Source organism: Myotis nattereri (assembly GCF_964212035.1).
Source record: "Myotis nattereri genome assembly, chromosome: X".
NCBI classification, from domain to species: domain Eukaryota; kingdom Metazoa; phylum Chordata; class Mammalia; order Chiroptera; family Vespertilionidae; genus Myotis; species Myotis nattereri.
In genome coordinates this window covers 124,370,992-124,499,917 of record NC_138078.1, presented here as the reverse complement: position 1 = coordinate 124,499,917, position 128,926 = coordinate 124,370,992, and the positions used below count along the sequence as shown (strand labels likewise).

The following is a 128,926-nucleotide window of genomic DNA, read 5'->3' as shown; positions in this document are numbered from 1 at the left end:
TTGGTGTCCTTTCCCGTGTGGATTCTGAGGATGACCACATTTCTTCCACCTATGTCGTGAACACTGTAAGGCCTTTTAAAGGCTCTCTCTAATCCCTGACAACCACAAAGTGCGGTAAGGGACACTAGAACGGGATCTGAAGACCTGAATCTTAGCCAAGGCGCCTGTGTGTGTGCATAAGTTATGGCCACGTGATTGTGTATGTTATGGCCCTTCTGAGCCTTTTAATCTGGCAAGAGAGGGGGGCTGCAGTACAATATCTGTAGACCCTTTCATTCTCATACTGAACAGTCACTAACTCATTTTGGCAACAGCTGGAGGTTTAGGACTAATAAAACAGTAGCAAGTGTCAAGAAGCAAAAGCCTGGAGGCATACGGTCACATTTTATCAGGTCAATTGCCTATGTCACTTTCAGTGCCCCCCACCCCTAGGTGTGGTTTGTTGAAGCAGGCCCCAGAAAGGCTATTTTGTCCTTGGTCTCCCCACCAATCCAATTCCAGTGTTTAATAATTTCCTCAACTATCTATAATAATAAAAGCATAATATGCTAATTAGACCAGAGTCCTTCTGGACGAAGCCGGGGCTACGAGGGAAGCCCAGGTCCCGGGTGCCAGAGGGAAGCCAGTGCCAGCAGCCAGGGGAAGGAAGGCCTGCTCTTACCCGAATTTCATGCATGGGGCCTCTAGTGTCGTAATAACTAAAGTTTGCACGTCCTATATGCCAGGTACTTTATAGGCATCACTTCGAACCCTTACAACAGTCCTATAAGGTGTGGTTATTCATTTTTACCTGGGATGACACAGGTTTGTGGATATTGGTACATTCAACCAGAAAGGCAGAGCTGATCAATCCTAAGTCTGTCTGATTATAAAGCCAACACCCATACTGCTTGGGGAGTGAACAGTGTCCTATGGCTTGCATGGTAGTTAATAAACTATCTCTGGTGATGAAGATAAAATAAATGCTTAAAGTTTATTGAGTGCTTATACTGGTTATCCGTCACCCTGCTGAGCACTTGCATTATGAAATCTGCATGTATTTCTGCAAGGTAGGAATTCTAAGTCTCATTTTACAGGTGAGGAAAAAAGCTCAGATAGGTTAAGTAACTGGCCAAAGGGCTCATAACTTTAAAACAGCAGGGTAGCTGAAACCGGTTTGGCTCAGTGGATAGAGCGTCGGCCTGCGGACTGAAAGGTCCCAGGTTCGATTCCGGTCAAGGGCATGTACCTGGGTTGCGGGCATATCCCCAGTAGGAGATGTGCAGGAGGCAGCTGATCGATGTTTCTCTCTCATCGATGTTTCTAACTCTCTATCTCCCTTCCTCTCTGTAAAAAATCAATAAAATATATATTTAAAAAATAAATAAAAAAATAAAACAGCAGGGTGGCCAGGATTTGAACCCCAGAAGTTGGGCTCTACAACCCACTCTGTTAACAAGTAGATATGTTCATTTTTTTGTACATTTATTTTTTTTTTACTTCAACATTTAAAATGTTCACAGATGGAGTAATATATTTATTGATATCTCCATGGAAGATATACCAAACAAAGCATACAGGTATTCCACAGTTACAGAATTACATACTTGTGGCTGGAAATATTTACCCGTAGAATTTATCTGGAAAAACACCACTAAAAAAATACTAAAAAGTTTTGAGTGTTTTACTGAATTAATTTCCATAAAAAGTGAATAGCAAAGAGTATCAGGAGAGATACCTAAATACTAGCTAGCACTTCTATTTTTTTTAATTTTTTAAAATAATAGTTTATTTTTTTAGAGAGAGAGGAAGGGAGAGGGGAAAAGTGATAGAAACATCAATGTGAGAGTACAACATTGATTGGCTGCCTCTTGCACACCCCCTACTGGGAATTTAGCCCACAACATGGGCATCTGCCCTGACCAGGAATCAAACCAGCAACGTCCTGGCACACAGGATAACGCCCAGCCAACTTAGCCACACCAGCCAAGGCTAGCTAGAACTTTTTGAATATTTCAAACTTTTATAGTATTCTTCTAACATGCCCATGTCAGGAACACTTAATTCTCAATTCTTTTTCTTTTCTCCTCAATAGCCAAGGCCCAAGATGTACATACATTTTGTTTTCAAGTCTTTTTTTTCCCAAAAAACATTATTTGGAATAGGTTGATCATCACAGGATCTTGACTAGCTAATGAGGTAGGAACTGTCTTCAAAAGACATTCTTAAGCATTGATGAAGCAAAACAAAAGAGAATAATCAAATTATATATAGTTTTTTTAGTGGTTCTTTTAATAAAATGCCAAGAGCATTGGACATAGGTCAAAAGCTGCTTGTACTTTAAAAGACAAAGAGTAAAGCCCAATTAGAAAAGCCCTGCTGCTGAGTACATTCAAGGGCTGGTATTAATTAAATTCACTTTGGCATTACACTGGAAGAAGTGGCTGCACCCAAATGCCAAGCTTTCTTCCTGAAGAAATCTTAAGATAAAGTTTAAACAGAAAACAAAAGTGCCCTTTCAGTACAAGTTAATTTGGCTCTTAACCCAGTTTTCATCTTTTCCTACACACACACACACACACACACAAATAATTTCTATATACTGCATATCTAGTAACATTATTTTTTTAATATATTTTATTGATTTTTTTTACAGAGAGGAAGGGAGAGGGATAGAGAGTTAAAACATCGATGAGAGAAACATCGATCAGCTGCCTCCTGCACGCCCCCTACTGGGGATGTTCCCGCAACCAAGGTACATGCCCTTGACCGGAATCGAACCTGGGGCCCTTCAGTCCGCAGGCCGATGCTCTATCCACTGAGCCAAACCGGTTAGGGCTCTAGTAACATTATTTAAATGAATTTAGCAGTCAACAAATTTGCCTTCCAATATGAAGGTTTAACTTATGACATAAGCTAAATAGCTAGAAAATGCCTAGGTAATAATAGATTTCAGCACCATCTCTCTATTAGCAGATGTTTCAAAATACATACACTCCTTAAATTAATATAAACCTAGGAAAGGCAACCATTATCCCCTCTCCATCTATACCAAAATCAAAATTCTGTGTTCTAACTACCCTTTCTGTATATATAAGGAATACTTTAAAAATCTCCCCAATTAAGTTAACAGGACAAAAATGTTTACAAAAAAGGGAAAGTTAACAAGTATGATTTGTCTAAAACATTATTTGAACACTCTGGTATCTATTAGTTGATGAAGGCTAAAATACCAGAAGAGGATTTCTTTATTTCCCCAATTACGCACTGATTAGGGTTACTGCTAAAAGCACTAAAATCTAAAATGTAAAAAAATAAGGTAGAATAGCTGTCAGATAAATTGATAACTATATATGGCCTAGAAGATGGTTTTGAAATCAAGTCTTTGCAATTCCATAAAATGTTTTAGATACAGTTAGCAATCCAACTTAGTATAATAGTGCAACTCTGATATGGTAGTAGCCATTTTTATTTTTATTTTAGCTATCAAAAATAATTTGTCGCCGAAACCAGTTTGGCTCAGTGTATAGAGCGTCGGCCTGCAGACTGAAGGGTCCCAGGTTTGATTCCGATCAAGGGCATGTACCGGGGTTGCAGGCACTTCCCCAGTGGGGGTTGTGCAGGAGGCAGCTGATCGATGTTTCTCTCTCATCGATGTTTCTGGCTCTCTATCTCTCTCCCTTCCTCTCTGTGAAAAATCAATAAAATATATTTTTAAAAAAATTTGTCAACAAGGATTATTTACGTATTTTTAATCCTTTCTTTTTACTATTCTATCTAGAATTGTGTCCTATCCATGTGATCAAAATATAATTTAGTTTGAAGAGAATCCCTGCCTTCTTTAACTGCTAATAGTTCCTTTACATTTTTTTCCCCTAAGGCACACCATGCCCTGTCTATTGCTGCCAAGTCCCTGAAACTTGTGCCTCAATCTGTGTCTTTGTCATCATGGCTCAATGAAAATCATATCAGAATGCCTGCTAAAAACTTAGTAACATTTAAGTCCAGTAGATTAACTGTAAAAGACCCAAGCTTAGGCCGAAAAACCCAAGTATATGCTCTTTCCCCTAAACCAGTGGTTCTCAACCTGTGGGTCACGACCCTTTTGGTGGTCAAATGACCCTTTCACAGGGGCCGCCTAAGACCACCCTGCATATCAGATATTTACATTACGATCCATAACAGTAGCAACATTACAGTTATGAAGTAGCAACGAAAATAATTTTATGGTTGGGTCACAACATGAGGAACTGTATTTAAAGGGCCAGAAGGTTGAGAACCACTGCCCTAAAAACTGACCACATTACCTACTATAAAAGTAAATAAAGCATAGTGATATCTCTGGCTATATATAATCCATACTTAATGTTATAAAATAAAATGGCCAGTAAGCTTTCACAATTTTTCTTAAATCCTAGTCTAATTTAACAATATCTGATTTTATAGACGCCCTATGGCTGATGTTTAATAAGTGAAATCAGACATCTAAATCATTATTTTGTACAGACTAAGCAATCCTATCTAATAAAGATGTGAAATGCAAATTGACCATGACTCCAACACAAAATGGCCACCCCCATGTGGACACAAGATGGCTGCCACAAGATGGCCAGCAGGGGAGGGCAGTTGGGAGGGACCAGGCCTGCAAGGGAGGGCAGTTAGGGGTGACCAGAATCAAACCTGAGACCATTCAGCCCATAGGCCGATGCTTTATCCTTGAGCCAAACCTGCTAGGGCATCCTCAGAACATTTTAAATAATCCACATTTTCTTTTAAGAAAGTGTTCTTACAAATTGTTTTACAATCCAAATATACAATATCTTGGAAAACAATGACAAATTAAAGCAACAGTACAAGTTTTTGGCTCTGATTTTACAGTTTTCTTACTGCATTGTCAATGTCACAAATCTGTTCCTTCAGCTGGCTGCTTGCTCGGGATTTAAAGAAAGACCCTTTCTTCTTGGTTTCATTTCACCTTCTGAACCGATCCAATATTTTCTAATATAAATTAGGACTTTTCCTTGAAAGTCCCAAACACTGACGCACCTCATCTTCCCAATCTGAAACATGTTGTCATCTCTGCTGCTGCTGTTCTGCTTGAAAAAATGGCAGGGCTCTTGAAATTTCACCAGTCTTTTGCTTCTTTACAGGGTTTTCTGAAATAACTTGCTTTTTCTCCTTTCATATTTTGTTAACTTCACTGTCAGAATTGCTGCCAGAAGAGGTGGAAGAAACAAGTCCCTTTAATTTAGGCATTGCTCCACTCCTGCTCCGGAACCTCCCTCTGCTCGCTTGCTGGCTCACTAGCTTGAGGCTCAAATAGATGTGTTATTGATATCCTGCTCCCCTTAATTATGAGGGAGAAAAGGTTTTTCTTCTGGAAATTTGGTAACTAAAATTTCCCCTCCTTCCTCCTGAGTCTTATGCTTGTCACTGAGCATGGCAGTTTCCTCATTGTCATGTGTCAAACACTGTCCCTGCCCTAAGGGTCTCACCATTTTGATGGCAATGCAGTGTCATAATGGATAGGCTACAGGTGTGTCCAGGGTGATGATTTCTGACTTACTAGCTGTGTGACTTTAGGCAAACCAGATAACCTCTCTGAACTTCAGTTTTCTTATCTGGAAGATAGGGGCAAGAGTGCCAGTTTTGCCCTGACTGGTTTGGCTCAGGGGATAGAGCATCAGGCCATGGACTGAAAGGTCCCGGGTTCGATTCCAGTCAAGGGCATGTACCTTGGTTGCAGGCTCGATCCCCAGTAGGGGGCGTGCAGGAGGCGGCTGATCGATGTTTCTCATCGATGTTTCTAACTCTCTATCCCTCTCCCTTCCTCTCTGTAAAAAGTCAATAAAAGTATATTTTTAAAAAAAGAGTGCCAGTGTTGGGTGTGAGGGTCTGATGTAATGTGTATAAGGCACTTACACTGGAACCTTGGTTCTCGAACTTAATTCATTTGGGAAAGCTTTTCCTGAAGTGAATTGTTCAAAGACCAAATCATTTTTTCCCATTATAAATAATGTAAATTTTGTTGTTAATCTTCACCCAAAGATACTTTTTTCATTGATTTTTTTAGAGACTGGAAGGGAGAATGAGAGGGAGGGAAGAGAGAAACATTTGTGTGAGAGAGACACATCAATTGCCTGCCTCCCGCACATGCCCCAAATGAGGCTGGGGAATGAATGAACCTGCAACCCAGGTACATGTCCTTGACTAGAATCCAACCTGCGACTCCTTGGTTAGCAGGCCGAAGCTCTAACCACTTAGCAACACTGGCCAGGGCAGAAATTATGTAAATTGAATTAATCCATTCCAGACTCCCAAATGATTGTTTTAACCTTTCTTATACACAGTACATGTTTAATGTACTGTTCAATCTATAAATAAACACTTTAAAGACAAAAAGGACATGAAATGTAAATGAAAATTTAACAAAAAGGAAATGAAATGTATAGCAAAAAATGAAAATTCATGTACACAGTAAGACCTTTAATATAATAAACATGAAAATATTTGCAACACAATTTCCTGAGATGTTGAAAACACAAGGTTTAGCAGTAAACTTACTCATATGCATGTATTCTCTCCTTTGTCCCCTGAGAGATGCGTGACTGATCATACAAGTATCATCATGAAAGGGTTGTCAGGTCAAGAACTGAAGTTTTTTTCGACAGCCGAGACATTTTTCATGAACAACTTGGTTGAGAAATGAATTGTTCGAGATAGGAGCTGTTCAAGAACCCAGGTTTGAGTGTACTTCTAAAGATGCTCAAGTGTTAAGAGCAAGCATCATGTGGCAAGCAATAGCCAGAGGCTGACTCCCATGAGTCTGTCTCCTAGGAGAGGAAGGTGGTGGAGAAGTCTGTTAGGAAGTGGAGGAAGTGGTGGAGAGGCGATACAGGGCTGAGGGCCTGGCAGAAGTTCACGTAGCTGGTGGCTGCAGTCTGTAATTGTGTGGCTTTTCTCATCAGAGCTCTTTAGTCCTGGTACGGGCTGGAGTTTTGTAGGCCAAGTGAAAAAGGAAGCAAAAGGGTAACAGGATTGAGGGGATGGAGATGAAGAATGGTTGAAGTGACAGCATAAAATCCAAGGCAGATACAGAGGAAGGGCCGGGAGGGGCTGAGACAATAACCTGGAGCAGTCAGTGAACTGAAAGGCAAAGAATGAACTCAGTGAGAATATGTAGGACCAAGAAGGCATCATTAGAGGACAGGTGAGTCTAGATCAGGGGTGGGCAAACTTTTTGACTGGAGGGCCACGATGGGTTCTTAAACTGGACTGGAGGGCCGGAACAAAAGCATGGATGGAGTGTTTGTGTGAACTAATATAAATTCAAAGTAAACATCCTATCTAATAAAAGAGAAACATGGTAATTAGCGTACGACCGCTACCCTTCCCAATGGCTAATCAGGGCGATAATGCAGATTAACTGCCAGCCAAGATGGCGGCCAGCAGCCAGGCAGCTGGAAGTTAACATGAGGCTTGCTTGCTTCAGTGACGGAGAACTCCAACGTTCCCCGCCTGCCACTGCAGGCTTCTGAGCTGCAACTCTAAGCAACTATGTAACAAATATAGAAGCTAAACAAAACCCCAGAAACCTCCTTTAGTCCGCCAGGCTTCAGCCAGCAGGATCGTAACATTGTATGCAAAGGCCAGAAACCTACTTTCAGCAGCAGAGGCCTAAGAGCTGGAGCCAAGCCTCAAAGCTAAAGCTGGCCCAGAATAAAAAAAAAAAGAAAAAAAGGAGCGGTTGGGAGCTTCAGTCACCGCCAGTCTGAAAACAGCCCTCAGCCCCTCACCCAGACTGGCCAGGCACCCCAGTGGGGACCCCCACCCTGAAGGGTGTGTGACCAGCTGCAAAGAGCCATCATCCCCTCACCCAGGCTGGCCAGGCACCCCAGTGGGGATCCGCACCCTGAAGGATGTGTGACCAGCTGCAAACAGCCATCATCCCCTCACCCAGGCTGGCCAGGCACCCCAGAGGGGACCCCCAACCTGATCCAGGACACCCTTCAGGGCAAACCAGCCGGCACCCACCCGTGCACCAGGCCTCTACCCTATATAGTAAAAGGGTAATATGCCTCCCAGCATGAGGATCAGCGGAGCCGCAAGGCCTCCGGCACCAGGATCAGTGTGACAGGGGGCAGCGCCCAAACCCCCTGATTGCCCTGCGGCTCTGTGTGTGACAGGGGCCGGGGCCACAACCTCCCTATCCACCCTGCTCTGTTCGTGACAGGGGAAGGCGCCCCAACCCCCTGATCAGCCCTGCTCTGTGCCTGATGGGGGGAGCTCCCCAACCCCCTGATCGCCCTGCGGCTCTCTGTGTGACAGGGTGCGGCGCCCCAACCCCCCCCCCCCCCACGGGCCCTGCTCTGTGTGTGATGGGGTAGAGCCATAACCTCCCCATTGGCCCTGCCCTGAGTGTGAGAGTGGCAGTGCCCCAACCCCCCCCCCCCCCCACGGGCCCTGCTCTGTGTGTGACGGGGTAGAGCCATAACCTCCCCATCGGCCTGCCCTGAGTGTGACAGGGTGCAGCACCCCAACCCCCTGATCCGCCCTGCTCTGTGTGTGACAGGGGGCGGTGCCCCAACTCCCCTATCGGCCCTACTCTGTGAGTGACAGGGGGGAGCTCCCCAACCCCCTGATTGACCCTGCTCTGTGTGTGACAGGGGGAGCTCCCCAACCCCCTGATGGGCCCTGCTCTGTGTGTGACAGGGGGGAGCTCCCCAACCCACTGATCGACCCTGCTCTGTGCGTGACAGGGTACGGACCCCCAACCCCCCTGATGGGCCCTGCTCTGTGAGTGACAGGGGGCAGTGCCCCAACCCCCTGATCGGCCCTGCTCTGTGCGTGACAGGGGGTGGTGCTGCAACCTCCCCATCCACCCTGCCTTGAGTGTGACAGGGGGCGGTGCACCAACCCCCCAATCGGCCCTACCCTGAGCGTGACTGAGGGTGGCATCGCAACCTCCCGATCCACCCTGCTCTGTGCATGACAGGGGCGGCGCCCCAACTCCCCATTCGGCCCTGCTCTGAGCCCGACCAGGGGCTGCACCTAGGGATTGGGCCTGCCCTCTGCCACCCGGGAGCAGGCCTAAGCCAGCAGGTCGTTATCTCCCGAGGGGTCCCAGACTGCGAGAGGGCACAGGCCGGGTTGAGGGACCCCCCCTTCCCCCTGAGTGCACAAATTTTTGTGCACCGTGCCTCTAGTCATTACATAAAAGGGTACGGTCTTTTTTTTTTTTTTTTAGTTTTATTCATTTCAAACGGGCCAGATCCGGCCCGCAGGCCATAGTTTGCCCACAGCTGGTCTAGATGCTGCAAAGGTCCAGGGTTTGCTGAAGTGGAGCAAGCAGAGGAGGAGGGTATTGGAGATGTATCATGGTCTCTTCCTATGGAGAAAAGCATATAAGCCAGTGCTCAAGTCTTGAGTGAATTGGGAGGCTTGTCCCCTCAGGGCTCTATCCTTTCCCAAGGTTTCAGGAAGCAGAAGGGTGCCATCTGAATTCCCCCACACAACCCACTTCCTTGGGACGCCAGATGACCAGGTGGACTCTTCATTGTTTTAAGGGTTGCTCATTTTCCCAGGGAAACACAAGGGGATGTTCTCCATTTATTAAAGTGCTCATAGTTTCTTGCTGATAAGTTCTGATTCCCTCTAATATCCTATCTAATAAAGAGGGAATATGCTAATTGACTGCCCCACACTCAAAGATGGAGGCGCCCACAGGCAATAAGGAGGGAATATGCTAACTGACTGCCCCTTCCTCAAAGATGGCAGCGCCCACAGCCAATAAAGAGGAAATATGCTAATTGAATGCCACGGCCTCAAAGATCACAACACCCACAGCCAATAAGGAGGAAATAATGCTATTTGACTGCCCCACCTTCAAAGATGGTGGCGCCCACAGGAAATAAGAAGGGAATATTCCTATTGACTGCCCCACCCTCAAAGATGGAGCCCCCCACAGCCAATAAGGAGGGAATATGCTAATTGACAGCCCCTTCCTCAAAGATGGTGGCACCCACAGCCAATAAGGTGGAAATATAATAATTGAATGCCATGCCCTGAAAGATGGCAACACTCACAGACAATAAGGAGGAAATAATGCTAATTGACTGCCCCTCCCTCAAAGATGGTGGCACCCACAGCCAATAAGGTGGAAATATAATAATTGAATGCCATGCCCTGAAAGATGGCAACACCCACAGACAATAAGGAGGAAATAATGCTAATTGACTGCCCCTCCCTCAAAGATGGTGGCACCCACAGCCAATAAGGAGGAAATATAATAATTGAATGCCATGCCCTGAAAGATGGCAACACCCACAGACAATAAGGAGGAAATAATGCTAATTGACTGCCCCTCCCTCAAAGATGGTGGCGCCCACAGCCAATAAGGGAATATGCTAGTTGACTGCCCCACCATCAAAGATGGAGGCGCCCACAGCCAATAAGGAATATGCTAATTGAATGCCACGCCCTCAAAGATGGTGGCACCCACAGCCAATAAGGAATATCCTCATTGCTGCCACACCCTCAAAGATGGCAGCACCCACAGCCAAGGAGGGAATATGCTGACTGACTGCCCTTCCCTCAAAGATGGAAGCACCCACAGCCAATAAGGAGGAAATATGCTAATTGAATGCCATGCCCTCAAAGATGGCAATGCCCACAGCCACAAGATGTCAGCGCCCAGTCCCCTTCGCCCCGCTAGTGCTCCGCACCTTTGCCTCCAGAGTCTTCCAGTCCTCTCAGCTCCCCAGCCGCCCAGGGCTGGCCCGAGAAGTAGGCAAGCCTTGGATGTTGGCTGCCCAGCCGCCCAGGGTCACCCGAGGCGCAGGTAACCAGGGCCGGCCGAGGCTTGTGCTGACGGCAATGGCAGCAGCAGAGGTGTGATGGGGACATCACCTTCCTCTGATCACCGGGTCACCTCCCGCCCCTGAGGGCTCCCGGACTGTGAGAGGGGGCAGGCCAGGCTGAGGGACCCCCCCTTCCAGTGCATGAATTTTCATGCACCGGGCCTCTAGTAGTAAATATAACTCAGGGGTTCTGCCCTTTGCTTTTATTGCCTGGGCCTAAGGCTCATCAAAGACTACTGCCCTCTCCTCCCAACTCTGCCTTTAGCTGAAATGTGGTTTGACTAAGTGCTCTTATGTTCTGGTGACCCATCATGTAGGAGCATGCAGAAGGAACCTGTCTCACTGGATCTCCAGTGCTGTCATGCAACAACCATGTGTGGGTGGGTAGGTTGAATAGCTTGAGAACATGAGCCCCAGAGATGTGTAGCAATGATCTAGAAGCTGCAACCTGTGCCCACCCCATCCCCCTCACTGAAGTCCATGGGCCCAAATGTGCAGCCTTCCAAATAAGCACTGTCCCCAAGGAGGGAAGCCCAATGGTGGATATCAGCCACTGAGGACATAGCAGTGTTCAACAGGGGCCAGGGCTCTACGAGGCACAACATAAAGGTAGTCAACAAAATAGAGATTGTGATGATTTCTCCATTGATACCCTTCAGCCACAGTGCTCTTTCTACCCCCATCCCCCTGGTCAAAGATGATCAATTTGACCCTTTTAAGGGATGGCAACATCTGGGAAGTGCTATTTTGGGTCAGAATGGGTTTTTGTTGTTTTTAATTGGATCCAAGCACTGTTATAGGTCTGTTTTGTCTTGTTTGTAATTTGTGTCCCATGCAATTGCATGGAACTGAGTATGTCCTTGAAGAAAGAAAAAATTCAGGTTTTAGGATCAGTAGTAACACCTTATAGCAATTACACTGGGTAGAATAAAATGACAGGAGGCAAGTTATTTATATGCTACTTTTATTTCTGTAAGGATACACTGAAACGTTAGATGATATTAGCTAATGACAAAATGTAGAAATGAGGCATCGGCTTCTCTAACCATAGCTACAAGAATGTTAATATGTATTGTCATTACATGTTCACTTTGATATCATCTCATTTTATTATGTAATATAACAATTAGATAGAATACAGTAAGTAGGTGATCCGGCATCTCAGGTAAGCACTACATGGAAATCTGCCTGTGAGGACAGTGACCTCCCCACTCCCCCAGAAATCGAGCTAAGCTCTTGAGGAACAGTCCTAAGAATCACAAGAGACATTGGTGAGCCTCTTTAACAGATAAACAAAAGAACAACAACTATTATGTTACAAGGGATTCAACTTGCCACTGTTTGGAAATGTCACATCCATGTCAATGACCGTCCTGATGGCTGCTCAGCTACCCCTCTAGAGATTTATGGTTACTTCTACAGGATGACTTCAAACTGCAGGAACATTCGAGGGGGCTAAAATGTTTTCATGCAAGTCTCCAAACCCATAATCTATGCTGTTATTAATTAAAACAAAATATTATTAATTAAACACACCCAACATCTGGGTTAGTTTTGTTAAGCTTCCAGAAGTATTCACTGTGACGATGTTCCTCTGAAACAGGCTCGTTCTCTCAGATCTGCCTACACTTTCCACATCACCCGCATGTTCCATGCTTGAAAGTAGGAACGTTCAGAAAACACGGCACACGGGGAACTCAAATGTTAGTACGGGGGGGAAAGGTCAGTTTAGCATCACAGCTAAGTTCAAATGTTAATTTTCTAGAAATTCATATTAGTCAATCAAAAGCACAAAAGAACAGAAGGAAGGTTTTGATGAAGTTAAACCATGCATTTCGGTAAATTCTCTTTCTGCTCACAGAACACAGGGTGAGCAATGAGTTGAAGCAGCCGCTACAACTCTTGTGTGTCATGTGATGACACGGTGGGTCCCAGCTGAGTCACGAAGGGCAACTCAGTGGGGGCTTTATTTCTTAGGCTTGTTGCTTATATCACTAAGCAGCTAAATGGTTAGCACTTTTCTGCTCTATGATAAACATGCAGAAGAGTCAATCTAAGTGTTCATTTTTTAATGCAGCCATTGCAAAATTAACTTTGCTGCAGAGTTGGTTTTGCTAAATTCTAGAATGATCACTGTGCCCTTATTTGAGTAATACTGTAAAATGGGAGAAAAGACAGGAACAACTTTGAAGAGGTGAAAGGCCGCTCTTTCCCTATGGATGGTATAGGGCAGAGGGTGAGGACACAAATAACAATACTCAATTCCATTTTACAGGACAGGAGCCCCTGTCACTTTACAGCTTTTTGGCACAGTCGGGACAATACACATGCTCCTGATGGAAAACAAAGCGCTTGTTGGCCAGATTCACGGAGCATTTTTTGCAGTGGAAGCAGTAGTCGTGCCAGGATTGTCCTTCATAGGCCACCACACTGGAGCCTTTACCAAACCCTGTGGAAAACACAAAAGAGAACAAAAGAGAAAATTGAGTGAATACAGGTGAGAGATACACGGCTGCCTTGCCCATTTACAGAGCTAATAAGCACAGGGCAGGATCTGCCCAGCTCCCAGGCCACCCCTCTCCACCGTGATCTGTCCCCTACGCCATGCCGCCGTGACCCTGCTACAGCTCTCAAGGACCTCAGAAGATTCCAGAGCTCAGCCAAAGGTTTCTGTGATTTAAAGAACCCACAATCCCATGCCACTTCAATCGCCCTGTAACACTTGCACCGACCTCCCAGCATAACCAGTTTCTTTGATTTAGGTCAGGGCCATGGCATCAAAGTGGCCACCAGGAGGCAAACTTGGGCTGTTCGTGGGGTATGCACTTACCGGGCCTCGAGGAGCTGCTAAGCTTCGATTTTTTCTATAAAGAACCACCACCCACGAGGGACAAGTCCTCTCTCCACCCGGATGCCTGCCCCGGAGGTTGGCGCTGGGAAACAGGGTGAGAGGCAAGCGTTTCCCGTGGCACACTGGGGGCTTCCTAGCTTTAGAGACTGGGTGGCTCACTCTTGACACAGTCCTTTTCCCTGAGGATGGCAAAAGTCTTCTCAAATGTACATTTCAAGGCTCCCCGGGGAGATGGGAACAGTGGAGGTGGGGAAAGGGCCCAGGGCACGTGGATCGCGGCCGCGAGATGAGGAATGAAATGATTAGCTTGGGTGGCAACAAAGCTGCCCACAGGCACCTCTGAGCTAGCCTTCAGCTATGGGGTGTTATGATCCCAGCCTATCACTCTTCAGCCTCCCTCCCCTTCCTTCCCTTAGCCTCTACCCCACCCTCACCACCCCCTTCCCCCCTCCCCTCCCCGCCCCCACCCCCACCCCCAATATCCCACGCGTGCGCAGTGCCTGCCCATGGCCTGCCCATGGCGTGGGTCTCAGGCTCGTGAACTCCGCAGCACAGCATCGTTAGTCAGCAGCAGTCAGGAAGTGTTCTGTATTGCAAAGGCTAACCTGGCCTGGGGGAGAATTCAAAACTATTTGGGGGTCTTCAGGACCACAATGGCAAGGGGAGGGGGCATTCTTTGGGGCCTTTATGGATGAAACCGAAATAGGAAAATGAGAGTTGATTACCATGCGCAAAACCTAGCCTGGCCGACTTAGCAAGGACTCTTTAGCCTACCAGTGATGGGGTTCTTGCATCCAGCACACTTCTTGGCCACAAAGTTCTTGTAGCAATCCACGCAGTAATACTGGTCCTCCACAGCGGTGAAACGCTGCCCAGCCAGCTTCTTAGAGCAGGTAACACACACAAAGCACTCGGCATGCCAGGGCTGATCCTGGTAAGTGATTCCTCCAGATGTGATGGCCTAGACCAGGGAGTGTAGCACCGAATTCAGACTCAACAACTCTTTTGTTGAATGCCTACTATGTACCAGGCACTGTGCTGGGCGCTTTGGTCTACAATATCTCATTTAATCACCATAACGGCCATGGGAGGCAGGTGCTATTATTATCCCCAGGTTACAGGTGAAGATACTGAGGCTCAGAGAAGGTGAACTAGGTGGTGGAGACAGGCCTCTAGAGCCCCGGCTGCCTGTGCCTCCAGGGTGAGTGCCTTTCAGACAGCCTGAGCTGGCCCCGTACAGTTTTCTACTCCCAGTCTCCTCATCTGTAAAATGAGCATAATAATTCCCACATCACAGGGCCGTCGTGGGGATGGAATGGGATAGTGTGTGTGCAAGTGCTCTGCCAACTGTCAAAAACGCTTCTAGAAACAATAGTCCATACAGAACTCCCTTGACAACATACCTTGTTGCACTTCACGCAATGCTTGGCAAATTTGGACTCATGGCAAGTCACGCAGTAGAAGTCCTCCCCTTTCGGGAAGAAGCTTCCAGAGCCGATGACTTGCTTGCAGTTGCTGCAGGTGAAGCAGTCTTTGTGCCAGACGGTCCCCTTGTACTCCACATTCTGATCTCCTGCAGGGGGAGGAAGCAATTGGATAGCCCCACTGATAGTGCTCTGCAGGGGGCTGCATCCACTCAACTCCAACCATGGGCCCTCCAGAGGTGAGGGAATGCAGGCCCTGCAGTGACTGGCCTCACGCTTCTGATGAACCTACCCGTGGGAGGTTCCTCAACAATGGCCTACTTGTGGATGTGCCAACCCAGATCTGTCAGGGAGGGGACCCCAGCTGTAGTGTTTGAGGAATAGACACCCAAGACCCCACTCCCACACCCTTTGTGGACTTGGAGGTTCTATAAGGGATGGTCTGACCCAGAGTTACATTCTAAGGAAAAAGCATGCTTCCATCACTTACTCTACCCAAATGAGAAAGTGCTACATACTTTTCACTTCCTTCTCTTGCCACAGACAGTTCTCTCCAGTGGTCTTTAGTTTCCGAATGTGTGCGTGTGTGCGAGCATATATGTGTACGCATGTATACATATATATATATGCGTGCATATATATGCTAAAAGCTAAAAGCAGCTCCCAGTAGCATTAGCCCCATCGTCCCAAGCAACCCCACATCATCTCTGCCCGTAGGCCTCCTCCCTGGCCATCCCAGGAGTGAGTATGGGCAGTACCTGCCACAATTGGCTTGAAGCAGCCCTTGCACTTGGGGGAGTCCTCCCGAGTGGTGCACTTGTTGCACAGGATCTTGTTGTCCTTGGACATAAAAGTCTCGTTGGCCAAGGGGTGCAGGCACTTGGCACAGCGGAAGCAGGTGTCATGCCAGTAGCGGTTCTTATAGTGCACCTCCTGGAAACCAAGCAGAAGGGATGGGCTGCTGTGACACAGAGGTGCTAGGAGGGGGGCAGGGGCCTACTACTACCCCTCACACCTGGGGATGCCCTGACGTGAATGTTCTAATAGAGAAACATGAAGGACACTGAGGTGAGGATGGAAGATTCACAGTTCCTGAAACAAGAGAAAGTACAACCAACAGAGCTGGCATGGGCCTTGGCACCAGCCGCTCCAAGTCCTACACAGAGAGCTCAGGACACTGTCAAGAGAACAAGCACTAGAAGCAAGGGTGGCTGGCTCTTGGGCCGGGGCCTCTTGTTTCCTTGTCTCCGTGCCACTGCCTGTCCTGACTTCCACATGGGTAGCTGCAATGATGAGGAGGACTCGGGAGAGGGCGGGCTTTTGTTGTCTCAGTCACAGGACAACCAACCCGTCCTGTCCCAATGTTACCTTGGAGTCCGCACCGATGGGCTTGCGGCATTCCACACAGGTGTTGGCGCAGAACTTGTCAAAGCACTTCAGGCAGCAGTGGTGGCCATCCTTTTCCACGTACTTCTTCCCCTGCAGGGGGTCCCTGCAGTAGTGGCAGTCAAACTTCTCAGCCATGGTGCCCACCTTGTACCTGGAGGGACCTATGGGGGCAAACAGTAAAAACAAATGACGAATGGAAAGACCAGCATACTATGCCACAGAGGCTTGGTGGGGGGGGGGGGGGGGGGCGGGGAGCTGTGCAAGGCCGCATGGGGCCTGCAGGCACCAAGGCCAGAGACACTTCACTGAGACTCCTAGGAAGAAAGAGCCCTTGAGGGTAGCTCCCCAGGGGCCAGAAGGCCAAAGGTCAGGGAAGTCCCTGGGGACTTGGGAGAAACCCCTGCTGGGATATCCCGCTGTGCTGCTTCACAGGACACTGAGGGGGGCAAGTGGGTCAGAGCTTGTGTTGGCCCGACAGGGGCTCTGGGCAGTGCAGTGGCTCTGAGCAATGATGTGAAGGAGTGCGGGGGTGTGACGGAGCAGCCAAGAGAGAAGGAATTGTTTTACATAAAGGGACACACAGCTTTAGGCACAGTCTGCATGCAGCAGCTGTGGGGTGAGTGATACTATTCAGGACACTGGCTGTTTGAAAAATTGCAATTTTAAAGTAAAATCTGGGGGGAAGGGAATAACTTATAAAAAGTGTTAAGCTGATTATTCCAGGCTGGCTGGCTGGCTGGCTCAGCTGGCTTGTGGAGGAGGGAGGTGCCCAGACCCTCTGCTTCATGGGCTACGCTCTAGAGCAGCTGTGGCCAACCGGTGGTCTGAGGACCACGGGTCCGTGAGGTCCGAAAGGTTGGCGACTGCTATTCAAGACAGTAAGCCAGAAACCTCCCTGCCAGCTTCCAGCTCCTCCTCCATAACTTCTTAGTGGGGTGGGGGGTGAGGGGTGGGGTGGGGGGGTGGAATAGCATCCTCCTGAAGCCTCACTTTCCTCCTGACTAAAATTCAGTTCATCTGAACAAAGACTTACTGCTGTCTCTAGACAATGCTAGGCACCCAAGCAATCCTCATTAATTTGCTTAAAATGTCTGCATTAACTTTAAATCTGGCAGAACACTTTTATATCCTACAGAGTTTTGTCTAAGGTAAACTGACTGACTTCTGAGACCTGGGCAATCAAGCAAGAGAAAATTAAAGTGGCACTCTCAACTGGTACTGGCAAATTTTGCAACTGTAAATTACTTGTCATAGTGATGTGCAGTTTTGGGACATGCCAAAATTAAATCCCCCTTTGTTCAAGCAAGTGAGAGGATAGATATAGTCAATGAAGTGATACTATTCAGGACATTGGCTGTTTGAAAAATTGCAATTTTAAAGTAAAATCTGGGGGGAAGGGAATAACTTATAAAAAGTGTTAAGCTGATTATTCCAATAACTTCTTCCACTGCCTTCATATGAACAAGTCCCTTCATCCCATCCTGATTGACCCCCACCCACCCCTGACTCTAGATCACCCACTTGCAATTACGAACACTGCTAAGGCACCCTGTTAATCCTGTCATCAAAAAGGTACCAAATGTGAGTATCTACAAGTTCTCAGCTTCTTAAACATATATTAACTTGTTTGTCTCTCCCTGAACAAGAAACTTACACAGACAAATAAATAGCAAGTATTTAATTTGCTCAGGAAACAGAGAATGGAGACTATTTGTCCAACTACCCACAAACATGGTTATTGTGCTAGCAGATATCCCCAGCATAATTTAGAAAGAATGAGGGAAAAGCAATGAGCAGTTGCCCGATACTCACCGCAGCTCTTCCACTAACTGAACAGCCCCAAACTCCCTCTTTGGGTCCCATTCCCAGCCTTTTTTTTTTATACAAACACATGTCCAAGTTGTTTGGATCTTGTTGCCATAGGCAACCAAATAGCAGAGTGTGAGCTAAGGAAACCGCACCCTGTGTCTCAGACCCTGCCTCGGTGAAGGCTGGTGAACTGTCACTCAGAATTGGGTCAGTTTCTGAAGCCAGCAAAAGAGGGAATCAGACCACTGAACAAGCATCATGTTCTGAGCCAGCCCAGATCCAGTTTGTGCTGGCACACAGACAGACCCCTCATCTCCATAGAGTGATGATTGAAACATTCTTGGGCAAAGATAATTGCTCGAGACAGCTGTATCACAGCAGATATTTATCAAGACCAGAGAATAGTTCTTACTAGTACTTTCCCCAAAAAGGAAAGCAGGATGTTCCCTTACACAATTGAGTTAGAAATGGAAAGTAGAGACATGGTGAAACCAGGGTCCATCTCCTTGAACTATGCAGTTTACATAAGGCAGCTTTAAAACTGCCTTTAGCCTCAACATATAGAAAAATGTGCCTGTCACAGTGATAGCATGTTGAAAATCACTTTCCTATTTCATTCTTGCTGGTCCTTCACATGTCACATAAAATCTTTATCTTACTAGCTTTTTCCATATTGAAATTGTGCACTCAACAAAAATTTACTTGCTTGAAATCTCCAGTAACAGTAAATGCCAGGAAATTAAATTATCAGTGGCTCCTAAATGCCATTTGGCAGGAAATCAGAATCTATAAGATTAGACTACACTGTCTAGTTATCTCAGCTGGTTTAGCCTTTCAGACTATCGTCTTGGACCATATTTGAAAATCCCTCCTCCCTTACCAAAGTCCCTATTTACAGAATAAAACTTCGAACATTACTCATTTTAATCTCACGCTCTTCTGGGCTTCAAGATGATGAAATAATCCATCGTTTTCCAATGAACATGGAAGTACCAGAGTGTGTTGTACACGGAGTCACATTCAATGAAGTTGCTCACCACTCTTATCATTCTTATAGTACAAGGTCTTAACCCAAGCAAAGGGCAAATTAAATGAATCCATCCCAAGTTAATGATGTTTTGGGATACTAGCTTTAGGCATTATTTTCTTTTCTTTCTGCAGTGTGAAAAATCCAGGGTCACCCTTTTAGAACTGATTTCCACAGTGGACTCAAGCTTTTTTCTTTAAAAAAAAATCCTCACCTGAGGATATGTTTTTCATTGATTCTAAAAAGAGAAGAAGGGAGAGGGGAGTGAGAGAAAGAGAAAACACTGATGTGTAAGAGAAACATCGATCAGTTCCCTCTCGTACATGCCCTGACTGGGATCAAACCCACAACCTGGGTATGTGCCCTGACTAGAAATCAAACCCATGACCCTTTGGTGAACAGGAAGATGTCCAAACAACTGAGCCACAGCAGCCAGGGCAAACCTTTCTCATATGTGTGGAAACACTTATTTGTTAAGATAAAATAGGCACTTCTAGGAATGTTGGCTTTATTGCCTAATAAGTGACAGGCTGGAAATACTTAACGCAAGTTAACAATGTCGATGGCAAATTCGTAAACTTTAGTACTCTTTTGCAATAAATCCAATTAATTGGAACTCGGCAACCCGAATTAGCTTACCTCGTGTTTTTCTAACCTTATGATTATTTGGTCTCAAACTATTTCAAACTGTCACACAGTGTGCTTAGGAGGAAGCTGGAATAATACATTCCTGCTGATGAGATAGTTACCATGTCAAAACTTTGAATAAAATATGAACGATGTGTACAAGAGCAAAATATTTTGTTACCACTTATCTTCAAAGAGGTTAACAACTCTAAGAGCTTATAAATGACAACACTGAGAGCTTCCGAAAAGACAGAAAATACCCAGATTTGTGGGCTCCATCGAAATGAGATCTAGTTAGGCGCTGACTTCATGATGAGAGAAAAGCTTTGTACTTTCCTTTCTTTTCCTTTGTTGTAAATAAGAGAATAGAGAAAAATGATGGAATTGATCTTTTTTCTTTGGGGCTCTCTTTAATCTTAATTAATGACATATACTGAGGTGTTTATCTCCGAGGGAACAATTTTTATCCCTTTAGCAATTTCTAAGTACATGAAATCTGAAGACTTTTAACCTCCCCGAACTTCCAGATGTTTGCCTTGACCTAGTGCTGTTATCTGGGAAAGGGCATGTCATCAATCATTAAATGAAACTTGGATACATATAACTACAGCTCTGCTTCCCTTCCTGCCTGTCTCTGTCCAGGCCATGTTTGCCCTAGGGTAGCTCTCTAATTTTAACCTCACAGTGTGGCCTTCATCTGGACATGGTGATGAGGTTTCTCTATCACAGAAAAGTTTGCCAATATACTAGGAGCCCCAGGAACCTAATTCAGGGCCTTGTATACACAAGTAACACAGTACATGCCTATTGACTGACAGACGGAGATAAGTCACCACCATTAAAAGCTTTTAAAACTTCTTTTATTAAAAGCATTTTATAACAAATATTTCTGTTTTGGAAAATCAGGGGCAGCTCCTGTGACCCTAAGGTGCTGACATCTAACCGACCGTCCTTTATAGACTTAGTAGGTTAGAGTGCAGTTGGAAATGTAACTGGACGATCAAGTTTTAGATATTTATTCCAAGGTGGTAGCCTGACTTTCATGCTGTGCCTGCTTCAAAAGCCACATCATTCTTCACTTAATAAACAAGCTTCCTCTTTCAGAAAATTCCTGAACAACATCCAACATGCTACGAAGTGCCTACATAAACCTCAGTATATCAATAAAAACTTTTGGGTTTTTATTTAATCATGCACATATATAAATAATATAACATTGCAACTTTTTTTACTATAAATCTCTCATTAGAGAAAATTATATTTGTATTTAATAATCTTGCTTGTATTTTTATGTGTATTTTCTCACATATTTCATACTAATGTTCATTTTCCCCTCCTGCCTAAGTGGCTCAAAATAAGAATATTTAGGGAAAAAGTGAATATTATAACTAGGTAGCATTTTTCTAACTAAGCACTTTCTCTGAGTGGTATAATGTACAGTGTAAACAGTGAACAGCAACCCAAATGGAAAAAAAAAAGTTCAGTCTATTTCTGGTCTGTTAATTGCTAAGTCCAACATACCAGTATGTTAGTCACTCTGTGTATAAATATTGGCTTCTAAAGAAAGGGTATACTGCTTTCCTGAGAACATTCAACAAATGGAACGGAGCCATTTGCAGATGAATAAGACCCTTGTTTAATAGACATGCTCACGCACCTGGGGGTGTCGTCAGACATTTGGGAATAAATGCCTAAGTAGCTGGAATGAGGCGAAGTTCATGAGTCATGGTTGAAAAGTAGTCTTTCATAGAATTTCATAGAAAATCAGAAAGTGTTTTTTCCCTTAAAAACAGAATGTGTGCAGAATGATTCAATGTTATTAACAACTTCACTTGTACACTGCATTTAGGAAAAAAACACATAAATCTCTTTTGGATCACTGATAGGTAACACAATTTAGATTTTATCTGGTACCAGGAGGGTTAGAGATTATTAAACAAAAAATCATGTCACTGAACTTCCACTAGGTCAGATTCTATTCTAGTGCTATTTTGTTCATAGTTGAAGCTTTCCTTAACATTTTTTAAATTGATGAGGGGGGAGGGGATGAGGGGAACCTTGATCGGTTGCTTCCCACACATGCCCCAACCCAGGATCAAATATGCAATTTGGGTATGTGCCCTAACCAGGAATTGAACCCACCAGCTTTTGGTGCACGGGGCAACGCTCCAACCAACTGAGCCACCTGCCCAGGGCGAAACTTTCCTTAATGTTGTATACATTATGTGCAGCATGTTCTGTCTTCCCTATAGGAAAAAAGCACTTCCAACCTGACGGCAATAAAACATGTGTTTTTAGTTTCTCTAGCTGTGGTGAAGCAGTAGGCAGTCATTTAGTGGTAATTATAAGTACAAAACATTCAGCTTCACCCTCAACCATATCTTCTGACTACTATTTTTTCAGTTATTTCAAGCCAATCCAGTTTGATTATTCCCTCTCACCTCACCTTTTCATTTTCCATCCCTGCCCTGAGAATAGACTGCTGGGGCTGTGTAACCCACTGGGCAGTGGCTGGTGAAGTGAATCAATGGCTGCATAGTATGGCAAACGATATTACTTCCCTCTCACCCATACCCCACCCGCTCCTCAACTTGAAAGGCCAAAGGGTATAGGATTTCAATCTACATAATTTTGTAGACTGTAAGTGTTCAATAACAAAAGTATAAATTCTTGTCCTTGAAATCTCTCAGTATGGGGATGGTCACTAAAAATGGATTCTGATTCCAGTTTTGTCCACACAAAGCCCATTTCAGGGCAATGTGGATTTTCCTTCTGTGAGGACTTCTCTCTCCTTTACTTTCATAGACCTAAGGACCCAAGGCAATACAAAACAATAGTTCCTGATTTAAAAACCCATCTAAAAGGTGTCAATTTGTTTATCTAATTTAGTCACAGCTATAGCCTCCAGATTTAAGCAACAATCAAGTTGGGGTTGGGTGCAATTTAAAAACAATGCTTGAGTGTGCTATAATTATGTCACCTTTTAAATACAATATATCCCTATTTTATCATGTAATTAGTAAATAAAATGTGGAGTTACTCTACCAGTTAACATGCATTCAAGATCCATTGGAACAACTGGTACAGCTGAATAGTGTGCCTACACCCAGAGAATGTGTATGCTGGCCGATTACCATAATCTCAGGCATGCGGTGCCATGTTTGTAAAATGGCTCCTGGGAGGAGTGGGGAAAAACAAATAGCTCTTGAACTCTTGAACAAAGAAGACACTGCATATTAATTCATTAAAGTAGGAAGTTCTATTGCAGCACATTTGTTTTAAAACACCAAAGGAGACATTTCTAAACTATTCCCATTGTTTAAATTTTGAGAGGTAATCACAAGTTTGCAAAAACAATTTTTCTAAAAGACTGCCACTGATAATTACTTTGTCCCTTAATCTGAAAACTGGGAGACAGGACAAAGAGCCTGGTTTCTAAGAAAGGGAACCGTTACTTAGGGAGAGGGCAACAAAGCAACAACAACATTCCAGGCTTTGGAGGAGAGACAGGCAGCAGGCTGACTGACGAGAGAGAACCGGCCATTCTGAGGAGATTGCCTGTCCTTTAGTCCTTTGACCCCTATTCCGCGGTGTCTTGTCCATGGCCAAAAAGCTTCCTTAACATCACATTACAAAACAAGAGGAAGACTCTTAGAGTAATGACAGTCTGGAGGTTCTGAAATTTTGCCCCTTTCCAATTAATAACCTAAGTGTTATAGCAAAAGGATCATAGCTGTTTCTTCAGGAAGACTAAAAACACTGTTCAGAAAAGGTGAAGATAGGTGGTAAGTTATTATGGAATTTCTTAGTTATAAATATTCCTCCTTCCAGCATCATATTCGATTGACCTTTTCCCAAACACCTTACATTTGATTTAAAGCACTGTCAAGATAAGGATTTGTATCTTATATATCACCAAAAATTTCTAACCAAAAAACCTTCTGTCTTCACACAATTTCTTACAGTTTCATAAAATGTCCTGAAAAATGTACAATATAGTATAACATTTAGTTTTTTATAAAATAAACCACTCAAACTGCCAATTTTACTAGAATAAGAATAATATTTTGTCTTTAAAACAGCATCAGAAGGCAAGGACAGAACAGAGACAAGCAATGTCTTATTTACTATTTAGACAACACTAAATTCATTTAACCAAAAAGTATTTTTTAGGCAAATGATGGATTTACTGCCCTAGCAAACTTGTGCTCAATAGAAGATAAAGAATATGAAGCTTTTACCTGAGTGTCTATGGGAAGCCATGGCTCAGAGACCAAGTTCAGGAGCAGTACCTAGACAGTCCTCCCTGGACCCCAGCTGATAAGGCTCTGGCTCACTTGTGAACATACATTTAAGGGGAAGCAGCTAACACAAAAATAACCGAGAGCAGATGTCCCACCCCTCCCCAGAGATCACAACCTTAATCCCACTAGAAAATTCTTAACCATTTTAGGTGATCCAAGGGAGAAGAATAGAACCCAGTAAAAATACCAAACACTACATATAAATACCTGTGGGGCTACTCAGCATCCAAATTAGCTCCAGAGCTAGAGAGGCCACATAGAAAGTCATCCCTGTACCGGAATAAAATTTGGACTCCACTCTGGCATAGCTTAACACTGAGCCACCCTTGTTAACCCACTTTATATGCCTAAAGAGCTTGTATTTGGCCCTACGAAGAATTCATTTTTGTGCCATTAATGATAAAAGTAACTATAAGAGATAGACTTATGTTACCAGTATAATTGAAAGGAATTAGTATGAATATAGACACCACAGGCATATCTATGTCCTCCTTGGAATGTACCAGGTTAGCAGAATTACTGAAAAGAACAATTCTAGCCACGCATCTCCTTAGTGTCAGACAGAGCAAGGAAGAATAGAGACAAACACCCCTACACCCCCTATGTACACAAGGAAGAGACTTTGTCCCACAAATGAAATATCTTGCTTTTCACTGCAGGGACACTAAAAGTAAAAATATGGATGGACCTCAGAGGGAAGGTAGGGGAGGGTGGGGTAAGGGGGAGAGATCAACCAAAGGACTTGTATGCATGCATATAAGCCTAACCAATGGACACAGACAACAGGGGGTGAGGGCATGAGTGGGGAGTTGGGGGGCAATGGGGGGACAAGGACACATATGTAATACCTTAATCAACAAAGAAATTTTAAAAAATATGGATGGAAATGATAATGGCAACCTATCATGCTGTAACAGCTCAACAGACCATCTGATGGCTGGAGGCTGGTCACTAGGAACATACTCTAGGAAAAGCCACAGGATGGCTGTAAGTCCCTCGATGACCCCCTGGCCCTGTTCCTTTTCTGGCCCTATCCCTGCCCTGCCCCCACGCTGTCACTCCCTTCAACTACAGCCTCATTGGCCTCCAAGCTATCCCTTGCACCCTCCAGACACGCCCCACCTCAGGGTCCCAACACTGATTCCCTCAGCACCGAGCCTCTCCGGGTTGCTCCTCTGCTTCCTCAAGGCTTTACTCCAAGTCACCGTTTTAGTGATGTCTTATTTGACCATCTTATTTAAAACTGTAACCATGTTACCTGTCCTGGTGTTTGTACCCCCTTCCTCAATTTGTTCCCCACAATAATTACTTGTTGAAAAATAATTAAAAGAAGCAAAAAGTGTTAATCAAGCCTCATATAAAATCAAAACATAGTCCCACCTGGAACCCTAAAAATGGCTTTGGCCACTGAAGTTCAAGGAAGGCAGCTAACCCTTCACTCTCCAATAGGCCCTGGGCTTAGTATCTTATAGACAGTCTCGTCTAGTGCATGTCACTGATTTTGCCCTATTCATACATCTCCCCTACCAGGGTGAGAGGTGGGAATATGCTTTACTTGTCTCCCTATTCCCAGCACATAGCAGGTAAGCAATACAAGCTTCATGGATAAATGAATGTGTGTTTCACAATTCTTGTGCTCTTCAAACGTTTAGTGAAAAATTAATCTAAAAGACAGCTGAAATTGTCAGGATCTCCTAGTTAGCTGAAAAAAATGGCATAACAAAGCCAATATATGTAAAAGGCAAATTGCATGATAATGTCAAAAAATAAGCCTGGGAAAAGAAAGGAAATGACACTGTGCTCTCCCCACAAGACTCTCTAGCCTCTTTCTTATCCAGGCTGATTGCATTATAGCTGGGAGCTTGGCCAGTCTAAACAATACCACGCCCCTAAAATAAACTTCAACTTTCCACCCTGAGGAAATTCTCTATTTTATTAGATGATTAACCTTTATGACCCCCAAATTTTAGATTTCATTGAGGTATATTTTTAGGTAGAGCCAAGGTATTTTTATGCCCCTCTTGTAGTGCTGTGAACAATAAAAGTAGAGTGCCAAATGCTTTCCTCTAAGAAGTCAATTCTAGTTTCAAGCCATGCATCAAGAGGTGTATTCTTTTAGCAAGTGTGGTGGTTCCAGCCATCTGATCATTTTGAAAAGCAACTGAATATGGACAGTGACTGCCTTATGAGGTTAGCAAATCAACATAAATCTATTTTGCCTGAAACACAAGAGAAAACACAAAAACAAGAGCATTATTTCCTGACCATTAATTAAGTCAAATACAAGTCAGTGTGAACTGGGAGTTTGGCCCTACAACAATAGCACTTATTCTATATGCAATTTACTTCAACCAGGTTAAGTCTGCCTTCCTAAAAAATTCCTGAAGCATGACCACAGCCTGCTCTTACATTTATCCCCATGCCCATGTCCTCAAATCACAAAACCACAACTTTCACAAAACCAAAACACAAAAGGCCCTTTGTGAGGTGAAACACAATTTTTCAATAAGAATAGCTGGTAAGTTTGCCCTGTCTTGGATCAGTAGTTCAGAAACCTTGCTGGTTATTTAGCACACGCCCAAACAATCACTGGTTTCATTAGCTTCTGAGCCAACTTCATTACACATTAACAGTATGATGTTAATAATATCCTTAATAATCACTGTACTGTTTACAAAGCACCTTTGTATACTGTTGGTGGAGCTGGCTGGTGTTTGATTAACAAATCTCTTCAGCGTCTGAAGGCCACATTTCAGACCTTTTAGTCTTTCACACTCCAGTGTACATCAGGATGATTTTTCAGTGAGTGTTAGGCATCAAAAATCCTAAGCTCCCTCTTGCATATGATCCTCTGAGAACCATTTACTTCAGAGGTTATATACACATTCTTGTCTTCCAGCAACTCAGTAGTTACATTTTAACCTACCCTTGGGCCCTACCTGTAGATGATACCACCCCATCCATCTATGTATTTTATAAGATGAATACTTATGGAACAGTTGTCCTACTATGTGGTGCAGGGTATTTTGCTATTCACAGGGAGTAAGACACAGTCCTTCCTTCCAAGTGTACCAAGATCAATATACAAATAACTGTCAGGCGAGGCAGAGCATGAGATAAAAAGTGGTATTGAGATTTATCACAGGCAGAAATCACATCAGGTTTGGGGGGTTCAGACAAGACTTGGTGAATGTGATAATATTTGATCTGGTCCTTGAAGAATGGGTAAGACTTTAGCACAAGGAGAAGAGGAGAGAGAATTCCAAGAAAAAGTACACTATGAGCAAAGGTATGAGAAGAACAAAGGGGCTGCTCCAGAAGCAGGACACAGACCAGCATAGGAGTACACCAAGCTACAAAGGAAGGGAAAGCCAGAGCGTGAAGGGCCTTTTTGCAATTGGTAGAAGGGAAGGATGAGATTAGAATAATGCAACCAGTAATAAGAAGGGTGAATCCTGGAGAAGAAAGTCTGGTAGCAGGGAGAGTCAAGAAGGTATTGTGGTTGTCCAGATGAGATGTAAGGGGGGACTGAATGAATGAGAGCAACAATGGCAATAGGCATGGAAAGGAAAGAAGGGTTTTAAGGGCCACTGTGGGTCAGGACTGACAGGAAAGATTTGATGTATTGAAGGGGAAGGAGCTGGTGATCCCTTATTTGGTGATTCTGGGTGATCTGGGAAATAATGGGGAATTTGAGAGGTGGCACTGGTGGGGGGAAGAGTGGTGCTTTATAATGAGGTTCTTCTGAAATGTCAATAACTAAATCCCTTTAATGGGATCCAAGTTGTCAAGTCAAGAGAGAAATAGGGCTGCTGGTGAGGTTATGGTGGAATCACATTTGTGGAGATTCTCCCACTGCAATCTAATCCCAGCCTCTCTACCTCAGAAACACCACAGGGAGGATCAAACTTGCAAAGTTCAAATTGGTGTAATCTAAGAGTGAAATGCAGCAAATTCAGTGGCCTAGTTGGCCCACACCTCAAAGTTCTTAGTTCACAGGTTGGCTTGTGGTCACCCTTCTTCCTTTATTATATTTTTCATTTACCAAAGAAATTTCCAAATGATTTAAAACTTCTTCAGACAATTACTGGTCATTGGTCATGGCAAAGGCAAGAGGCTTATGACAATCTGGAATGGAGTCTTTGTGGGTTTATCAGTGGTTTGATTTCCAGTTTTTTACATTATTCTTCTCCTCATGCCTACTATTAATAAGTTAATACACTGCAGGTTTTTTCTCAATATAACTTTGTCAGACTACTAGTCCCTTCGCCAACAATTTTACTGAGTGACTCCAACTACGAGATTAGGCATCTAGTCATGTACTATGATATGATGGGATTCGATGCTGAGCTCTCCCAAGTATTTCTTGTCCTATGTACTCTTGCCATCTCATGTTCCTGTCAATCTTTAGGGTGGGAAGAGTACTTTTTCTTACTGACTAATCAAATTTTGCAAAGTCACTGCTTAAATGTCACAATTCAGGGCATATCTGTCAGAGTAAAACAAGGGAGCCTCGCCAGAACCACCCAAGGGGCAATCTCATGCAAGATCCAAATGAAAGCAAAGCTGGAATTATTCCTCCCCAAATGGTCTCTGAGTTTCAGAGCAAAGAAAAGGGCAGCTATGAAAGGGTAAGAGCTGTTACAAATGAGCTTAGACACATGAAACAGAGAACTCTGCAAATTGCAAAGCACCTTGAAAATGCTAATTTATTCCAGGAAAGACATGTTCATTTCGCAATTAACCAGGGTTTAGAAGGTTTCTTTGTAATATTCACACAGAGATTAAGAATTTAAACGTGTACTATGGCTTTTGCCACTTGATTTTTGGAAATTTCATCCCAAGATGATTTGTAACAGTTTCAAATGTCTCCAGTCCTCAAAGTCAGACCCTTCCTATATTGCTATGAGACTCACCAAGATGTATGAACTATCCCAACCATATCCTACAGATATGTTTATGGGCCTCTAACCAGAAATCACCATCAGAACAATACTGAACAAATGACTTTCAAAGCAAGCCACTATATCATCTCAGGTTTATTACAAAAATAAAGTGGCACTTAAGAAAGAAGATACAGAGAAAAATGATAGAAGAAAAGAAACAGAAAACAGAGTTTTAGGAGGAAATAAATAATACATATACAGAATCTCAAGGGAAAATGAATGTATCAGGAACCTGAGAAGCTGGCAGGGATAAATCTGTCATGTTTTAGGTGTTAAAATTCTCTTCCAGTCTATTTCTACCACCCACTTGTGATATATCTGTTTTATTTCCATGTTGCCATGTGCCATGACTCAAAACACCCTTTCAATTATGCTAAGTCCTGGCATTCACCAAGCCCACCTGTTGTGGACATTTCAAGCCTCTGATAGATGCTTGAGGGCTAAGCTAAATGTGCATTACACTAGTCTATGATTTACCAAGTAGATTAATATTCAGTAACAGGAAATAAAACAGCAAATCAAATAAGCTTTAATCTTTTTATTATTTTTTTAAACCTTTATTGTTGAGGGTATTATAGATGTCCTCCCTTTTTCCTCCATTGCCCTCTCCAACTGGTTCCCACCCTCCCCCAAGCCTTTACAACCCTATTGACTGTGTCCATAGGTAATGCATATATGCATATAAATTCTTTGGTTAATCTCTCCTACCTCCCTCCTCCATTCTCTCTGAGGTCCCTCAGTCTGTTCCATGTTTCCATGCCTCTGTTTCTATTTAATTCATCAATTTATTTTGTTCATTTATTTTGATTTTTAGATTCAATTGTTGATAAATATGCACTTATTGCCATTTTATTGTTCATATTTTTATCATTTATTTCGTCTTCTTCTTCTATTTTCTTCAAAAATACCCTTTAACATTCCATGTAACACTGGTTCGGTGGTGGTGAACTCCTTTAGCTTTTCCTTGTCTGGGAAGCTCTTTATCGGACCTTTAATTCTAAATGATAGTTTTGCTGGGTAGACTAAACTTGGTTGTAGGTTCTTGCTTTTCATCACATTGAATATTTCTTGCCACTCCCTTCTGGCCTGCAAAGTTTCTGTTGAGAAACTAGCTGACAGTCATATATGCATTCCCTTGTAGGAATGCATTTTCTTTTGCTGCTTTTCAAATTCTCTTTGTTTTTAACCTCTGGCATTTTAATTATTATGTGTCTTGGTGTGGGCCTCTTTGGGTTCCTCTTGTTTGGGATTCTCTGCACTTCCTGGACTTATATGTCTATTTCTTTCCCAAAGTAAGGTAAGGGAAGTTTCCTGTTATTTTTTTCAAATAGGTTTTCAATTTATTGCTCCCTCTCTTCTCCTTTTGGCACCCCCATAATGCGAATGTTAGTACACTTGAAGTTGTCCCAGAGGCTCCTTACACTATCTTCTTATTTTTGGATTATTTTTTCTTTTTTTGTTCTGATTGGTGTTTTTTGTTTCCTTATACTCCAAATTATTGATTTGATTCTCAGTGTCCTCTACTGTTGATCCCATGTAAATTATTCTTTATTTCAGTTAGTGTATGGTTCATTTCTGACTGGTCCTTTTTCATGTTGCTGACAGTCTCACTAATTTCCTTAAAATTCTCACTAGTCCTTTGAGCATCCTTATAACCATTGTTTTGAACTCTGTATCTGGTAGTTTTCTTGCTTCCAATTCATTTAGTTCTTTTTCTGGATATTTCTCCTGTTAATTTATGACATGTTGTCTCTGCATTTTGACTGCTTCCCTGTGTTTGTTTCTATGTATTAGGTAGATCTACTATGTCTCCCAGACTTGGTAGATTGGCCTTGTGCGGTAGGTGTCCTGTAGGGCCCAGTGGCTCAGCCTCCCCAGTCACCTGAGCTGGGCACCCTAGGTGCACCCCGTGTGGACTGTGTGCACTGTCCTATTGTAGTTGAGCCTTGATTTATGTTGGCATCACTGGGAGGGATTGAGCCCCAGGTCAATCAGTTTCAAAGATCAGCTGCAACTACAGCTGAAGAGCTGCTGTACAGGAGTCAACCTTATGGAGCAGTGGGGCTTGCTCACCAAGTCCACCCCTTGGGTGTGTTACTTGTGGAGGTAATAAGGTTGTAATCCTGTGTGGTTGAAGTTGACCACCTGGTGCACTGGCTCTGGGGCCTCCCAGGAGGTGTAAAGTCAACCTCTTCCTGTGCCCTGCCCAGCCACCCAGAATGAGCTACAAAGCAATCAGCAGATGGCTGCTACTTGTGTTGAGCTTGGAGGTGCCCAGGAGAGGCAACCTGTAAACCAGGGTGGGCTGCTGCTAGTGCTGGGCTTGGGGCCACTTATTGAGAGGTATGGGGCTTGCTGATGCCAGCTGCTGCTTGTTTGAAAGATTTTAGGAAAGTCCAAAGCATGAGGCAAGAGAGGCCAGTTGTGTAGAAAAGCCACTGGAAATGGCTTGAATGAGCCTGTAAGTAGGGACAGGTGGGGTCTCAGGGAATCACCAGGGTAGAGTGAAAAGTGTGAGTCAGGTTAACGGTGATTCAGATATGGCACAGCCTGTCAGCTCTATGGCAGGGAGGACTCAGCAAAGGATCACTGGCCTCTGCCAGTACTTCTGTCTTGGAGAAAGCAGCCCTCTAGCTCTTGCCCTGATTCAAGACAAGTTAGTTCCTTCCCTAATATCTCAGGTTCCTTTCAAGCTGCTGCCCCAGCACTGGAGCTCAGAGGGTCCATGTATGGTCCCTGTAAGTGGAACCGCCTGGGACTTCTGCAGCCTCCTTGTCACTCAGCCACAATCCACACTAGTTTTTACAGATAGAAGTTGTGGGGACTTCTCTTCCTGGCACTGGAACCCTAGGATGGAGTCCTGGTGTGGGGCAGGGACCCCTTGATCCTCAGAGAACCTCCACAGCTAAGATAACCCTCCCAATTTTAAACTGCCACACATGGGTGTGGGACCAGTTGGTTCTGCAATTCCACCCCAGTCTCCATCCCTCTTATCAGTCTCCATGTGCTTCTTCTTTAATTCCCTAGTGTTAGGACTTTAGTTCAGCTAGATTTCAGATGGTTCTGAATGATGGTTGTTCTGTATTTTAGTTGTAAATTTTGATGTGGTTGTGGGAGGCAGCAAGTACCACATTTACTTACACCACCATCTTCAATCTCTTTATTCTTTTTAAAAAATCTAAATTCTTTATTGTTTAAAGTATTACATATATCTCCTTCCCCCCCCCATTGACCTCTCCCTGGCCACTCCCACCCCCAGCACATGCCTTCACTTCCCTACTGTCTGTATCCATTGCAATCTCTTTATTCTTAAAGCTCTAATGGAGGTAGACTGCCTTGACCAGAGATATTATCACAGTACCTCATGAGCCCTGCACTTCTTGGTGTGAGATCTCAGCTAGTAACATAAAATCTGTCTTCATTTACCAAGGGGCTGTAATTAATGTTACCATATTATGCACTACTAGTTTTTAATTCCCAAAGAGTGGATAGCCCCAGAATTCTGAGTAAAGGTTGGTAAAGGTACACAGAAGCAGGACTGGGAGCACAGGAAAAGGAAAGAGATAAAAGCAGTGATTTGGGTATCACTTAAAAGTCTACATTTTGTTAGGCAATAGGGTTGATTAATAGCAGGGGCAATCAGATTTCTAGAGGATTGAAAGTACCTAAGGTGAAAGCTTCACTTGTTCCCCATATGCCATTTTCCCCCCAAAGGCCATTATTTGTTTGCCTGGGCAGTGTCTCAATCTAGATTTGAAGCAAATACTCAAGGAGGACCCAGAAGGTGGTCCGCAGCAATTCATGGCTGAGAAAGCAAACATGAATAACTTTCTGTGGAAAGAGCTATTCTGTTTGCGAGGACAGGCACTATTATGTGAAAACAGCAGTAGATTAAAGGCCAGTGCGATATTGTGTGTAGCCTGCCATGACGTGAGGTCACTGTCTGAAAAGGTAGCTTGTTTTTTCTGTCAGTTTGTGCATAGTCAGGACATTGTATAAGGGGTGGGGTCTGTGGGTGTTTCCATCTTCATAATGACTGCATAATGACAGAGATGGAAGTGATCTTAAGATACCATCCAGTCCAAACACCACATTTTATAGATGCAGAAACTAAGACACAGAGATGGGAGAGAACTTGCTTCACTATGTTAGGAGAAGCTCCAGGTCTAGAACACGGGTGACTGGACTTCCAAGGCACTATTTCTGCACCATATCAAGCTGCTTCCAGCAAGGCCTCTTTACTCATGACAATGTAACACCTAGGAATGCGGTTTATGGTAAATGGGGTTCATGGTCCCTTGACTTTGATAATCAGCCACAGCAGCTAGATCACAGACCTCATAGGGACAGTTGTATGATTTGTCAATGAACACTTTGCAGATTTTCCCATACTACAGCAAAAGTCAAGTCAAAAAGACCATAAACTTCAGCTGAGATAACTGGGAAATGGCAGTTGATATAGAGCAAAGACAGATAAGGACCAGGTTGATAGAGGAGCAGAGGTTTTGCCTAAACAGTTGGCACTTAAGGAGCATGAATGAGTGATTTCAAAGCTCTTAAAGTCAAGCAATACATTCACCACACCAGGCTGCAAGTACATGAACAGAACAATAGGAACACAAAATCCATCAAATAGAACATGAAAAGGAGTCTGCAGCAAGAGAGGCAGAAGCTACCAAAGATCATGCACTTGAAAAGATTACATCACATATACCTCAAATTCCAATGCTGCTTCTTCATTTTCAAGCAGTGTGATACTCAAAGAGAACAAATATGTGAATATGTACCTAGTGTAAACAAGAACAGATTTCCTAAGGTATGGAAAACTAAACAAAGAGTGACAGTTGTTATTGCATCCAATGGAGTTCAGATAAAATAATTTTGACTCAATCATAGCTATTTTTGATTATTTACATGAAATAAAGTCTTAATATTTTTAAAAAATATATTTTATTGATTTTTTACAGAGAGAGGAAAAGAGAGGGATAGAGAGTTAGAAACATCGATCAGCTGCCTCCTGCACACCCCCTACTGGGGATGTGCCCGCAACCAAAGTACATGCCCTTGACTGGAATCAAACCTGGGACCTTTCAGTCCGCAGGCTGACGCTCTAGCCACTGAGCCAAACTGGTTAGGGCAAAGTCTTAATATTGTATAAGATTATTTGAACAACATTTTTCTAAGACAAATAATATGGAATTTGCTCTGAGAGTTTAATGTGGCTATATCTAATTTTTTTAAAGTTACAAGGGAATATAGTATGGAGGCTAAGGTCATGGACTCTGGAGCCAGAAGGTCTAGAGCAGTCGTGGGCAAACTACGGCCCGCAGGCCGTTTGGAATGAATAAAACTAAAAAAAAAAAAAAAAGACCGTACCCTTTTATGTAATGATGTTTACTTTGAATTTATATGAGTTCACACAAACACTCCATCCATGCTTTTGTTCCGGCCCTCCAGTCCAGTTTAAGAACCCATTGTGGCCCTCGAGTCAAAAAGTTTGCCCACCCCTGGTCTAGAGACTCTAATCCTGCCTCCAACCACTTACTGGTTGTGTGTAAGCAAGTGTTACTTAACTTCTCTGTGACTCAATTTGCTGATCTGTAGAATGGAGACAATAATAATATCTATATTAATTGTTTTTTGGGAGAAATAAAGTAGTAAATATCTATAACCTTTAGCACAGTAACTGGCACAGAGTAAGCACAAAATGTTTTTATTCAATTACACTCTAAAATATGGATGTCCCAAGCAGCAGATCTCTGCAAAAGAGGAATTTATCTTCAAGTTTACCAATTCACAAAGGATATGTGGAGAAGAGATAAGAGCTCACTCAGGATCTTGGCCAAGAGTCCAGCTGTAAGGGTTATGGGCCTGGGAATGCTTAGGGCACTAGAGAGCAATTATAAAAGTCCTAGTAACTCAGAGGAATCAGCCTCTGGCAGCAGGTCAGCCTAAAGAAGAGAGAGCTGTATATGCCAAACAGGTAAAGAGGGTTCAGGAGCAGATGACAGAGATCAAGGGAGAACAAAACCCTGCTCTCTTGATCTTCTAGTGCAAATAAAAAGCCCGCTAGATCTAGGTCACCTTCTCAGTCTTGGGGTAACGAAGGCTCTTCCCCTTCATCCCTCCTTTCTAATACAATGAACAAGATCTCAAGTTGGCCTGAAGATCAATAGCAAAAAGAGGCTTACCTATACCATCAGAACAGTAGCTCCAGCCAGAATGTAGGTCAGTTTTGTACTATGTGAGTTAATTCTGAATGAATGCCAAAGATGTGGATCTGAAAGACCCTGTCTTATTAGGCCACTTACAAGAAGGACTCAGCAGCACAGGTGAGGTAAGATTGCCTGTGGGGAGACTTAACCTCAGTGGTCACAGTAATGACTAAGGTCTCAAGGGTGGCAAACTAAAATATGCATTGTGTAACCCACTCCTAACCAAAGATACACTGTGGTCGAGATGAATGCAAGTTAAAGCACCAGGAGTTGGAAAGACCAACAGAAGACTGGTATCTGACCAACCTGTAGACAGGCTGTATGCTATAAAGGCATTTGTTCTGTTGGATAACAATCTACAATGACCCAGAACCTATCAGCAGTTAGTGACTAGGGGAAGAGAAGCTGTATTATTAGGTCCACTGATCTCACCCAAGAGCCCCAAAACTAACCCATTATCAGGAAGGGCTCCTTAAACCCTGTGACTCATCTCAACCCAGAAGAACACAGAGAAGGGAACAGGGGCTGGTCATCAGCTCAGGGAGGCAGGATAGAGGCAGGGATCCACTGTGGGGAGAGAAAGGACAGACTGGTCCAAAAGATTCTCTGAGGCTTCTTCAAAACCCCCATAGCCTTCTCTCCTAGTGGCAGGGTTTGGGGAAGACCTGCAGCTACAACATCTCAAACCCATATAATTCAAGCTCCTTTATTTTGCCTAAAATTCTATCAATCAGGACTTCATTTGGGTTAACAATAAAATGAAAAGATCACTGGTGTTAGTGAAAGCAGCTAAAGGATATGAAGTCCTCTGGAGTTATCAGTGATACTATTTTACAATTGAAGTATTTCTTAGGTAGAAATTTAAGTTGTTTGTTGTTTATGTTCACAGTGAGACTTAGTAGACATGTTCATGACTTCACTTAGTTATTTTATAGTATATTCATAAAGTTGTGCAACTATCACTCCTAATTCCAGAACATTTTCATCACCAAAAAAGAAACCCTGGACCTCTCAAGTAATCACTCCCTATCTCCCCGCCCCCCCCCCCGCCGGCCAGCCTCTGGCAACCACTAATCTACTTTCAATCTCTATGGATTTGCCTATTCTGGACATTTCACATAAATGGGATCATACAAGCTGTGACCTTTTGTGGCAGGTTTTTTTTAACTCAGCATAATGTTTTCAGGGTTTGTGCATGTTGTAGGTGTGTCAACATATCATTCATTTTTATAGCTTAATAATACTCCATTGTACGGCTATACCACATTCTATTTTATTCACTCATCAGTTAATGGACATGAGTTGTTTCTACTTTTTAGTATGAATACTGCTGTGAACATTCTTTTTTGTGTGTGGATTTATTTCTTTTTCCCCTTTTTATTGACTACTAGAGGCCCATTGCACGAAGAGATTCGTGCAATAAGCCTTCCTTCCCCTGGCTGCCAGCACCGATTTTCCTCCAGCACCTGAGACCCAGGCCTTCACTCTGGCTGCAGCGGAGAAGCCAAACCTCTTCAGTCTTCAGTCTTCACTCCATGCCTGCATATGCAAATTAACCGCCATCTTTGTTGGGTTAATTTGCATACTCATCCTGATTGGCTGGTGGGTGTAGTGGAGTGACACAAATTTGCATGTTTCTCTTTTATTAGTGTAGATATTAGGGTGTCATGGTTAACAAAATTATACAGGTTTCAGGTGCATAATCACACAACACATCATCCGTACACTGTATTGTGTGTTCACCACCCAATGTGGATTTATTTCTTAAATGTTCCTCTCCTATCTCTGCCCAGACACTCACTTCCCCCTTCCATCAGTAAAAAATGATACCAGTGTCTTGTTATGTTTCCAGAGATGCTGGACATATGAGAAACAGGTAGCTATATACATTTTTCAAAAAAACATAATGGTGATATACTATATACATACTCATCTGCACCCTGCCTTTTCTACTTAATATATTTTAAAGAATTTTCCATGTTAGTACATAGAGACTTTCTACTTAGTAACATGTACATAGTATTCAATTGTGTAGATATACCACAATTTATTTAATCAGTCCTTTATTTACAGACACTTAAGTTGCTTATAGTGTGTTATTACAAACAATGCTGTAAGAAATATACAAAATTTAAAATGATGGAATGGACCAACTAAAAAAATTGTAGTAAGTTGATTTAATCAGACTGCCCTCCTCTCACACCCAACAGGGTCAGCTGCCCTAAAAGAACAGAGTTGTGAAATTTACAAGGGAGGGGAGTGAGAAAAGGGAAAAGGATAAAAGGATCTCAAGTGGATCAGGTAGCTCCCATCAAAGCTTACTGAAATGGCAGATTATTTTTGTTCATGCAGAGAATATGCCATCTGGAAATCCTATGCCAACTATGCTAAGGTTACCCTCAGTTAATAAACCACCCAGACAGGAAGTGGCTTTTGATTCCAAGTCTAGTGCTCTTTGCACCAAACCACAATGCCTTGCCAATAAGTTACAAAACAATAAACTCAGTAAAACACTTAACAAAATGTACGTATGCTCATACAGTGAGGGATTGTGACAGATTAATGGCAATGAAGGATTTACCTCTCAAATTTTAGTGTTCATCATGTCTTTAGGCTAAAAAGCTATAAAGTACATGTGGTGTTTGACTTTCAAATATTCATGTTCTCTTTTTAATTTTTTTAAATGAAAGGTGGCTTCTCAGCTGGGGATTATAATGGAGCAACCTGAGCTGGGCACAAGTCCTTTAGGACTATTAGACTGGCAGCATGTGAGTGATGCGTATCACCAACCAAGTGCACAGCTCTGATTCACAGGTCTGACCTTAACTGCCTGCTGGGAGAACAAAACACCACACTCGTTCGTTATAGAAACCTGTCAGGGATTTTTCAACTCTATCTGTGTCAGAATTTTAACCCTGTAAGTGTTCCTTCTTTAAAGCAGAAGAGTCTGCTCAATGTCTGTAGTCTCAAAATCAGTCTTTTCTGAAATGGGCACTTGTTATATAAAGGTCACATAACTAACTGAAGCCAGGTGACTCGTGTTCTATTTGTCACTGATTTACCAACTTAGATTGTACCTCCCTATTTCTCTCAAACAAGAAAAAGACATGTCACTAGCACTCTCGCTCCAATATCACAGCTAACATGTAAAAAATTAATTCTTTGGATTTCAAGAAAAGGGTTTAATGTTTATAAATCAACTTAGTATATGCAAATCATTTTAAAACAGAACCAGTCAGAAATAAAGAATACTATAACTGAAATTAAGAATACATTACAGGCAATCAACAGTGGAGTAGATGAAGCAGAGAATCAAATCAGAGATTTGGAAGATAAGGAAGCAGAAAACACCCAATCAGAACAGCAAAAAGCAAAAAGAATACAAAAAAATGAGGATAGTGTAAGAAGCCTCTGGGACAACTTCAAGCGTACCAACATTCACATCATGGGGCATACCAGAACGCAAAGAGAGAAAGCAAGAAATTTAAAACCTATGTGAAAAAATAGCCCTGCCAGTGTGGCTCACTGGTTGAGCATCAATCCATGAACTAGGAAGTCACAGTTTGATTCCTGGTTGTGGGCTCAATCCCCAGTAGTGGGTATGAAGGAGGTAGCCAATCAATGGTTCTCTCATCAATGATGTTTCTCTCTCTCTCTCTTCTTATCCCTTCCTCTCTATGAAATTAATTTTATATATATATGAAAGGAAACCTATGTGAAAAAAATGACATTTTCCCTAACTTGGTGAAGGAAATAGATATGCAAGTCCAAGAAGCACAGAGAATCCCAAGTAAGATGAATCCAGAGAGGCCCACGCCAAGACACATCATAATTAAAATGCAAAAGGTTAAAGACAAAGAGAGAATCTTAAAAGCAGCAAGAGAAAAGCAGTTAGTTACCTACAAGGGAGTTCCCATAAGACTGTCATCTGATTTCTCAACAGTAACTTTGCAAGCCAGAAGGGATTGGCAGGAAATATTCAAAGTGATGAAAAGCAAGAGCCTACAACCAAGATTACTCTACCTAACAAAGCTATCATTTAGAATCAAAAGTCATAGAAAGAACTTCCCAGGCAAAAACAAGCTAAAGGAGTTCACCACCAGACCAGCATTATATGAAATGTTAAAGGGTCTTCTTTAAAAATAATAAGAAAAACAAAAATAAAAAAATGTGAACAATAAAATGGCAATAAACACATATCTATCATCAATTGAATCTAAAAATCAAAATAAACAAGCAGGCAGAACAGAAACAGACTAATACATGCAGAGAACATTTTGATGGTTGTCAGTCTAGGAGGAGTTGAGGGAATGGGTGAAAAAGGTGAAGGGATTATGAAGTATAAATTGGTTCTTACAGAATAGTCATGGGGATGTAAAGTACAGCATAGGGAATACAGTCAATAATATTCTAATAACTATGTATGGTGTCAGATGGGTGCAAGATTTATCGGGATGATCACTTAGTAAGTCATATACTGTCTAATCACTGGGGTGTGTACCTGAAACTAATATAATAATGTATGTCAATTGTAATTGAAAAATAAAAAAATTAAGGAATATATACATATATGTGCATATATATACACACACACACATACACATATACAGTTGATCTTTCAACACCATGGGGGTTAGGGGTGTGGACTCCCACGCAGTCAAAAATCCACATATGACTTTTGACTCCCTCAAAACATTGCTATTAATAGCCTACTGTTGACCAGAAGTCTTACCAATAACATAAAACATCAATTAACAAAATTTTTATTTTATTTATTTATTTATTTTTGTTATTGCTTAAAGTATTACAAAGAGTATTACATATGTCTCCTTTTTTCCCCCCTTTCCCCCCCAGCCTCCCCTACCCCCCAGTGTCTTGTGTTCATTGGTTATGCTTATATGCATGCATATAAGTCCTTTAGTTGATCTCTTACCCACCCATCCCCCCAGCCCCGGCCTTCCTGCTGTAGTTTGACAGTCTGTTCGATGCTGCTCTGCCTCTGTATCTATTTTTGTTCATCAGTTTATAATGGTCTTAATTATCCATAAATGAGTGAGATCGTGTGGTATTTTTCTTTCATTGACTGGAATTATGCTAAGTAAAATAAGCCAATTAACAAATTTTTAAAGCTATATGTATTATGTACTATATTCTTACAATAAATATGCTAGAGAAAAAATGTTATTTAAAAATTATAAGAAAAAATACATTTACAGTATTTATTGAAAAAATTATCTACATGCAGTGCAAACCTGTGTTGTTTGAGAGTCAACTATACATAAATCAGACTTTGTACTTAAGTAGGTAGTGTCTTCTAATTTTTCAAGTGGCTTTAATTTTTGGCATGACTCACACAATTTTCACAATAAACACACACATTTGTCATGCACCATAAAAATGTAGTAGCAATATCCATGATAGAGATTCTCTCAATTTAGCCCAAGCTTTGAAGGAGATAGAATTGAGAAAATGGTCATATGGATATATTAGTTTTACTTAGGGTGTAGCTGTTTAATCCTCTTGATATTTAGTTAATATTTAATTATTTGTAAAAGCACAAGTAGCTGGGAACAAATGTACAATAAATAAGCTCCACATAATCTTAGTTCTTTGCTTTGATCTAAAAATCAAAAGCATACTTCTCTACATATTTGTAGTTGGTAATTTTAGTTGCTTTAAGTAACTGACATGGTTTATCCTTCATTCTTCACAAAGAGAATAACTTGGAAAGCTCTCAACGAAAGAAAAACATACGCTAAGATAGAATACTTTTATTCCAGAAAAATTAAGTAAAACAAGGAGCACTTTTTATGTATGATGTCAAAAGGGCTGAAGATTTAGTAACAACTTGAAGAAGTGAGTTAATCCCTTTGTAACACAGCCAAGACAGAGTTTATTTTCCTACTGTTATGATGGTAACTTAGAACACAGAGGACAACAATATCAAATATCAATTCCCTCCAGAGTTGTAACTTTCTAAATGTAGTAATTACTAATTTGCCAAGATTATCATTCAACATACAAATAATTTCTGCATAATAATCTGAATCTCTATGCCATTTTCTACATCAAGTCCTCAAATGCTGTCAAATAAAAATCAGTACTGTTTTCATGAAATAAGACTACAGGTGTTATAGGTAGATAAACTGAGACATTAAAAGATTAAGTGTCTTGCCTTAAGAGAGGGGGGCAAGGTCAAGCTAAGAATAGAAGCTCAAGTACTGTCACCTGTCCTAATCATAAATCTAGGACACTTTCTACCTTCCTGCTGGCAATAAGTACATAGTCTAATCAATTTTTATGTGCTTTAAACATGTTTTGCAGTAAAATGAATTTTCTAAACTGATTTGTCAAAATATTTAATTAACGGTGGTTCAATGTATATGGACTATAGATTATACAGTATTCAGACACAAAACAACTTTTTTCAAATAATATTAAATGTTAATATCTAAAAATTTATAAAATAATTCCAAAAGCTTGAGGCCTAACAGCAACTAGTTATAGTCTTAAACTCCTCTATTATACCATATGCAGTAAATCAGTTTTATTATCAGTGCTTATAGAACCATTACAGAACAAGTTAGTCACTTTCTGAGATCAAAGAGCAAGTAAGTGGTAGCGGAATCAACCTTTGCAACCTAATAGTTTCTTCCAAGAACATAGTACATATTATTCCGTGGTGCCAAGGAGTTTATATGGGTTTTAAATGGTAGTGTGTTTGCCTGAGGGGGTTGGTAAAATGTTTACAACTCCTTATACAACTCCTTAAATTCATTATCTACTGACACATTTAAAATATATCTAGCCCAGCCAGTGTGTAGCCCATTTGGTCGAAAGTCGTTCCATGAACCAGGAGGTTGCTGGTTAGATTCCTGGTCAGGGCACATGCTAGGGTTGTGGGCTCGATCCCCAGTAGGGGGTGTGGATTGATGTTTCTCTCTCATGGATGTTTCTATCTCTCTCCTCCCTTCATCTCTCTGAAATCAATAAAACCATATTAAAAAATAAAGTAAAATAAAATATATCAAATCATCAAGTTCCCCAACCATAGTCCCCACTTAACCCCTGCCTCTAAAATTTTCTGTTTTAACTTTATGTTGTTAAACATTAACTTTTCTTGGAAAGTCCAGAGATTGGGAAGACAGCAGAGATCTATTTCTACCCAAGCTACAGCAGTTGAAACTGAAGTGGAAATTACAGGATTAGCCCCATAAGGGAGTGGGAAAAACAGTTTGGAAAAGCTTTTAAGGGATCTCCTGCCAGCTAACTCAAGAGTGCAAGTGAAGACTTCCAGAGGAAATATACCAAACCAACCCAGTGGGCCAAGGGAGAGTGTTTGGACATAATTCTGGGGATTGAGTATAAAGTGAACAAAGAAGCTTTGCGAGAACACAGGGAGTGCTTGCCACATAAATAGGGCATAAACCATACACCAGCATTTTTAACCTCCATCCTGGTCCTACTGTTCCAATGGTAACAAGAGTGTTTTTTAATAATTTGCATTTAACACCTTCACACCAGGGTTTGGGATCAAATCCAGCATAGACCAATTTAGTCCTCAGTAAACTTGCTCCTCTACTTTCCAAATCCAATAGATTTTGCTGCAGTGACCAATATTGATGTTTATAACAATTTTTTCTTTTTTAAATATATTTTTATTGTTGATAGTATAACACTTTTAAAGATGATCCTCTCTCTATAAGAACTGGAAGTTATTTGGCTCCTGTTTCAATGATGAAAACAAAATTTACAAGTATAGCCCCCTCTTTATTAGGGGCCAGCAATGTCTGAGTCACGATAAAGTTCAGATTTAAAAATAAACCAGTATTCTTCTCCAACTCCATGCCAGAATTCCAGAATAATCTGTTACTTTTAAAATAAGGCTCCCATTTTTTTCCCTTTAAAACCAACATGGACATTTATTTTACATCTTTCACAGGATTCAATGACAATTTACACAATTTGTGTAATGTTTGAAATGCCAGGCTCCAAGTGTATACAACATATGAAGTTAACTAAAACCTACATTTACTTTGCAATACATCTGAAAATATAGATTGATGGATAGATAGATGGATAGATAGATATGTGATAAAACAACTATAATAAAGTGTTTTTAATGGTAGACTCTTAATGATGGGTACACAGGAGTTCACTGCAAAATAATTTCAACTTTGAACAGCTTCATAATAAAATGTCATAGGAAAAATAAAGATAAGCAAGCATTTAAAATATTGACTGCAGCCCTAGCTGGTCTGGCTCAGTGTATAGACTCTATTGAGTGTCGTGCCTGTGGACTGAAGGATCCCAGTTTCGATTCCAGTCAAGGGTACATGACTGGATTGTTGGCTTGATCCCCAGTAGGGGGCGTGCAGAAGGCAGCGGATCTATGATTCTCCCTCATCACTGATGTTTCTATCTCTCCCTCTCCCTCTCTGAAATCAATTTTAAAAATAATTAATAAATTGACTGCAGCTAAAAAAATTGACACAAGCAGGTACTGGCTTCCAAAAGGCATTTTGAACAACAGGTACAGAATGTGGTACAATCCAAATAAAGGGACCAAAGGGAGCACCACAGCCTTCAAGCAAAAGTAATCTGCCAAAGCTATTGTAAAGCTTTTTAGTCATAATCAAAGAAGCCATAAAAACCTCATAATTAACTACAATATTGCACACATACATTTTCAGACTTATGTTGAGCAATTAGGGAACCTTTTTGAAGATTCCCTAATCCATTCACATAACCCCATCTAAGGGATAACACTGGAGCCAGCCTCCAGCCTCTTAACTACCTTTCCCCTTTTATGGTCATTTCAAGTTGAAAGCATATACTCATCTGTTTCCAAATTTCTAAAGGTACTAGAAAAAAAATCTAAATATAACAGATGGATAAGTGCTCATGGTAACTGGAAACCAAAATGTAACTTCAGCTTTGGCAGGCCAGTTCTTAACACCATGGCTTTAGTGTAATGGTCTTGCTGAAGACCTTTTGTCTTTATTCCCACAACAGAAACATTACCCTGGCTTTGATGGATGGCAGATAAGTGTTATTCAAAACTGTATTTTAGGCTGATATTAATACCTTTACTTATTTTAAAGTCAATCAGTAAGTATTCTCCAGTATGCTAACATTTACTACAAGACATAGTTAAAGTATATGTGTTGTTGTTTTTTATTAGTTCTTTAAAATAGTTCAATACACTTTAAAAAATCTATTTCGAATGGTGGTAAAACCTCTGAAACATTTCTATGAATTCTAGGTTCTGTGGACTATAATGTGAAAACCACTAGACTAGAAGGACCCTCTATTTGTACAGTTAGTGTTTACTTAATCCATGATCCTTAGGTAATATAAACAGCCACTAAACCCTCTCTAGACTTATATGTACATATAAATAAGTGGTACCCTTGGGTAACTTCCTGATTCTGAATCTCTTTTCCCCTCCCTTACAGTAGCTAACACTAACATTCTGTGCCACTATCCTCAACCCCGAATCTCCGTTTTTACTCATATAAACAAGAACATCTATTTCCTAGACTGGCCTTCCAAGTTTCTTTTTTTTTTTTTTAATTTATTGCTTAAAGTATTACAAAGGGTATTACATATGTGTCCATTTTATCCCCCCGCCCTAGACAGTCCCCCAGCCTCCCCTATCCCCCAGTGTCTTATGTCCACTGGTTATGCTTATATGCATGCATACAAGTCCTTTAGTTGATCTCTTACCCCCCTACCTCCTGCCCCCCAACCCTCCCCGGCCTTCCCGCTGCAGTTTGACAATCTGAGGCAGCTCTGCCTCTGTATCTATTATTGTTCAAAAGTTTATAATGGTCTCTATTATCCATGAATGAGTGAGATCATGTGGTATTTTTCCTTCATTGACTGGCTTATTTCACTTAGCATAATGCTCTCCAGTTCCATCCATGACGTTGCAAATGGTAAGAGTTCCTTCCTTTTTAGAGCAGCATAGTATTCCATCGTGTACATGTACCACAGTTTTCTAATCCATTCATCTACTGATGGGCACTTAGGCTGTTTCCAGATCTTAGCTATGGTGAATTGTGCTGCTATGAACATAGGGGTGCATATATCCTTTCTGATTGGTGTTTCTGGTTTCTTGGGATATATTCCTAGAAGTGGGATCACAGGGTCAAATGGGAGTTCCATTTGAAGTTTTCTGAGGAAACTCCATACTGTCTTCCATAGTGGCTGCACCAGTCTGCATTCCCACCAGCAGTGCACAAGTGTTCCTTTTTCTCCACATCCTCTCCAGCACTTGTCGTTTGTTGATTTGTTGATGATAGCCAGTCTGACAGGTGTGAGATGGTACCTCATTGTTGTTTTGATTTGCATCTCTCGGATGATTAGTGACTTTGAGCATGTTTTCATATGTCTCTTGGCTTTCTGAATGTCCTCTTTTGAAAGGTGTCTATTTAGGTCCTTTGCCCATTTTTTGATTGGATTGTTTATCTTCCTTTTGTTAAGTTGTATGAGTTCCCTATAAATTTTGGAGATTAGGCCCTTATCAGATATGACATTGGCAAATATGTTTTCCCACACAGTGGGTTTTCTCGTTGTTTTGTTGATGGTTTCTTTTGCTGTGCAGAAGCTTTTTATTTTGATGTAGTCCCATTTGTTCATTTTCTCTTTAGTTTCAAGTGCCCTAGGAGCTGTATCAGTGAAGAAATTGCTTCGGCATATGTCTGAGATTTTGTTGCCTTTGAATTCTTCTAGAATTTTTATGGTTTCCTGTCGTACATTTAAGTCCTTTATCCATTTTGAGTTTATTTTTGTGTATGGTGTAAGTTGGTGGTCTAGTTTCATTTTCTTGCATATATCTGTCCAATTTTCCCAACACCATTTATTGAAGAGACTATCTTGGCTCCATTGTATGTTCTTGCCTCCTTTGTCAAATATTAATTAAACATATTGGTTCGGGCCGATTTCTGGGCTCTCTATTCTATTCCATTGATCTATATGCCTATTCTTGTGCCAGTACCAGGCAGTTTTGAGAACAGTGGCTTTATAATACAACTTGATATCTGGTATTGAGATCCCACCTACTTTGGTCTACCAAGTTTCAACAACACAAACAATGTGACCACGTGATGTGAAAGGAAAGGGGCAGAATGTTATGTGTTTGTATATTTGCTGGTAGTTAAAAGCAAACAAAAAAATCCCCCGAGTCTGAAAACAGATTATTTCACATTCTACTTACCACCTCTTCTTAGCCACCACCAAAACCAATGTTAGAATCTTAGCAAAATCTGATAGCAGCTCCAAGTACGTCAAAATTTAAACTACATAATCATATGCATAGTGAAGTATTTAGAGATGAATTATACAGATGCCTACAGTTTACTTTGAAATGCATCCAAAATATTAAGATGGACCAATGAATGGATGGATATGTGATAAAGCAAATACAGTAAAATGTTTCACTGTAGAATCTGGGTGGTGGGAATATGAATGTTCACTTCAACTTTTCTGTTTGTAAAACTTCAAAATAAAATGTTGGAAAAATGATGCCATGTGGTAGGAGTTATCATTCCATTCAAGAACATGCTCCAATGATGTCAGAATACTGACATTAGTGGAACAGAGTCAAACAAAGTTCCTGAGATTTTCCTGTGTCACACCACAGAAAAGCTGTGGTTTGTAATTTATAAAATGCCTTTTACTTAATTAATTATATCTCTAGTAAATGCCTACTAAGCCTCTGGCATTAAATAATAAATGATATGGAAGACACCAGAGAAAATATCAGTATACTTGCTCCCAAGGAAGCTTCCAGTTACCTGGGAAAAGCACAGTACAATTTAAGACAGTGATCCCAACCAAATCCTGACTCTTAGATTGTCTTAGATTTTTCCCACAAAAAAATGGGAAATACCCATGGGAAGATCAGAGTTTTGGTCAATATCCTGTGTAAATCTATGAGGACTGACAATACAGAGGACATCGCTCAGAACATAAAGGATGGGCTAAAAATAACAGAACATATTGTATTGTTTTCAGGTTCAAGCCCATCATGTGAGACCAATGCCAAGGGTGGAGCCCATCCTCTCCAATTAGTCAGCACTTGAACCACTTTAGTGAGCAACAGACACTATGGATTATGACTCCCCTAGCCCATGTATACTGACAACTACATATGCAAACTCTCATTAGAACCCACAGAAAATGCTCCACAGTTCTGGGAAAGAAATACAGTGGGGCCTTGACTTATGAGTGTCCTGACTAACGAGTTTTTCGAGATATGAGCCATCTCTCGGCTGATTTTTTGCTTTGAGTTGCGAGCTAAAATTCGGATTATGAGCCAGCTTCAGATACCCCACCGCTAGTTGGCACAGCGAACGTCACAGTGAACGCCACAACAACAGCCCAGCATCACGTGTCTCACTCGTTCACTTATGATTTGACATACGAGTAATTTGAGTTACGAACTCTGTCACGGAACGAATTAAACTCGTAAGTCAAGACCCCACTGTACTTGGAATATCTTAAGTAAATTATTAATTTATAACCCTAAAAATACACAAAAAATGGTCATATTGCATGGTTTAAGAGATTATGCCCACATTTGCAAAGACTACACATTCTCATCAAACTACCTGAAATCACTTAGGTGAAAAAATGTTAAACTAATTGTTTATCCAATAAATGGATAGCCCTCATTGAGAAGTTGCTATACAAAGTGTGAAGCTTATCTGGCTGATAGGACAAGAGAATCAGGCTACCATGCTAAATGCAAATTTATGTATTTCATTCATTTTTATTTAAATTGATTTGATCTTTAGAGCTGTTTAAACAAAATTGAAATATTAACAGTTAAATAGATAAGAAAATAAATTATAGCTATTATTAGCACAGCTCTCCATACTGGGCTTTCAACACATAAGGTTGATAAGAAAATAATGATAATGACAAGGATAATGATAAAAGTGCTACTCCTTCTGCATCATCATTAAGGGCTTCAGGCCTTAACATTTTGATTTCTGTAAAAGTTTTGACCTCAGCAATGCTTATTGTACTGACCATAATAAAATTTATATGATTTAGCTATGACCTTAACCTAACACATTTTCCAAGTTCAAGTAACAAGACACATCAGTCAAGGTTTCAAGCCCAGAACACCATGAGTATCCCACATTCATCTCACAAGTAATGCATCTTTTCTACAATTGAGCATTGGCTGTTGGCTTCACAAATCTCTGCCCTATTAACAGACGAATTGACAATGGAGAAAATCTTAAAATTAACTTCCATATCCACTGAGTTTTATGATATTAAAAATCTTAATAAGTATTCACAATTTCCTATTAGACTTGAACCAAACTTCATGACAGAGCTGAACTCTAATATTATATTGGTGAATAAATATACAAAGACACTTATGTCGCCTCCCTTGTCTCAGCCTTTATATAATCCTTATAATTTACTGATTCCTTTGTTCTGGTTTTAAAGGAAATGCACATATATGAGTTTGTTCCTAAAGAATATGAAGGGACTTGTAAATAAATAAATTATCCATGAGTAAACACTAGCCTTAAATAAAGTACAGTACTCTGATTCAATTTTGGATAAATTATTAAGTTTCTAAAACTGGAGTATCCTTGCGAATCTCAAAGGATCATATGGGAGAGGATAAAAAGTTTTAAAGGGTCATCTGAACCAACTGAAATCCAAGACGGTGTTACTCTAGCTACATTAGAGATCTTTATTTCACATCAATTGGGAATAGATGGAACACTAGATTTGAATTTCAGTGTCCAGATCTTTCTTCTTCCATGGGAATCCTAGTCAAGCCCAATCTTTATTGTGGACTTCTATAGCACAGTTCGATACACTTGAAATCTGAAATATGATTTGAACATATATATGCAAGCAATAAAGGAGATACTTCTTAAAAATGAAATTGTAATATAAATCAATGTTCCCAATGATTTAATATTCTTATAAAAGGCTATCTTATAAAAAGTTCTTATATGCCATTCACTCACATTAACTAAACATTTTATTTCATTGAAAAGAAAATTACTTCCTGGAGCCATTAGCAATGTTGTGTGCATGTGTGTGTTTATCTAAAAGACTTCTCAGCTTTCTTTATAAGTGCTATATGTGAACTCTGATCGAAGACGACATAAAAATAGAAGACTCTGGAGATTCTACTTTCCAAGAGTCCAGTTAGGACCCTTTCTCTAAGTGGGGCAGTTTCTCTCCTAAAGTGAAAATGAATTCCTTCTAAATCAGAGGCTGGGAAAGTTAGGTGATGTATAAGAGGTCAAAATTAAGTCCATTAAATCCCAGCCCCAGATTTAGTCACCATAGAGACAGGGAAGATAAATAAACCAGTAACCTTAACAAATGTGCTGCACCTTTGCCAGACATATCTTTGACTTACCATTATTTTTACTTAAGTATCTTTCAGTCCAAACATAACTGATGATGAAGACTACAAAACCAAACAGAACTAGGCCCAAAAGAAATACGAACGCTCAAGCAGGCAAAGGGCAGGCAAGGAGTCAAGAGCTACCCCCTTCGTAATGTGCTCTCCATTCCCCTTGAAAAACGATTGCAACATGAAGCTCCAGAGACAATGACATATGGGGAAAATATGTGGTGCTAAAGCCAGAGGAAACCATGTCAAAAAAGAAAAACAGACATGAAGTAACTGACCTAATTAAAGGAGAAAAGTATACTTACAGCAAGGGAAACAAGTATATCTGAAACAGGGACTGCAACTGGAGGGGAGGGGATGCTGAAAGAAGGCTCATGACACCAGAGTGAATTTTTGTTACTTATCTAAATGAAACCAGAAGACGAAATAAGCATTCCCTTGAATTACAGCTCCATTAAGGTTCTACCTCAGTGTATACTGAGTCTAGACATAAGATTCACTCCCTGGCACTTCTGTACATTTATTGAAAACCTCTGAGACAAATACTTATATTTTGTTATGTGGGATGTCCAGATGCCTCTGTACCAACCACAGGAATCAGAAGGAAAAAAAATGGGAGCTCAGGATGATGGAACAAAGCAGTAAGTAGGAACTGCATCATCGGAACTTCATGTTTAGGCTCTGGGCGTCTGTCCTCATTGTGTTTCAGAATTATTTACTAAACACCCACTGTGTGACCAATGGGAATATTGCTGCTTGTGATATGGAGCTGATTTACTAGTAAGCAAGTAAAAGCTGAAGATCCTCAAATCATATACTTATGGTAAAATGTATAAATAATAGGACAATAATACAAATAAGACCTCAAGTAAAGCGTTACTTACATTTGTCCATATGCCTTCTAGTTCTTGTCCATATGTACATACTTCTTTACAAGGTTATAAATCACAGCAAGTACACAAGTTTGTGTCCTACATCTTTAGTAAAGCTATATTACACAAATTCGTATTGCTCTGCAAGTATCAGAATTATAATTTTGAACAGATTCACGGAATTCCATTGCATAGAGTATCATAATTGCTTAACCCAAATTACCTGATGAACAAATGAACCATTACTCGTGTTGGACATTTGAATTCTTTCTAATTTTGTTTCCTTATAAATAGCACTGTGATGAATACCTACAACATATAGCTTTCTTCCTTCTTTTCTAATTTGTTTCTTAGACTATATTTCCTAAAATAAGATTACTGGATCAAGGGGTATCAATCTTTGTGACTTTTGCTATCCTATCTAATAAAAGAGAAACATGGTAATTGGCGTACGACCGCTACCCTTCCCATTGGCTAATCAGGGCGATATGCAAATTAACTGCCAGCCAAGATGGCGGCCAGCAGCCAGGCAGCTTGAAACTAACATGAGGCTTGCTTGCTTCCGTGATGGAGGACTCCAACGTTCTCCGCCTGCCGTTGCAGGCCTCTGAGCTGTAACTCTAAGCAACTATGTAACAAATATAGAAGCTAAACAAAACCCCAGAAACCTCCTTTAGTCCGCCAGGCTTCAGCCAGCAGGATCGTAACATTGTATGCAAAGGCCAGAAACCTACTTTCAGCAGCAGAGGCCTAAGAGCTGGAGCCAAGCCTCAAAGCTAAAGCTGGTCCAGAATAAAAAAAGAAAAAAGAAAAAAAGGAGCAGTTGGGAGCTTCAGTCACCCGCCAGCCTGAAAACAGCCCTCAGCCCCTCACCCAGACTGACCAGGCACCCCAGTGGGGACCTTCACCCTGAAGGATGTGTGACCAGCTGCAAACAGCCATCATCCCCTCACCCAGGTTGGCCAGGCACCCCAGTGGGGACCCCCAACCTGATCCAGGACACCCTTCAGGGCAAACCAGCCAGCACCCACCCGTGCACCAGGCCTCTACCCTATATAGTAAAAGGGTAACATGCCTCCCAGCACCGGGATCAGCGGAGCTGCGAGGCCTCCGGCATCAGGATCAGCGTGACAGGGGGCAGCGCCCAAACCTCCTGATTGCCCTGCGGCTCTGTGTGTGACAGGGGGCGGGGCCACAACCTCCCTATCCACCCTGCTCTGTTCGTGACAGGGGAAGGCACCCCAACCTCCTGATCAGCCCTGCTCTGTGCCTGATAGGGGGGAGCTCCCAACCCCCTGATCGCCCTGCGGCTCTGTGTGTGACAGGATGCGGCGCTCCAACCCCCTGATCGGCCCTGCTGTGTGTGACAGGGTGCGGCGCCCCAACCACCCCCCCCTGGGCCCTGCTCTGTGTGTGATGGGGTAGAGCCATAACCTCCCCATCGGCCCTGCCCTGAGTGTGAGAGTGGCGGCGCCCCAACCCCCTGATGGGCCCTGCTCTGTGCGTGACAGGGGGCAGAGCCCCAACCCCGATTGGCCCTGCTCTGTGCGTGACAGGGTACAGAGCCCCAACCCCCCTGATGGGCCCTGCTCTGTGAGTGACAGGGGGCAGTGCCCCAACCCCCTGATGGGCCCTGCTCTGTGCGTGACAGGGGGTGGCGCTGCAACCTCCCCATCGACCCTGCCTTGAGTATGACAGGGGATGGTGCCCCAACCCCCCAATCGGCCCTACCCTGAGCGTGACTGAGGGTGGCATCGCAACCTCCCGATCGCCCTGCTCTGTGTATGACAGGGGGCGGCGCCCCAACTCCCCAATCGGCCCTGCTCTGAGCCTGACCAGGGGCTGCACCTAGGGATTAGGCCTGCCCTCTGCCACCCGGGAGCAGGCCTAAGCCAGCAGGTCGTTATCTCCCGAGGGGTACCAGACTGTGAGAGGGCACAGGCCGGGCTGAGGGACCCCCCTCCTCCCCGAGTGCACAAATTTTTGTGCACCGGGCCTCTAGTATATAATAAGCCAAATAATGTTCCAAAAGGCATTTAAACAGCTTACAATGCTCCCAGCAATGAGTCAGTGTTTATCAGTTTCAAGATAACCATATTAGCATAGGGTTTCCTTTTGGTTTTTCTTGATTTAATATGTGAAAAATGTACTTTGTTGCCATTTGAATATGCTTGTTTTTGCATACCAGAGAGGCTGGAAAGTTCTTCCATGCATTTATTTACTTTGTGATTTAACACAAATGTCTTTTGCCAACCTACCAAATATAGAATTCATTTAGTCAACAGTTATGACACATCTACCCTATGTCAGGCCTGTGCCAGGCCTTATGATCTGTATGAACTATGTACATAATAGGGAAATTATCTTGTCAAATTCATAAAACTCTTCCTGCTGTGTTTTCCTTTTCATTAGTTATCTTTCTGCCTTTATTGAAGTATAAATAACAAAATTGTACATATTTAAGGTACAATATGATGACTTGACACACATATACATTGTAAAATGATTCCCACAATCAAGTTAATTAACATATCCATCACCTCAGTTACCATTGTGTGTGTGTGTGTGTGTGTGTGTGTGGTGAGAATACATAAGATCTACACTCAGCACATTTTTATATATTTAAATCTGTTGATCTCTTCCTTTGTGACTTCTATAATTTTATAGCTTACAGGGTTATATATCCAGGGATTTGATAATTACCTATTTTCTGTGGTCTTATTTATCAGTTTTGTAAGAATCACATAAATATAGTCTCCTATAATCCTACATAATAAAAGCCTAATATGCTAAGTGTCTGACCATTTGTTCAACCGTTCGACTAGTCGCTATGATGCACACTGACCACCAGGGGGAAGATGCTCCGACTAGTAGGTTAGCTTGCTGCTGGGGTCCAGCCGATGAGACGGGCTGGACATGCCCTGGACAAATTTGTGCACCGGGCCGGTTTCAGCCCGATCCCCCCAGGCCAGGCCTCTACTTATAAAATAAAAAGCTCTAATCCCCACTTCATGATGCTTGAGTTTTAACATAACTAGCTTATTTTTTTTTTTTACTAGAAACACTTAATTTGAAACAAGTTTGAAAATAAAAGTTAGGTTTATTGTTTACATGGGCTATGCTGTATTAAAATCAATTTTTTTAACTTATCATGCTGCAACTAAAAGTGAACACAGGTTTATCTATAAAGATTCAACCCCAAATAGCCTGGCTAAGATCTACTTCTCTTTCTCAGGCCAAAGAAGAAGATATTTAGAGTCATCATTGCATGACTGCCTTTTCTTGGGATCACTTTAGGGTAGAGCCCCCTGCTACTCAAAGAGAGGTGAGACCTCAGACTAGTAGAGGTATAACCTGGTGCTGGTTGGAATAGCAGAATCTCATGCCTTACTCCAGACCTGACACATCAGAATCTACACATTAAAGTCTGAGAAGCACTGGGTAAGACCACAGGAATCCGTCAAACTCTGCTGATGCTCCTCTCAATCAGGCATCACCAGAAGGTATCCCTCCCCTCAAATGTTTACCCTCAGTCCATTTAATGCACCCCCCCCTTAAAATGAACATTATCCACCATCGTGCACCCAAAAAGTAACAAGCTGATATTTTGAGAGAAAGAACAGATCTAAATTTGCAGCCTCAATTTCATCTAGACTTGGGGTTGAAAACATACATGCCTTTGAGAGCTAAGATTTTTCTTATAAATGCGTAAAACAGCCAGATAATGGCAACTGCCCTTGTCCTTAGTGTCAAGGAGATAACAGTGATGAAGACTGGGGGCAAATTTCAGAGTTCATGTTCCATCTAATGATACAGCAGCTATTTGGCTCCAGACCAGTGTTACCAAATAGGAATGCAGGCTCAATGTTGCCAGATCTTCTAATATTTCAGAAGAGAAGCTGAAAATCTGGATTTTTGAAAATGTGAAATCTCTCAGTTTTTAAATGCTGGCAATTCACATAAAAATTTAAAAGAACCTTTGTGTGTCAGATCCAGCCCAGCAGTTTGAGACCTTGGCTCTAGACTGATGATTTCCAAACTCTTTAAGTTTGTGCAAGCCATCTGGGCTGATTTTCATGCTTATTGCTAGTGCACCAAGGAGAGAAGTCACATCAACATAAATGATGCAAATCAAATAACTATGACTACTATATTTTAAAAGTTTGTGTCTTGTGATTATTAAAAACTGCCAAATCAGTAATGAAAGTGACCATGTTTCAGTGATATAAATATTTCCTAGATGTGAAATACAGGTTTAATTAACAATCTTGTCCCTAACACAGAAGCCAATAAAGTGCATAATTGCATGATACATGATCTATATATTGAAGTTTTCTACTGATGAAGTTTGTCAAACTGGAAGATTGCTCATGGATGTATTAAGATTTATAGTGTTCAAGAATAATTCCATAACTAAAAGGCAGCCAAATGGAATAATTTCAAACTCTTGGATTATAAACTTTACCTGTGATAAATGCTATGCTAAACATAAAATAGGAAACAGCATTTAAAAAACCAAAATATCCTCTTGTGGAAACTGCAAAGTACATTTTCCTAAACTGTCCAATTATTCCAAACAAAATTTTTAAAAAATAGAGTGTGAAATAAACTCTTTACATTTGTTTTCATTTGGGGGGCATTTGGGTCCCAGGCACAGCCACATCCCCATCAATTACTGTATACTTTATTATTTGCACATGCATCTATGGGGGTGGCATACATCATAGACTTAAAGAGCAGACTGGATACAGGGATTATGAATCGCACTCATGAACCCAAACTAGTCTATTTAATACTGGGCAATTTAATTTAAAAAGGGAAATCAGTTTTCAGTTACCTCATCTGCAAAAGGGAAAATAATCTAGGGATGTCCTACACTTGAAGAATATCAGACCAAAATGTATTATTCTTTTTGTTTTGCTCACTCCTACACTCCTGACCTGGTACATAGTAGGGCTGAATGAATGAATGAATGAAAGGAAGAAAGATCACAAGATACAACTGCATCGTGACTTGAACTGTTTTACATCAATCCTATATATTTCTGTCATGGTGCAAAAGAATTTAACAGGTTATATTTAATAATTCAGCTGAGAAACGCAATACACTAAAAGAAAACCCAAATTTTGGTCAAAACGCAATTAAAAGGTTCCATTTTAAGAGTACAGTCCTGTACACATAGTTTCTAATAGTTTTTTTTCTTAAATTTTTTAAATTTTATTGATTTTTTTAGAAAGAGGAAGGAGGGGGGAAATCGATGTGAGAGGGAATCATCGATCTGTTACCTCCTGCACACGCTCCAACTGGGAATTGAACCCGCAACCTGGGTATGTGCCCTGACTGGGAATCAAACCCACCACCTTTTGGTGTATGGGACAATGCTCCAACCAACTGAGCCACACAGGCCAGGACTAAAAAAATTTTTAATTAAATTTATTGGGGTGATAATGGTTAATGAGATTATATAGGTTTTCAAAGTGTATAATTCCAATATATGACCTGTGTATTGAAGTTTTCTACTGATGAAGTTTGTCAAACTGGCAGACTGCTATGGAATGCTTAAGAGCAAGCAATGCACGTGAATAGCTAAGTTTCACCTAGCCAGCACTTTCAACTAAATTGTTGGGAAGATGCTTTCCCCTTCTGTAAATCTCCTTGAATAATCTAGTCTCTGTTTCTGTGGGAAAATAAAAATAAGAACTGTGAAAGGGCTCAGGGCTAAAATTTCTGCTCTTGGGCAGAGCACAGTGCTTTCCACCTGCCCTGGGAATGGTTCCTCAGAGTGGGGTGAGCGACTCACAACCACCTACTTTGAGCCAAAGCAGTTTTGCTTTGGTGTACTCGATTGGGGTTAATCCTACGATTTTATTAGAAAACAGGTTTCTATCATTTAAAAAAAAAGTTTGAAAACAACATTTTTGGGTAAAGGCCAAGGATGATAGGGCTTAGACTTGAAGATGGAAGCGTCCATCTCTGGCAGCTAAGAGAAACTCAGTCCTACTTTGTTTTTGTTTTTTACTCTTTAAGGTTTGATATATTTAGGTATTTGACTATTTTTTAATCTGTGAATTATTCTGCAGCAGCAGATGTAACAAATGTAACTATTATATGTACTACTCTTTGTAATATTTTAAGGAATAAAACAAAATTTAAAAAAAAAACAAACAAAACAAATGTAACTATTGCCACCTAGTGAGCATCTACCCTAATTGAAATACAGGGAGCTACACTAGATGTGGAACTGTGCATGGAGGGGAAGACAAAACCTGTTGATGGATGAAACTGGAAACCCTGGCTGGTCTGATGCTGGCAAATGTTATAGCCTCTCTCATAAATGCATGGAGATGGCCAGAAAAGCAGAAAACTGGGGCCTCTTCCATTGTGCCTGGATGAACCATCTTTGAGATCCCCTCCTTTTACTATTTTCAAAAGTGACTATCCAGTCTCTCAAAGAGAGAAATGGGTAACCCTGGATCATCACAAAGAAGACATAAGCCACCATGGCTCAATGAAGAGGACAGAGAATGCCGATCTAATGTATTAAAAGAAAAGGCTGGTCAATCTGGCTGCTCCCACCACTGTAGCAGTGCTCGGAGCTTTAGTACTAATCAGAAAAAAAAATCTTCTGGCCCATGTTAATGTAAGCCAATGGAAACATTCTTTGGCATTTGTACCATCAGATTGTACAGAGGCATCCTGCACCTTGGCTCCTTTCATTGACAGTTGACTGGGTCAGTCCAACTCCTCACAGTTGTCAGTAGGAATCTTTTCCCTCCATTCCAATATTTGCTCCACGCAGCTTTCCTGCTCCCTACTGTTCATGCTGTGACATGGGCAGATCTTTATTTTCAAACAGACCTAACAGTTCTGTTTTACTTGGCACATTCACTTTTCATGCCCCCAAATTAAAAGCAAATGAGGTTTTTTTTCCCTTGAAAAGGCATTCCCCAGAGAGCTAATATTTAGTAAGCAGTGATAATGGTTGGCTGGGTCAATTAAAATGAACCCTTTTAAATCTACTGTACAAATAAAGCTCTTCATACAATGTCAACCATAACACTACAAATTGGAAGGTTGGAGATCAGTGTAAAAACAATTAGTAGTACTTACCTCACACTGGATGTGTGGACAATGGGATGTATTTGGCAAGGACTGGATATAGTTGTCAAGTTCCAATGTGCCTAAGTTAGGAAAAAATGAAAATCAAGACACAAAATTACCTTTTCAGAAGAAAAGTATGAAATTCTAAAAAAAAAAAAAAAAAGTTCAACTTCCTTTGAAATGGCTCATGGTAACGCATTCTACTTTGTATTTTTTACCCTTAAAGTTAAAAGAAAACTGCCAAGATGTTCTGCATATTTCCCCAAATGTCTGTTTATCATAGAACATTCGCACCGGCAGTGGATCTGGCCACCTCATTATCAAGCTGTATTAGCTAGCACAAACACTCAGCATTGTTAGTGGAGTGAGCTCATGGCCTATTTCAGTTTTAAATTAACATTTGGCAATCACCCGGGTAATCAAAACAAATGACTCAGTCATTTAGAATAGATTTATTAGTTGAGCCTCCCCCCCCCCCTCTTTTTAACATCTTTAGAATATTCTGCCACAGGAGGGCTCAGATCCAGACAGAATGTAGCGCACAAGTCACCAGAGGAATATTTAGAGGTGTTGCCATGGAGATGAGGTGCCCTGTGACCACTGAAGTTATCTCCAATCAACAACAGGATTAGGATGCAGGCTGGTGGGCAGGCTCATCCCAGTGCGGATGGTTCCACATTGCATCGCTAGGAAACAGGTGTGCCCTGTTCTTTTCCCATCACAGCACAAAGACCATACACCCTGATCTGCTGCCCTCTCCACAGGCACAGTCATCCCCCTTATTACCCGCCCCTCACTATTCACAAAGGACTGGCTAGGGTTAAGGAGGAAGGAAGGGTGATCACTGTATTATCCCTAATATGTGAATCTTGAAATTCATACCAAGAACACTTTCATATCAACTGTGAAATTTACACAGAGCCAAAAATCCGAGGAAAAGACAGCTTCCTGAGAGAAAGGCCCTTTCTGTTCTATTCACTGCTCTAATCCCATGCTCAGAACAGTGCTAGGCCTACAGAAGTATCTACCAAATGAAATAGGGCAAACATAAATCAAGGATTATAACCAAGCTCCTAACAGCCCCCCATCCACCCCCAACCATTTCCAGGGTGACCATCAAACAAGCAGTGGTTAGAGATTTTTAGTTTTATTTATTCATTTTTTTATCCTCACTTGAGGATATGTTCATTGGTTTTTAGAGAGGGAGGGAGGGAAAGAGGGAGGGAGGGAGGGAGGGAGGGAGGGAGGGAGGGAGGGAAGGAAACATTAATGTGAGATAGAAACATAGAAACATTGATTGGTTGCCTCCTATATGTGGCCCCAACCAGGGATTGAACCCGAAACCTAGGTATGTGCCCTGACTGGGAATCGAATCCACAACCTTTTGGTGTATGGGACATTGCTCCAACTAACTGAGCCACCTGGCCAGGGCTAGAGATTTTTAAAAATGTTAACGTACTAGAAAATAAATAGCTGGTCCAGTTAGCTCAATAGGCTAATGGATTCATCTGTTTAGAGATCTTAATAGCAACTGCTATAGTTGAAGATAACTCTTCTGAACTCAATGGACAAGTCTGCTGACTATAGAGTCAGGGTTCTTGTATATCAGGTCAAAAGCCCAGAGGAAAGCAAATTTGTGCCAGCAGTCAAGAGCTAACTTTCACAAGCAAATATTTGTAAGGAACACCTTCTAGTCCTCTTCCCGCCTATACTTAAGTAGAGAGAATATTTTCAGTCTATCATATGAATATGTATTACTTGTTTCATGTTATGTCTCCTTTGTCCTACAGGACTTCAAGTTTCTTGGTTGTGGGGGCAAAATTCCTTATTTCTTTTCTGTCTCCCGTTACTTAGCATGGTTTGTATATACAAAGCGCTTTGCTCAGTCTCACCGCCCACCACCCACATCCCACGCATATGGAAATCAAGGTGCCACACCCTTTCTTCAGCTGCAGCAAGAATGCACCATGGCACAGCTGTTCACAACAAGGGTGCCAAAGTCAATGCCTAGGTTCAAATACTGATCCCCACCTCATATTAGCTGTATAACCTCACTCAGCTGCACAATGGTAACCTATGTCACAAAGGTTCAGTAAAGTGGCAAGAGGGCACTGCATGTAAAGCACTTAATAGTTCTTCACACATAAAAGGTACTCAATGAATATTGGATATATAAGTATCATTATAATTATAGCAGGTGTAGAGTAAAAATTTTATCAAACTTGGATAATGATTTCATATGCTACCACAAATGCTTGGCACCAAATATAACCCTCGTTAGATTCTACCCAATTTGAACTTCCAACCTGAATCCACCATACACTAAATTTAGTATACCATTTCATTTTATGCACTCTCTGGAATAGGTTTTTTTCCTGGAGATGGATTTGATACATGCTGGGTTCAACTTGAAGGAATCCAATTCTCTACTTAAAGAACCAGAATAGCTTCTTCCCTAAGACCCTAAACCTACCAGTACTTTCCCTGCCTTATCTCTGTCTGCTCCCCACTTCTACAAGTTCAGGCTTTGAGGGGCTCCTGGCAGGTGGAGTACCAGAGAACTTGTCTTCTAGTAACCACAAGACTGGCTCTCCCTCATGTCATGCTCTAAGACACCCTCCAGAGGGCAGAAGAGAGAAAGGCCCAAAGGCTGAGTAGGCAAAGCTCTCACGCTAGGGTCCAACTTGGGGCCCTGTCAGGGGAGGTTCCATAGTTCATAGCTTCTTCATCAAGAACTAGACCACAAGAATGATAAAAATAAACAGCAAGATTTTAACAGCATTTTCAGTTCTGTTTCACTTCATTGTCTGTGCTAGTGTGTCCCACTTAACATTTAGTTGGGTTGGGAGAATGAAGACACTCATAACAGGTAGTATTGTATATACTTTTGAAACTGCAGTATGTAACTGTATGCCTCTGACCAGACATAATACAAACTGTGTTGACAATATTGTGCAAGTCAATGAATAAAAACAGAACAGCAGCCAAGTACACTGGATAAAATGTGATGACAGCAAAAAATCCAAAATAAAACCCAAACACTTTAGGGTTAGTTATGCTTTTAAATAAATCATGTTAATCTTATCCCACCCTGACAGAATTAATAAGTGAAATTAGACATTTATATCATTACAGAAGAAGCCAGTAGCTATGTTCTTGTCACATTTCACATACACAATCATTTTCCTTCAGGTTTAACAATAGTATTGTGGTCACGGCCACTGGCGACCCTATCACTACTGTCAGCCAAGCTTAAACAGTCCCCATATCACCAATGAATTGGGTGAATTATGTGAAAAAAATGCAATCCAGAGACCATGTCTGTTTGAATGAGCCTAAAAGACCAGCTGAATCAAAGTGGATGAGCCCCACAAATGCATTGTCTCCTTTAAATTCTTTGAAAGTGACTGTCATGGCAACCATTCCTTAATATTGTCCTTCACAATATTCTCTCCCACTTAAGAAACCAGAGAGTGGTGAACACCAAATATATTCTTTTTAAAAATATATTTTATTGATTTTTTACAGACAGGAAGGGAGAAAGAGTTAGAAATAGCGATGAGAGAGAAACATAGATCAGCTGCCTCCTGCACATCCCCCAAGGTACATGCCCTTGACTGGAATCGAACCTGGGACCCTTCAGTCCGCAGACCGACGCTCTATCCACTGAGCCAAACCAATCAGGGCACCAAATATATTCTTAATTAGGTATATTTGTGATGATACCAAGCAGCTTAGACTTCTCATTGATCCATATACTGTTATTCAAATGCTTACACTGTGATAGTCAGAAACACTGGCATATGTACCTTTCAAAACACATTTTAAATGTTACCATAAAATCCAATAATAAATACAAATGAGATACCCACTGTCTCATTTCTTTTAGCAGAACTAATAAACTGGCTCTCATTCAGCAAAATAATTTATTGGCATAAATAAATGGTCTGGCCGAAACCGGTTTGGCTTAGTGGATAGAGCGTCGGCCTGCGGACTGAAAGGTCCCAGGTTCGATTCCGGTCAAGGGCATGTACCTGGGTTGCAGGCACATCCCCAGTGGGAGATGTGCAGGAGGCAGCTGACCGATGTTTCTCTCTCATCGATGTTTCTAACTTTCTATCTCTCTCCCTTCCTCTCTGTGAAAAATCAATAAAATATATTTTAAAAAAATAAAATAAAATAAATGGTCTGCTCAGAGGAAAGAAGCTTCATTTCTAATAATTTCAACATAATCAAGATCTGCAAAATAATCTAATATTTAATATCTCAATTAATAAACAAAACCCAAAAGGCTATTATGATATAAAATATAATAAAATCTAATTTTGTTTAAAAATGAAATTTCCATTTGACCCAGTGATCCCATTTCTAGGAATATATCCTAAGAAGCCTGAAACACCAATCAGAAAGAATATATGCACTCCTATGTTCATAGCAGCATTATTTACAATAGCTAAGATCTGGAAACAGCCCAAGTGCCCACCAGTAGATGAACGGATAAAAAAGCTATGGTACATTTACACAATGGAATACTATGCAGCTATAAAAAAGAAGGATCTCTTACCCTTTGAGACAGCATGGAGGGACCTGGTGAATATTATGCTAAGCAAAATAAGCCAGTCAGAGAAAGACAAGTATCACATGATCTCACTTATATGTGGAATCTAATGAACAAAAGAAACTGACAAACAAAATGAACAGACAATAGTGGGGTGAAAGCCTGAAGAGGGGACAGGAGTGGGGAGTATGGGTTCAATGGGATAAAAGGGGACACCTGTAATACTTTCAACAATAAAGATAAAGTCTAATTCTGTGTCCTTATATTAAGATTTAGTATAGCGTATATCTGGTAATGTGTATCAGGTGATATACTCTATACTATTAGTATGCCTAGAAGTTCATCTATTCCACACAAGTTTCTAAATTTATTTTATGTGATATAATCATAATATTCTGCACAATTTATAAGAGAAAGGTTTATACTTGTTCAGTTTGGGAAAAGATAAATTATATTTTAACAGATATATCTACTAGATATACTACATGTTTAAAACTGTGACCAGTCTAGATTTTCCCTATATTTTTACAGTTTCTTCAGGAAACTAAAAAGTGCACAGCTTTACCAAATTAAAGTGGTGAGCCATTTTTTAAACCTTGCATTAGAATATAGATAATCCTTTAAAATATGAAATTTGCTTTTATATGCTTCCAAACTAGTAAATAAAAGCTGTTTTTCCTCCTGGATATGGCACAACCTTTAAACTCACTAACGGTGTAAACACAAGCAGTGCCCCCACCATGCCCCAAGTACACACGGAGGAGTTCTTTTTCTTTTTTAAAATATATTTTTATTGATTTCAGAGAGAAGGGAGAGAGAGACAGAGAGACAGAAACAGCAATGATGAAAAAGAATCATTGATTGGCTGCCTCCTGCACCACCCCCCCCCCCACACACACACACACACTGGGGATTGAGCCTGCAACCCGGGCATGTGCCCTAGACCAGAATCGAACCTGGGACTCTCTAGTACACAGGTCAACGCTCTCTCTACTGAGCCAAACCAGCTAGGGCTAATGAGCTCTTTTGATGGGCCATTTCTGGATGCAAATTTAAAGAAATTTGTGGTCAAAAGGTGGGGATAAGCAATAAAATACATCTGTTTATTTTTTGACTGGAGTAATAAAACATTGAGAGAACTTTTGCACCAACAGGAGCTACATCTTATTAAAAACTTCTGCACAGCAAAGGAAACCATCAATAAAAAGAAAAGGCAGCCCAGCCAGTGTTGCTCAGTGGTTAAGTGTGGACCTATGAACCAGTGGGTCACAGTTCCATTCCCAATCAGGGCACATGCCTGGGTTGCAGGATCAATCGCCAGTAGAGGGCGTGCAGGAGGCAGCCGATCAATGATTCTCTCTCATCATTGATGTTTCTATCTCTCCCTCCCTCTCCCTTCCTCTCTGAAATAAATAAAAATATATTTTAAAAGGCTAGCTACTGAATGGAAGAAAATATTTGCAAGTCAAGTATCTGATAAAGGGCTAAAATCCAAAATAAAGAGTTGGGCAACAGTAGGTTTACAATTGTTCACATGGAAAATAATACAATAATTAATAATACAAGAATAAATTGTAGCCCTGACCAGTTTGGCTCAGTGGCTAGAGCGTTGGCCTGTGAACTGAGGAGTCCCAGGTTCGACTCCGGTCAAGGGCATGTACCTTGGTTGCAGGCACATCCCCAGTAGGGGGTGTGCAGGAAGCAGCTGATGGATGTTTCTCTCTCATGGATGTTTCTAACTCTCTATTCCTCTCCCTTCCTCTGTAAAAAATCAATAAAATATATTTTTTAAAAAAGAGGAGGAAATTTTTTAAAAAAGAATAAATTGTATTTCGGGTACTCACAATTGTAAACTTACTTTTGCACCACCCTGTGTATAAAGAACTCATACTAAAACAAAGAAAACAAATCTGATTATAAAATGGGCAGAAGGTCTGAAGAGAGAATTAAGAAAAACATACAGGTGACCACTAGACATATGAAAAGATGCTCAATGTCATTAGTCAATGCAAATTAAAACCACAGTGTGATAGGATAGCACCTCACATCTATCAGAATAGCTATTAACAATAAATCAACAAACAAGTGTTGGCAAGGATGTGGAGAAAAAGGAACTTTCGTGCACTGTTGGTGGGAATGCAGATTGGTACAGACACTGTGGAAAACATTATGGAGGTTCCTCAAAAAATTAAAACTAGAACTACCATATAATCTAGCTATTCTACTTCTGGGTTTTTATCCAAAGAAAATAAAACACTAACTTGAGAAGATATATATACCCCCATGTTCATTGAAGCATTATTTACAACAGCCAAGACACAGAAACAACTTGTGTCCATTGGTAGACAAGTGGATTACAAAATTGTCACACACACACACACACACACACACACACACACACAATGAAGTATTGTTCAGCTATAAAAAGGAATAAAAACCTTGCCATTTTCGATAACAAGGATGTACTTCAAGGGTATTATGCTAAGCAAAATTATTCAGGTAAAGACAAATACCATATGACCTCTCTTACATGTGGAATCCTATATAATAAAAGGCTAATATGGTAAGTGTCCAGTTGTCCCATCATCCGTTCAACTAATCAAAGCATAATATGCCAATGATATGCTAAGGCCATGCAACCACTCGCTATGATATGACATGCACTAACCACTAGGGGGCAGACAGTCGATTGGTCAATCAGTTGCTATGATGTGCACTTACCACCAGGGGGCAGATGATCCAACCAGTAGGTTAGCTTGCTGCTGGGGTCCGGTCAATCAGGACTGGGCAAGATGCCCTGGAGCTCTCCTGCAGTCCCTCCCCAGCTGGCCAACCTCCCACATCCCTCCCCGACCCCGATCATGCATCAGTGGGGTCCCTTGGCCTGACCTTAGCCTTCTCACAATCTGGGACCCCTCAGGGGATGTCGGAGAGCTGGTTTCGGCCTGATCCCCAGGCCAGGCCGAGGAGCCCCACTGGTGCATGAATTTGTGCACCGGGCTTCTAGTACAAAACAAAACAAAACAAAACAAAACAAAACAAAAACCAAGTGCTTATATACAAAGAAAGGACTGGTGGTTGCTAGAGGCATGAGAGGGGAAGAAATAGATGAAGCAGGTCAAAACCTTTTTAAAATGACTATTTTTCTGTGTACATTGTTGCATAACTGGTGGCTAATGAGCTTTATGAGACTAAAGTAAAACTGAAAAGTAAAAAACAAACAAACATTAAGAATACTTTAAAAAGCTGTCAATAACAGATGAGAGGAAACTAACATCACGAGGGATCAGGAACAAATGGGGAAGAAGAAGAGAAGAAGAAGAAGAAGAAGAAGAAGAAGAAGAAGAAGAAGAAGGAGGAGGAGGAGGAGGAGGAGGAGGAGGAGGAGGAGGAGGAGGAGGAGGAGGAGGAGGAGGAGGAGGAGGAGGAGGAGGGGGAGGGGGAGGGGGAGGAGGAGGAAGGGGAGGAGGAGGAGAAGAAGGCAAAATACAGCAAAAATAATGGAGAAGCAAATGTTTGCTAAAGTCAAAAGGTAAAAAAAACCTTGAAATTCTTGTCCTTTGCCCTAATGTTCAATAGTATTTTTGTTTTGTTTTTAAAATAGGAATATTGATGTCCTTTTAATGGCAATTACAACAGCTCCCAAATCAAACAAATGATAAAATAAAAATTCACTTAATTGACTGATAGGTTTGAATTAGTCATTGCCAAGTTTACAACTTTCCCACAACTCCAAGCATTCTTTCCTTAAGAGAGACAGGGTGTTTGCCCCCCTGCCATGATGACCCTGAGTAGCTTTCTGGGTGACTACATTTCTGTCTTTTTATGTAACTCACTGGGGAACACCCATTCCCCAAATCAGAACTCTTAAAGCAATGGGGGACAAAAAAAAAGTACATGTCCATAAGATGTGACAATTCTGATAGCACTGGCTGTCCCAGAAGTCTGAGAGGAACTCCTGAGTTAAAGAAAGACATTCAAACACTTCCTCTCACTCCCACAACCTTCACCAAATCCTGTCTATTTTGTCCTCTAAACGAGCTTTCATACTTTTTTCTTCCTTATAATCTCAGTTCTACAATCCTAATTTCACCCATCATCACTTCACACCTAGACTACTTCATCAGACTTAATTCTGGACATGCTCCCTTCTTCTATATGCTGCCAGAATAATCCTTCAAATGGACCACCTTGCAAGTATCATTCCATTTCCCCAAGAACTTCCTTTACTGTAACCTAAAGGCCATTTTTTCTAGCATGAAATGCAAGACCTTCCAATCAGATTCCAACCCACTTTTCACCTTCCCCAAACTCAACGCTGGTTTTGGCTGACTCCATGCCTCCGATGCTTGTCACCTCTGGAGAATAACAGGTGCTCATGCCACCCTCCCCTAAACCAATGATTCCAAAATTGGCTGCCTTAGGGACCCAGAGTTGTTTTGGGCACCCGAAGTTCCCCCGGATGACACCAATGTGCATCCAAGTTTGAGAACCACTGCCCCAAAATTCCTACAGCACAGCTGTCAAAGTATAATGAACATCAGAATTCTCTGGGGGCAAGCAGGTTGTTAAAACAGATTGCTGGGGCGGGGGGGGGGGGAGAAAAACAGATTGCTGGGCCCCACCCTAGTATTTCTGATTCAGTAGATCTGGGGTGGCCCCATGACTTGGCATTTCTAACAAGTTCCCAGGTTATGCTGATGCTGCTGGTGCAAGGACCCCACTTTGAGAACTGCAGCTCTACAGTTTTAATTAACATAATTATATAGTGTAAATATATGTACCACATACATATGGTCCTCAAATAACATTTCGTTCAACATCACTTTGTTATATGAGCTGCTGTAGGAATGAACTCTTTTGTATATCAATTAGCCTATGGTAAAATTGGTTTCATTGCATGTTGTTTCACTTAAAGTCTCAGAGCCTATCAACGACATTAAGGACTTATTGTACATATAATAATTATATGTACATACAATAGTTAAATTATATGTACACTTTTTTTAGCAAAAGAGAATGTAGCATGTTCTGTTAGTTTACCTTTTTAATACATCTGTTTATGAACCAATCCTTAGAATGTTTTAGAAATTATCTAGTCCAATTCCCTTTTTATAAATTGACTCCGAGAGGGGAAGTGATTTGTCCAAAGGATCATAGGGTTATTGGCAGAACTTGGGCTAAGATTCAAAACTCTGAATTCCTCCTCCCCCTCAATTCAATACTCTTTCCACCACATCCTTAATGCATCTCTAACAACTTCTCCAATTATAATGGATGTTCCTTGCTTGAAGAGATCATTTTTGTTTTTAATATTCCCCACAGCATCTAGCAAGCCTAGCAAAGTGCTTAGCACATAGAGTAAGCATTCAATAAACATTTACTGATTTCATTTTATGAAGTACTCGTCCTCATACTTTATAAGCTGGGTTTGGCCCAGTGCTGGCAATTGGGCAGCTCTGCTCCAATCACTTAGCCATAGAGTAAATCCTTCACATCAGCATCACATTGCTGGTATCTGCTATGGGGACAATAATAAGCACATAAACACAAATAAATTATAGGGGATTTAACAATGGAAGGAATAATAAGTTTATAAGGTGACCCTTCAATTCTCAAGTTGTGTTCAGAAAATGTTTACAGCATACCCTTTTTATACCTAACAAACCAGAACAGCAGTAAAAACCTGGCAGTTAAGCAAGTCTAAAATACACTGCTTTGGTAGTTAGAATACTTAGGCCAATGGTCCCCCAACTTTTTGTGGTGAGGCCCTTCTTGTTCCTTAATAGAAATTCCACAAGCAGCTGAATTAAAGGTAAAGAAAAGATAGGGAGGGACGGAGATGAAGAAAAGCTAAGGGTCTGTGGGAAGCAGTTAGGTAAGCCCAAGGGGCAAAAGGATGCTGTCACACACCTGGCCTTGCATGCCATAGCCATTACACCTCCCCAGACCATCCAGCTATTTCTAGCAGCTTCACTGGGAGGTGATTACTATGCTAGGACTCATGGCTGACTAAGCCCATTTATACCTTATGATTTGGACAGAGTGATCATTTTGCCATCGCAACAGTAGACAGGAATTTCTGTATAGTCAAATCACCTGCAGAACTTGGTATTAATTGTGAAGATGACCACAGGAATGAACTGGCTGTGCCACTATTTGGTTCACCACTGGCACAGAGTAACCCACAATTTTGGCAACTGAACAGGAATCCCCAGCCTACATCACAGGCAGTGATGGCGAACCTATGATACGCGTGTCAGAGGTGACACGTGAACTCATTTTTTTGGTTGATTTTTTCTTTGCTAAATGGCATTTAAATATATAAAATAAATATCAAAAATATACATCTTTGTTTTACTATGGTTGCAAATATCAAAAAAATTCTATATGTGACACGGCACCAGAGTTAAGTTAGGGTTTTTCAAAATGCTGACACGCCAAGCTCAAAAGGTTCGCCATCACTGCTCTAGGGAGAGGTTTCCTGTCTTGTCTATTTCTTCTTCCCTCTGTTAAAATTTGATGCTTATAACAGATGTAAGCCAGTATAGTCAATCAGGCAAGCAGTGAAGCCTAGAGAAAAATATGTATTTTTCTAATAACAGGTGTAACAATGAGTATACATAACAGATGCATATCTAAAAAATTACTTCTGATATACAAAATAAATTGTAATGCCCTTGCCAGTGTGGCTTAGTTGGTTGGAGTGTTGTCCCTTACACCATAAGGTGGAAGGTTCAATTCCTGGTCAGGGCACTTACCCAGATTGCGGGGTTTGATTGTTATCTCTGTATCTCTCTCTCTCTCTCTCTCTCTCTCTCTCTCTCTCTCTCCTCCCTCCCCCTTCCTCTCTCTTTAACCAATAAAAAATATCATCAGGCAAGGATTACAATTTTTAATAAATAGGTGAATTCTATAAACAACTCCCTCCTTTATTAGTATTTTTTCAGGTAATTGTATAAAGTTTTTCACTCGGGGTCTAATTACACACCTGATGGACATATTCTATGCACAACTGTATCCCCAAGATATCCAATCCTTGAGTGAACACTCTAATTTATGTTCTAATCCTCGATGCCTTGTCAGTTTTTCCTCTTCCAATGACTTTAACACAGTGGTTCTCAACCTTGGCTGCACATTAGAATCACCTGGGAATCTTTTTTAAATCCTGATTTCTGGGCCTCATCCTCCGGAAATTCTGTTTCTGTGTTACCAATGTTGTGGCTCCACCCCATAACACAGAAACAGAATTTCCGGAGGATGAGGCCCAGAAATCAGGATTTTCGATTCCCAGGTGATTCTAATGTGCAGCCAAGGTTGAGAACCACTGCTTTAACATCACCATAACATTTGCTTATCCTCTCAGTCTCAATGTCCTTCTCAGCCCCAATCTTCCACTCTCTTGCTCCCTTCCTTATTACTTACTGCATACCACAGATGATCTGTTTCACAGCCAATTCAAGAAAGCAACACATACTTACAGTTGCTCATAATAAACACCCAGTTCCAATATATACTGGTAGAAACCATTTACAATAAGACTTTTAAAAACCTAATCTTTTCACACAGGTTTAGTGTAGAGCTGGCTACACTGAGTAACTGCATGGAGGTTCTGGTGTTAGAGGTCAATGCTTCTAAAAGGCCTGCAATAGCCTTTGGCACAAAGCAATCAAACTCTAACTTGGATATTAGCTTAAAGAAGGCATGAGCTCACAAACTTTCACTGTTGCTAGTGACACCACAAATGCAAGGGTAAAAAGGGATCATTGGGTTGTAGGGCAGGGGATTTGTCAAGTCTGGAAATCCACTACATTGCAAAGATGGCACAATGTCCCAATAGTGGCAAAGTCCCAACCCAATACTCACAATGACCGGTCCAATTACTACTGTGCAACCAGATGGTACTGGGCAGCTAACTCTTTCAGAAGCTCATACTCTCACTTTTCGGGGGAACCATGACACAAAGTTATGTCACTCAAGAAGCACTTCTCTTATTTTGCTAGTACTTAAAAATAAACATTGCACATTCAATTACAATAATAAAAATTGCCTGACATATTCTTTGTATTTCTGAGTCCAAAATGTACAAAGGTATATATATGTGTGTGTGTGTGTGTGTGTATATATATATATATATATATATATATATATATATATATATATAAAGCAGTTTTAGGATTACAGAAAAATTGAGTAAAAAGTAGTTTCCATACACTCAACATCCTCTCTTAGTTTCCTCTATTATTAACATCTTGCATTACTGGAGTATATTTGTCACACCTGATAAGCCAATATTGATATATTGTTATTAACTGAAGTCCATAGATTACATTAGGGTTCACTCTTTATGTTGTGCATTCCACAGATTTTGACAAATGTTGAAGGGTTTTTTTTTTAATCCTTCACAATACATTCTGGGTAATAATAAATCACCTTACCTCAAGACAATTTTAATTGCTTTAGCTTTGTAAAAGGAAGTTTCATAGGGATATTATAATGTAAATCATTCATTTCTCTTTAATGTTTCATGGTTTCAAAGACTGTCTATAACATAACTCTGCAAACATATTTGACTTTGATTATCTGAAAACCAACCATTCACAACTCTCAAACCTCCAGCTTGGCTCTAAACATGAAAGGAATCTGAAGAAATTATTGGACCACATAAGAAAACAGCCTCGCCGAAACCGGTTTGGCTCAGTGGATAGAGCGTCGGCCTGCGGACTGAAAGGTCCCAGGTTCGATTCCAGTCAAGGGCATGAACCTGGGTTGTGGGCACATTCCCAGTAGGAGATGTGCAGGAGGCAGCTGATCGATGTTTCTCTCTCATCGATGTTTCTAACTCTCTATCTCTCTCCCTTCCTCTCTGTAAAAAATCAACAAAATATATTAAAAAAAAAAAAAAGAAAACAGCCTTCAAGATGGTATCTGACAAGGGGGAGTTAGTCAGTCTGTTGATGACTCGGTCTGGATATGTTTATAAAAACAGCTGTCATTATTTTTTTAAAAATTTAAATGAAATTGGGTTGAAGTGAACACTATTTTGTTGACCACGTTCATGAATTATAGAAACAACATGCATTGGTAAACTTGTATGATGTACCTGCATAGACAAAAAAAACCCCAAACTCCTGCTTTTTTTATTGAAGGGTTTTCAGGGCTGTGTGTCTGCTCCTGAGCTTTTTTTTTTTTTTTAAGTATGTGTATCCTTTGCTTGTATTTTGCATTAAAAATAAGAAAAGCAACCCTTTATTGTTGAACATGTGGCATTGTCCCCTTTAATTTTCCCCTCTCTTTTTGGGACATTTGAATCAAGTTATTTTTTTCTGTATATTTTCTGCTTTTGTAAGCTTTTGTTTTGTTTTAAAATAGTGTTATAAAAGGGCTTGCACCCCCCTCCCCTCAAAACTAGCTGTATCATAAGAACGCAGAGCAGTGTAAGGAGCGGTATTAGGACAAAAAGACAAGGAAGAAAATTGGGGAAGGAAGACAGTAGAAGTCAGGAACAGCAGATGGAGAGTAGATGCAGGACAGAGTGATAGCAACAGAACAGAGAGCCAGCTAGACATGAAATCACAGTGACATGAAACTTTTGAGAGGGTGAATGAGGAAGGACAATAATATGGCCTTTAAATTGCCTAACAATTGTTTGTTCAATTGACTATATCAATGAGGAAGTAATATTGAGCATATTAAAAGTTTGTGTAAATACATAAAGATGATACACCAATGCACAGAAAATTAACTCTGAATTTGGTTGAAATCTTTTGGAAAGCTCAAGGGATAGGATTATTCCTGAGTAATAATATAGATACGTTACCTGGAGGTACTGATATAGATAGATAGATAGATAGATAGATAGATAGATAGATATGCATACCGATGTAAAATATTTACCCTCATTTTTTCATTTTTACTTTATAAATAAATATGAAATAAATTTCACATTATTTTATTTGTCCTGTTCTTGAGGAATTTAACATCTCACTACAACTACTTCAGAAGAACATACACCACTTTTCCATTTCATCAGAGTTGTTTTTCTCTTGGCTATAATTTCCCTTCGATCAAAGTACAGTATGCAATGAAGCTATTTAATAAGGATGCTGTAGTTTACTTGCAGGCAAATTTGTTAAGAACTAATATTTAGAAAATTGGGATAGTATTATTTTCTTAAACATAGAAAAGAAATTGCATTTTTGGATATAAATATAGTCTTTGGATAGAGAAGGCTCCAAAAATTTTCAAGTCTAAGTTTAGAAAATGGCTCTCACACAAAAGCAGCTCAGTGGTTGTTTGGGGACATGGGCAGAAGGAAGAATGTACTGCAAAAGGGGCCTGAGGAAAATTTTGTGGGAGTAATAAAAATATTCTACATCCTGATTGTAGCAGTGGTTTCATGGGTATATACATTTGCCAAAACAGCAAATTATATGCTTTAAGTAAATGCAGTTTATTTTATGTAAATGATACTCAATAAACTTGATAGTAACATTCCACAATGTATATGTATATCAAATCCTCACGTTGTACCTTTTAAATATATCCAATTATATTTATTAATTATTCCTTAATAAAGTGGGGGGGGAGTGGATATTTTTAAAGTAACTAATAAAGGCTGCCTGCTTATTTATAGATCATCGATTTTCAACCAGTGTGCTGCAAGAATTTTTCAAACATGCAGTACGTGACTATTTAGTCAGGGGCACTGACTTCCTTTCCCTTAGACCAGTGGTCGGCAAACTCATTAGTCAACAGAGCCAAAGATCAACAGTACAATGATTGAAATTTCTTTTGAGAGCCAAATTTTTTAAACTTAAACTATATAGGTAGGTACATTGTTATTAACTTAATTAGGATACTCCTAAGCTGGCCTTTGCTAAAAATGTCTTCAATCTGATTAAGGTAGTTCGCTGAGGTCGACCCCTTCAAACTCTCCCATCCACACTCGTCTTGTATACTTGTTTCGTCTATCTCCTTTCCGAAAACCGACTTCTGCGCAGGGGCCACAAAGTTTCAATCGCACTGTACGTGCGCACGCTCACGTGGTATTTTGCGGAAGAGCCACACTCAAGGGGCCAAAGAGCCCCATGTGGCTCGCGAGCCGCAGTTTGCCGACCACTGCCTTAGACTGTCAAATAAAAAAAATGACAACAGCTTACACAAAAATAGCCATCTGGGGTGAATGAATCAAAATTAAACTTATTTTTTTTCAGATCAGCAAAAATGTATTTTTCGGTGTGCCGCAGAATTTTAGTAATTACTTTGTGTGCCATGAGATGAAAAGATTTGAAAATTGCTGCTATATATGCAAGTAGAAACTTTCACCACCTATTAGCTTAGCTGCTTGGTTTCTTTCCTAAGTATGGTGAGGTACGCTTACTACATTGGAAATTCCTTCCAAGTTCCTTCCTTAAAAAGAGGCAGCGCTTAGGAGGAAAAGGTTACTGAAGCTCTGCCTCTTTTAAGGCACATTGTTGGACCCTTTCACTTACATGTTTGTTTCTCGAGCTGGTTAAGTACAGTATTTCTAAATATCAACCTTCTGTTTTTAGAGTACCCTTTAGTGAAGCAGGTGAAAAGCAAGGTTGTATGAAAATCCTAAGCCATGTTGCAGTTGGATGTGCTTAGCAGAGTCCCAAGGGGCCACACATGAAATAAAGAATTGTTGTTTACCTGTAGCCAGAATTTGAAAGAATCCTAAATGCGTGACCATCATTACCTTTGTTTTTGGCTTTGAAACTCAAGAGACTTTGAGTAACAATACAAGTTGTCTAACAACCAAGTTCAATTTCAGCTCATACACATTTTGAGCCCAGCCAGGGGGCTCAATGGTTGAGTGTCAACCTATGAACCAGGAGGCCCCTGTTCGATTCCAGGTCAGGACACATGCCTGGGTTGTGGGCTCAATAATCTCCAGTGTGGGGCGTGCCGGGGATGGGGAGGGGGGAGGGGGTGGCAGCCTATCAATGATCCTCTCTCATCATTGATGTTTCTATCTCTCCATCTCTCTTCTTATCTGAAATCAATAAAACTATATTTTTAAAACATTTTTTGAACAAACACACAAAAAATAGAGCCACAATTTTTTGTGTTTAGAAGAAAATGGTCCTAGGATCTTAAAACTTGAATTAACCCTGGCATCTGGAGATGTGGAATCTTTGACAAGGAACTTACAGTGTTTCCTTAGTTTCCAGAAGCTCTCTGGCTAGGAACTTTATCATTTCAAGTATTTAAAGCTCTAATTTTTTACAGGACATTTCTTAGAATATGTTGAAAAATAAAATTTTGTTGATTTATATGTCTAAATCCCACTACTATGGCTTAGGGATATAACACTTTTGAGACTTTATAATCCATGTGTATGTATCTTTGTGTCTATATGTACTCTTTAGTCTCTAAGAAACCTGGGTGGGCAGGGGACACCTGTTACTTCAGCTCACCTGAACACATGAGAGGCCATATGATTGATCATGTCTATAGGCAGATGCTAATAGTTTCACAAGCAAGAATGATATGTAAAACTAGATCCCCACAATCACTGACAAACCAATGCTTAATTTCTTTCTAATAAAAGAACACATTTTAAAAATGTTTTTATTGATTTTAGAGAGAGAGGAAGAGAGAGAGAGAGAGAGAGAGAGAGAGAAACACCAATTGTTTCTGACCGCAAGCACCCTGACACACCCCAACTGAGGACTGAACCTGAAACCGAGGCATGTGCCCTGGCTAGGAATCAAACCGGTGACTCTTCAGTGTACAGGATGATGCTCAACCAACTGAGCCACACCAGTCATGACATAAAGCACACATTTTTATTTTTGCCCACTGGTAATTTATTTTAGAACCATTTTGCTTTCAATTTCATTGAACAGTCATAGAACACACATTCCATACAAATACATTTATATCATTGGCAAACATTTTTAAACTTGACAAGAGTCAAGCAGCCTTATCCATACTCTAAAACTGAAAGTGAATGACAAAAATGTATAGAAATTTAGTTTTGTATCATCCTTGTCAAAACAACCTTGATAAGGCCTGACCAGTGTGGCTCAGTTGGCTGGGCATCAAAAAGTTTCTGGTTGATTCCTGGTCAGGGCACATGCCTGGGTTGAGGGCTTGATTCCCAATAGGGAACTGTGCAGAAGGCAACCAATCTATGTTCCACTCTCACATTGATGTTTCTCTGTCTCTTTCTCATTTTCTCTGTCTCCTTCTCGCTCTAAAAATCAATTTAAAAAACCTTGATGATAAAATCTCAGTATCCTTAGCTATCATTACCTTAGTATTGAAAAGTATACATAAAACCTTGCGGATACTATAAATTCTTGTGATTAGACTATGGATGGATCATTTTGTGTCTTGAGATATATATTCCAGAGTTTTATGTGTATAATTAAAATATAAATTCCACAAGAAGTAATGTGTTGACCACAAAGACTTATTTTGATTGTTCTTTTCTTTTAAAAATGTTTTTTAAAAATATATTTTTATTTATTTCAGAGAGGAGGGAGAGGGAGATAGAGATAGAAACATCAATGATGAAAGATAATCATCAATGGACAACCTCCTGCACACCCCCTACCAGGGATTGAGCCTGCAACCTGGGCACGTGGCCTGACCAGGAAAGGAAGTGTGATCTTCTGGTTCATGGGTTGATGTTCAACCCACTGAGCCACACAGGCCAGGCAATTGTTCTTTTCTCTTTGTATGTTTCACTGCATTTTAAAAAAAAAGCACACACGGATCTTCTATCTGTGCATTTCTACCTACAGAAGTTCAAAAATACAGTACAATAAAATCTCATTGTTTAAATGCAGAAGAAAACCCATTTTCTACTAGGCATGCAGTATGCTACAGGAAGCTTGGAAGAGCTGACAATGCACACTTTCATTAATGGGCATGAATGGGAAACAGGAGCAAAAACTCTTTACGAACACACCCCTAGGCAAGGGTCAAATTTCCTCATTTGTTCAAATAGTAAGTCCTTAGTACTGAGTATGCATTATCTCACATAGGTTAGCATTTGCTGGGGCCCTGGCTATAGAGAAGGGATGATTTTGTGTTCACAGGTTTATAAGTATAAGGGTAAAAGAAACTTTACAGTTGTTCATATGAAAAATAATACAACACCAAACTGTTTCTTGTACTCACAACTGTAAACCTACTTTTGTCCCACTCTGTATATGCGGCCTATGTTATTTCTGATCAGATTTTGTTTAATTCTATTCTATCAGTGACATTCTGCATTGAATGACACCAGCTCTTCTTAGCCCAGATTTGTTCCAGGCAGCAGCTTCCCTGCCCATCTTAGGCTGAAAAAAGGACCTGGCCCAGTCCAGGTTGGTATAACTATAATACTGGTGAATGGGATAAGGCAGGGGTGGGCAAACTTTTTGACTCGAGGGCCACAATGGGTTCTTAAACTGGACCGGAGGGCCGGAACAAAAGCATGGATGGAGTGTTTGTGTGAACTAATATAAATTCAAAGTAAACATCATTACATAAAAGGGTACGGTCTTTTTTTTTTTTTAGTTTTATTCATTTCAAACGGGCCGGCCCGCGGGCCGTAGTTTGCCCACGGCTGGTAAGGGATACACAGTGGAACGTGAACATGATGATGTGGATACACTGAGAACCAGGAAAAAAAAAAGAAAGTGGGTAGAGTCAGCTGTACTGAAAAACAAGTCACCCTAAGAGTGAAAAAGACACACAGGCAAAGGAGACACAAAGAGTGAGCCACACAGCTACAAAGAGAGGCAAGGAGAGCAGGGTAAAGAGAGGGAGGAAAGCTGAAAAACTTTAATAGTGCCAAATTCAAACAACAGTTATGCTTGTTAATGATGCCACATTGTCAGCATTTGCTGTAATTTCTTAACTTCCTACCTAAATTTGGAAGCAGATGCAATCTTTAAAATTTCTTTCCCACAATTTTAACAGATATCTCATTCTATACAGGAAACAAATAATTTTGTACAGCAACAGCTTTAATCGTGTTCTTCTGGCTCCCATGTGTAAAGACTCATAAAAGCTGTTTGTCGTTCCTCTTGTTTGGCATGTTTGATATGCCTTGGTACTTGCCCCATAGGCCAGGGAAAATTAAACTGAGGGCCAGACGCACAAAAGAGGTTCCCGCTCACTAATACTCAATTTCAATAAAGTAAATTATATGAAAAATTCCTGTACTGCTCACAACTGTTTTGATCATTTTCTGAAATTAGGAAATATGTGGGCTTTTTGGTATCCTTTAGTAAAGTTAATATACTTCCACCATAAAAGGCTGTTCTTTTGAGGGACAGGCTAACAAATAGTTCTTGGCTATGAGAAGTTTGTAATTAGAAAATAAAAACTTACCTACTATGGAGGAACTATAACTTCAAACTGGAACTCCAACATTAACACATTATATGATCTTGGAACAGGTGCTTGACCTCTTTGAGCCTCCTTTTCCTCACCTGAAAAATGAAGGGGGTGGGTATTGATAGTCCCTTCCAGTACTGAAATTCTATCACTCAAGTTTGAGGAGGAGAAATTTTAAGGGGGTTGCATGAAGAGGCCACAGGACAATCCTCCAACTCCCTAGCAGCTTTCTCATTTCACGCCTTATGCTCATGAGTTCTATCTAGAGATGCAACAATAATTCAGAAATTTTGTTAAAATTTTTTAAAAATTAGACTACACTTATAGGTTGCAGATTTTACAAAGGACTTGAGTTCACAATTTTTTAGAAAATCACTGTATTTTAAAAATAAATACAGCCTGACCAGTGTGGCTCCGTGGTTGAGCGGCAACCCATGAACCAGGAGGTCATGGTTCGATTCGAGTCAGGGCACATGCCCGGGTTGTCAGCTCAATCCCCAGTAGAGGGCGTGCAGGAGGCAGCCGATCAATGATTCTCTCTCATCATTGATGTTTCTATCTCTTCCTCTCTCTAAAATCAATAAAAACATATTAAAAATAACAAAAAGAAATACAAAACACTGTCACTAACTTCTGGGTGGTGGATTGTAACTCATTTTTATTTTCTTCTTTAGACTTTTCTGTATTTTCTGAATTTCGCTACAGTAAAAAAGTACTACTCTTATAATTAAAAAATTAGATTTTCAAAAGGACTAGTGTGTTCTTACAAGTTTGATCAGATCTCTCAAGTCTATTCTAAAATCGATGGGAGGGGGGCACAAAATCAGACAGTATCACAATGAGTATCCATACATAGTGGTTGATTACCCAAGTGGCGGACTGCTGTAGTCAGAATCAGGACATTATTATTACAATCAAAATCTCTACTTCACAGTCCTAAGTGGAAATCAAAACGTGCATTTTATCTAAATAACATTTCTTTTCTCCCCCAGCATACTGGCCCTTGAGAATCATGGTTAAAATTCCTTTCCAATTTAAAGTAAATGAAATGAAACACGAGGTTCTTCTTCTACCCACAAAAAAGCTTGCCAGACAAAATATGATTGCTAATGGCTGTCTCTTATTTTTCCTCTTTTTATGCTCTAACACACAACATATCGAAAGTGAAATATTTAGCTGTCAAAACAAAACACACCCCCATATGAAAAACAAAAGTATGAATTTGATGAAAATTTTTATAAAAACAACTTCCAACAACTTTGATAGAAAAAAAACCAAATGCTTAAATTGTGTAAAAAGATGACAAACCAAATGTTGCATTACTACGTTTTTAAAAAAATATATATTATTTTATTGATTTTTTACAGAGAGGATGGGAGAGGGATAGAGAGTTAGAAACATCGATGAGAGAGAAACATCAATCAGCTGCCTCCTACACACCCCCTACTAGGGATGTGCCCACAACCAAGGTACATGCCCTTGACCAGCATCGAACCTGGGACTCTTCAGTCCGCAGGCCAATGCTCTAGCCACTGAGCCAAACCGATTAGGGCCGCATTACGACGTTTTATATGACAGTCCTAGTGAAGGTAGAAGGTAAGCTGCAGAAAGGATCTAAACACAATTTAGTAACTTCCAGTTGTACAATTATCAAAAGTTTTCCAAAAAATCAAGTAAGATAGAAAATGAAGTTTCTAAAATGACGACAGGCTTAGTTTATGTAGATCTCCAGAGTACCACGTTGCACTCAGTTCTCATCTGTTGAAGAAGGTACAGCAATTCATCACCTCTCTATTCTCTACCTGAATATAATCCAGCAACTACAACACATTACCTCTGAAATTACTTTTTTTTTAAAATATATTTTATTGATTTTTTACAGAGAGGAAGAGAGAGAGATAGAGAGTTAGAAACATCGATGAGAGAGAATCATCGATCAGCTGCCTCCTGCACATCTCCTACTGGGGATATGCCCGCAACCCAGGTACATGCCCTTGACCAGAATCGAACCCGGGACCTCTCAGTCCGCAGGCCGACGCTCTATCCACTGAGCCAAACCGGTTTCGGCTGAAATTACTTTTTATAGGACTGGTTACTCACCTCTCTGCAGCTTGCTCTTCAACTCACCCCTTTCATCAACCCCAAACTTTAGATCAAGCAGCAGGGGACAGTGGCTTAGTCGTGGGACTTAAGTTCAAATCCCAACTTTGCTGATTATTAGTTGTGCAATCTTAGACAAGTTACTTCACTAATTTTATCTGTGAAATGTGCATAACTATATTTTGCACATTTTTGTAAACAATATTTTGATGTCTACTTCCAACCTCAATCAGCTATGAGACCTAAGGCAAGTTACTTTACCACTCTGAGCCTGATTCCTCGTTTATAAAATGAAGAGGCTATACCATGCATACAAGTGCCTGGCACAGAGTAATTACCATCAATGGTTGCTGTTATTGGTCTTTTAATTATTTTGGTCCATGCATGAGAAACAGTCACTTTTAAGACTAGTAAAGTGAGCTCAACAAACTACTCAAGTCACATCAAGAAACTGTCATTGTTCTCTACACTCCTGAAGTTACATTTTATTGCATTTTGTAGAGGAAATTACATCAACCTCAGCACTATTGACTTTTTGGTTCAGATCACACTTTGTTGGGGGATGGGGGTGGGGAGAGCCAGCTCTGTGCACTATAGAATGTGAAAGCAGCATTCTTGGCCTCTCAGAGGCATGCCAAGCCCCAAGTTGTAACAGCCAAAAATGTCTCTGGACAATGTTCAATGTTTCCTGGGGGCAAAACTGCCCTAGTTAGAAACCACTGGTCTAGCATTCTTCACAAAAAGAGGAATTCTCAAAGATCTCAGGAGGTAGCCTTTCAGGAGGGCAAGCATTTACTAGTGCTACTATTTAGTATTAACCATTCTTATGGGCTCCACCATCTATTATTATCCACTAGAGGCCTGGTGCACAAAATTTATGCACTTGGGGTGGGGGGGTCCCTCAGCCTGGCCTGTGCCCTCTCGCAGTCCGGGAGCCATCCTGGGAGCTCTTGGGGAGCGTGCCTAAGCTGTCAGTCGGACATCCTTAGCACTCGCCAGCTGTGAGCTCAGCTTCTGGCTGAGCAGTGCTCCCCCTGTGGGAGCGCACTGACCACCAGGAGGCAGTTTCTGCATTGAGCGTCTGCCCCCTGGTGGTCAGTGTCCATCATAGTGACCAGTTGTTCTGCCGTTCAGTCGATTTGTATATTAGCCTTTTATTATATAAGATAATTCTAAGTTGACCACAGAAAAATTTTTTGGCCCACTATGCTGTCAAAAGATGCTTTAAGTCTCAGGAATGAATGCTGGCCTGGCCATCTTCTCACTACTCTATAAAGAGATATAAAATGTTGAATCTAAATATCAAGAATTGTACTATGTCCTATTTATTTTACATAAAACTCATCTTTTAAAAAAGACCATAAAGCTTAAGAAGACTTAAAAATTATATTATTACCCAAAATGAAAAGTATGTCTTAGCTGGGGAGGTGAGATAAAATTTATGCAGTGAACAATTCTCTGGAAATGACTCCACTGTTTGCATGACTAAAGCATATTTAATATATCTAATAAAGTGCTATGCTAATGTCTAAAAGACTGGACAACTCTCAATTATTCACAACAAATTCATTGTCTATCTTTCATTTAGTAACTGCACCAGAAGGCAGAAGTCATTTTTTTAAATATATTTTATTGATTTTTTACAGAGAGGAAGGGAGAGAGATAGAGAGTTAGAAACATCGATCAGCTGCCTCCTGCACATCTCCCACTGGGGATGTGCCCGCAACCCAGGTACATGCCCCTGACTGGAATCGAAACTGGGACCCCCCAGTCCGCAGGCCTACGCTCTATCCACTGAGCCAAACCGGTTTCGGCCAGAAGTCATTTTTTATCCACTGTGCATCCCTGCACCTAGCACACAGCCTCCAACCGAGGAGGTAACTCAGTAATGTTTGTTAAATAAATGAATGGTCAGATACTCTGCTTAATTAAGTATTCCATTGACAAAAAAACCCAACCCTTTCTTTGCTCTTATCCAACAGGAGCTGAAAGAAAAGCTCTTTTAGGAGAAAATAATTACAGTTGACTCCCTTTTACCCCAAATCCCAACAACTGGAAAGTTCAATTAACCAAAAAAAATTTGTAGGCAAAAGTTGGGGAAAGCAGCCAAAGAGTTAAGTTCAAGCAAGTGCCAACATTTGTTCAACTCCCACAAGGTTATAATAGCCAATGTTACTGGCACCAGAGGGGAGAAAGGGAGGGGTGTGGGGAAGAAGGGAACCAGGAAGTGGAGGGCAGGAAAACAGGGATCAGTCTCATGAGGTTAGCTTTCAACAAACTGTTATTTTTTTCAAATGGTGTGGGGCAATTTCTTACACAAAGTCTTGATTCACAAATTACTTTTCAAATGGATGTTAACAAAATCTTTAAGGCTATTTAGAAAGATATTTGATCATATATTTGTTAATTTCTGAAATGTCATCTTTTTTTTCCTTTCCAGTCCCACAGGACAAACAACAGGTTCTTAAAAAGCTGGGTAAAAGACACTCAATTTACACTTTTTTAAATACAGAAACTTGAGGCCCACCACCCATCAACATTCTCCTCTCTTCAAAAGATTTTACCTCTAGGGATTCTATTCCTAAGAGAGAAAAATCAGAATTTAATCAGAATTAAATCCCCAAGGCAAACAAACAAACAAACAAAACAAAAAATGAGCATAAGACTTTTCACCCCCTAAGGGCTATTCCAGGTATCCTCAAGGGATTGGTTCCAGGACCCCCACAGATACCCAAATCTGTGCATATTCAAGTTGCCTGTATAAAACTGTGTAGATCAATGCAGACAGTCGGCCCTCCATATCTGTGGACTCTCAAGGCAGATGGAAAACAGTACAGGTATTTACTGAAAAAAGAAACCACCTTATAATTCTACCCTTGAAGTTCAAACCTGTGTTGTTTGTCAACTGTACTATTTTTAGATTGTTGCCTATGCATAGACTTCATATCACATTAACATTAGAAATGGTGCATATAATAATGTTTATTTAAATGTAGTTGCATTAATCTTTGAGACCCAAATCTCTACTTCTACTCAAACATTTTCAGGTTAGCATTTCCAGTAAACAAATAATTATCTTATTTCAGTGGTTCACTAATTTTATACTTATTAAGTTAGCTCCAATACACTGGTATCATACAAGAGAAAATTTTAACAATTTAAATCTTACACATATTTTTTAATGTTTCACGCAAAATCTAGACTTGGTTAATAAAAACACACACAACTATTTACTTCTCCAAAAACTCAATAGGGGAATGGTAGCTTAGAATTTCAAAAACAAGATATGGCTACAAAACCTATATGGTAGTATTAGACTGTAATTGTTGGGAGGTGGTTTGTACAAATCATGGCCTATCTGACCAATTTCCTGTTGCATAAAGATTATATTTGCTCTTCAAAATGTTAAATAAGCATTTTAAAGACTGAAGGTAAAGACTGTATTGTAACCTTATGCAACCAAAATGGGAAAGCAGTATATAGCCTCACCACATTAAAGGCCTTAGCCTCTTTAATATGCATTCTTCTTAAGCAAATAAGAGCATGAGTTTCCAAAGGCAAAGCTATCATCCCAGAAGCCCTTGCTTTTTCAGTGTAAAGAGTGGGGTGTGTGTGTGGGCGGGGGTTCTGTTCCCGGAGAAGAGCTGGGAATGGAAAGGCTTTGCAAAATTCCAAGGGGCCCATAATATAAATTTATGCTATTTTGCAAATGTTCACGTTTCCAAGGAACAACATAAAATTTACATTAAAACTGTCTTAATCAAGATAACAGAAAAAAACTATTCTTGCTGCTCTATAAGCTTGCCATAGATTTGATAACCCAGGGAAGAATAACAGGCAATTACAAAACGATGGCTCCAATTAGGAAAACAGGATCTATTCCAAATTCAAATCAAAGGGGGCTCGGATAATCCCGATGGAATAATTTAAACGAATATAGGGGACTTCTAGCAAAGACATTCGATGTTTATTCTATTTCTACCTCCTCTAAAAGCCAAGTAAAAATGCTATGACAGATCTCTTGCCCTTCAGGATATTAAAAATCCAACCTGGAGTCCCCTTAATAAACTGTATTCTCTTCTTTTCCCAAGGGGTCTCCCTGGTACAGGGTTTTTATTGTAAAAGGGCAAAATCAAAACAAACCCGAGAGACTCGCACAGCCCCAAAATGCAGAAAATAATGTAGCACTGAACCCGAACCACACACAGCCTTCCTTTGCAGATTTCCACAAGTCCACCTCGTCCTGGAGGATAAGAGGCCTTGAGGAATGGAAAGGAAAGAGAAACTTCGAAAGCAGAAAGCGCTCCCCCAGAGCCTAGAACAGACGGCACCTTGTAGGGATTTCAAGCTTTTTGAGGTGGAAAGGTTACACCCTGCAGTTTTGAAAATCCACGTTCTAAGGCTCAACCCACGTGATAGAACCTTCCTCTAGCTTCTCTGGGTTCCACGCTGGAGCTGAAATCCACCACTGTCCTCACCTCCATTAGCCAATCCCCCGCCCTTCCCTTATAGTGAAGCGCAGCGGGCTCTCCCCCCCACTCCCCATTCTCCCTGCACCCTCCCCCACTCCTCCAACCCCTCCGCATCTCCATGGAGAAAACCCCCTACCTCCACTCCCTCGAATCCCCACCCCCACCACCCTCATTGAGGCAGGTCCCCCTTCACTGCCTCCCCAATCCCCACCATCCTTGATTAGAAAACCAAGGGGAGACCCCCCCCCCACTTCATCTTCACCCGCTCCCCACAAACCCTGCTAACTCTGCTTGTTGAGAAAACCAAGAGGTGCCCCCAACTCGGCCCACACCCACTGCCCGACATGATGGGTGAGAAAACCTAGAGCCCGGTTCTCTCCCTCCTCCCTCCCCATCATTCCGCATAGGAGAGCGCGGAAAGCCCCCCTTTCGCTCCTTCCCCCCACCATCTCCACCTTCTCCCTCCCCAGTCGCTCCCCATCCCCACCGCCCACCATCTCCCACCACCTTAGCGAAAGCCCCGGGGAGGCCGAACCCCGTGTGGGGCCCACCATCTCCCACCACCTTAGCGAAAGCCCCGGGGAGGCCGAACCCCGTGTGGGGGTCCTGCAAGCGTGCAGCCCATTGCACGCTGGTAATCATACAAGATACCAGCCCCCACCCCAGGCCTAGCGGCTGGGGCCAGAGGCCGCAGGTAGCCGGCCCCTGAAGGCCCGGCAGACCAGAGCGACAGCAGCGGTGGCGGCGGGGCAATAGGGCAGTGGCTCCCGGGGGACCCGAGCCGGTGGGCGGGAGGCGCACACGCACGCACTCGCGGTGAGAAAGCGGGCTTACTGCCTGGGGATGCTCGGCAGCGTAGTTGTCCTGGCGGCGGCCGCTACCTGCACCGAGACCGAAGCCCGGTGGCGGCGGCGGCAGCGGTGGCGGCGGCGGCGGCGGCGGATTGAGCCCCCTCAGCCGGGCGCGAGATGTAGGGCGCGGGAGGGAAGCTAGGGGAGGGGCGCGGGAGGGGGGCGGGGAGGGGAGGGAGCGCGCGCAGGGGCGGACGCGGCTGGCCCGGGGCGGGGCGCGCGCCAGCCTAGGCTTTGCCGTGGGGGGCTGTGGTGCGGGGCGAGCGCTTGGGGGCTGGTCCGGCAGGGGGCTGGGAGCCGGAGCGCCGCGCACTCCGCGCGCCCACGTGCCCTCTTCTCAGTAGCCGCGGCGCTGCCTGCAAGGCGTGGGCGCGCGGAGGAGGCGGGGTGGTGGCGGCGAGCGCTTCTCCGTAGGGCCGACCCTGGCCTGGAGAGGAGGGCGGCTAGGGGCTCGGGGCCCTCCTCCCTGGCGCTGCAGCCTTAGAGCACGGTGGGGAGTCAGGAGTCACTGCAGGCAACCTCGCCCAGGGCTGGGGAGGTGGGAGTAACAAAGAGAGTAGAGCGAAGGTGGCCTGGCTAGGGGCCTCAGCTAACCTGCGTACTCCCTGCAAAGCGCCCGGGGCCCGGAACGTAACCCGTTTCGCCACCCGACTGCGTAACTGCGTGGTTCGGAGTGGCGCCAAGGGACCCCCAGCGACCCTTCCCCTTAGTAACAAGCAGGAAAGGGGCGAAAGGAGCCCCATCCATAAGTCCAAAGCCACCATCCAGAGAGCTTTACATCACTCAGAAAAATACCGATGGCAGCCGCACGTGGTCACTCATTCATTCGCTTAATATTCAGTTTACTGAGCCCTCCCTATGTGCCAAGAACTATGCCAGGCGCTGGAGAGACAGCGCAGAGTTCTAGAACACTCTCCACCCTGCCCTGGGAGCTTGCAATCTAGTCGGGGAGGGAGACACATGATAAAGAAATGATAAAATAATCAAATCTGGGATAAGACCTATGCAGGAAAAGAACAGGGTGCAAATTGTGTGGTTAGGCAGGAGGAGGTGGCATTTAAGCTGAGCCCTGAAAGTTATGAAAAGAGCAACCATAAAAACAGCCAGGGAAAAACCTTCCAGAAATAAGGAGCAGATGTACAAAAGCCAGAAAGAGAGGACAAACCTTGATGCCTTGGAACTAAGGTGGTGATTATGTCGGACACCAAAAGAGCTGGGGAGAGTAGCATAATAAAATGTTGGACAAGTTGCCAGGGACCAGATCATGAACTGCATCTAGTCAATGGGCAGACGGTTTTATTCCAAAATAAATGGGAGGCCACTGAATGAATGGTTTTACCTTGGGGTATGACATGATCTGATTTATAATTCTTTTTTCTTTTGGAGTAATTGTAGTTTCACATTCATTTATAAGAAATAAAACAAAGATCCTATGTACCCTTTACCCATTCCTGCTCCTAGGCAAAACTAAAATACAAGATCACAACCAGAATATTGACATTAGTGCAATCTACCAATCTTACTCAGATTTACCTGGATTTACTTGTGTGTGTGTGTTTAATTCTATACAGTTTTATCACGTGTAGGCTCATGTATCCATCACCACAATCAAGATATAAAATAGTTCCATCATTACAAGGATCCATTCTGTTGCTTTTATAGCCACAGCCTCCTACCCAGTTCTCCCAGTCCCTCACCATTGGCGACCATTAATCTGTCCTCTGTTTCTACAGTTTTGTCATTTCATGACTGTTATGTAAATGAATCATACAGTATGTAATCTTTAGGGATTAGTTTTTTCACTCAGTTTCACTATTTTTTATTGCTGAGTAGTATTACAGGCCTGACTTATATTTTTCAAAGACCACCTTGACTATCAGAAAGGTTTAGAGGAGAATGAGAATCAAAGGACTAGTTAGAAGGCTTTCCCAATAGTCTTTGTCAAAACTGATGGTGGTTCAGTTTAAGATGGTGCCTGTGGAGGGAAGTTTAAGGGTTTGATAGAACAGGTTTGAAGAGGGAATTGGAGTTGAAGTCTACACAACATAGTGTAGACATTTCACTGTAAAGGGAAACTGGAGTAGAACAGAGGAACAAGTAGGGACAAAGGGTTAATTTCTTCGTTTTTAATTTGAGAGATGAGAATGTGTTTAGGAATAAATCAGTAGGGAGAGATTGCTGATGAGAAGGAAGGGCTTACGAAAGGAGTCCCCTGCCTAGGTGAGAGCTGGATTGCACTGGGAAGATGGGCCCTCCACCTGCTGAAGTGCATTGTCCTTTGTAAAGACCAGGAAGATACATGCTAATCAGGGGATGGAGTGGAGGCAGTCTGCTGTGTACTTCCAATCTGATGACTTCTGTTCCCCCCCCACCACCCACTGGGTTCACAAACTGGGCGCTGGCCTCCTTTAGGAGAGAGCATAGACCAGCCAGTGGGCAAACTACAGCCCGTTTGAAATGAATAAAACTAAAAAAAAAAAAAGACCGTACCCTTTTATGTAATGATGTTTACTTTGAATTTATATTAGTTCACACAAACACTCCATCCATGCTTTTGTTCCGGCCCTCCGGTCCAGTTTAAGAACCCATTGTGGCCCTCGAGTCAAAAAGTTTGCCCACCCCTGGCATAGACCCTTGCAAAGCTCCCTTCTCTCTCCCAGGCATCAGGGATCTGGGCTTTCCCCTTTTCCCATTTCAAGCCCTGAGAAACACTGAAGTCTGGTCTTTCTGGATGGTAAAAGAGACTCTCCTTCACACTTGCTAGGAAAAGAAGGAGCTGATCTGCCCAACTCTTATCCTGAGAACAATTAACTCCGAAGCAGGGACGCCTCAAATAGAATACCAGCCCAGTGTGCAGCCCCAAATAGCCAAGAGGCACCCAAGCTGGAGGGCTCCAGATGAAAAGCCCTCTCCCAGGGAACAATCTGGCCATCCTTTGGCGCTCAATCAGTGTTAGTTGTGGGTCATTTCTCACAAGACCCCTTTCTTTCTCCCCCTTCCTTTCTCCATCTTTCCTTTCCCCTTCTTTCTGCCTCACCTTCTTTCCCACCCACCCCCTTCTTCCCTTCCTTCCTCCCTTCTTCAGATATTTGTAATGTTCTACTAGGTGCCAGTCAGCGATCTCCCACATTGCTTGGGCTTGGTCAGTCCTGCCTGCCTCTTAACACTTCATCTCTTTGGATTTGAACTCAACTATTGTGGGTCATGTGGCCACATTGTTCCACTTAAAATATGTGGGGGGCTCTGTTGCAGAATAAGCAAAATGGATAAAAGGAAAGAGGCTGCTCAAATTGTGAACTTGTGTTACATTCTGGTAATGTTTCCAGCACCGAGAAGCAAAAAGAAATTTGTTTTAATTTCTTTCAGGATGACTAAATTCAGATGGTATAATCTCAGAGCTGATCTTTTCCGTTTCTTTTTGAGTAAGGAAACAGTCATGAGGAGAAGGGTCTTAGATTTCAACAGAATTTAAAACACCCTTGAAATATGAAGCATAGAATCCTTTGTCTTCCTTGGGTATAGTCATAGGACCATAAGCTTTGGAATCTTGCAGACATGGGTTCAAGTTTGAGCTTGGCCACTTATTTTACATCGGTCCTTTTTTCTCCCTAAACTCATTTCCATTCCAATTCTCCCACAGAATTTCATCCTAATGTAATATATTTTATGCCTGTAAGTCTGCTTTTGATCACTCTATATACTTCTATGCAACAAAAATCCTATATAATAAAAGCCTAATATGCAAATCAAACGAATGGCAGAATGACCAGTCCCTATGACACACACTGACCATGGGGCAGACGCTCAACACAGGAGCTGCCCCGTGGTGGTCAGTGCACTCCCACAGGGAGAATGCCTCTCAGCCAGAGGCTGGGCTCATGGCTGGAGAGCACAGTGGCGGTGGCAGGAGCCTGTCCCTCCTCCACAGCAGCGCAGCGCGCTAAGGAGCAGTGAGCAGGTGTCCCGGACTGCAAAAGGGTCCAATTGCCGGTTTAGGCGGACATCCCCCAAGGGGTCCTAGACTGCAAGAGGGCACAGTCTGGGCTGAGGGACACCCCCCCCCCCCCATGCGTGAATTTCATGCACCGGGCCTCTACGAACATAAGTTAAAATTAATTTTATTTTTTTTATCTTTTGACCCCTTTCACACATTTCTCTCACCCCCGACCCCCTGGTCTTGACAACCAACAATCTGTTCTCTGTGTTAGAGCTTGGTTTTTATTTTATTTATTTTTTTAGATTCCATATACGAGAAATCATATGGTATTTGTCTTTCTTGGTTTGATTTACTTTACTTAGCATAATACCCTCAAGGTCCATCCATTGTTGTCTCAAATGGCAGGATTTCATTCTTTTTAGTGGCTGAATAATATTCTATTGTGTATATATATTGCACATCTTGTTGTTGTTGTTAATACTCACCTGAGGATAGTTTTCCATTGATGTTTAGAGAGAGTGGAAAGGAGAGCTAGAGAGAAACATCAATGTGAGAGAGATGAGTTGATTGGTTGCCTCCTGCACCAGCCCTGACCAGAGCCCAGGTTTGGGGAGGAGCCTGCAACCAAGTTACATGCCCTTGACTGGAATGAACCTGGGACATCTTTGGTCTGCAGGCCGATGCTCTATCCACTGAGCAAAACCAGCTAGGACTATATTTCACATCTTTATCCATTCATCTGTGGATGGACATTTTGGGTGTTTCCATATCTTGGCTATTGTAAATAATGCTGTAATGAACCTAGGGACACATATATTCTTTTGAATTAGTGTTTTGGGTTTCTTTGGTTAAGTACCCAGGAGTTGGAGTGCTGGGTCATAAGATAGTTTTAGTTTTAATTTTTTTAGAACACTCCATACTATTTTCTATAGTGGCTGTATCAGTTTACATCCCACCAATAGCCATAGCAGTTAAAATTAATTTAAAAAACTTCTTATCACTAGAAGGCTCCATGTGTTTAAAAACAAAATTTCTAGATAGAATTATGCTTATTACACAATTAGTAAAAAGAACTTAAAAATTTTATAAAAATTAAAAATAATTTAAATATACAATATAAAACTTTTGGAACTGAATCTCTTAAAGATGGATGAGGTGTTTTTCAGTTAGTTAATGCATTTGGAATTAAATATTACTTATTTCTAGAATGAGACAGGGTTCAGTATTGATTCAATTTTGATTCTTTTTTTTACTTTAATAATGTAAACACTAAGAAACTTTGTTCTTTTTTAAATTTCTTTAATTATTAAGGCATTACATATGTGTCCTTATCCCCCCATTGCTCCCCCACCCTTCCACTCATGCCCTTACCCCCCTATTGTCTGTGTCCATTGGTTAGGCTTATATGCATGCATACAAGTCCTTTGGTTGATCTCTCCCCCTTACCCCCACCCTCCCCTACCTTCCCTCTGAGGATTGACGGTCTGATTGCAGAAATGGGTAGAATTAAATGAAAAAAATTCTCACAGCATTGTCAAAGAATTCTTTGCATGTCTTCTGAGTTGTGTGTCAAAAATCTGATTGTGATCTATCATCAAAAATTAATTTTAATGATTTATTAGCTGGCAATTCCCTTAGATCCTTCAGCAATTTTCTTGAAAGAAAAGCAAAAGGTCTTGCTAAGCAGTGATTAGGGTCATTCATTTTTTCCACACCATCACCCTTATTTTGGCTGGTGCCTTTGTTTGGAACTCTGAGTTTTCTGTCTGCACCTCCACACCACCCCCAGGAGAGGGGGAGGGGTCAATACTACAAAGTAAGATTAGGGAAGGAAGGGTAGAGGGAGATGATTGTCTCTTGTAAAATGAAAGAAGGGCTATTTAGAAAGAGGAGGTGGGGAAGGAGAACCCACCTGCTAGAGACTCAGTGTTCTTAGGAGATCAATTTTAGGAATTTGAGAGTCTAGAAATTGATTTCTTCGCAACTGAACGTGCCCACTAACTCCTGGCCATTTTTCATGTATCCCTAATGATATTCATAACCTAGCTTGACTTAATTTACCTCATTCCAGTTTCCACATCTGTAATTTGGAACTGGCATTCTCTAAATTACAGCATTAATATGAGGATGGAATTAAATCACACACCACATGTATAACACCTAGCACAATGTGAGACATATAGTAGGTATTCAGCAAATACTATATTCTCTCTTCACTTTTTCACCCTGACATGCTCATTTTTACACAAATATGATTGCTAATCTTTTTATTTATAGGCTAAAAAATGTGTTAGATAGAGGTTATAACTTGGCTAGGATTACACATACCAATAAAAGTGGGCTGAAAATCTAATAGAGAACATTTTTCTGTATTTTTTTTAGCTTTTAGACATTTTAAAAAAGGAAAGTACAAAGAATAATATAATGAACACTCATACTCCCACCACTCAGAATTAACAGCTGTTAATAGTCTATATTTATTTTAAGTCTTCTTTTGGGAAAATAAAAAAATAAATATTAGAGATAAATATTTAATATTGACCACTGCCTTCAGTCCTACCCCCTTCTCTCTTCTGAGCCAACCACTGTTATGAGTTTGTTTTCTTTCATGATTTTATGTTTACTATACATTAATGACACCCTTAGTATTCATCATACTGTAACTTATTTTTATCTGTTTGACTCAACATTATGGCTTTATTTATTCCCCCCTTTCTCAGCCATTTTAGAAGTTATAGATTCTATTTATATTATTTACTCCAATGTAATGAGTATCTCTATTCTTCTACCAATTTATCCCACTCAACCCTGGTGTTTTTGCTAAACATGATTTTAGTTTCACTTTTGGGTTGTTTTGATACATTGATATATTGCAATATGATTGCCATTGCAGCTTTAGCTAACACCTGTTTGTTTTTAAATTAAGATATAATTCACCTACCATAAAATTAATCATTTTAAGTTGTATGTTTCATTGGTTTGTAGCATATTCAGAGTTGTACAGTCATCACCACTATCCAGGACATTTTCATCATGCAAAAACAAATCCCACTAGCAGTCACCCCTCAGTCATTTCCCATGCCACCCTCTTCCCAGCTTCTGGCAATCACTGGTCTACTTTTTTTCTCCATGCATTTGTCTATTCTAGATGCTTCATATAAATGAACTAATACAATATGTGTCCCCTTGTGTATGGCTCTTTTCACTTAGCATAATGTTTTCAAGGTTCATCCTTTATATTGCTGAATAATAGGCCATTGTATGGATATTTTGTTTGTCTGTTTCATTTTGTTTATCCATTCATCAGTTGAAGGGCATTTGTGTTGTTTCCCCTTTGGGCTGTTATGAATAATGCTGCTGTGGATATTTGTGCACAAGTTTTTGTATGGACATATGTTTTCAATTCTCTTGTATGTATACCTAGGAGTGGAATGCCTGAATCAAATGGTAACTCTATGCTTAAGCTTTGGGAAACTGCCAAACTGTTTCCAAGGCAGCTGTACCATTTTACACTCCTAAAAGGAATGTATGAGGGTTCCAATTTCTCCACATTCTTGCCAACACTTGCTATTGTCTGTCTTTTTTAATATAGCCATGCTGGTGTGTGTGAAGTGGTGTCTCATTGTGGTTTTGATTTGCATTTTCCCCAATGACTAATTATGTTTGTCAATTTCTGAAAAAACAAACAAACAAACCCAATAACAACAACAACAACAACAAAACCCAACAGCTGGGATTTTTGAAAGGAATTGAATTGCATTTGTAGATCAATTAGGAAAGCTATCTTCACAAATTAAGTCTTTTAATTCATGAACAATAGATGTCTTTCAATTTATTTAGGCCTTCTTTAAACAATATTTAATAGTTTTCAAGAGTATAGGATTTATACTTTTTGTTAAATTTATTCCTGAGTATTTTATTCTTTTGATGCTGTTATAACTGGAATTGTTTTCTTAACTTCACCATTGGATTGTTCATTCCTAGTGTATAGAATTATAATTGCTTTTTACATATTGATCTTGTACCCTGTAACATTGTTGACCTCATTTATTCATTCTAATAGGTTTGTTTGTGAGTTTTGTAGGCTCTTTCCTATATAAGATCATGTAATCTGCATGTAGTGATAGTTTTCCTTCTTTCTTTTTACTCTGGTTTCCTTGTTTCTTTTTCTTGCCTGATTACACTGGCTAGAACTTCCAGTACAATGTTGAGTAGAAGTGGTAAGAATGAACATCATTTTCCTATATCTGATCTTACAGGGAAAGCTTTCAGGTTTTCATCCATAAGTGTAATGTTAGCTGTGTTTTTTTAAAAATAGAGGAAGATCCTCTCTATTGCTAGTTTGTTGAGTGATTTTATCATGAAAGGATGTTTGATCTTGTCAAATGGTTTTTCTGAGTGTACTGAGATGATCATGTGTCCTTTATTCTATTAATATAGATATTCTCTATCAATTTTATAGATTATATAGATTTGTTATATTGCATTAATTGTTTTTCTCATGTTAAATTAACCTTGCATTCCTGAGGTAAATCCCGTTTTATTGGGTATATAATACTTGTTATATGTTGCTGGATTCAGTTGACTAGCATTTTCTTGAAGATTTTTGCATCTATATTCATCAGAGATATTGGTGTATGATTTTATTTTCTTGTGATGTCTTCATTTGACTTTGGTATCAGGATAATACTGGCCTTATAAGAATGATTTAGGAAAGATGTCCTCTTCTACTTTTTGGAAGAGTTTGTGAGGAATTAATTCTTCTTTAAATGTTTGATAAAATTCACCAATAGTTTCAATAGTTTGTGTCTTAGGAGGACTTTTTCTATTTCATCTAAGTTATCTAATTTGTTGGCATATATTTGCTCATAGTATTCAGTTATGATTTTTTAAATTTCTGTAAGGTCAGTAGTTATTTCATTTCTGATGTTAGTAATTTGAGTCTTCTCCATTTTTCCCTTGGTCAATCTAACTAAAGTTAGATTCAGTTTGTTGATTTTTCAAAGAAACATCTTTTTATTTTGTTGTATTAGTCTTTCTATTCTTCATCTAATCAGTTTCTTGTTTCAAAAAATTGATTTTATAATCTATTATTACGATTTTATGTATTCTAACTTCCCTTTCTTATCTCTTGAAATTTTAGGATTTTCCTGTTTGTATTTTTGTTTGTTTTCCTCAATTTTTTATTTAAAAATATTTCAAACCTTTAGAAAAGTTGCAATAACAGTATAATGAAAACCCATATGCTTTTCACCTAGATCCACCATTTGCTAATATTTATTCACATTTGCTTTGTCTGTGCGTAAATGTGCCTATCTATCTAAACTATTTGATTGTTGTAGTTGCAAACGACATGATAATTTACTCCTAAATACTTAAATATGAATTTCCTAAAAAACTAGGTCATATGCCTACACAACTACTGTACAATGATCACACCTGGGAAATTTACCATTGATATAATGATATCGTTGAATTTGTATCCATAATCACATTTCTCCAGTTTTTCCTATAATATCCTATATAGCTGTTTTAAATTCAGAAGCCAATCAAAACTACAGCAGGAAGGCTGGGGAGGGTTGGGGGCAGGAGGGGAGGGGGTGGGTAAGAGATCAACTGGAGGACTTGTATGCATGCATATAAGCTTAACCAATGGACATAAGACACTGGGGGGTAGGGGAGGCCGGGGGAATGTCAAGAGGTGGAAAAAAAGGAAACATATGTAATACTCTTTGTAATACTTTAAGCAATAAAATAAAATTTAAAAAAAGCATCAAGCATTGCATGTCATGTCTCTTTAGTTGCCTTTGATCTGGAATTATTTCTCAGTCATTTTTGCTTTCATGATACTGACATTTTAAAGGGCAGGTCAGTTTTTCTCTAGAATTTTTCTAATTTGGATTTGTCTGTTTATATTTTGACAAGAGCACACTATAACTTTTTCTTTGTTCATCACATCAAAAGCACATGATGGCCCTGACTGGTGTGCTCAATGGTTAGAGTGTTGGCCTGTGCGCTGAAGGTCAAAGGTTGAGGGTTTGATTCCCGGTCAAGGGCACACACCTGGGTTGCAAGTTTTACCCCTGGCCCGGTTGGGGCTCATGCAGAAGGCAACCAATTGATGTGTCTCTCTCACAATGTTTCTCTCTCTCTCTCTCTCTCTCTCTCTCTCTCTCTCCCTCCCTCCCTCCCTCCCACTCTCTCTAAAAAAACAATGGAAAAATATTCTTGGGAAAAAAGATATCCTTGTGTGAGGATTAAAAAAAAGACACATGATGTCAGCTTGTTCCATTATTGTAATGTGAGGTTTGATCACTTGGTTTAGGTTGTTTCTACCAAACATTTCCACTTGTAGGTTTCCTTTTACCTTTATAATTAATTAATAAGAAATCTGCGAAGCGACATTTTGAGACTGTGTGAATGTTTTACTCTTCAACATGATAGCTTTTAGCAGCCATTGATAATTTTGCCTGAATCAGTAGTTATGGTAGTTATAAAATGATTTTCTATTTCTGTCATTTCTTCTACATTGACTAGTTGGAATTTTCCTATAAATAAGAGCTTTCCCATTCCTCCCACCATTTTTGAACATTTTTTCAACATCAGTACAGACCCATTGTTTGTTTATTATTATTCAATGGGTTATAATTCATTCCTGTCCTTACTCATTTTGATGCTGAAGTTATCCTAAATTTGGCTACTGGGGACCTCTTCTAGCTGGCTCCTGTGTTTTTTACACTAGTTTATTAATCTTGGAGCATTTCCTTGCTTTCTCATATAACTAGGTATTGCAGGCTCACTTTAGTGTTTTTCTCTGTGCCCTGGATATGGAATGAGCCACTTCTCCTAAGAGATCTAGATACTTTTAGTGGGAACAGAAGTAGACATGAAGATGTGCCATTCAGATCACCCTATAGGAAAGGACTTGCTGCCCAAATGTGGGGAGTGTGGTCAGTGGACAGCCTCCTGCTGTCAGCTCTTTTAGGGCCTGCTTCAGCTGGAAAATTACTTCACCTAGTTGCATGCTCTTCCTGGGACAGCTTACATCCAGTGACTGAGTGAGACAGGGGTATGAAGTCCAGCTTTTCACTTGATGTGGGACACTCTCTGCTAGGTTGACTGAAACTTTTTCAGGCCTGGAATCTTCTTTTTATTCTCAACCCTCCACCATCATTACACTTTTGTTGATTCCTAGTAAATATCTCATACATCAGATTCAATCCCAGTGTCTGTTTCCAGAAGCTTGTAATATAGTTCAAGATCTAGGTGCTGTGTGCTCATTGTCTTTAGGCCTTTTTAATAGACAGATGTATATATTTTAAATCATGAGTTCATACTAATAGATATTTTCCAATCCAACATCACATGGTTCTTCATCTCCATCCTCCATAACATAGTTTTTATTTTCTTTTACAATATACTTACTTATTTGTTCAATCCAATGATACACACAAAATACCTTTGGAATTACTACAACAATATATTACCAATAATAAAACTAGTAAAATGTTCAAGATTGCTTTGCAACTATTTTTATTTATATACTATATCCCATTGAGGGTATACAGTGGAAGTACTGTGTCAAAAGTTATTGGGCTAATTATTCTGCTGCATACTTACGTTTTCAATGTGGTATTCAGTTAAGTTAATTTGTTTGTATTGAATTTTAATTTTTTCTCATATTAATTAAATTTTATTTTTTGAATATGTAAAATATTAGTGTAATTAACTGACAAAATATACAAAAATATACTTATAGAAGTCCCATTGCCATCCCTGGAATCTCATTCACACATACTCACTTTAGTTAATCCATTTTCTTAATTTCTGGTTTATTGTTCCTGTCAAATATATTCTGCAGACATTAACAGATACATATATAAAAATGTTCCTTTCTTTCTTACACAAAAGTAGCATACTATGTATATTATTTCATGTCTTGCAAACACAATATAGTCTTTGAAAATTTTATACAAGCTTGCTTGAAAGTGCATTTTAGATTGTTCTGTTATCTTCATTTCCTCAGATATTGGGTCTGTTGACAACTTTTTATGGTGATTAGCTTCCCATAAATTTTAGAGTTCTGTTTGGGCGCTAATCTATAGATTTCTAGGCATGCCCATCCCTGTGGGAATGATTTCTCAGTTGCCTCAGGTCTGGCTCCTCAATACACTAGCAACTCATCTCAGGGCTTCTATCTGCAATAGGTAGCAGTTCTAATGCACATACACACACATGGCAAAACCCAGGTGTAGTTCTCATGTCAGTTAGAGTCTCTGCTTCATCTGCCACCTGAGGCAAGCAGGAGATCCTGGCCCAATCCTGGTACATAAGTAGAGCTCTTTCGGCCACTGCTTCCAGGGAGAAACCATGGTTCTAGGCCAGTGATGGCGAACCTTTTGAGCCCGAGGTGTCAGCATTTTGAAAAATCCTAACTTAACTCTGGTGCCGTGTCACATATAGAAATTTTTTGATATTTGGAACCATAGTAAAACAAAGACTTATATTTTTGATATTTATTTTATATATTTAAATGCCATTTAACAAAGAAAAATCAACCAAAAAAATGAGTTTGCGTGTCACCTCTGACATGCGTGTCATAGGTTCGCCATCACTGTCTAGGCGATGGCTTCACACTGGGATCCTGGATCCAGTTCTGTAACACATACTGGGAAAGTATGTCCCCATTCCCCTATGGACTTGAAGCCATGGCCCCAACTACTTGTGGCTTACTAGTCAGTTTCTCTCTCTGTTTAAGTCCATGCCTATTTTCCTCTCACAATTGATTATGTACTTTTAAATATATCTTTAAAGGCCTTATAGATCATGTCTATATGTTTTTTAAAATATATTTTTATTAATTTCAGAGAGGAACAGAGAGGGAGAAAGAGATAGAAACATCAATGATGAGAGAGAATCACCAATCAACTGCCTCTTGTACGCCCCACACTGGGGATCTAGCCTGCAACCCAGGCATATGCTCTGACCAGGAATCAAACCATGACCTCCTAGTTCATAGGTCAATGCTCAACCACTGAGCCACTCTGGCCGGGCCCTATGTGTTTTAAATAGTATGGAGAGAATTATGTATATACTCACTTCTCCATCTTGATATGAAACCATTCATTCATTTATTCAACAAATATTTTTGAGACCTACTATGTGCCAACCATTGTTCCAGGGCCTTGGGACATCAAAATAAATCAAAGCTCACATTTCTTTCTTTTTACACTTTATTAAGAATGTGCACCGTCTTCATAATACAATAAAATCTTTTAAATATATTAGGATTGCTAGGATCTCTTGAAGGACTACTCATTTCACCCACTTCCTTTTCAAGTCCCCCCCCCCCCCACACACACACCTGGATATCACTCTCAAAATTAAAGAAGCTTTTCTATAGAAAATAAAAACTCACCCTGAAAAGAAAGCATTTTCTTTATTCCTTTAATCATTCCCTTCAATTGCACTGATGAAACTCTGGAGCCTTTAAATGCTAAAGTAGACCACATGAAACTGCTTCTAGAAAAAAAAAAAAACTGCCACTTACTCAATACTCTGTATTACTCCCTTGGACCTCTTGTATAGATGAGAATCTGGGCTTTTTTTTAATGGTAAATTCTTTTAAAGAATTCACTTGTGATGAATTCTGGTTTCCAGGCAGACCTCTTACTTGCTGCCACCTTCCCAGCATTTCTCTTCTGATAAATGTGTACTTGGGCTGTGCGTGACATTTTTCTTGATTATTGTGTTTCACATCTTTTCATCCTCCTCTGGAAATGCTAAAATTAGATGCATTTTCAGTCTCTGGTTCAAGGCTGAGACAAAAAAGCCTCCTCTGCTCTTTGATATTTAACAGGCTGATGTGCCGACTAATTCTGCAGCAGCTTTCTCTATTAGTTCATTTGCTAAATATAGCAGTTGGACATGGTGTTTGATAAGAGCAAGTTAATTAAATATTACTTTTCATCCATTAATTTTTCAGTTGTTCACTGTTTAAGCGCCAACAATATCATCAAAGACAAAGCAATTGAAGACAAAAGTACATACATTTTCAGAATATTTAAATGTAATATTGAACCATTTTTCTGTTACTTCAGAACTGAAAGCCACTGATAATTGCAAAACTTTTTTTTAAAACATGGTCACACACGTCATAGGCTAATGTTCCCTTTATAGAATTATGAGTGCTGAGGGAAGCCAGAGAAACCCACTGAGATAGAGCCCACTTAAGCTTGGGAGGTTTCTTCTGTTTAGGGTTAAATCACATGAATGTAATTATTTTCTTAGTCCAGATTGCCACAGGCAGACTTCTACCATATATGCTTATGGTATGAATATGCACAGCTCCTCTCAGCCTGAGTTTAAATTGAGCTTAGAGTCAGCTGAATATTAACAGCTGTTCAATTCTGAAGAGCTAGACACTTTATGTTGTTTATGGACTGATGGCTTTGGCAAAATGGAATAAAAATGGAGGCAAATAAATTCTTGACTTGTTTTCTAGACTGGAATGTTTTAGGAGTATGAGCCATTCTCAGTTGAGATTAGGTCTATATTTGGGAATTGGGTAAGAGGTTTTTCTCTATAAAGGACAGCATAGGGACTAGAGTCAACAATATTGTAATAACTATGTATGGTGTCAGATGGGTACTAGACTTATCAGGAGGGGATCATTTCATAAATTACATAAATGTCTAATCACTGGGTTGTATACCTGAAACTAATATAATATTGTATGTCAACTTTAATTTAAGAAAAAAAAAATAAATTCAAAGCTCATTATGAAGACAGCCAAAGTAGAAGGCAGCAACTGAAATTACCATCAGTTTAAGAAGTCACTTTTTCTTTTTGGTCTGGCCCTTCAAATTTCATAGCTCAGACAACACATTGTTAATTGCTGACAATTCAGTGCAAATGTCAACTACTCTATGTGCTTTTTACAAACAATGCAGGAATTAATAAATAAATAAAAATAGTTCATGTGTGTTGATCACACTTTGCCTGGCACTGTTTTAAGAGCTTTACATGTGTAGTCTCATTGAATCCTTACAATATCCCTGGTTTAAAATAGGAACCAGGAGGTCATGGTTCAATTTCAGTCAGGGCACATGCCTGGGTTGCAGGCTTGATTCCCAGTAGGGGGCATGCAGGAGGCAGCTGATGAGTGATTCTCTATCATCATTGATGTTTCTCTCTCATTCTCCCTTCCTCTCTGAAATCAATAAAAATATTTTTAAAATAGGATAATATGCATAACACATGGACACAGACAATAGAGTGGTGAAGGCCTGGGGTGGTAGGAGATGGGTAGCGGGGAGTAAGAGGGGAGAAATGGGGGACATTTGTAATACTCTCAACAATAAAGATAAATTAAAAAATAAAATAGGATAATATAGTACTTTTCATATAAGAGGAAACTAAAGGTTCAGAGAGGTTAAGCAATTTTCCAGAGTCACTCAGTTATTAAGAAGGGTTACTGATATCCAAGCCCAGGTACTCTGACCTTTATGCTTGCATAGATAGACTTCTTTTCATATGTGTTCCTCACCATTGTGTGTGAGTGTATGTGTATATATATGGGGGAGGGAGGCAAGGGCAGATATGCAGGGCCTTGTGGGTTGTAAGCCATATATATATATGGGGGGGGGGGGAGAGAGAGACAGAGAGAGACAGAGAGAGAGACAGAGAGATAGAGAGAGAACCATGATTTGCCATTGACTTACATTATTGTTTGAGAGGAATTTTTGATCATAGATCAGCAAGATTCTCTTCTCCTTGTCACTTTTAATAAATCAGTGAGTGGAAAGTTTAGAACTCACAGAATGCAGCCAGAAGGAGTTCTCAGTGGAACACCTTTGGCTTTTACTCGATACTATTTAATAATCATCATATATGACCAGCACTGGTTTCTCTTACCTCTGTTGCTAGGTTTGTCTAAACTTTTTCAAAGGTCTTAGCAGATTCCAGAGCCAAATCCCCTTCACACAACAACAACAACCACTGTCAGTTGCAGTTCTCCAAGGGCCACATGATAAGAGGCTTGTCCACAGCCAAACACTTGACCCCCACCTGATCACTGCTCTTCCTCTTTGAGGAGACCTGTTTTTATCGTTCATACACAAGAGGATGAACACTGATGACATCCAGTTACAGTTTCTCCTTTCTCATTTGAGGATCTGAGTTGCAGGTTTGTTCTCTATTCCGCAGAGGCATTACAGAGTTATCATGACATCATACAAGATGCAGAACTCCTCATGCTTACTTCTATTCCCCTTGAGTTATCCTAGGGAAATTATCTCTTGCAAATGGAGCATTCTTAACCCTACCACGCCAGGTTCTCCTAGTGACAGCCTGCTTTGAAGAGATTGGCATGGGTCCCTGACCCAATAATCAATTGGTATTTATTCACTGCCTAACACTGTGCAGTCTGCTGTGGAAGACTCAGAATAAATAAAAGGCATGGCCAATATAATGGAACGCCCACCAAAGGCTTCTGAAGCAGAATAAAATCTAAACTTTTTGTTATGGCTTACATCCCATAAGGCCCTGCATGCCTGCCCTTGCCTCCATCCCCCATCTCAGCTCCTACCAGTCTTGTTTTCTCTGCTCCAGTGACACTGGCTGAACATACTGAGTTTATTTCCACTTTAGGGCCATTGTGTTTTCTTTTCTCTTTGCTTAGAACAGGGGTGGGCAACATCTGGCCCTCGGACCTTATAAGGAAGACCCGAGAAATCATTTGGTCTGGCCCTGCCAAGCCATTAGGGGTGACTTAATTGTTTTACCAAATATAGCAGGCTAATTTTCAAGTTGATAATTTTTAATGATTTTTTTATTTTCTTTATTGATTAAGGTATTACATGTGTCTTTATCCCCCCATTGCAGCCCACCCCCCGCTCATTCCCTCACAACCCTGGTGTCTGTATCCATTGGTTAGGCTTATATACATGCATACAAGTCTTTTGTTTGATTTCTCACCCTTACCCCCGCCCTCTCCTACCTTCCCTCTGAGGTTTGAAGGTCTGATTGATGCTTCTCTGTCTCTGGATCTGTTTTTGTTCATCTATGTTGTTCATTATATTCCACAAATGAGTGAGATCATGTGAAATTTATCTTTCTCTGACTGACTTATTTCACTTAGCATAATGCTCTCCAGGTCTATCCATGCTGTTGCAAATGGTAGGAGTTCCTTGCTTTTTATAGCAGCGTAGTATTCCATTGCGTAGATGTACCAGAGTTTTTTAATCCACTCATCTGCTGATGGGCACTTGGGCTGTTTCCAAATCTTAGCTATTGTAAATTGTGCTGCTATGAACATAGGGGTGTATATATCCTTTCTGATTGGTGTTTCTAGTTTCTTGGGATATATTCCTAGAAGTAGGATCACTGGGTCAAATGGGAGTTCCATTTTTAGTTTTTTGAGGAAACTCCATACTGTTCTCCACAGTGGCTGCACCAGTCTGCATTCCCACCAGCAGTGCACGAGGGTTCCTTTTTCTCTACATCCTTGCCAGCACTTTTGGTTTGTTGATTGGTTGATGATAGCCATTCTGACAGGTGTGAGATGGTACAGCATTGTCATTTTGATTTACATTTCGCAGACGATTAGTGACTTTGAGCATATTCTCATATGTCTCTTGGCCTTCTGTATGTCATCTTTTGAAAAGTATTTATTTAGGCCCGTTGCCCATTTTTTGATTGGGTTGTTTATCTTCCTTTTGTTAAGTTGTATGAGTTGCCTGTAAATGTTGGAGATTAAACGCTTATTGGAGATTAAGTTGATAATTTTATATGGCCCATGAATCCTATATAATAAAAGCCTAATATGCTAAGTGTCCGGTTGTCCAGTCGGCCATTCAACCAATCAAAGTGTAATATGCTTCAGATAAAGAGCTTCTCAGATAAGAAAAAGCTAAAGGAGTTCATCACCAGCAAACCAGCATTATATGAAATGCTGAAAGGTATTCTTTAAGAAGAGGAAGAAGAAAAAGGAACTCTTACCATTTGCCACAGCATGGATGGAACTGGAGAGCATTATGCTAAGTGAAATAAGCCAGTCAGAGAAGGATAAATACCACATGATCTCACTCATTTGTGGAATATAATGAACAACATAAACTGATGAACAAGGACTGATCCAGAAATGGAGAGGCATTGATTGGACTGTCGGGCCTTGGAGGGAAGGTAGGGGAGGGTGGGGGTAAGGGGGAAAGATCAACCAAAGGACTTATATGCAAGCATATAGGCCTAACCAATGGACACGGACAACGGGGGGCGGTGAGGGCATGAGCGGGGGGGGGGGGGCGGGGGTGCAGGGGGTAACATGGGGATGAGGACACATATGTAATATCTTAATAAAAAATATATTTTAAAAAAAGTGTAATATGCTAATAATATGTTAAGGATGGTGAACTGCTTGCTATGACGTGCACTGACCACCAGGGGGCAGACAGTCAACCGTTCAACCAGTTGCTATGATGTGCACTTACCACTAGGGGGCAGATGCTCCGACTAGTAGGTTAGCTTGCTGCTGGGGTCCGGATGATTGGGACTGAGTGAGATGGGCCAGACACGCCCTGGAGCCCTCCCTGGCTGGGCAACCTCCCATGTCCCTCCCCAGCCTCTTTTGTGCATCAGTGGGATTCTTCGGCCTGGCCTGCACCCTCTTGCAATCCGGGACCCTGCAGGGGATGTTGGAGAGCTGGTTTCAGTCCGATCCTGCAGGCCAGGCTGAGGGACCCCACTGGTGCATGAATTCATGCACCGGGCCTCTAGTAGTGTTATAAATATCCAAATGGCCCTTGGCAGAAAAAAGGTTCCCCACCCCTGGCCCTAGTCATCGAGTATTCTTTTCTAATCACTCTATATAAATAACATTCAGTTCCAGGTCACCTTCACATTATACTGTCTTTATATCTTCAGTAGAGGCCCGGTGCATGAATTTGTGCATGGGTGGGGTCCCAAGAGGGGTGTTGGGGGGGGGGGGCGGGATACAATCAGCCTTCCGGGCGGGTGATGGCACACACTTGCCGGCTTGGGATCCAGATTTGTCCCGCTGACATTCACGCCAGTTGTTGGGAGCCACCTGGCGGCTACTTTTATATTGTTTCTTCCTTGTGGAACATCTAGGGAGGGGAAGCAGCTGCAGTGCCCGAAACCAACTTCCAGGAGACCAGCAGTGCTGTCAGGATCATGCCCACAGCACTGGTCTGTCAGTGCCTGGCCTGTTCTTCGGAGATTGGACCTGCAGGACTACTGAGGGAGTGAATGGCTGACAGTGGGCTGGTGGGCTGCTGGGATGGGCCTCAGCTGAGCAGCGTTCCCACTGTGTGAGCTCACTGACCACCAGGGGAGCAGCTCCTGCATTGCACATCTTAGTGATCGGTCATTCTGGTTGTTCAGTTGCTTGAAATATATATATATATATATATATATATATATATATATATATATATACACTAGAGGCCCAGTGGACAAAAATTTTTGCACTCAGGGGGGTTCCTCAGCCTGGCCTGTGCCCTCTTGCAGTCTGGGACCCTTTGGGGGATGACCCCCTGCTGGTTTAGGCCCACTCCCTGGGGAATTGGGCCTAAGCTGGCAGTCAGACATTACTCTGGCAGCCTGGGAGCCCTCAGGGTATATCCACTTGCCAGCAGGGAGCAGGCCTAAGCTGCAGTTGGACATCCTTAGCACTGCTGAAGAGGGGGGAGAGGCTCCTACCACCACCGCTGTACTGGCAGCCGTCAGCCTGGCTTGTGGCTGAGCAAAGCTCCCCCTGTGGGAGTGCACTGATCACCAGGGGGCAGCTCCTGCATTGAGCATCTGCCCCCTGGTGGTCAGTGTGTGTCATTGTGACCAGTCATTACCAGTCTTTCTGCTGTTAGGGTCAGTTTGCATATTACCCTTTTATTATATAGGATAGAGGCCTGGTGCATGGGTGGGGGCCGGCTGGTTTGCCCTGAAGGGTGTCCCGGATCAGGGTGGGGGTCCCGCTGGGGTGCCTGGACAGCCTGGGTGAGGGGCTGATGGCTGTTTTCAGGCTGGCCACATCCCCTTTAGGGTGGGGGGGTCCCCACTGGGGTGCCTGGCCAGTCTGGGTGAGGGGCTGAGGGACGTTTTCAGGCTGGCCAAGCCCCCCGGTGACAGAGCTCCCAGCCTCTCCTCTTTTTCTTTTCTTTTTTTATTCTGGGATTTATTTACCTTCTATAATTGAAACTTTGTTGCCTTCAGTGGAACTCAGAGCTGGCCGGGAAGCTTGGCTTCCTCCATCACTGGAGCAACCAAGCCTCCTGCTCACTCCAGCTCCGTGGCTGCCAGCCGCCATCTTGGTTGGGTTAATTTGCATATAGTTGTTCTGATTGGCTGGTGGGTGTGGCTTAAGGCATAGTGAAGGTACAGTCAATTTGCATGTTTGTCTTTTATTAGATTAGATAGACTAGGGGCCCAGTGAACAAATTCATGCACCTTGAAAGAAACTGTGGGCTGTGAGGCTGTGGTGGGCCCATCCTCTGCGCCCCAGCCTAGCCCCTCCTCGCATGGCCCCTGGTCCCCTGTCTGCCAGCAGCCCTGCTCCCACCACTGCTGCTGATGGTGCTGACCCCGCTTGCACCTGACAGCACAGAACAATTGGGGCCAGCACCAGCAGTGGGTGTGAGCAGGTCCAGCGCCGTCAGTGGGTGCGAGTGATGGCTGCTGCCCCAATCTCCCCTCAGGAGCAGGGGGAGGTGGAGAAGCCCTGAGGGGTGATCAGGTCTGGCAGGTGTCGCTCATACTCACTGACGGCACCGAGTGATTGGAACCGGCTCTGGGTGCCAGCAACTGGTGCAAGTGGTGGCTCGAGTGCTGGCTATGGGTGTGAGCAGGGCTGGCACCAGCAGTGGGTGTGAGCAGCAGCTCCAGCTCTGGCAGTGGGTGAGAGCAGGGCAGTTGCTGGCAGCAGGTGTGAGAGGTGGCTGCTGGCCCCGATCAACCCTCAGGAGCAGGGGGAGGTGGAGAAGCCCTAACAGGTGATTGAAGCTGGCAGTCGCCGCTCACACCCACTGATGGTGCTGAGCGATCAGGGCCAGCACCGGGCAATGGCAACGAGTGCAAGTGGTGGCTCTGGCACTGGCAGCGGGTGTGAGCAGGGCTGGTGCCAGCAGCAGGTGCGAGTGCCGGGCAGGACCTTGGCGCATGGGAGCAAAGAATTTTCAGTAACCACCAGAGGCTCGCCCTGATGACAGCAACCGGTGCCCTGCCTTGGTCTGGCGCCCCCGCTCACTTGCTCCACCATCCCGCCGTGGCTGATGCCCACTATGTTCTACACATGCCCCCTGGTGGTCAGCACATGACAAGCGACCAGTTGTTCAGTTGTTCGCTTGTTTGGTTTTTCCACAGTTCAGTCTATTTGCATATTAGGGTTTTATGTATAGAGATAGTTCCTTTAATTAGCAGAACTAAGTTTTTTGTTTTTTTGGTTTTTTTATTGTTTTTCAGAACTGGTTTTGTTTACTTCCATGCTTCTAGCATGGAAGCTACACAAAAAAATTTGTTTCTTTTTATCTGTATTATCCAAAGTGCCCAGAACAGCCACTTGGCATCTAGCAAGTGCTCAAATAAATATTTACTGAATAAATGAATGATTAAGTGCTAACTTGTTACCTAGCTAGGTAAATAAAATCAAAGAGGTTCAGAAGAAGAGAAAAAAAAGTGAAATAAAATGTTTTAAAATATATTTGTATTGTTTTCAGAGAGAAAGAGAAAGGGAGAGAGAGAGACAGAAACATCAATGATGACAGAGAATCATTGATCATCTGCCTCCTGCACACACCCTGCTGGGGATTGAGCCGGCAACCTAGGCATGTGCCCTGACTGGGAATCGGACCATGACCTCCTGGTTCATAGGTTGACACTCAGCCATGGAGCCACTGGCCAGGCAAAAGAAAATTTTAAAGAGGAGGTGAGAGTTAAACTGAGAGATAGCTTTTGAAAAATGATAATTCAGAGCACATTTTATTGTTTTTAGATGTGATTAATCTTTATCTAGCTGTGGTTCCTTTAACTCCTATCAGTTAATTATATTTAAAAAGTCTAAATTCATCAATAAGAACACCATTCAGGCAAGAAAAGCCTTTGAACTTTTAGAATAATTGGCCCTTTCCTAACTTTATTTGTTTACAAATAATACTCTTGGTATTTGAGTTGAAACAAATTGAGAAAATGATAACTAATCAGCTGTTGACTAATTTTGAGCAGTAATGATTTCTCTGAAGCTCAGGAAGGGATTGAATTAGCTCAGGAGTCACAGACACAAGGCCTCCTGGGGCCAGGTGGGTGATACAGGGAGGACCTTAACAAATTGGAGCATGCATGGCACCATATATGCCATACAGCAGTCTGGGCATGACATGGCTACGTTTACCCATTTTTTTTTTCAGGATAAGCCAGAAATCCATATTTTTAAAAACATTTTTAAATTTTATTGAATTTATTGGGGTGACACTGGTTAATATAACCATATAGGTTTCAAGTATACAACTCAATAAAATATCATCTGCATACTACATTGTGCACTCACCACCCAAAGTCAATTCTCTCCATCCCTATTTATCTCCCCTTTGCCAACCTCCATCTCCCCCACCCCCTTTTCTTATGGCTATCACCATACAGTTGTCTGTGTCCATGTGTCACATGTTTTACCTAGCTCTCTAGGCTCCTCCTTCTGACAGCTGTCAGTCTGTTCCATATAGCCATACATCTGTTTCTATTTTGTTCATAAGTTTATTCTGTTCATTAGATTCCACACATAAGTGAGATCATATGGTATTTATCTTTCTCTGACTGGCTTATTTCACTTAGCCTAATAATCTTCAGGTCAGCCATACTGTTGCAAAAGGTAAGATTTCCTTCTTTTTTACAGCCGAGTAATATTGTATTGTGTAAACGTACCACAGCTTTTTTATCCACTAATCTACTGATGGGCACTTGGGTTGCTTCCAAATCTTGGCTATCCTGTATAATAAAGAGGCAATATGCAAATTAACCCTCACACCCTCACAAAGATGGCTGCCTACGACGAGGCCTGCACAGGGGTTAGTGAGGGACAACCAAAGGACTGAACAAGCAGGCTGTGTGGGGCAACCAGGCCGGCAGGGGGGTTAGTGGGGGACGACCAAAGGACTGAACAGCAGGCTGCGTGGAGTGACTAGGCTAGCAGGGGTTAGTGAGGGATAACCAAACGACTGAACAGCAGGCTGCGTGGGGTGACCAGGCTGGCAAGGGGTTAGTGAGGGATGACAAAACGACTGAACAGCAGGCTGCGTGGGGTGACCAGGCCAGCGGGGGGGCCATGAGGGGTGACCAGGCCAGTGGGGCGAGAGTTGGGGGTGACCAGGCCAGCAGGGGGGGCAGTTAGGGGCGACCAGGAAGGCAGAGGGGGGCAGTTGGGGGATGACCAGGCCAGAAGGGGGGCAGTAAGAGGCGACCAGGCTGGGGGGGGGCAGTTAGGGGCAACCAGGCTGGCGGGGGGGGGGAAGGGTGTAGTTGGGGGCAATTAGGCTGGCAGGGGTGGCAGTGAAGGGCGACTAGGCCAGCAGGGGGAGGGAAGTTAGGAGTGACCAGGCTGGTGGGGGGGGGCAGTTAGGAGCAACCAGACCAGCAGGGAGGGGGCAGTTGGGGGTGACCTGGCTGGCAGCAGGGGGCAGTTGGGGGTGACCTGGCTGGCAGCAGGGGGCAGTTAGGGGTGACCAGGCTGGCAGGGGGGCAGTTAGGGGTGATCAGGCCAGCAGAGGGGCAGCTAGGGGCGACCAGGCAGGCAGGCAGGTGAGTAATTAGGAGCCAGCAGTCCAGGATTGTGAGAGGGATGTCCAACTGCCAGGCCTAAACCGGCAGTCAGACATCCCCCAAGAGGTCCCGGATTGGAGAGGGTGCAGGCTGAGCTGAGGGGACCCTGCCCCCCCCATGCACAAATTTCATGCACCGGGCCTCTAGTTGTAAATAATGCTGCAATGAACATTGGGGTGCATGTATTTTTTCAAATCAGTGTTTCGGTTTCTTCAGATATATTTCTAGAAATGGGATCTCTGGGTCAAAAGGCAGGTCCATTTTTAATGTTTTGAGGAAACTCCATACTGTTTTCCACAGTGGCTGCACCAGTCTGCATTCCCACCAACAGTACACGAGGGTTCCCTTTTCAAATCCAGATTTTTATGTGAAACTGCCTGATTTTTCAATATTGGCAACTAATCTAAATAGTTTTAAAATACCACAGGGCCAAATAAAACATGTCTACAGGCTGAACTTGGCTCATAGACCACTGCTCTGGCTTTCTAAGGTTCCTTCCAACTTCTCAAATGCCTCTAGTCTATGAATTTTTTTTAAGTTGACACAAAATCTGAGTACACATTTCAAAACCCCTATTAGCATAGAATCCTATTTTAGGATCAAAAAAAGAAGACATTGTTTCAAGTCAAATACATTAATATTCAATGTGTACTTAAGTTCTGACCAATTGCACTAGATGTTTTGATAAAGTTGTTCACTATTTAATTAAGCAGAGAACAAGGAGTTTCATTAGAATACCTTCAGAGTGGGGACCTTGTCTATTTTGTTCACTGCTGTATCCTCAGCATCTATCATAGTTCCTAGCACTTGTAAAATCTTGATAAATATTTGTTGAATAAATGAATGAATAAATCTTGATACATTTTTGCAAGGCCAATTGCATTGTTTCTGATTCCTAAGGTGATGCTCAGTTATAAAATGAAAGCCTCCTTGGATGGCAACAAAACAATAGCCACATCACTCTTGTCTCTCCTTTCCCAAGAAAAGGCAGAATAGAGTGAGATTCAATCTTATGGGAAGCAGGGTAACAGCTCACTTCAGGAGCACAGTCAAAATCTGTAATGCTGATGTGTGCATTCCCAGGTAAAGGGATAGAGCAGTGGTTCTTAACCTTCCTAATGCCGTGACCCTTTAATACAGTTCCTCATGTTGTGTTGACCCCCAACCATAAAATTATTTTCGTTGCTACTTCATAACTGTAATTTTGCTACTGTTATGAATCGTAATGTAAATATCTGATATGCAGGATGTATTTTCATTGTTACAAATTGAACGTAATTAAAGCATAGTGATTAATCACAAAAACAATATGTAATTATATACGTGTTTTCCGATGGTCTTAGGTGACCCCTGTGAAAGGGTCGTTCGACCCCCAAAGGGGTCGCGACCCACAGGTTGAGAACCGCTGGGGTAGAGAGAACAGTGGGCAAGGCTTGTTCTATTTGGACCTAAGAGCTTTAGGGTTTCCAAGATTTCATTCTCTTTATCTCTAATAAATATACCCTGATCAAATGCAGAGTTGAAAAACCATGATCCGTATATTTTCAAACAAAGTGTTCGTATAATCCCCACAGGCTTAATTGGAATTTGAGAAAGAAATATTTCAAGAGTCTAAGCACCTGAGAAATAGTAGATCAAGCTGTACAACTGTCTATAAGCAGTGCCAATGGAATTGTGCATCAATATATTAGAAAAATAAGAAAGAGATGTTGGTTATCCCCTAGAATCTAGGGCCTAGATTCGGGGGTGGGCAACCTTTTTGTGAGTGCGTGCCAAAACCAGCAAAATCTCTGACTCAAAATTCTTCTGTATGCCAACCCTAATTTTTTGAGAACATGTTACGCCTACTTCATATCTCTTAAGGTGTACGTATGTGAAGAGCCTTAAAGAAATAATAAAATTCACTTGAGTGACAAAAACACAGTATATGATGATGAAAAATACATTTATTTTTTAATGTATACATGTACACTGATAGTCCGACAGAAAACTTTATGACTCCGTTTGATATTATCAGTGGGACTGTTGCTGCCGAGAGAAACATAGACATTTATTCCCCTTTCCTTAGTGCCGGTGGGCAAAGTGAGAGAGAAGGTTTCATTTTTTTGGAGTGAAATTTTGAATAAGTAGGTGAGGCGGTTGTCTTGTCAACGAAAACCCGTTGCATCTGAGGCTGAAACCAAAACACTGGTTGGAACTAGGAAGGCAGGGAGAGTTAAGGCAGAGGCATAGAAATTGCTCTTCCCTCTCTCGTCAATCCATGTCTATGGTCTTTAAGATAAATTGTTATATAAAAGTATTTAATTATCTAAGATGCACCTACACTGAATTTATCTAAAAACTGAAAAAGTCGATATTAAGAAAAAAATTGTAAATGGAAGATTATAAGAGAGGGTTTCGCGTGCCAGCAAAAGTTACTGGCGTGCTATGTTTGGCACACGTGCCAGGGGTTGCCCACCCCTACCCTAGATGAAAACAACTGAGTGTATATTTCATCTGCAAGCTCACTTCCCGAATCCTCTCTGAACACTGACACTTTAACTTTTAAGCAGAAGTTCTAGTAAGACACAAGCAAGGCTGGATTCTATAAAAACCCCACCATCTCAGCAATTGTAAGGCAGGTTATAGACTAAATTATTTCATCTATGTGTAGTGGCTTCGCATCCCTAGACATTTAAGTTTAGAATCTTATTATTTGAGCATGACAAGGTATTGTATCTATAAAATAAAACATATCTATTAACTGCACAAAATCAAGTTACCAAGACAAGAAGACAGATGCAGGGGAGGAATACAAGAATCACTTTAGTGGCAGAGGGGTGCAAGTTGGGGATTGCACTTGCTTTCTCTCTCCCTACTTGGCCTCATTGATTTCTCAATATCCCCAGCCAGCTTCATTCCACCACAACTCTCTGGCTGCTTCACCTCAAAGAATACCTTCTTCAAAATTTGGGACCCTCATAATTTGCTTCAACTTGTAGCAGTTAACACTTAATTCCTGTTAACCTCTGGAATTTCTAAGCTAGTCATTGTCACTTATATTATTTGGTTTCATTACTACTTTTATAATATGAAAAAGATTTTTAAAATTAAGAATTGGGAGAGTGCTAAGAAATGAAAGACTGTTTGTACTGTCTCAGTGCCCACAAGGCATAAAATGTTTCTCAACATTGCAGCTGCTAAGTAACACAAATAGTTGTCCAATCTCCTAAACATGTGCTATGTACTTTAGCATTCCTATGATACCATTCTGAAGCTGTGCTAAGTCCTCCATGATTTCAGTGCACAACAGGGATAGGAAAGATAATATCTCATTTCTTATTTCTTATTATTTTGCTATGCACTGAATGTTTATATCTCCCTCTCCCCAATTTATATGTAGAAATCCTAACCCCCAATGTGATGCTATTAGGAAGTGAGGCCTTTGGGAAGTGACTAGATCATTGGAGTGGAACCCTCATGAATGTGATTAGTGCCCTTATAAAAGCGACTGCAGCGAGCTCCCCTGTCCCTTCTGCCATGTGAGGACACAGCTAGAAGACGCTGTCTATGAATCAGCTAGAGGCTTCTCACCAGACACCAAATCTATCAGCATGTTGATCTTGGACTTCCATCCTCCAGAACTATGAGAAATAAGTTTCTGTTGTTGATAAGCCACCTAGTTTGTGGCAATTTGTTATAGCAGTCCAAACAGACTAAAACACCTTTGGAATCAATAGCCAACACCATGGCAATTCTAAACTGGACAGTTACAAGCAGGCAGTGTTTACTCAGGAAGGTGTCTGATGTTTTTTCCTATATACAAACACTAGGGCTCTTTCATTCATCCAGTGTCAAGGGCTGTGCTGGACACTAAGATGCAGAAGGGGAGCAAGACAGACATGTCCCCTGCCCTCATGATGCTCACAATTTAGTAGGGAGAGTAAGGCAATAAACAAGAAAACAAAAAGAGAACATTTCAAGTTGTGAGGAGGGCTATGATGGCCATAAACAGGGAGGTATGGCAAAAGTCACTGGAGGGGAGAACACTATTATGGAGGTTCACCATCTCTCCTATGAATAAGACAGCCTTGCCCTGAGAAGTTTTCAGTCTAATGAGGGAGACAGACAAAAAACAAGTAGACAAAAAAATTAACCTAATTCTGGGTTACGAGAAAAGAAATAAACAAAGGAAAAAATAGTGGTCAGTGAAGGCCTCTCCCAGGAGGTGCTATTTCAGCTGAGGCCTCCTGGGTGAGAGGGAACTAGCTGGCCCACAGCTGGGGAAACAACATTCAAAGCAGTGGGAACAGAAAATCTAACGTATCCAAGATTGGAAAATACTGGTCATTTCCAGTGTGGCCTAGTAAACAAAAGGTAGATTGGAAGGAAACGAGGGTGGAGAGACAGACAAGGGCCAGCTCTAGTCCACAGGGAGAAGTGGGGTTCTTATTCTAAGTGCACTGAGAAAATTAAAAAGTTGCTTATAGTCTACTGTTCTTTAGTCTTCTGTTCTAGGCTGGCTCTTTCTCCATAAACGTTCATTTGGCAGATGGGTACAGGTAAAATGTCTGAAATGTGAAATGTCTGAAAGTATAATAAATTAGCCTTGGTTTTAAATATTTAACAGATATCCTACTGAATCTTTGAGTACAGTGGTTATATGCAGACCTATTCTTGTGGATCATTATGGCCAAGTAACTTGGTAAAGCCAAGTCCATTCCTCCTTCACTTTCTCTAAAATGATTAGCAGGGATGGTGTTTTCAACATAGAGTAATATTTGTTGTGCTCATACTGCCTTCCTCTGTTATTAAGTAACTAAGTGGTAGTTTGGTCAGTTACCTACTTCCTACTTCCAAAGAGGATGTGAAGTTGGTCACATAAATTCGTGTAATATAACAGGATAAAAAAGTAATCAATAGATAAAGTTCAAGACCAAAGGAAAATATGGGTAGGAAAAAAAATAAAACTGAAAGTTAGGTTAAAATAGTATGCTGAAATGCTGCAAACGAATCACAAACCTAGATATGGGATGCCTGGTGGACAAAGGAAAGAAGTAAACAAGACCAAGCTCACATTGCTATAAGACTGTCAACCAATGGTCATTGGTGCCAATTCAATGCCAACAGGAATCCCCAATTTGTGGTGCGGTAAAAGAGGAAATTTTTCTCAGTTCAAACAGCTCAATTGTGGTACAGCACAGCTGTAGAACAGCATGGCTACAAAATAGTTCAATAGTGTTACAGCTTATGAAACAGCACAGCTGTGGAAAAACATGGCTTCAGGCAGTTGCCTCTCTGGCTAGAAAGACATGTCTGCTTCCCTATTCTCTAGGCTTGTCTGCTCTGCCCTGCTCTGGTCCGCTCCACCTGTTCTACTCTGCTCTGTCCATTCTACCTACTCTGCTGTGCTCTGTTCCTGTCTACACACTCTGCTATGGCAAGATGTCTTTGATGTTTTAGCTTTGGCTGGAAAACGCAGTCTTCAGTTTCCTATGGAAAAGGAAAATGTGCTCCCCAGGGAGCTGACTTATATAGAAAGAAGTCCCTGCTCCTGGTCTCTGATTGGTCCATCCTCATGCCAATGAGGACTCCAAATTCTCACAGTTCAATTGGTCCAAAAGCCACTGTCCTGTTTGGTCAAAATGGAGCCACTCTGATTGATCTGTGAAGATCTTGATGAGGATATAGTCACACAGCTCTGATTGGATGGGGAAAGTTTCAGTCCACTTGGTTGAAATACAATTGCAGAAACTTCTTTTTTTTAAAAAAAAAAAAATTACCTTTATTGTTAAAAATATTAGAGATGCCCACCTTTTCCCCCCATTGATCCCCTTGTAACCCGCATCCACCTCCCAGCAGGCCCACCACACTATTGTCTGTGTCCATGGGTTATGCATCTACACATATAAGTTCTTTGGTTAATCTCTTCCTGCCCTCCCCCACTTCCCTCTGAGATTCCACAGTCTGTTCCACACTTCCATATCTCTGGATTTGATTTGTTCATCTGTTTATTTTGTTCATTATATTCCACATATATGTGAGATCATGTGATACTTGTCTTTCTCTGGCTGGCTTATTTCGCTTAGCATAATAATCTTCAGGTCTGCCATGCTGACTCAGAGGGTAAGAGGTCCGTCTTTGTTACAGCTGCATAGTATTCTATTGTGTAAATTAACACAGGAACTCTTTTTTTCAATAGCTGGCTCAGATGGCAGGAACAGAGTGCAGGCAGGTAATTCAGTGGGGGGGGGGGGCAGGCATCTTAGTGCAGTTTTCTTCCTGAAGCATGGCTTGGGTGATAGGCTCCTGTTTATAAATTACTAGTAGGCTCTGTTTTTATTTTTTTTAAATATATTTTTATTGATTTTTTACAGAGAGGAAGGGAGAGAGATAGAGAGTTAGAAACATCGATGAGAGAGAAACATCGATCAGCTGCCTCCTGCACACCTCCCACTGGGGATGTGCCCGCAACCCAGGTACATGCCCTTGACCGGAATCGAACCTGGGACCCTTCAGTCCGCAGGCCGATGCTCTATCCACTGAGCCAAACCGGTCCCGGCAAGGCTCTGTTTTTAAATTTGAGCCCAGTTAGCCACCAGTAGCCCTTCTTGGTGAGTATCTTTTTCTCAGGGTCAATAAGATAAACCATAGTATTGCTCAGTATAAGAGTAGCTATTTCTGGTAAAGAAGCCTGAGAGAAATTTCTCTTGTAGGTCCTATTATATTGGGGACATTGTACTCATATGGACCTATGTCTTTTTTAAAAAGCAGCTTTATTGAAGTATCATTAACAAGCCATAAAATTAACCTGTTTTAAGTGTACAATTCCCTATGCCCCTATGTTTCCTTAAAGATTTCTACATAAAAATACCTAAGGAGGTTTTGTAGTTGGAGGACAGAATTATTATCTTTCCTCCAGATAAAGTGATTCATATGGGTAATCATACTTTCTCTTAGCAAACAGCTCTATAATTGTTAGTATATACTTTCTAATTACTAATCTTAAAGATCACAGTGTTAGTTCCATGTTATAAGGTAGAGAGCCTAAGAAAAAGGGAAATTGAACAATTTAGCTGAAGCCAGACATTTAGCCAGAATTAGGCTTCTAACTGGACTGTTACACAAACCACATTCTGATTCTAATGGCTTATGGGTTGATTGCCCCTGTTTATAGACGGCTACTCTTGTAGTATGTTCATCTCACTCAATTGATGTCTGGAAATGTGAAAGAGCTCCAGGAGTTCAAATATCCTTAAGGCCCCATTTCAAATTGCTAAATACAGATTAAGTGTGAGTAATATACTCCAATGCTACAAATAAAGAAATACTATGTTTGCTTCTTTATTTTTAGTGAAACATATGAAAAATTTATTTCGAACCTTTAAAAAGTATGTAGAACATTCCATTAAATTGGTGCAGAAATCAGTTTCTCAGAATTTTGTTGTGATAGGTTAATTGCATATGGTCCAACAGGAATTTATGGATAATCATTCACAAGCAGAATATGAAATATGAAGATATTATGGCAAAAGACCTTGTTATTTTCCATAATAAACTAACAGAAGTATAGTATGCAGTCCAAAACATTTATAAATGTATCTTCTTTGTTTATCCAGCATTTTTGAACTCCTTGTAAATTATACTACAGAGCCAAGCAAGAATTTGACCATTCTGGAGAACACAGTCCTAGAAGCAAGAGATGTTTATGATTTTTCCAGACTCCAGCCAGCATAGAGTAAAAGCTACAGAAAGACAGGGAGGCTGGGGTCATCTAAGTACCTAGTATAGTGCTGGGAGCACAGTAGGTATTCAGTAATTGAATTTTAACCTAAAGAACAATGGGTAGGAAAACAGTTTTTCATTTTCTTATTTTTGTGCATTTAAGCAGCTTTTTGTTGGGTCTAAGTGTAGAGATTGGTGGATTTTCACGAGCTAACCACTCTTGCCCTCTGTGCTGGAGGATAAGATCCTATCAGGTGGTCAAGTGTGGAGTAATTTTGAATGTGGAAAGAATAGTACGGACAGAGGCAAGTTGGGGAGAACTATTAGAAGACAGTGTGGCAGGAACACTAGGTCATGAAAATTCCTCCATTGATCGCACAGCTCTCTTCATCTGATATTCCTTTTTCGGCGCTCTTCACAGCAGAACTTTTCCAAAGAATCATTCACTTACACTGCCTCTTTGTCCTCAGCTCCCGTCCAAGCCTCAAATCACCCCAATCTGTCTTCCAGATTCTCTACTATACTGAAACTACTCTTGCTGAGGCAGCCAACTCCATGCTGGCAAGTCAAAGGAACGTTATTCTGTCCTTATATTATTTAGCCTTTCAGCAATATCCAGAAGTCAGTCATTCTTTCTTAGTGTAATCTCTTTTCTTGGTTTCTGTGACATGCCACATCTTGGCTTTCTTCAGGCTTCGTCCTCAATATCTTTTGCTAAATCCCTCTCTTCCTTTACTTATGCAAAGAGTAAATAAAGATAAATAAAATAAGAGTAGTTCATGGTAAATATTAATACTCAATAAATAGTATCTATTATTATTTTTGGTTTTCTGGTGGTATCTTTTCCATTTTTCCAGGCCTGCTATTGATTTATTCTTATTTTATTACCTAACATCTAAATTTGGTTATTCCTCAGGGCTCATTCTTTAAATTCCATTAATATAATTATGAATAATGAATTTTTATCTCTAGCTTTTTAAATTTACTGACCTCTTTTCCACACAGCAGCCAAAGTATCATTTTGAGACTTATATATCATCATATTTACTGGTGAAACATTGAGCACTTTTCCTCTAAAATTGATAACAAGGCAAAGATGTCCACTCTTATCACTTTTATTCAACATCATACTAAAGGTCCAATCAGTGCTTAAGTCAAGAAAAAAATAAGAGGCATACATATTGGAAAAGAGGCAGTAAATCTTTTAAATCAGGTAACATAATTGTGCATGGAAAAATGTAATGAATCTAAAAAATGTTACTAGAGCCAATAAGTGAATTAAGCAAGTTGAAAGGTATAAGGTCAAAATACTAAATTAACTGTATTTCTATATACTAGCAGTGAAAAATTATAAAATTAAAATTAAAACATTATTTATGATAGCATCAAGAAAATTTCCAACACCCAGAAAAATTCTAATAAAAGACATCAATATTTCTAAACTGAAAAATAAAACACATTGCTGAAATCAATTCAGAAGACCTAAATAAATGGAGAGATACATCATGCTGATAGATTGGAAGAATCAGTATTGTTAGGATGTCAATTCTCCTCAGATTGACCAATGGATTTAATTCAACCCCATTTATTATCCTAGAAAATTTCTCTTGCAGACATCACAAGCTCTTCTGCTCAGCAAAAGAAACCACCAACAAAACAAAAAGGCAACCAATCAAATGGGAGATGATTTTTGCAAACAACTCCAAGAAGGGGTTAATATACAAAATATATAAAGAACTCATATAAACCAACACCAAACAAACAAACAAACAATCCAATTAAAAAATGGGCAGAGAATCTGAACACACACTTCTCCCAAGAAGACATACAAATGGCCAACAGATATATGAAAAGATGCTCAACTTCACAAGCTATTAGGGAATGCAAATCAGAGCTACTACCATATACCTATTAGAATGGCTATTTTCAACAGGACAAGTAATAACAAGTGTTGGAGAGGTTGTGGAGAAAAAGGAATTCTCATTCACTGCTGGTTTGACTATAAACAGATACAGCCATTATGGAAAACAGTATGGAGTTCTCTCAAAAAATTATGAAAGTGTTACCATATGACCCAGCAATCCCTTTTCTTGGTATCTACCTCAAATATTTGAAAACATTTATTTGCAAAGATATATGCACCCCTGTTTTAATTGCAGCATTATTCACAGTGGGCAAGACATAGAAACAACCAAAGTGTCCTTCAATAGATGATTGGATAAAAAGGATGTGGTACATATATACAATGAAACACTACTTAGCCCTAAGAAAAGATGAAATACTGCCATTTGTGACAAAATGGATGGACCTTGAGAATATTATGCTAAGCAATATTAGTCAGTCAGTAAAAGCTAAGAGCCATACAATTTCACTCATATGTGGGATATAAAATGGAAACTCATAGACAGACAACAGTATGGCAGTTACCAGAGGGAAGGGGAGGGCAGCTATTAAAGGATAAAGTGGTACAGATATATCATGAAGGAAGATTATTTTATTTTGGGTGGTGGACAAACAGTGCAATATACAGATCATGTATCATAGAAATGTACACTTGAAACCTATATAATCTTATTAACCAGTGTCATCCCAATAAATTTAAAAAATTAAATTAAAATAAACTACAAGTTCATTCTAAAATTTATATGAAAACACAAAGGATCTAGCCAAAACAATTTTGAGAAAGAAAAACTTTAGATGATGCACACTATCTCAACATTTACTATAAAACCACTGTGTGGGGCGTGGCTGATTTGTCTCAGTGGATAGAGTGTTGGCCTGCAGACTGAAGGGTCGCAGGTTTGATTCCGGCCAAGGGCATGTACCTCGGTTGCAGGCTCAATCCCAAATAGGAGCTGTTCAGGGGGCAGCTGACTGATGATATTCCTCTCTCACTGATGTTTCTATCTTTCTATCTCTCTGCCTTCCTCTCTCTCTAAAAATCAATACAAATATATTTTTAAAAAATACTGTGTGGTACTGGCATAAAGATAAACAAATAGAGCAATGGAACAGAATAGAGTCTGGATATATATTTTTTCTTATTTTTTTTATTAAAATATAAATTGACTTTCAACAAATGTACAAAGACAATTTGATGAAAAAATGATAGTCTTTCAACAAATGGTGTTGTGCAGGGAACAGGTAGATAGACTTATGGAAAAAAATGAATTTGCTCCCTTACTTTCTGCTTACTAAAAAATTAATTTGAGATGCATCATATACCTAAGTGCACTTAGGTACAGTTAAAACTATAAAGGTTCTAGAATACATAGGAGTTCCAGAGAACCAACATGGTGGCATTAATAAACACCTCCCACAACCACATCCGAATTACAACTAAAATACAGAACAACCATCATTCAGAATCACCTGAAATCTGGCTGAATGGAAGTTCTACAACTAGAGAAGTAAGAAGAAAGCACATTGAGACTAGTAGGAGGGGCGGAGGCAGGGAATGGGCTGGTCAGACAACCTACTTGTGGAGTTCTTGTTGTTTTTTTAATTGGTATAGATATCATGGCTGTGGAGGCCTCCTGTGAGGAGCAAGGGGTACCAGAACCACACCAGACCCCTTAGCACAAGATTCCAGTGCTGAGAAGAGAAGTCCCCATAATTTCAGGCTGTAAAAACCAGCGGGGATTGTAGCTGAGTGACAAGGAGGCTGCTGGAGACCCAGGAAGTTCCTCTTTTTTTTAAAAAAAATAGACAAATAAATAAAATTTTTATTTTTTTTAATAATTTTTATTTCTTAAAGTATTACAAAGGGTATTACATATGTCTCCTTCCCCCCCCCTTGACATTCCCCCGGCCCCTACCCCCCCCCCCACCGGTGTCGTGTGTCCATTGGTTAATCTTATATGCACGCATATAAGTCCTTCGGTTGATCTCTTAATTCTCCCCCCAAACCCTCCCCAGGCTTCCCACTGTAGTTTGACAGTCTGTTCAATGTTGCTCTGCCTCTGCATCTACCCCTGTTCATCAGTCTATACTGGTCCCCATTATCTGTCCCAACTTCACTGGAGCAGTCCCAACCTCACTGGGGCCGTCTCAGCCTCACTGGGGCCGTCCCTACCTCACCGGGGCCGTTTCAACCTCACCAGGGCTGTTTCAATCTCACCGGGGCCATCCCGACCTCATCGGGGCCGTTTCAAACTCACTGGGGCCGTCCTGACCTCACCGGGGCAGTTTCAACCTCACCGGGGCCGTTTCAACTTCTCTGGGGCCGTCCCGACCTCATTGGGGCCATTTCAACCTCACCATGGCCGTCCAACCTCACTGTGGCCGTCCCAACCTCACCGGGGCCGTCCCGACCTCACTGGGGCCATCCTGACCTCACCGGGGCAGTCTCAACCTCACCAGGGCTGTCTCAATCTTTCTGGGAGCATCCTGACCTCACCGGGGCCGTCCTGGCCTCACTGGGGCCGTTTCGACCTCACTGGGGCCCTCCCGACCTCACTAGGGCCGTCCCGACCTCACCGGGGCCATCCCAGCCTCACTGGGGAAACACAAAGTTTGGCCCTCTGTCCCCTGCTGGGCGGCTCCCCACCAGACAAAATCTCCAGGCGTTCCTGGTGGCTGAACATCCAGCACTCCTGCTCGGACCACGCCCTCCTCCAAGTGCACAGACTGCCCGTCTGCCGTCCCCCAGCGCCCCACGCGAGACTGGAACTGGTGGGCATGTTTGTGCGCCTGCTGGTACAGCGGTTCCACAACGCCAGCCCAGCCGAGCCCAGCCCTGGCCTGCCCAGAACCCGACTCCGCCCCCCAATTGTGTCCCTCCGGGATGCGAGGAGCTGAAATCTGCAGCCTGCTGGGTTGGGCTCTGTACTTGGTGCCTCTGCACATCCTACTCAGTCTCAATGCTCTTCTTTCTATGCGAGGAGTTGAAATCTTCAGTTTGTTGGGTTGGGCTCTGTACTTGGTGTCTCTGCACATCCTACTCAGTCTCAACGCTCTTCTTTCTATGCGAGGAGTTGAAATCTGCAGTTTGTTTGGTTGGGCTCTGTACTTGGTGACTCTGCACATCCTACTTAGTCTCAATGTTCTTTCCTTCCAGTTGTAAAGCTTCCACTGGGCCAACTTTCCCATGGTTCCGTATGATCACTGTTTGTCCTATAGTTGGTAGTTTCGATGTTGTTGTGGGAGGCAGCACGCACAGGTCTCTTCCTTACGCCGCCATCTTGGTTCTCCTGGGTCTGCTTCTTGAGTGTGTCTCCCATGGCTGCGAGCAGTTGAAGTCTGCAATTTGTTGGGTTAGGCTGCAAAAGCGCAGATGGGTCTTTTTGTGCACCTGGCACAGCTTGGATGGGGATGTAAATTGATTAGGGCTGGGTCTCAGGGAGTCGCCATGGTGGAGCAAATAGCACTGGCTGCGTCTCCGCGGCTCCTCGCCTCTCCGGGACACCGGGGCTTCGCGTCCCCCAGTGCCTGCGAGCAGCTGTGCGACAGAACCTCCCTCGCTTTCTGACCACTGCAAGGCCGTACCGCCTCTCCCTGTAGGGTCTGGTGCCTCATGATCCCGCCCGAACCAGCTCAGTGGATTTGAGAGTTTGCAAAAGCGCAGGCATTTCCTCTAGTGTTTCCGGCACAGCCCGGATGGGAATGTAAATTGAGTAGGATGGGGTCTCAGGGAGTCGCTGGGGCGGAGTCTCAGTGGCCCCTCGCCTATCCAGGACACCTGGACTTTGTGTCTCCCAGTGCCAGTGAGCAGCCACGCGTCAGAGCTTCCCTTGCTTTCCGACTGCTGCAAGGCCATGGCCGCCTCTCCCCCCCCGCCCCCCCCGTGGGATCTGGGGCCTCAGAGACCCGCCCTGAGCAAGCCCAGGGGATTCGAGGGTTCGTAACCGCTTCCAATTGAAAAAAAACTGCGAATCCAGTTGCAGCCCGCCTGGTGTGTGACTGTGTACCTCTGTTTTTGGCGCCTCCGTAGCTCCCACTCAGTCTCACTGTGCTTCTTTCTTTTCTTCCAGTTGTAGATCTCCCACTAGGCCAACTTCCCCATTGTTCTGAGTGGTGGTTGTTTGCCTCATAGTTGGTAGTTTCAATGATGCTGTGAGAGAGCAGCACGCACAAGTCCACTCCCTACGCCGCCATTTTGGTTTTTCCAGGAAGTTCCTCTTAAAGGACCAGTACATGGACTTATTGGGACTCAATCCCTCTAGGTTCCAATGCTGGGGCAGTGGCTTGAAAAGAACCTGGGACATTCTGGGAGGAACTGGATTGTTTGGCATAAGGGCAGGAACTCGTGGGCAGCTTTCTTACAGACAGGGATGCTTGTGGGAGGTCGTTGATCCTGTGCTGCACCTCCTCTGTCCCAGAGCTGACTCGCAGCCATAGCTGAGTTTCCATCAATTTGGCTCACACTATTTTCTCTGCCCTGGTGATTCCCTGAGACTCTGCCCTATCCAATATGCAGCCCCACCCAAGCTGTTTGCAGTGGCTTTTCCATAAGAATGTCCTGTCCTGGTTCAGGCTTCAGACTTTCCTAAAATCTCTTAAACAAACAGCATCTGGAGTCACCATGCCCCAAAGCTATCAATAAGATGCCCAAGACTCAGAACTAGCACCAGCCTGTCTTGCTAAGAGCTGGGCCTCCCCTGGGCACTTCCAAGCTCAATACAAGTAGCACTCATCTGCAGATCTCTCTGTAGCTCCTTCCAGTTGCCCACAGGCAATGGCAGACTTTGCACCTCCCTAGAAGCCCCAGAGCTAGTGTACCCAGTGGACAGCTTCAGAACATACCAGATTACAACTCTACACATCCACAAGCAACACACTCAAGGAGCAAACTCCATCAGCACCAAAGCCCCACTGAATCAAGCACTGTTCCATAGGGGAGTCTCCTGCATAGCAGCTTTTCCACTGTAATCACAGCTGGTCCTCATAGCCAATTGGTCTGGAGGTAAATTCCTCCCAGTGACTGCCAACAGCAATCAAGGCTCAACTGCAATAAGACCTTGCACATAGCCCACACAGGGGTGCACCTAGAATGCCCAGCTCAGGTGGCTGGTAAGACTGAGCCACTGGTCCCTACAGGACACCCACTACACAAGGCCACTCTACCAATGCCGGAGACATAGCAGCTCTACCTATTACATAGAAACAAACACAGGAAGCAGCCAAAATGCTGAGACAAAGAAACATGCCACAAATGAAAGAAATGGAAGCAAGCAAACTACTGAATACAGAATTCAAATCAATGGTTATAAGGTTGTTCAAGATCTTAATGAGAGCTTCAAGGGACTTAATGAGAGCTTCAGGGGACTAAGTGAGCCGAAACCGGTTTGGCTCAGTGGATAGAGCATCAGCCTGCGGACTGAAAGGTCCCAGGTTCGATTCCGGTCAAGGGCATGTACCTGGGTTGCGGGCACATCCCCAGTGGGAGATGTGCAGGAGGCAGCTGATCGATGTTTCTCTCTCATCGATGTTTCTAACTTTCTATCTCTCTCCCTTCCTCTCTGTGAAAAATCAATAAAATATATTAAAAAAAAGAAGTGACAATCTCACTTACTATAAAAAAAAAGGGACTAAGTGAGACAAGAATCTTAGTGAGAATTTCAAAGACATGAAAAAGGACCAGTCAGAAATTAAGCGCACACTAACTGAAATAAAGAATAATTTACAGGAAAACTACAGTATGTTGAAAAAAAAGATAAAAGAAGATATAAACAAGTGGAAAAATATACCGTGTTCATGGGTTGGTAGAATCAACATCGTTAAAATGTCCATACTACACAAACCAATCTATAAATTCAATGCAATCCCCATTAAAACACCAATGGCATATTTCACAGACCTAGAACAAACTCTCCAAAAATTCATATGGAATAAAAAAAGACCCTGAATAGCCACAGCAATCCTGAGAAAGAAGAACAGTGTTGGAGGGGTCACAATACCAGATATCAAGCTATATTACAAAGTCACTGTTCTCAAAACTGCCTGGTACTGGCACAAGAAAAGACATATAGACCAGTGGAACAGAACAGAGAACCCAGAGATCTATCCAAGCCATTATGGTCAATTAATATAAAGGAGACAAGAATATACAATGGATTCAAGACAGTCTCTTCAATAAATGGTGTTGGGAAAATTGGACAGATACAGGCAAAAAATGAAACTAGACCACCAACTTACACCATACACAAAAATAAATTCAAAACAGATAAATGATTTAAACATAAGATGGGAAACCATAAAAATCTTGGCAGAATTCAGAGGCAGAAAAATATCATATGTCGTAGCAATATCTTTACCAATACTACTCCTAGGACAATGGAAACTAAGGAGAAAATAAAAAAATGGGACTACATCAAAATAAAAAGCTTCTGAACAGCAAAAGAAACCATCAACAAAACAACAAGGAAGTCCACTGCGTGGGAAAACATATTTGCCAATGTTATATATGACAAGGGCTTAATCTCCAAAATTTATCTGGAACTCATACAAGTTAACAAAAGGAAGATAAACAATCCAATCAAAAAATGGGCAAAAGTCCTAAATAGACACTTTTCAAAAGAGGACCTACAGAAGGCCAAGAGACATATGAAAAAGTCACTAATCATCTGAGAGATTCAAGTCAAAATGACAATGAGGTACCATCTCACACCTGTCAGAATGGCTATCATCAACAAAACACAAGTGCTGGCAAGGATGTAGAGAAAAAGGGACCCTCTTGCACTGTTGATGGGAATGCAGACTAGTGCAGCCACTGTGGAAAACAGTATGGAGTTTCCTCAAAAAACTAAAAATGGCGCTGGCTGGTTTGGCTCGGTGGATGGAGTGTCGGCCTAAAGGCTCAGGGGTCCCGGGTTCGATTCTGGTCAGAGGCATGTACCTTGGTTGTGGGCACATCCCCAGTGGGGAGTTTGCAGGGGACAGCTGATTGATGTTTCTCTCTCATTGATATTTCTAGCTCTCTATCCCTCTCCCTTCCTCTCTGTAAAAAATCAATAAAATATATGTTTTTAAAAAAACCAAAAACTAAAAATGGAACTCCCATTTGACCCAGTGATCCCACTTCTAGGAATATATCCCAAGAAACTAGAAACACCAATCAGAAAGTATATATACAACCTATGTTCATAGCAGCACAATTTACAATAGCTAAGATTTGGAAACAGCCCAAGCGCCCATCAGCAGATGAGTGGATTAAAAAACTTTGATATATCTACACTATGGAATACTACTGTTATACATCTACACAATGGAATACTAAACTGCTGTAAAAAAGAAGGAACTCTTTACCATTTGCAACAGCATGGATGGACCTGGAGAGCATTATGATAAGCGAAATAAGCCAGTCGGAGAAAGATAAATATCACATGATCTCACTCATTTGTGGAATATAATGAACAACATAAACTGACAAACAAAAATAGGTTCAGAGACACAGAAGCATCAAACAGACCATCCAACCTCAGAGGGAAGGCAGGGGGGATGGGGAGAGAGTGGTGGTGGTGATAAGAGAGCAACAAAAGGACTTGTATGCATGCATATACTAGTAAGCATAACCCATGCACACAGACCTTAGGGGAGTGAGGTCATGTGCTGGGGGTGGGAACGCCCAGGGAGAGGTCAATGGGGGAAAAAGGAGACATATGTAATACTTTAAACAATAAAGAATTTTTTAAAATCCTGTATTACATCTATATATAATGGAATACTATGCTGCTATAAAAAAGAAAGAACTTTTCCCATTTGTAACAGCATAGATGGACCTGGAGAGCATTATGCTAAGCGAAATAAGCCAGTCAGAGAAAGATAAATATCACATGATCTCACTCATGTGTGGAATATGATGAACAACATAAACTGATGAGCAAAAATAGATCCAGAGATTTAGAAGCATTGAACAGGCTGTCAATCCTCAGAGGGAGGGCAGTGGAGGATGGAAGGGGGAGTAAGAGATCAACCAAAGGACTTGTATGCCAGCATATAAGCATAATAAATGGACACAGACAGTAGGGGGGTGAGGGCCTGTGCTGGGGACAGGAATGGGTGGGGAGAGGTAGCTAAGATGAGCACTGACCATCATGGGGCAGACGCTCAACGCAGGAGTGGAAACCACAGGCATGGAAACATGAAACAGGCTGATGAATCTCAGAAGGAGGGGGGGAGGGGTGAGGGCAGGGCAATATTAACCAAAGATCTTATATGCATACTAGGCCCGGTGCATGGATTCATGCACCAGTGGGGTCCCTTGGCCTGGCCTGTGCCCTCTCACAATCCAGGACCCCTCAGGGGATGTCAGAGAGCTTGTTTCAGCCAGATCCCCACAGGCCAGGCTGAGGGACCTCACCAGTGCATGAATCCATGCACTGGGTCTCTAGTATTATATTACAACTAGAGGCCCAGTACACAAATTTGTGCACTCGGGGGGAAGGAGGGGGACCCTCAGCCCAGCCTGTGCCCTCTCGCAGTCTGGGACCCCTCGGGAGATAACGACCTGCTGGCTTAGGCCTGCTCCCGGGTGGCAGAGGGCAGGCCTAATCCCTAGGTGCAGCCCCTGGTCAGGCTCAGAGCAGGGCCGATTGGGGAGTTGGGGGCCCGCCCCCTGTCATGCACAGAGCAGGGCGGATTGGGAGGTTGCGATGCCACCCTCAGTCATGCTCAGGGTAGGGCCGATTGGGTGGTTGGGGCGCCGCCCCCTGTCACACTCAAGGCAGGGTCGATGGGGAGGTTGCGGCGCCACCCCCTGTCACGCACAGAGCAGGGCCAATCAACGGGTTGGGGCGCTGCCCCCTGTCACGCACAGAGCAGGGTCGATCAGGGGGTTGGGGAGCTCCCCCTTGTCAGGCACAGAGCAGGGTCAATCGGGGGTTGGGGAGCTCCCCCTTGTCACGCACAGAGCAGGGCCAATCAGGGGGTTGGGGAGCTCCCCCTTGTCAGGCACAGAGCAGGGCCGATCAGGGGGTTGGGGAGCTCCCCCCTGTCACTCACAGAGTGGGGCCGATAGGGGAGTTGGGGCACCGCCCCCTGTCACACACAGAGCAGGGCCCATCAGGGGGTTGGGGCGCCGCCCTCTATCACCCACAGAGCAGGGCCGATCAGGGGGTTAGGGCGCCGCCACTCTCACACTCAGGGCAGGGCCGATGGGGAGGTTATGGCTCTACCCCATCACACACAGAGCAGGGCCCGTGGGGTGGGGGGGGTGGTTGTGGCCCTGGCCCCTGTCACACACAGAGCCGCAGGGCGATCAGGGGGTTTGGGCGCTGCCCCCTGTCACACTGATCCCGGTGCCAGGAGGCCTCGCGGCTCCGCTGATCCCGGTGCTGGGAGGCATATTACCCTTTTACTATATAGAATAGAGGCCTGGCGCATGGGTGGGGGCCGGCTGGTTTGCCCTGAAGGGTCTCCTGGATCAGGGTGGGGGTCCCCACTGGGGTGCTTGGCCAGTCTGGGTGAGGGGATGATGGCTGTTTGCAGCTGGTCACACACCCTTCAGGGTGGGGGTCCCCACTGGGGTGCCTGGCCAGCCTGGGTGAGGGGCTGAGGGCTGTTTTCAGGCTGGGACTGAAGCTCCCAACTGCTCAGTTTTTTCTTTTTCTTTTTTTATTCTGGGCCAGCTTTAGCTCTGGCTCCAGCTCTGAGGCTTCAGCTGCTGAAAGCAGGTATCTGGTTTGTTTAGGTTCTATAATCGAAACAATGTATAACTCCAGCTCTGAGATCCCGGCCGGCGGAAAGCTGGTTTCTGGGGTTTTGTTTAGCTTCTATATTTGTTACAATGTTTCTTAAACTGCAAGCTCAGAGGCCGGCAAGGCAGGTGGGGAACATTGCAGTCCTCTGTCACTGAAGCAAGCAAGCCTCATGCTGCCAGCTGCCATCTTGTTAATTTGCATATTGCCCTGATTAGCCAATGGGAAGGGTAGCAGTCGTACGCTAATTACCATGTTTCTCTTTTATTAGATAGGATATATTATATTTTATATAACATTATATATAACATATAGTGTGTCCCCCAAAATGTATACAACACACTTTGAATAATTATAAAGGCAGTGTTTATTAAAACACACTTCATTTTGCCTAGCCAGTGTGGCTCAGTGGTTGAGCATCAACCCACATACCAGGAGGTCAAAATTCGATTGCCCTGAGGGGTATGCAGGAGGCAGCTGATTAATGATTCTCTCTCATTATTGATGTTTCTATCTCTCTCACCCTCTCCCTTCTCCGAAATCAATAAAAACATTTTTTAAAAATACATTTCGACGGAAGATGGCGGCGATATAGGCAGACGCGTCCCAGGTCGTGTCCCGGAGCAAATGGAGTCAGCAGCTGAAACTAGTAACACCCACACCGAATTGGCGAAATT

The 128,926-nt window shown here is 41.7% G+C and overlaps 1 protein-coding gene and 1 pseudogene across 6 annotated transcripts; both read right to left on the bottom strand.

Annotated features, from left to right (window-relative positions):
* Positions 1-4,851: 4,851 nt before the first annotated feature.
* Positions 4,852-5,235, bottom strand: LOC308511436 (activated RNA polymerase II transcriptional coactivator p15-like; annotated as a pseudogene). Its single transcript has one exon. The product of its transcript is annotated as an activated RNA polymerase II transcriptional coactivator p15-like (transcript).
* A 6,550-nt stretch (positions 5,236-11,785) lies between these two features.
* Positions 11,786-85,499, bottom strand: FHL1 (four and a half LIM domains 1). 5 transcript variants are annotated; one of them, XM_081081904.1, is made up of 9 exons: positions 85,135-85,493; positions 77,723-77,823; positions 57,817-57,887; positions 16,482-16,663; positions 15,872-16,046; positions 15,093-15,262; positions 14,464-14,650; positions 13,669-13,868; positions 11,786-13,287 (listed from the first exon to the last, which is right to left on the bottom strand). In XM_081081904.1, exons 4-9 carry the CDS (start codon positions 16,635-16,637, stop codon positions 13,204-13,206), a joined length of 972 nt encoding a protein of 323 aa, XP_080938030.1. In that variant the 5' UTR covers positions 16,638-16,663; positions 57,817-57,887; positions 77,723-77,823; positions 85,135-85,493; the 3' UTR covers positions 11,786-13,203. The 5 variants fall into 5 exon arrangements, with proteins under 5 accessions (XP_080938030.1, XP_080938029.1, XP_080938031.1 ...); XM_081081903.1 differs by lacking the exon at positions 77,723-77,823 and having other exon boundaries at positions 85,135-85,270; XM_081081905.1 differs by lacking the exons at positions 13,669-13,868; positions 77,723-77,823 and having other exon boundaries at positions 85,135-85,499.
* Positions 85,500-128,926: the final 43,427 nt, after the last annotated feature.

Coding starts and splice junctions, on each gene's coding strand:
- FHL1 (XM_081081904.1), bottom strand. CDS start 16,637: ATGGCTGAGAAGTTTGACTGCCACTACTGCAGGGACCCCCTGCAGGGG. Junction 16,047..16,481: donor CCATCGGTGCGGACTCCAAG/GTAACATTGGGA, acceptor CTTGGTTTCCAG/GAGGTGCACTATAAGAACCG. Junction 13,869..14,463: donor ATGCAAGAACCCCATCACTG/GTAGGCTAAAGA, acceptor TGCCATCCTCAG/GGAAAAGGACTGTGTCAAGA.